We start from the raw sequence: 121,896 nt of genomic DNA, 5'->3' as shown, positions 1-121,896 counted from the left end.
TTCTAGCAATCTTTTCATTTAAGGATGAAGTTATTGCAAAATTTATTATTTATAATTTTTATCCACTATATTTTTTTTCATATTTTAATATCAATTTAATTATTAATAAAAAATAATTATTATTATAAATTTAATATAATTAATTTTATCAAAATAAAAAAATTTTAATAATAAAATTGAAACCAAACCCAGACCAAACCCAAATGGATTGGTTTGGATTGGGTTGGAAATATTTGAGTTGGTTTGGGTTGAACCCAAACTTTTATGGTTTGGTTTGGGTTGACTCAAAACCCAACCCAAACCAACTCATGCCCACCCCTACAATCAACCCATCGTACTCATATTTAGATGCCATGAATAGAACAAACAAAAGTTTTTGTCTTTTTTCTGCATTACAATTTTTACTTTTTATTTTCGTTTTGTAATATTTATGTCACTTTATTACAAATTGATTTTTTTTTAAAGTTTATATTAAATTTTGAAATGATTAGAAATAGAAAATTATGTGAATATTCAGCTCTAGATTGATCATTTTATACATAATGAGAAATAACTAATGATGAATTGTTATCTATTATTGTTGAAAAACTAGTAGAAAAGATTATTTGATTTTTCACACTTCACAATCAAAGTTAGAGATTAAACTCTAAACTCCCACTATCAGAAATCTGCTAAAATGACAAAATCTAAATAAAGTGGTTCGATATGAATCTTAGAATATTATGTGGCAGCGTTTTCATAGTTTAATTGTATGTTCATTCTCTCCTTCCAACTAATTATGCAAAACGAGTCAAAGTTTGATGAAAAAAAAAAGAAGAAAATAAGAAAGAGATGGTCAAGGTATTTCTAAGCCAATAATACACGTATAATTATCTAACAACTTGTTCAATTATTTAAAAAGAAATCATAGAAAACTTTGTCAAGTTCATATACTGCGTGAATCGCCGATGTAGGACCTAACAATATATTATTTCCTGTCCACAACAGTTTGTCATTTTCACTCTTTGCTATTATTAAAAAAAAAAATAGTAATAATAATAACAGCAGCTTCTTTCAAAAGGGCTGAAATGAAATATTTCTAAATCGGAATTTTGCTTGCAGTACTATAAGAATTGAAAGAATACGGCAACATTTTCACCACATTATCAGCTCCTTCATTTCTTTCAGCATTAGCTACTTACTTTTGCAACAATTCACCATCAATTTCTTCTCTCTCTCTTTTTTCTTTTTCACCATGGTTGATGCGATCCTTTCCCCTCTCTTGGAGCAGCTGACTTCAATGGCTGTCGATGAGGCAAAGGAACAAGTGAGGCTGGAAACGGGCGTCGGAAAGGAAGCGGAGAAGCTGACCCGCAAACTCCGAACCATTCAAACTGTGCTCCATGATGCTGAAAAAAGGCAAATAAAGGAGGAAACAGTCAGACTCTGGCTCGATCAACTCAGAGACGCATGTTACGACATGGAAGATGTGTTGGGTGAGTGGAACACTGCAAGGCTCAAACTGCAGATCGATGGAGTGGATGATCATGAGAATGATGCTCTCGTTCCTAAGAAGAAGGTATGTTCCTTCTTTCCTGCTGCCTCTTGCTTTGGCTGCAAACCAATTTTTTTACGTCGTCGCATTGCTCTCAAGATGAAAGACATCAATGAAACTCTTGATGATATTGCCAAACAAAAAGACATGTTTGGTTTTGCTGTGAATGTTATTAAGAGTAATGAGAGAGCGGATCAACGAGTACCAAGTATCTCCTCAATTGATGAGTCCGAGATATTTGGTAGAGAAACACAGAAGAACGATCTGGTTAATAGGCTGTTATGTGAGAGTAGTGAAGAGCAGAAAGGCCCCTGTGTCATCTCACTTGTTGGGATGGGGGGCATAGGCAAAACTACTCTTGCTCAATTAGCCTACAACAACGATGATGTTAAAAATCATTTTGAGAAAATAATATGGGTCTGTGTGTCAGACCCGTTTGATGAGTTCAGAATTGCTAGAGCAATCATTGAGGCTCTGAAGCCAGATTCCGCCAAAGACCTTGTAGAGTTTGAATCTCTCATGCAACATATTCAAGAATGTGTTGTACGCAAGAAATTTCTTCTTGTCTTAGACGACGTGTGGAATAAAGATTACTCCAAATGGGAACCATTCTATAATTGTTTAAAGAATGGTCTCCACGGAAGTAAAATTTTAATTACTACACGTGATGAAACAACTGCCCATATTATGAAATCAACTGACATTATCCCAATTGCTGTTTTGTTTGAAAAGGAATGCTGGTCAATATTTGAGTCAATAGCATTTTTCGGCAAGTCCATGGAGGGATGTGAGAATTTAAAAAAAATTGGTCGAGAAATTGTAGGAAAATGCAAGGGCTTACCTTTAGCTGTAAAGACCATTGGTAGTCTTTTAAGGTCTAAAAACACTGAAGAAGAATGGCAAAATATTTTAAAGAGTGAGATATGGGATCACGAAGTGGTTGAGAGAGGTCTATTGGCCCCTCTGTTGTTGAGTTACAATGAATTGCCCTCTAAGGTAAAACATTGTTTCTCATATTGTGCTGTTTTTCCGAAAGATTTCGAAATAATGAAGTATAAGTTAATTAAACTATGGATGGCTCAAGGTTATCTTAATGAGAAAGAAAACAAAGAGATGCAGGACATAGGTGAAGAGTATTTCAACATTTTAGCTAGTAGTTCATTTTTTCAAGAGTTCGAAACAGATGTTGATGGTAAAGTCTATAAGTGCAAAATGCACGATTTAGTGCACGACCTTGCCCAATTTATATGCAGGAATGAATGTTTAACAGTGAAAAATCCTGGTGGTGAAGAGTCAATTATGAGTTCCTTTGAGCAGAAAAAAGTTCTTCATTTAATGTTAACTATAGACTGGGGGACTTCAGTCCCGATAGCCATTTGGAATAATGTTAAGAGAATGAGACGATTGCGTAGCCTCTTGGTTGAAGGTGGTGATTATTCATGGTCTAGCAAAGTTTTACCTCAATTATTTGATAAACTAACTTGTTTAAGGGCATTAACATTAGAGGCGCATAGCTTGTGTTTTGATTTCATCCAAAAAATTCCAAAAAATATAGAAAAATTGATACATCTGAAATACCTTAGTTTGTGCGGTCAAAAGAAGATAGAAAAATTACCCGAGACGTTGTGTGAGTTGTATAATTTAGAACGTTTAAATGTTAGTGGTTGTTATAATCTTAGAGAATTACCTCGAGGGATTGGGAAGTTAAGAAAGCTGATGTATTTAGACAATGATGGCACTGGTTGTTTAAGATACTTGCCGGTAGGGATTGGGGAATTAATCAGGCTTCGGATAGTGGGAAAGTTTGTTGTGGGCGGAGGGTATGACAGAGCATGTAGCCTTGGGTCTCTTAAAAAGCTTAACCTGCTTCGAGAATGTAGTATACGCGGGCTGGGTGGTGTGTCAGATGCGGGGGAGGCTAGAAGGGCTGAACTTGAGAAAAAGAAATATCTCGTTGAGTTGGGACTTTATTTTGATCAAGCTGGGAGGAGGGAGATTGAGGAGGATGAAGATGAACGGCTTCTTGAAGCCTTGGGACCGCCTCCTAATTTAAAGAGGTTAGAGATTTATAATTACAGAGGGAGGAGGAATGTTGTCCCCATAAATTGGTTCATGTCATTAACCAACTTAAGGGATTTATCTCTCAGCTGGTCGAGAAATTGCGAGCATTTGCCTCCTTTGGGAAAATTGCCATCCCTTGAATCTCTTCATATTGAAGGAATGAACAGCGTGAAAAGAGTGGGTAATGAATTTCTGGGAGTAGAAAGTGATACGGATGGCTCCTCAGTTATTGCATTTCCCAAATTGAAACTGCTGGAATTTTGGGTTATGGAAGAACTGGAAGAGTGGGATCTCGGGACTGCAATAAAGGAAGAAATCATAATCATGCCACGTCTTTCTTCCTTGATTATTTGGAGTTGATTTATAGTGGAGTATGAATCTTAACCACACACACTAAGTAATAAATAGTGAAAAATTAATTATAATTTTAATCGTATGATTATAAAGGAATGTTCTACCTTATAGTGCTTCCACTATATCCAGGCCTTTATTGAAAACAGTTCACGTCATGAACTGTTATCCATAAGTTCGACACTAACAAATATATATATTCAAATTGATTAATTAAATGAATCGATTATGCATAGAGAGTTAATGATCAAATTGTTTAGTCTAATTGCGCTTTCTCATTGCTAATAATTTCCGAATAATGTTTCAATTACAACAAAGTCGTCATAACAAAAATTACTGTGTTGCTCTATCCTTTTTTTTTTTAAATATGTCATGTCAAACTGGTTTGTTGGGCTTTTAGTTATTGAGAATTTTTTAAAAAATATTATTTTTTGATCAGGGGAGTTACCCAAGGGCAGGGCAGAGCAAAGCGTTTGAATTCGAGTCTAAAAGCCCAACAAATCAGTTTCATATACCGCGTGAATGTTATTATCTGCTGACACGATAATATATATTATGTAACAACTTGTTCAATTGTTGAAAAGAGAGATAATATATTATACCTATACAACAACTTTTGTCAAGTTCATATACCATATTATATATGTTGTATATGAATTATAAAATATTTATGGGTTGTAATGAGAATAAAGAATGAGAATTAGAATAAGTTGTTTACTTGAACTGTAAGAATTGGAATGGGAATGGGTTGAAATCCCATTGATGTGTTTATTTTATCTTAGAATCGAGGAATCAGAATAAGCTGAATTGTTTCAACTTACTAAATTGCCCTTAGTTAATTATAATAATGACTATTATTATTGCAAAATGATTAATAATAATAATAATAGTAAAAGTAATATCATTAATAATTTATCAAAAAATCCTTTGTTAATTATTGTCATTTGATGATGATGACGATGATAATTAAAATAATTAATGAATAAATAAATAATGGTTATAATTAATCAATTGATAACAATGACAACAACAACAATAATAAAATTATTGTTGGTTTTCTCCAAAAGAAAAATATTAATTTGAACTGCCGGCTACTTCCAGGAATCTTCATGCAATGAAGTGTTCACACGTTGCAATTGTAAGTTATTATTGTGCTTTGTCCAAAGGAAAATAAAGTGTTCTCACGCTGCAATTGTAAGGTAGTTTTGCAATGAAGTGTTCACACGTTCAACCCCTCTTTCTTCTATCATTTATAAATTCCATTACCTGTAACATATTTATATGCCGTGAAGAAAAAAAGGTTTTGTCTTTTTTCTGCATTACAATTTTGACTTTCCATTTTCATTTTTTTATATCTGTGACACTTTTATCACAAATTGATTTTTTTTAAAAAAAAGTTCACATACCGCGTGAATCGCCGATGTAGGACCTAACAATATATTATTTCGTGTCCACAAGTGTATATCATTTTCACTCTTTGCCGTTATTAAAAAAAATAGTAATAATAATAACAGTAGCTTCTTTCACAAGGGCTGAAATGAAATATTTCTAAATTGGAATTTTGCTTGCAGTACTATAAGAATTGAAAGACCACGGCTGCATTTTCACCACATTTTTAGCTCCTTCATTTCTTTCAGCATTAATTACTGTTGCTACAACTCTTCTCTCTCTTTTTCCTCTTTCACCATGGTTGATGCGATCATTTCCCCTCTCTTGCAGCAGCTGACTACCATGGCTGCTGAAGAGACAAAGGAACAGGTGAGGCTGGTAACCGGTGTCGGAAAGGAAGTGAAGAAGCTGAGCAGGAATCTCCAAGCCATTCAAGCTGTGCTCCATGATGTAGAGAAAAGGCAAGTAAAGGAGGAAAGTGTCAGACTCTGGCTCGATCAACTCAGAGACGTATCTTACAACATGGAAGATGTGTTGGAGGAGTGGAGCACTGCAAGGCTCAAACTGAAAATCGATGGAGTGGATGATCATGAGAATGCTGCTCTCGATCCTAACAAGAAGGTATGTTCCTTCTTTCCTGCTGCCTCTTGCTTTGGTTGCAAACGACTTTTTCTACGTCGTGACATTGCTCTCAAGCTCAAAGAAATCAATGAAAGTCTTGATGATATTGCCAAACAGAAAGACCAGTTTGGTTTTGCTGTGAATGTTATTAAGAGTAATGAGAGAGCAGGTGAGCGAATACCAAGTGTCTCCTCAATTGATGAGTCCGAAATATTTGGTAGAAAAGATGAGAAGAACGAACTGGTTGATAGGTTAATATGTGAGAATAGTATAGAACAAAAGGGGCCCCATATCATCTCACTTGTTGGGATGGGGGGCATAGGCAAAACAACTCTTGCTCAATTTGCCTACAACAACGGTGATGTTGAAAAGAATTTTGAAAAAAGAATATGGGTCTGCGTGTCAGATCCTTTTGATGAGTTCAGAATCGCTAGAGCAATCATTGAGGCTCTAACAGGTTGTCTCCCTAATTTTGTTGAGTTTCAATCTCTCATGCAACATATTCAAAAACATGTAGCCGGGAAGAAACTTCTTCTTGTTTTAGACGACGTGTGGAATGAAAATTTCCATAAATGGGAGCAATTCAACAACTGCTTAAAGAATTGTCTCTATGGAAGTAAAATTTTAATTACCACACGTAAAGAGGCAGTTGCCCGTATTATGGGATCAACTAACATCATATCTGTCAATGTGTTGTCTGGAATGGAATGCTGGTTGGTGTTTGAGTCGTTAGCATTTGTTGGTAAGTCCATGGAGGAACGTGAGAATTTAGAAAAAATTGGTCGAGAAATTACAAGAAAGTGCAAGGGCTTACCTTTAGCTACAAAGACAATTGCTAGTCTCTTGCGGTCTAAAAACACTGAAAAAGAATGGCAAAATATCTTAAAGAGTGAGATATGGGAGATAGAACAGGTTGAGAAAAATCTTTTAGCCCCTCTATTGTTGAGTTACAATGAATTACCCTCTAAGGTAAAACAATGTTTCACTTATTGTGCCGTCTTTCCAAAAGACGTTATACTAAAGAAAGATAAGTTAATTGAACTATGGATGGCTCAAGGTTTCCTTAACAATAAAAGAAATAAAGAGATGGAGGAAATTGGTGAAGAGTATTTCAATGTCTTAGCTAGCCGTTCATTCTTTCAGGAATTTGGAAGAGGATATGATGGTGAATTATTTCTATGCAAAATGCATGACATAGTGCACGACTTTGCCGAATACTTATGTAGTAATGAATGTTTAATAGTAGAATTACATAGTGGTGAAGAGTTAGCTATGAGTTCTTTTGCGGAGAAAAAAATCCTTCATTTGACGTTAGCTATAGGCTGCGGTCCGATGCCCATTTACGACAATATTGAAGCATTGCGAGGATTGCGTAGCCTCTTACTTGAAAGTACTAAACATTCTAGCGTAATCCTACCTCAATTATTTGATAAATTAACTTGTTTGAGGGCATTAAAATTAGAGGTGCATAATGAGAGGTTGCCTGAGGATTTCATCAAAGAAGTTCCAACAAATATAGAAAAATTATTACATTTGAAATACCTTAATTTGGCCAATCAAATGGAGATAGAAAGATTACCCGAGACGTTGTGTGAGTTGTATAATTTAGAACATTTAAATGTTAATTGTTGTGTAAAACTTAGAGAATTACCTCAAGGGATTGGGAGGTTAAGAAAGCTGATGTATTTAGACAATGAGTGTACTGTATCTTTAAGGTACTTGCCTGTAGGGATTGGGAAATTAATCAGGCTTCGAAGAGTGAAAGAGTTTGTTGTGGGTGGAGGATATGGCAGAGCATGTAGCCTTGGGTCTCTTAAAAAGCTTAACCTCCTTCGAGACTGCAGGATACGTGGGCTGGGTGATGTGTCAGATGTGGATGAGGCTCGAAGGGCTGAACTTGAGAAAAAGAAAAATCTCTTTGAGTTGAAACTTCATTTTGATCAAGCTGGGAGGAGGGAGAATGAGGAGGATGAAGATGAACGACTTCTTGAGGCCTTAGGACCACCTCCTAATTTAAAGGAATTATGGATAAATAAATATAGGGGGAAGAGGAATGTTGTTCCCAAAAATTGGATCATGTCATTAACCAATTTAAGGTTTTTAGGTCTCCACGAGTGGAGAAATTGTGAGCATTTGCCTCCTTTGGGAAAATTGCCATCCCTTGAATCTCTTTATATTGCAGGAATGAAAAGCGTGAAAAGAGTGGGTAATGAATTTTTGGGAGTAGAAAGTGATATGGATGGCTCCTCAGTTATTGCCTTTGCCAAATTGAAAAAGCTTACGTTTTATATTATGGAAGAACTGGAAGAGTGGGATCTCGGGACTGCAATAAAGGGAGAAATCATAATCATGCCACGTCTTTCTTCCTTGACTATTTGGAGTTGCCGTAAATTAAAAGCACTGCCCGATCACCTTCTTCAGAAGTCAACGCTCCAGAAATTGGAGATTTGGGGGGGATGTCATATTTTACAAGAACGTTACAGAGAGGAGACAGGAGAGGACTGGCCTAACATACGCCACATTCCCAAAATCTCCATTGCCTGAAGTGCGCGGCTGCAATTAGTCAATTACAATCACCCACGGCCACCACCACGGGTAATTTCTTTCTAGATCTCCTGCATGCATTGCGTGTCTCACTCTATTTTAATTAAAATTAATTAGTAGTTATTTTTTAATCCATTTTAGAAACGAATGGTGAACAGAGGAGGGGGGATTCAGCAGGGATATATATATATATGTAATGGTGCTAATAACTCTGGTTAGTAATTATAATTTGTATACGCTTTCCTTCTCGTTTGCTCTCTACTCCACTCTTCTTCATTAATTTAACAATGTCCATTAAAATTAGATATATTTGTCTAACTGATTCATTTGTTTTTTTTTTTTGGGGAAAGCGATATTTTTCAGCGTCGCAGAGCAGGAATTGGGGGACGGGCGCAGCGCGTGCTTTTTTAGTCTGTTATGTATGTTTTCAGTAATTCGTTTTGTTTTTTTTTTTTTTGCGAGCCTTTGTATTTGTAAAGAGAATGAATGAGGGAAAGCACAACACACAGAGAGCTCTTGTGAGGCCAAACCGTTGGGGATTGATTGATTTTGATTTTTGAGTGTTGATCTTGGTGTTCTTTTTTTTTCTTTTTTGGCTCATCTGAGAGCTTATTATTATTTGTATACTTTTTCATTATATAGTGGCTTATTGGTATCACCACCCGAGGATGTAGGCATATTAATTAATATGTCGTAAATTTTTTTACCTTGTGTTTGTTTATTGTGTTTATTTGATTATCATAATCAATTCCTATAAAAGATGGTGAAATTTAAATTTTAATTTTACATGGAGTCATAATTTAAAAATAAAATGCCTACAATGATCATAACATTAAAAAAATGGTGAATCGGTGGGTCTATAAAGTTTACATAAAAATGAGTCAAATTCAGTTATTAGCTGTTAACATACCAGTAAATGTAACATTCATTGGATAAAACAAATTTCAAATTACCTTTAGCTAAACGTTTTTAATATGATGTCGTGAAGCTTAGAATATACATGCATCATGATAAGGTTCTGATGACCGTACGTCGTATTGAGAAAATCACTGGACTAATGCTCTGGTGGCTGATCAAATTATTATCATTATTATTTTAATAAAATGACTGACAGTATACATAATTCCAAAACTAGTGTGCATCTTCTATCAAACTTTCCCTCCGCAATTCCTTTCTCCATTTAAAACTTTTATTTTTTTTTCAAAATTGTTTCCAATGCAAAATTTTTATTATTTTGAATAGTAATATGTATTTGTATAAGTAACATTTATAAATTTTATTCTATAAGTTTAATTTTATGAATGAAGTGAACTTATATTACAAATGGATTTGATTTTACTTTGAATTTTCTGTTAAATATCAAATACAGAAAATACGTATTTCTATGTTGACAAAAAAAAAACACTCAATTATTTTTTCGTGTTTCATTTCCAGTACGTATTTTTAAGTTGAACTCTATGAATTCTATTCTCAATATATACGAGTTTAATGAGTGACGTATGGGTACTAAAAGAGTTAAGTAATAAGTAAATAAAGTAAACCACGTGACATGACATTGATTCAATATTATTGTATCAATATTTATGAAAGAAATTGTATTAAAAATAAATTGTATGTTGAGTATTGATCTTGTCGTCTCATTATGTTTAGATATCTTAATATTAAATCGATATATGTTGTATCGTTGGTTGATTAAATGTCATATCATTTAAAGTATATCCTTAACTAACTGAATTAATAGCATAAATAATTTATTTCAAGAAGTCTTTGACCAGGTAATGTAAATGAGATTTGCAGCTTTGAGAAGAAACATAATATTTCAAACGTAGAATATTAAAACGTAACTATCATATTATCATTCTTGTTTTTTAAATCTGAATAATTGAGAATGCAAATTTAGAAGTCAACTTTAATGAGATCGCATACCAATTCCAATATTTAATCAAATCTTGACCGTCCCTCAATCAATCAACGGTGCGAAACAATTAGTGGATCCACATATGAGCCATGACTAAGTACAATAATGGCAATAGTTTAATTAAATATTATATTAAAATAGAATAATTGATATTATTCTTAGTTAGGTTACATTATAATTTTTAATAGACTTCTAAGCATTCCAATTAAAATTAAAAATTGTGGCGTGGCTACATGTTATGTCTATTGATGAAGTCACAAAAGATTGACCAAGAAACAGAGATAATTTCCCTAAGCTGATTTGGTTTCTACTGAGCAAGGTTGCACATATTTTGATGATACCATGGTTCATGAAAGTGACTCCCGAAGCCACACACTAACTCAACGATAATTTTAGAATATTATCAAAATACTTGGGGTATTTATTATATCTATTAAAAATCCACAATTCCAAATCGATTAATTCCATATGATAAAAAAGAAATTGATTTTGGATAGAAATATTTCATTTGACAGAACCATTGTACTGGCTGTGATTACGGAACTTTAAGAACGCCATTAGATGATCATATTTAATTGAAATTTTTTAACTATTTATCAATGTCTAAATTATGCCCTTAATGATTTAGTCAAATAATTTTCAAGTACTTTTATTTAACTAGCTAATAGATTTTGAATTTTAAGGGAGGTAAAGGCTTAAAAAAATCGATTTATATTTAATCCACTCTCCAATCTTTTAAAAAATGAACTTAAAAAAAATACCTAGATTGTGGGGGGGGGGGGGGAGAGAGGAGTGTATAAAAGGAACTTTTTATGTAGCGTTTAGTTTAGATAAGTATATTTTATTACACTTTTTGTTATTATTCAAAAAAACCCCATTCTTATGTACCACTTAGCTCACATGGGTAGGAGAAAATTAAGTTACCATTCAATTATACTATAATTAACTTTTAAAAAAAATCTCATTATTGACTTATGTATGATACATAATTTTCTTATTGTTGGTCACGAATAATTTGCTTATATGATCATATTGTTGGTACGAATTTCTTTGCTTCACTAAGGAAAGACTTTGAGTTTGGACATAATTTTTTTTCGAACTGAAGATGGATCTCAAATTTCTTACCTTACCATATACAAAGATTAAGAATTTTTAAGAATTTATAAGTCTTAGATAGTTGCGTATAATTTATTTTATTTTGTTAATTTTTACAATTATATTATTTCATTTCGATCAAGTTATGTATATTTAATCTTATACAAATAACTTTTCTCTTACGTGCACTAAATAATTTTTTTGTGTAGCATAAAAGATTTTATTCATAATTTGATGGGTTTTGTAAAAATAGTAAAATTTGGGGAGAGTTGGAAATGGGTAAAACGTGTATTATGTTTGTTGCCTAATTTGACAACTTAGAAGTATATTTTAATCTTAATAATAATAAAAAAGGAAATACATTTAGTAAACCTACCCACGCGCATCAAATGCGTGTGAAAATAAAATACCTACACATAAGAAGACAATTTGACAAAGCTCAACATGCTGCAATGCAATCTTTTCATTCCAATTCGATGCGTTGGATATAACTTAAAACAAAATGTCGGCTCAAAACAAATCTTTCAACTTTCAACAAAGACGTGAAGCAAAATTCAATCAAATGGCTGCGGCTTCATCATCATCTTCGCCATCTGCTTCTAACAAACCCACAAATTTCAGTCAAAAGCTCTTCATAATCTCTCTTCTTCTCCTCTCCTTCTCGCTTTTCCTTGTCGTTTTGTCGTTCAAACCTAAACAACAACCCCATTTGGCTTACGAGCCAAATAATAAATACAATACTAACCACTTAATACACAGACCCAAATGGCTCGATATTGTCGAAAAACACATCAACGGTCACAAAATTAAAGTTGGTTTAGTAAATATAAACGACGACGATGATGATGATTATAATAGCATACGTGGTGACATGCATGTTGAAACTGTTCACGTACGTTTCGACCATGTGGGTGAGGATAAAAAGTGGGAAGACTTTTTCCCGGAGTGGATTGATGAAGATCACAAGTGGGCCCCACCGACGTGCCCGGATATACCCATGCCGGCGCAGGATTACCGGTACCTCGACGTGATAGTGGCTAGTGTTCCCTGCCGAGGAGATGGAGATGCAGGTGGTGGGATGAGGGATGTGTTTAGGTTGCAAGTGAATCTCGTGGTGGCGAATCTAGCGGTGGAGAGTGGGTGGTTGAAACCTGATGTTGATCGGCCGGTGTACGTTGTCTTTGTGGGTTCTTGTGGGGCCATGGTGGAGATGTTCAGGTGTGATGATCTTGTGGAGCATGCAGGGGATTATTGGGTTTATAAGCCTGACTTGAGGAGATTGAAACATAAAGTATTGATGCCTGTTGGGTCATGCCAAATTGCTCCTTCTTTTGCTCAAACTGGTGAGTTTTGCTTTTTTTTTTTTTTTTTCCCTGGTTTCTCGAAAACATTTTGTTTGTGATTTAGATAGCGAGTAGTTTGGAAACTGAAGAAAATTTGGTCATCACTTGAAGAAGAAAATCCCCTGTACAATTTTCCAACCAAATGCTAACTTACTGTTTGTACTCAGTTCCAAGAATTTTACAATGTTATATGCATTAAAATGTGACTTAAAATTTCGTAAAAATCTTTATGAATTTGTAGTTGTTGTTCTTGTTGCTTGTCATATTTCTTGATTATTTAAGAAGTAGTATTTAAGCTCTTATTGTTTTTTTTTTCCTACTTTAATGGTCGCTTATATAGGCGAATCTATAGTGAGAACGAAAATATTATGATTTTTAATGGATATGTTTTGGAGTTTATTCTAGAGGATAGAGTCTTAAATTTTAATGAAAGCTTGTTGCATATAAAAAAATATAAAATGTTCACAAGAAATGGATGCAGGAGATTTTATTTAATTTTTCTTCGGAAATTTGAGGTGTTCTGAGGAAAAAAAAAAAAAGGTTAGTGGGTGATTTATCTGGTCATGGCGGGTCATTAATTTACTGCTTTCTTTAGTTTCAAGTTTTAGTAAATTATTCGTCCAAATTAAATATGCACAACTCGTGCACAGGTGTAATTGGTTTAAATTTGACCGGTTCTTTAATTTTGATATCCTTAAAGAGTTGTAATAATCTACAGACACAGAATGTATACAGGCAGCAGTCATGATTCTGATTGTGTGAAAATTTGGCAAGGTGTCAAAATTTGGTAACTCAGCCAACATAAATCAATTTCCGAATTAAGACTTATGTGGCATTAGAGAATTGCACTTTCAATTTTCGTGAAAGTATTACGTAATCCGGACGCCACGACTTCTTCAAAACCTTCATATGTAATTCATTTTTCTTAATTTTGCAAAATTAACCTAAAATTAATATTTGAGTGTTTTTATTTTGATTTACAGGCAAAGAAATATGGAGATATTTTATGTCACAAGCAAGACTAGCAAAACTGAACTACACAACGTACCATCAAAGAGAAGCTTATGTGACCGTCCTACATTCATCAGAAGCTTATGTATGTGGTGCAATAGCTTTAGCGCAAAGCATAATCCAAAAAAACTCGACTGGAGATCTCGTTCTCCTTCATGATAAATCAATAAGTGGCAAGTCTCTCCGTGGCCTGAGAGCTGCCGGATGGAAAACCAAGTGGATTTCGCGCATACGTAGCCCCTTTGCCAAGAAAGATTCATACAATGAGTGGAATTATAGCAAGCTTAGAGTATGGCAACTCATTGAATATGATAAACTTATCTTCATTGATTCTGATCTTTTAGTACTCAAAAACATCGACGAGTTCTTCTTTTACCCTGAATTATCAGCAGCAGGTAATGACAAAGTGTTGTTCAACTCTGGGGTGATGGTGATTGAGCCATCATTGTGCAAGTTTGAAGATTTGATGTTGAAATCCTTTAAGGCTTCGTCGTACAATGGGGGCGACCAGGGGTTTCTTAATGAAGTGTTCACATGGTGGCATAGGTTGCCTAAGAGAATAAACCATTTGAAGGTGTTTTCAAAGCAAGACGATAAGGAACATCAAGTGGGTGATGGTCCTTATGCAATTCATTATCTGGGGTTAAAGCCATGGATGTGTTACAAGGATTATGATTGCAATTGGGACATGGTGAGTCGCCATATATTTGCTAGTGATTCAGCTCATAAGAAATGGTGGCAAGTTTATGATGCAATGCCTAAGAAATTGCAACAGTACTGTGCATTAACAAAGCATATGGATAAAAGGATTAAGAAATAGAGAAGAATTGCTGAGAATGCAAGTCTGGCTAATGGGCACTGGAAGATTAAGCCGAAAGATCCCAGGCAATATCATATTGTTGATAAGAAATGAAGGGTGAGTGAAATTCTTTTAATTTTTTTTTAATATAGCATCATTATTTATGTTGTTTGTTCTGATCAAGAAAACTGAAAAGCAAGGAAATACAACAATACAAGATTGAGTGGCAAAATTTCATAATTGAATGGTTTGGCAACAAATCCTGACACGTCATAACTGTTGAGAATCAAATAAAACGGCATTGAATGAAGTTTTTCAAAGACATAATCCGCACTTGTCAAAGGGATAATCTGCACTTGTCAAAGATACGATCCGCGCCGAACGGATTGACACATTTCCTTCCGTATTCACATATGTAATCTTTGAAAAAATGTAGCCTCTGCTGAAACAAAAACAAACTCTATGCCCTTAATCGTGCATTTCCAAATAAACACATATTTTAGGTAATTTCGAAATTTACCATGATCTCCCATGAATCCAAACTTGGAAGCTTGTTATGGAGCTTCACTGAGTTGCTACAACTTTGATCCAGCTGCTGAATGCCCGCTTCCTTTTCTTCGGCTCAAGGTTCGGCTTTTCTCAACAATCCACTGTGCACACACGGGAGACAAGAGGGAGAGAGAGAGATGCACTGCACTCATGCCACAGATTTTTCGAATAGTAAACTTCCAATGGGCTGAAGTTACTTAAATACAGTGGTTGAGCGCAGGGACCCCTCATGTGTTAGTACCAAATTGCCCATCCCATTATGAGCTAAAATAACACAATTAAGGATTATACTTGTCTATAATATACTACTGTATAGGGTATGTCAAAATTGCTCCATGATATTTGACATTAGTCACGTATTAATTCGGTAAAATATAAAAAAATAATTAGAATGATTTATGCCAGTCCACATAATGTGAGAAATAAATCTAACAATCTCCCACTTGGACGACAGAAATCACTCTAATGATGAATTTAAAATAAAATAATATTTTGAAAACAACTGAATTAATTAATATGTGACTAGAACAAAAGGTCAAATGCGAGCAATCACCCAAAACATAAATAAGTCCAAAATGTGCCACAAGTATCAAGTCATATGTGCACCGACAGGATGCTCCACATAACAAGACACTTATAAACACGTGACTATGTAGTAGTATACAAGTATAATTATGGAAATAACATGACAATGTGATCAACATGCTCATTTCCACAAAGTCCACATGTCTAGCAAAATGAGACGAAAACAATATGTCTCCTAGACCATCGCTTCTTTATAACCATAATAAGACTAAACAAATAAGACTCTAGCAAAATGTCTCGAGAAGCGAGCTTCCCTTTTAATCATAATGAGACTAATACCAAGATGTCTCAAGGAAGTCGTGCTTTCTTATAATTATAATGAGACTAAATCAAAATGTCTCAAGAAAGTACACTGAAGCTAAGTCATAATGCTTCAGTCTTTAATGTCCATATTGAGACTAAGCAAACTGTCTCAGGCCATAGTATCCTCATTCTATACATAATGTCATATGCAACCAAATGTGTACACAATATATGGCATATCAATATCACATAACAACATGCATGCATGATAACAAAATGAGTGATACATAATCTCATTTAAGTTGCAACTTATAATACAAACCAGAACTCCCACTTATAATAAAACGACGTGTCGTTTGTTTATTACATTAAAACCGACATGTCGTCTGTAAATTAGAGACAAAACGACGTGACATTTAGTCTCCAGAAGTGCAGCAGGCTTTAAACGACATGTCGTTTATTTTCCATCAGAACCGACATGTCGTTTATTCAAGCAGAGGCCAAATGACCTGTCGTTTTGTGATTTACAAAGGTTATTTTTTTCCTTCATTCAGTCTAGACGCAAAAAAAAACAAAACAAAACAAAAAACAAAAAAGAGAAAAAAAAGAAAAAAAAGAAAAAACAAAAAAACAAAAAAAAATGGAGAAAACTCCAACTGAATATGCTCCTGTTGTCATTCAATCTATTCAATCTGATGGAGTATTTAATGCTGGAATTATCCTCACTGAGACAAACTACGATGTTTGGTCGCAAATAATGGAGATGCATCTTGCAGAAAGAGAAAAACTCTCATATATTCGTAGCAGCACAAAGCCATCTGAGGAATCTTCAAAGGAATATGAGAAATGGTATAGTGAGAACCAAAAAGTAAAAAGATGGTTACTCATATCCATGTCTCCGGAGATCATGAAGCGATATTTACGAATTCCTACAGCCTACGAAATCTGGGATGCATTATCAAAAGCCTTCTATGATGGAAGCGATGAATTACAAGTTTTCACTCTAAACCATAAGGCATTCTCTACCAAGCAAAATGGACAACCACTCTCTAAATTCTACGGAGAATTGATCGAAATATTTCGAGAACTTGATTACCGAGATAAAGTGGTCATGAAGGATCCAGAAGATGTTGTAATATACAGAGGTCTGTTGAAAGATTGAGAGTGCACATTTTTCTTGCTGGGCTAGATGAAGAATTTGATCAAGTTCGTGGAGAAATTCTACGAAAAGATATTATCCCAGACTTAGAAGAATGTTATTCTCTGATCCGAAGAGAAGATGTACGGCAAAGCAAACTAAACAAGAAGGTAGACTCAGAAACGTCTGCTATGATAGCACGACAGCAGCCTCAAAGAAAGCTTGTTGACAAGTCATCACTCCATTGCACTCATTGTAGAAAGAAGGGTCATACGAAAGAACAATGTTTTGAAATCATTGGATATCTTGACTGGTGGGATACTCGAAAGAAGAACACCAAGCATGGATCAAAAGCTGCAGTAGCTGAATCCACATCCACTACAGTTCTTCGAAAAACATCTTCAGTGCAAATCGCAACCTCTGTCAGTCCAGGTAAGGCCCTTAAAACTCTTACACCTGTTATTAATAGTACTTGGATAATTGATTCTGGGGCAACTGATCATATGACTTTTGATTCTCGACAAGTTTCTCAATTGAAACAATCTTTACAAAAACATATTTCCACTGCAAATGGAACCACAACCTCAGTTATTGGGGAAGGATCTTTACGACTCACAGATGAATTAAATTTAGACTCTGTGTTAATTGTTCCATCTTTAGATTATAATCTTTTATCTGTGTCTCAATTAACCAATTACTTATCACGTGTTGTAATTTTTTGGCCTGATTATTGTGTGTTTAAGGACATCCAAACGAAGCAAACGATTGGTTATGGTATTAGATGAGGCAACTTGTACTACTTGGAGATGTCATCAACAAACACTGAAAAGTTAACCCCCGTACTAGTCGCAGATAGTTCCATAAAAAAAAGGGAAATCGGAAATTTGGTTATGGCATAAACATTTAGGGCATGTGTCATTTGGTTACTTAAAAAAATTATTTCCTAATTTGTTTTGAAATTTGATGTTTGTAACTTTAAATGTGATGCTTGTGAACTTTCAAAAAGCCATCAAACTACTTTTCTATTGTCCTTAAATAAAAATCCAGTTCCTTTCATGGTAGTACATTCTGATGTATGGGGGCCATCTAAAGTTTCTACAATTGGAGGTGCTCGTTGGTTTGTTACATTTATTGATGATTGTAGCAGAATGACATGGATTTTTCTGATGAAATCGAAAGACGAAGTAAACTCTTTATTTCAAAGATTTCATAAGATGGCGACAACTCAATTTCAGACACAAATTCGAGTTCTACATACTGATAATGGAGGCGAGTATATGAGCACAGCAATTCAACAGTTTCTGAAATCACAAGGATTTGTCCATCAAACCACTTGTGTGGGGACACCCCAACAAAATGGCATTGCTGAACGAAAAAACAGACATTTACTAGAAGTTGTTCGAGCATCACTAATCCAAGCCCACATGCCACTATCTTATTGGGGAGAAGCACTGGCATCCGCAGCATACTTGATCAATCGAACACCTTCAAGCTCCCTTAGATTTAAGACTCCTTTCCAGGTTCTGAATGATGCAATTATGTCGCCAAATGTGCCGAATTTACCCCCACATGTGTTTGGCTGTGTTGCCTTCGTTCATTTACCGCAACAAGACAAATTATCTCCTCGAGCACTACGTTGTGTGTTTGTAGGGTATGCCTTACATCAAAAGGGATACCGATGCTATTATCCACCATCAAGAAAAATATACATCACCATGGATGTCGTTTTTCATGAATATATCATGTACTACTTGTCAGAGTCTGAATTTCAGGGGGAGTATATTGAAGAGGAAATTCATACTCTTACATATCTTCCACCTGAAGAAAGTCAATCTTCCATTGAGATAGTAAACCTTCAAGATACTGGAAAAGAAAATGGTGATGATTCTCAGGCTGAGATAAGTGAAGACACATTTGGGGAGCACAATAACTCAGACACAACTGCAATCGAGAATGAGTCACATAAAGAAATACCTAACCAATCGTCTGCAGATGATGTTCCTACCACAAGTCCAATCAGAAGAATTCTTCCCCAGCGTCAAAATAGAGGTATCCTTAAACCCACATATGAGCCTGACTTCTCTAGTAGAGTCAAATACCCTATGAGTCATTTTGTGTCTAACCATCGCTTGTCAGAATCAAATCAGTCATTTGTGAATCAATTATCTGCTGTATTTATTCCTAACAGTGTGCAGGAAGCCTTAAAAGACCCAAAGTGGAAAGCGGCTATGAATGATGAAATGAGATCTCTACAGAAAAATCAAACATGGGAACTAGTTGATCTTCTACCAGGAAAGAAACCAGTGAGTTGCCGATGGATCTACACTATAAAATACAAAGCAGATGGCTCTATTGAACGATACAAAGCAAGACTCGTAGCTAAGGGTTACACCCAAACCTACGGGATAGATTATACTGATACGTTTGCACCAGTAGCAAAAATTAATAATATTCGTATCTTATTATCATTAGCAGTCAACTTGGATTGGCCAGTGCAACAGTTCGATGCAAAGAATGCTTTCATCCATGGAGACCTGTCTGAAGAAATTTATATGGATCTGCCACCAGGATGCAGTGGACCAGAACGACTCAATCAGAAAGTATGCAAATTGAAGAAATCATTGTACGGGTTGAAGCAATCCCCAAGAGTATGGTTCGGGAAATTCACAAAGGCTATGGTTCATTTTGGGTATAACCAAAGCAATTCAGATCATACCTTATTCATTAAAAAACGACAAGGTAAAATCACTGCCCTTATTGTCTATGTGGATAATATAGTAATTACAGGCAACGACGAGGAAGAAAGAGAGGCTCTTCAGAAGTACTTGTCGAGAGAGTTTGAGATGAAGGATTTAGGTGCCTTAAAATACTTTCTTGAAATTGAGGTTTCTCGATCTAAGGGAGGAATCTTTCTGTCTCGAAGGAAATATGCCTTAGATCTATTGCACGAAACGAGAATGACAGCTTGTCAGCCTATTGACACCCCAATAGAAGAAGGACTGGTGTTTTGTATTACCTCAGACCAAGTTCCAGTAGACAAAGGAAGATATCAAAGGCTGGTTGGAAGATTGATGTACTTGTCCCACACAAGGCTAGATCTTGCTTATGCATTGAGTGTTGTAAGTCAGTTTATGCATAATCCCGGAGAACAACACATGAAAGTAGTAATGCGGATCCTGAGGTACCTGAAGACAAATCCAGGAAAAGGAATCTTATTTTCCAAAAATGAAGATTACAGCAACATAGAAGTTTATACTGATACAGATTGGGTCGGGTCAGTTAGTGATAGACGCTCTACTTCAGGATACTTTACCTTTGTGGGAGGCAACCTTGTCACATGGAGAAGCAAGAAACAACATGTCGTTGCCCGTTCGAGCGCTGAAGCAGAATATCGAGGCATGGCTCTTGGTGTAACACCCCAGTCCGAAATCCAAGGGCAAATATGTCCACAACTCACATATGATTTAAATAACTCTTTACAAACAATAAAATTCGAGCATCAAATACAAAAGCCAGCGGAATAACTAAAAAATTTAGCGAAACCATCTACCATCTTCAACTTGTCACTCATCACGAATCAATCCTGACTTCTGGAAACTGAATCACAATAAACTATAATGAGTACAAAACTCAGTAAGCAAACTAGTTTTTCTTATAGAAAATACATACATACTTATACATAATGCAATGGATGATATGCCATGATCTTTTAGAAATACTGTAAAATTAATTCATAAAAATCTCTTTCTGTCGCTTTCAAACTTTCTCATTTTCTTTCGATGAAATACGTATCCTACAATGTGGCACTTTGTGTTGTGCGTGGCACTTTGCACCATGCGTGGCACTTTGCGGGACTCTAGCCCTCAAGAGGTGGCCCCTGCATAGTCTCAAGAGGTGGCCCCCACACAACTTCAAGAGGTGGCCCCCAATGCAAAATCTCATAAAACATAAATTCAATTTGCTAAAATCCACTTTCTCATTCATAGAAAACTCAATGCATTTTCGTGCTCATGCCAATGAACCATCACACATATATATGCCCATGTACATAATCACGCCCATTACATAACAACACATCACATAAACACATGAGCAGAGACATATAAATCCATATTCGTACATATCAAAATAGGCTTTTCATACAAGTCAAACATATATATTATTTATTGTGATTCGTTTTAAAGTCTAGTTTACTTACCTCTTGGCATCCTCATGTAACAAATGCGTACTGATACCATCAACCTAAAATCATCAATAAATTCTCATAAGATATAATCAAATCTCAATCATAAACTCTAATGTCCTCAAATATCTCAATTTAAATAACTCTTAAGCTCAACCTCAAATGTCCTCAATAATCGGCCCTCAAAACATAACAGTCCATATTTCTCCGATTTTTAATAAATTATTCTCTTATTGGAAGAATCTCAAATTTTACAGACCATATGCTGACACATTGAAAGTTCATTGATAAAAATTTCATAACATAATTCCTTCCAAAAAGATTGAAAATAATTCACGTTTCAGACATCATCAATACTGTCAAACAGTTTTCTGTTTTGAACACACTTGCTTTAAAAATACAAAACAATTTATTTCTTGATCATAAAATCATGAAAATTTCCAGAATCATACTAGACATATATAAAAATCATTGGTCCAAATTTCATAATTTTTGAAGGAGTCTAGATATGGTAGAAATAATTTCGTAATTCACTGAAATCATAAATTTCCAGGTTTTCAGACTTGAATTTGAAAAATCATAATTAATCGAAATCTTATCCGATTAACTTGAAACAAGTTTCAAAACATATTAGACAATGTCTAGTTTAACATACCCAAAAAACAGAATCAAAATCAATTTGTACAAATTACTATGATTTTCGTAATGATTCACTGTCAGCATATTTATGTAAAATCTTTGATTTCTACTTCTATTGCAATCATGCTTCTCCACAACAAGTTAATAGAAACCAATAATTAAAACGTACCTCCAAAACTTCTCCCAACAATAACAACTTGATCCAATGTGTTGTCTATGGCAAAACTAAGAAGAAGAAGAAGACTTTCTTCTTCTCTTTTTTCTTTTCTTTTCTCTCTTGTCTCTCCATCTCTCTTTTTCAACCGATCCCTCTTTTTCTCTCTCTTATAATGAAAAATACATCTTGTTCTATTTATATTAGGGTAAAAAGGATCACTAAAAATTAAAAAGACTTAAATACCCTTAGGAGATTTGGGGTATTACACTTGGGGTATGTGAAGGGCTATGGATAAGCTTTATCTTAAACGATTTGGGCTATCCATCACAACAACCAATACAACTATACTGTGACAACAAAGCTGCACGAGATATTGCTCATAACCCAGTTCAACACGATCGAACAAAACATGTCGAGGTAGATAGATTTTTCATCAAGGAGAAATTAGATGAAAAAATCTTAGAACTATCGAAAATTCGATCAGAAGATCAACTTGCAGATATTTTAACGAAGGCCATTTCAAGCAGGGCATTTACAAAATTCCTAGACAAGTTGGGTATGCAAGACATCTATGCACCAGCTTGAGGGGGAGTGTTGAGAATCAAATAAAACGGCATTGAATGAAGTTTTTCAAAGATATAATCCGCACTTGTCAGAGGGATAATCTGCACTTGTCAAAGATACGATCCGCGCCGAACGGATTGACACATTTCCTTCCGTATTCACATATGTAATCTTTGAAAAAATGTAGTCTCTGCATCTATAAATAACTCTCAGTGTATAATGTTTTATTTAAGAAATGAAAACACGTTTCTTCAATAACTTGAAAAGTTCTAGACGTGGATAACATAATCAGGCTATCAAATTTCTTGCAAAATGCATTACACAATAATTTGAAGACTAGTTTCGTATTTGTTTCCCCTAAAAAATATTTGATTTCCCACTAGTTCTGCAACTGGTTTCTGGGGATTTAATAGATGGACTAAAAAAAGCCTTGGATTTCTTCCCTTCGGCTTCAGCAGCTGGCTAGGCCTTGAAAGGCAGGAAAGTCTTTCCACCCATGAAAGGTTGTAAATATTGCCAATAATCTTGTCTGATTGCCAATGATCGCGGCTGAACCATTTCCAATATTGTAGAACTTCTGGTACTTCCACACACACCATCCTCCTTCTGGTAGTCTTCGAGGATACAGCAAATGGTCCTCTCCGTCGCTGTGAGGGTCGAGTTCGACAAGTGAACGTATTGTAGCCTGCTCATTGCTCTGCAACAGTGCAAAATACAAGTCATGAATTTGATATGTATGTATGTCATAAAACCATTATAATTAGGATATATTCGTCTAACTGATTAATTTGTTGGGAAAGCAATATTTTCAGCCAAAAAGGAATTACGCATTATTGTTTGTACCCTTTTTCATCATATGGTGGATTTTCGGTATCACCATCTGTGGATGTAGGCATATTAATTAATATGCCAAACCATATAAATTTTAATTTGTGCCTTGTTTGTATTTATCGTATTAATTAATTATCATAACCAAACCCTATAAAAGACCGTGAAATTGGAATTTTGGTACTTGGGGTCATAATTTAAGATAACAAACATACAAGGATTATAAAATAAAATTGGTGAATCGGCGGGCCTATAAAATTTATATAAAAAGGAGTCAAATTTAGTTGTTAGTTTGTGAGATGGCAAAATTTTCAACCAAAAGAAAATAAACAATTACCCACAAACTATTAAACATACCAGTAAGTGTACCATTCATTGAATAAAACAAATTTCCAGTTACCTTCGCAAAACATTTTTATTATGATGTCATGAAGCTTAGAATATACATGCATCATCATGAGGTTTTTGAGGACCGTACGTCGTTTTGCTCACCAAATAAAATTTTTAATCGTAGCAAATAATCTTTCAACGAGGTGATTTTTATTTTATTTTATTTTTTTTAATAAAATGACTAACAGTATAATGCCACAACTAGTGTGTGCATCTTCCATCAAACTTTCCCTGCTCAATTCCATTCTCCATCAAACAGTTTTATTTTATTTTTTTAACTTTTTGCCATGAAAATTTTTATTATTTTGAATAGTAATATGTTTTTGTATTTGAAACAGTTATAAATTTTATTCTATATGTCAAATTTTAAGAATGAAATGAACTTAAATTACAAATGAATTTGATTTTATTTGAATTTTCTGTTAAATATCAAATTCAAATTTTTTTTTTCTAGTTGAAAGTGTATTCTGTCAACCAAAAAAGAAAAATCAATTCCTTTTTCATGCTTGATTTCCAGTTATAACCAGACAATGGAATCTCGTTCCTCTCCTTTTAATTATTTCATTTGTTTCACCTTTTATTTCTCTATTCCTTTCCGTTTTCGAATCGATCTGATGGTAGATGCTTATTCATGAACATATCTCAGTGATCATGGTGGCATTTATAGAGTAAATGGGCAACAACAAAATGAATAATCACTTTTACTCCTTAAAAGAAAAAGAAGAAATGTAAAAATATCTTAACACTTTCATAAGTAGGTACTTGTCCATATTGCTATTTATTATGCAAATTTTAAGAGAAGTAAAAAAAATTTGTTCCGACGAAATGGCAGATAAGTGTACACTCTACGAGTGCACTGCAATCTCATTACGTCACAGATAGTTGGCCGTGGGTGTCTTTCTTTCCTTTTCTCAAAACTTTATCTTTTAAAGAGAAGAGTTGACACCTAGTAACTAGCCTTCTCAATACATAAAAATAGATGCATAAAGCCAAGGAAGGTTGAACAACAGAGTAGAGTAAAAAGTGTATAGGAATACATAAAGATCTAAGCAAACAGATAACAGGAGATTTATTGGCCTTCATAGACAGGAGCTTCTAAGGTGGGCTTCAACCCAACTTTCATAAGTTAATTATCTTATTTGGATTTTAAATTCTTTGGTTAGTTAATTACTTTTTTTCCCATTGCTCTGTACCCTTGATATTCTGATGTTCAATTACAAATTCCTGAAACCACTGATTTGGTGATTTCCTGTGTGGTTGATCATTTTATATGTCTAACTAATTTTCTGGGCATGCATGCATGTGCTACCGAGATTTTAAGGCAATATTTCTTAGCAGAGGAATTACGTACATGAGGGCAGAACAGAGCAGAGCAGGAATTGCCTCATTTTTATTTGCGCTTGTATTCTAGGGGTTTATTGTGAGGAGAAAAAGTTTTAAGCAGATTTTATATTATGTTCATGTCAGGAATATGCAGTATTTTTTTAATATCTCGAATTTACAGACAAGATAACTAGTTAATTACTTCGAAATATGTTAATTTTGCTACAAAATAAGCATCTATGGCGTCATCAGGTGGATGGTCATATTATATGTGTGTCAACTCCTCTGAGTTCTGCACTGAAAGAGACTTTCCATTTTCAGCAAAATAATAAAGTCAAGCCAAGGGCAAAATGTTTTCAGCTCGGTGAAGTCTCTTGCTGTATCGAAGATGGGAAGACAGACAGTCCTGTAAACTGATCATCAGAGGACTGGATTCACTATGCTCTATTACTGCTCTCTACTCCTCATTTTCTGATGTTCAATTAATACCATAAAATCATTATGTGATTGATCATTTTTATTATTTCAAACTGGTTTGTTAGGCATGGTACTGAGCTCTACCTATTATACCTATTGTAGTCGGAGCAGCCATTACCATTGTCGGGCTGGCAGCTTACCGTGTCTACTTGGCAAGGAAGAATTCTTCGTCATCATAGAGGCTGAACATTTATCTCTCAACCAGCCACATTCTCAGACAAGCTGATTGCGCCAATTCATTGGGTTTCCTCAGATGTCTCATTTGTAGAGCATTTGATAAAATTTTATTTTAAATGTCATGTCACTAGCCTAACTCTTCAACTCTTTTTGTATATTTTATCAAGTTAGTTAGTTTGGGAAACTGTTCCAGTAGTAGAACATAAATTACATGTACAATGGAACACGTTATTGTGCAGGAATTGTCCAATAAAAAATTTTGCTGTAGTTTTTTTCAATTTTTTCAAATCGATGCCCTTTGTTATACTCTTTTATTCTATTTAAGCATTTTAATTTTGCTAAAAGAGCTCATTTTCTAATTTTTAAACTTCTTTTTCTGTGTCGTGGTTATCCCAAAATGTTAGATGATATCATGATAAAAAAAAAAATGCATTTTACCATAACGTGCAGTGACAAATTATTGTCATACAATTTTCCTCTCCCCTGTCATGGAACTAGCCACAAATTACTTGAAATCCTCAGGGAGATGGGGCACCTATAAAATTCCAGTTTGGTTTGATGGTGTCTGGAGTCTGGATTGGGCCAAAAATCATTTCAATCATCACAGTATGCCGTTGGCCATCGTGAAGCGACTCTAGTAAAGAGAAGAGTTGACACCTAGTAACTAGCCTTCTCAATACACATAAAATAGATACATAAAACCAAAGAAGGTTGAATAACAGAGTAGAGTAAAAAGTGTATAGAAATACATAAAGATCTAAGTAAACAGATAGCAGGAGATTTATTGGCCTTCATAGACAGGAGCTTCTAAGGTGGGCTTCAACCCTCCTTTCATACGTTACTTATCTTATTTGGGTTTAAAGTTATTTGGTTGGTTAATTACTTTTTCCCATTGCCCTGTACTCTTCATATTCTGATGTTCAAATATTACAAATTCATGAAACCACTGATTTGTTGATTTCCTGTGTGGTTGATAATTTTATATGTCTAACTGATTTGCTGGTCATGCATGCATATGCTACCGATATTTTAAGGCAATATTTCTTAGCAGAGGAGTTACGTACATGAGGGCAGAACAGAGCAGGAATTGGCTCATTTTTATTTGCGCTTGTATTCTAGGGGGTTATTGTGAGGAGACAGGTGGTGTTCTTTATATATATACACTTGTTTTCATCACACGTATAGTGGATACCAGCATCACCACCTGTGGATATATCATGTAAATCTTTGTGCCTTGCGTGTGCTTTTTGTGTTGTTGATCCTTTCCTTATTGTTTGATTGATTGTATCAGCGGCTTAATTGGACATTGTTGCTTCTAGCTAGGAGTTATTGGGTTCACTTCAGTGCACCAAATTTTTTATAAAACAATTAGCAGTGGATAAATAGATAGACGGAATAATATATCAAAGCTTGCATGAAGTGAGGTACAGAGTTATATTATTCATAGATAGTATCTGAGTTAAATTTTGTGTCCTTTATTTTTCTGTGATTATTTGGTGCGCTTGATTCCGCATTCCGCGCACAACAAACAACACTGCAGGATTCAGGTATTAGTTCGTGTTCTGTTTTAGAAGAGCATCACATAAAGGAAATAGGAGAGGACTGCCCCCAAGATATGCCACATTCCCAGCATCCTAATCAATCACCAATATGTCAAATTTGAACCTTGAGGATTTTTAAAACGAGTACCGCAAGTACCATTGCCATTGTTAAGTCCATTATTTATAGAGTTGGCATTTTATGACAAGTCTAGTTAAATTGGAAGTTTATTTATTGCATATCTTGTAATAGGGATTAATTTATTAATTTCCTAATTTAGTGAGATTCCAATTTATTAGGAATATTTGTTTCCTAATTTAATTAAATGTCTATTTTAGCAAGTCAATTAATGGTGGGATTCTATTATTAGCGCATGAGATCAATTTAGAGCAAGAAGTTGGTTCAAACAAGAAGTCATTAAATGCTCTAGATATTTCTTAGGAGACAAGTAATGCAAGAAGATCATATTTATTCCTATTCAGATTCATAGGAATTATAAGAGGAAAGAAACTCTTATTTGGAAAGTATCTAAGTCTTTTCAAACTTGCTATTTTGGTGAAACCCTAGTGCCTATATAAATAGAGGTATTTCACAATTAAAGACAGGCACAACACAAAGCATAAAGCAGAGAAGCAAAATTCGGCCTCCTCCCCAGAGAATCTGAATTTGGAGCACCATGTTGTGTTGATTTGTTTTATTATCTTCTTTTCATCTCTGTTGAGACTCTATGTCGATCTTGGATCACTAGACGTTGAAGAATTGAAGAATTGAAGAATTGATATTGATCACTTTGCGAAGTGCCTTGAGGATTGTGGATCAAGAGGGGTAGCAATTATTTAAGAGAAGCAGATTCAGTCTAAGGTTGAGTAAACTGTATGGTGATAAACTGTAAGTGAGAGTCTTAAGTTTGGTAAATCCATAAGTTGTAACATCTCAACTTAGTGAATTGCTTTTCATCTTGGCATGGCCTCGTGGATGTAGGATTGATTAATCCGAACCACGTAAAAATCTCTGTGTCATTTATTTTCTGCATTTTATTTTATAGTGTTTTTGGAAAATTAATATTTTTGATGCGGATGAACAGTAACTGTAAATAGTTGTGGTGAACAGAACCGTAAATAGTAACAGTGAACAGTACTTCTGAAAAAATTAATTAAGTAATTAGTTTTTGGTTTTTAATTGCTTACATCTATTTTTTATAGATCTAAATTTCTTTCAGCCATCACCTAAGGTAATTTCTTTCTCAATTACTAACCAAATAAAATTCCTACGGGCAATTTTATTTTTGGCAGTAATTTCTCAATTACTACAGGTAATTTCTTTCTCCTCCTCCATTTTACTTTCCTATTATATATTTGTAATCCAATCTTCAAGTCGAAAATATAATATTTGTTTAACCATTTATGCGGGCTACAAGCACAAGTTTATGGGTTGAATTAAATGTCGGACATGACTCTTGAGGAGTTTATGTCTCATGTGATACAAAAAATATAAACAAGGTGTATGTTTGTACATTATAGTGTTTTTTTATCCGCATCTTTGAATTATTGCTGATTATTAGGACATAATTTATGTAACAGATTTTCAGGGCACATGTGTAAAAATTTTTTCTCTAGCAGATCCAGAGTGGTGCCAGGCCTACTACTTGCGCTACCGTACAAGTACTTAATCGTGATGAGGCCTAAGCATTGTAGGAGCCCAAGCTTTCTTGTTATATGCTGAAGCTGTTGAATGAAAAAGGAAAAAAATAAAATAAAAGGATTAGATAGCTAGTCTGATATATCTATGTGATGACGGAGACAGATATTGATGAGCTTTACTGAGAGAATTCCATTTAATTCTCCATTTCCTAGAAATGGAAATAAAAATTAATCTTAATGTTGGTTGTTGGTTGTTCTTTTCGATCAATCTCATCAGTTAGGGCTAGAATTGCAAAAGAAAGAGACTTCAACATTTTGGTTTAATGTTTGTTTGACCATTTCGGATAACAGAGGATCGAGCTTTTACTTTAATTGACGCGCAGGGGCTCCATATAAGGACCTGGGTTGATTTGGTTATTTCTGCTACAATACTTTTGGTAAGCTAACTCAGAAATTGAGTAAATTGTGGATCAAATTTTATGTTATGTTAATGTCCAGAGTATGCAACATTTTAATTTGTAATATCTTAAACACTCATTAGATATCTAATTACTTCAGCTTTATATATAAGTGTATGTTAACTAATTTTGTGACAAAATAAGTATCGATGACATCGTCTACTATATACACACACGATGGTCATAAGTGGGTTAATTCCTCTGATTTCTGCACTGCACGAGACTTTCCATTTTCAAGCCAAGAACGGTATGTTTTGGGCTAGGTGAAGTGTCTTGCGATATGGAAGACGGGAAGAGGCCTACAGTACTGAGATGAAACCGATCAGAGGACAGGATTCAGGAATGGTGCAATAAGGAATCGAATTGGTTAGTTATGCTTTTGTAGTTGCTCTCTCCTCTTCATTTGCTAATTTTCAATTGTAGATAATCATCAGCCCATTGTGTGGTTGATCATTTTTGTAATGCATCAAACTGAGACTGATTTCTTGGGCATGTTCAATTACTGAGATTGTCAAAGCAAGATTTTTTAACAGAGTAATTACGTTACGGTATAAGGGCATGGCAGAGCAGTATTTCGATTGAAATTAAGGTTTGACTCATAACTTCGGCAAGGGCAAGGAGGGAGATGTTCTATTTCAGAAGAGCCTTGCCAGAAGGATACAGGGCCTAAGATATCCCACGTTTCCAACATCGGGACCAATGGGAAGTTGATCAAAGGAAGCCCTTGAGGAATTCTCATAACGCCTGCAACAACCATCAGCCAATGGTAATTTCTTCTGCTGCTCCATTTTACTCGTTTGTGATTACGTCATCGAATGTCGGTCTTGATAACTCTATAGATTAATGTCGGAGCTAGGTTGGTGAGAAAGGCTGCTTCAGTGATTGTTAAAGAAGCTCATTGTACATAAAGGAAGAAGACGCTCAAGCTGAGGAAAACAAGCAAGTTGGTGACGTCAGATGATTAAGCAGAATAACAGCTCAGTTGCCACCTCAGCATAAGTAGTTAAAAGTTTGTTATGACTTACTCTGTATCTATTGAGCTGTAGTTAAGCATGTGTAGTGTGTTCTGAGTTAGTTATAGTAATGCTAAAGCATCGAATATAAATTGAATGTAATTGTAACATTTTTCATTTAGTGAAATAAAGGCAAGAATTCTGGAAAGTTCTCTGAAAATTTTCTGAGATATTTTCTCAGTAACCAAACAACATTTTTCTTAAACTCTTTCAATGATCAAGTGTTTGAATGCTAAAGGTGCGAATATTGATAGCATCATGCTACTAACATGTATATGAATACATAATTGTCAAGAGTTATTATATCTTGAATTTACGGACTAGATATCCAATTACTCTACTTTTTATACTAGGAATTATGAATTACTCGATAAGTATGTTAAGTCTGCGACAGAATACTTCTATATGACACCATCTTCTGTGGTGGAAAAAGGCGTGTCGATTTCTCTTATTTCTGCACTGGAAGCAACTTTTTATTTTGGGCATACTGATATTTTCTTCTGATGTATAAATTCAAGCCAAGATCGTCTTGCGGAATCGAAGACGCACGGGAAGACAAACAGTCCTGAGATGAAAGCAATCAGAGGAATCAAATTGGTTAGTTAATTACGTTTTCCTATTGCTTTCTACTCTTCATTTTTTTACAAATTTCAAAATGCGCAGGTATTTTTGGTAATTTCCCTATTTTAGAACTAATATCTTTTATGATGGGCTTTTAGAGATTCAGCTTTCATGGAGGTTCCAAGATGTAAGGTCCTATGATGACGCAGGGCAAGGGAAGCTGACGTGAAAGGGTATCATAAGTGGCATCATAAATTGGCCGGGTACGGCAGCAGATTTTGTTATGCCAGATGTCACGTGGAGCATGTGATTCCAATCAGGCGCTTTCTTGAACAGCGAGAAAGCAGAGTTCTTGAGGGAGCTCGAGAGGCTTGTGCGACTTGAGCTAGGCCTCGAGAGGAATAGTGTCAGGGCTCCGTAACTTCTAGAAAACAGAGTTTCCTTGTAAATTCATTGGTCGATTAATAAAGCATGCATATAGCCAAGTGTCTGTCTTCGTGGACGTAGGCTTAGAGAAACTGAACCATGTAAAATAATGGTGTTAATTATTCCTCCTCTTATGTGTGTTCTTGACGCGTTTGCTCCGTATGTTCTTAGTGTTTCTTTGTTTGTTTCGCACTTGAGTTGAGTTAGAATACTGTCCTCGAAACAGTTTTTTTGGTCAAAGCGGAAGGGATCCTCCCACATCCTATTGAGTCGTTACTTACTAAGACTAGACAATACAGCGCAAGTTTATAGTAATAAAATTGAGAACGTGTTATATACGTTTTAGATAAATTATAAAATAAACTTTAGAATAAATTATACAACAAATCAGAACAATTAGAAAAGAGGGTGAGTCAAGTTTAACTCTCTCTTTTACTGGCGTCTACTTTTCGGATTGAAAAATCATAATTCTAAACGAAAATGATTGATGATGTTTACTTACTAAAATATAGATAGAAATGGGAATGAAACATATAGGGTTCGTGTTTTTGGGAATTAAAGAACATAAACTTGATTTCTATGAGAGGATAGGAAATTAAGTTTCTATTCCTTGAACTCTCTATTTTACCACCTTATAAATTTCATAATTTCACTTTTGTCCTCAAATAAATTATTATTATTATTATTTATTTGTTGTGGTTAATAATACAATAATAAATCAGAGGTAATAGTTAGTGATAATAAAATTAATAAATAATAATAATAATATAAATTAATTAATAGTAATAGTAATAATGATTAAAACATAACTTCATCTACAATAGGTAAACTCAAGACTTTTAATTTCTACAGTACGAATATACACACGCACGAGTTGAAGTAACATTTATTAATGAAGAGTAAAATGAAAGAATTAATTAAAGAAATTCAAAAAGATGATTCGAAGATGATATGTTAGAGTTTGTTCGACATTATTTTTCTATCCTCTATTATGAACTGGGGGTGTTCGCGGATCGGATTTTACGGATTGGACATCAATCCATATCCGATCCATGATTTTGCGGATTATAATTTTTCAATCCAATCCAATCCACGAATTGATAAAATTTAATCCAAATCCAATCAATACATCTGCGGATCGGATGCGGATTTGACTCAATCCATATCCAATCCATACGTCTGCGGATCAGATGCAGATTTGACTCAATCCATATGGAATCCACCATTTTGTGCATTAGTTTTCGAATTAAAAATTTTTAGGTCTCTCCAACTAATGAAATAAAAAAATATAATATAAAAATAATTTTGCTACCAATTAAATTTAAAATTGAATAAAATTTAAATAAATTAATTGTTTAAATAAAGCTAAAATAATACATTTAAAGTTTCAAAATATAACACATCGAGACTAATTATTCAAATAAAGCTACAATAATACGTTCAAAGTTTCAAAATATAACACACCAAGCTTAATTGTTCAAATAAAGTTACAATAATACGTTAATGTAACACCGAAATTATTTGTTCAAATAAAGCCACAATTAATTGAAATGGTGAAGTTTCGGAAACCAAACACAGTCTGATCCTTCACCAGGACTGTTGCGCCTGTCGAAAAATGGTGATTATGGAGCCATCCACGATGGGAACCAGGAGAAGCCGTACGGGTGGCGATCTTGAAGGTTGTGATAGTGAAATTGTTCAGCTGGAACCAGTGAATGTGAAGTGTCTCGATGGAGTTGGGAAAGAATATGGCTTGCTCTCGCTGGAATCGCGCGGTCGATGTTCTTTAAATCCGTGTCGAGAGTGTATCCAACCAGTATTGAGTGTTGCTAGTGTGTGTGACGGCGGGGAAGCTTAGGGTTTTTTGTTTGCAAATTGTTGGTGACTTGGCGTTATGTTACTTTACTTTTGCTAGTGCGTGTGACTTTGCTTTTATTTTGTTTTATAATTTTTACAAGTTATATTTGTATATTTGATTATTTAATTATTTTTCATTTTATATTATTATTGGGTAATGGCTAAGATATGTTATAGTGCTTAGTAACTATGCAATGTCACATTTATATATTTTTTTAATTAAATTTATAATAATTATTTAATTATATATATATATATTTTGCGGATTCACGGATTTATGCGGATTTACAGAAGTAAATCCATATCCAATTCATCGACTGTGGATTTTTAAATTTTCAATCCATATCCAATCCACCAATTAACGGATCGGATTTATACGGATCGGATTCAGTGGATCGGATGGATTGAGCGGATCGGATTGGATTCTGAACACCTCTATTATGTACACACACGAGTTGAAGTGACATTTATTATTGAAGAGTAAAATGAAAAGAATTAATTAAAGAAATTCAAAATGATGATGTGAAGATGATAAATTAGAGTCTGTTCGATATTATTTCTCTAGACTATATTTTCATTTTTTGTTTTTAGAATCTAGCTGTAGTACACGGTCAGTGAACCCGAATAAAAAAATTATAAAGTAAATAAAATAGATTCAACTTTATAGTAATAAAATTGAGAACGTATTATATAGGCTATAAATAAATTATAAAATAAACTTTAAAACAAATTATAAAATAAATTTCTAAACATTTCTCAAAACTTTAACATCTCCCTAAGCCAACTAAAGGCTACAGCTCCCAAACTCCTTTACATCCCATAATCTGTAATTATAAAATAAAACTAAATAATATAATGAATATAAATTTTAAATAATAATTTTAATAAAATTATTAAAAATATAATAAATTTTTTATTATACAGCTGAAAAGTTATATGAATATATCTTTGAAGTTACAATAGTTAATGTTAACCAAACACGTTAATATTATAAATTTTAAGTTACAACTGTCTAATTTCAATACTTTTTGCACATAATTCACGTTTAACTTTTAGTTTTACTTTCATCCCTAGGCTCCCACCATTGTCTCCCACTATGAATAATGAAAAAAAAAAAAAAGAGACGGTCTCTTTTTATCCCTAAAAAAAAAGTTGGCTAATTAGAAAAAAGCACGTCTCAAGATTTACTTGGTGGAGTAGTAGTGTTTATCCCTTAATTAGCCGCCGATGCGACGTCTGCCACTGCCTATGATTAATTAAATATTTATATCATGTCACAGACTACATTATATTTGTTAAACTAAGTAAGTTTATAACAGCTGTACCCAAAGCCAGGCGGTAAAGATGTCATACTCTGGAAAGCAAACAAAATTACTAAAAATTCAAGATCAATAAAAATATATTCAAATTGATTAATTTCATATAGTAAATGAATCGATTATGCATAGAAGGAAACATGTCAAGACAGGACTGTGGGATTAATGGAACGGTTGCAAGAGACTGAAGATTTAATTACGCTCTCTCAGTGCCCTCTACTCTTTATTAATTTTCTAATGATGTTCAATTACAACAAAGTCATTATACCAAAATTACTCTGCTGGTCGATCTTTTTTTTTTTTTGGTGAAAAAAAAATGGTGTGTCAAACTGATTTGCTGGGCTTGGGCATATGGTTACTGGTTATTGAGATTTTCAAACAATATTTTTCAAGCAGGGGAATTACATCTATTATATCATCTGCAATGATGATCGTAAGTGTGTTCCTTTTTCTTTTCATTTCTCATCAAACCAATGTGTGATTTTTTATTTTTTTTGTTTTAAATATGTCGAACAAAGACTACTTGATTTGTTAATTGGGCATGCAACTGAGATTTTTAAAACAATAATTGGAAGATATCGGCAGTTCTAAGTATCTTCTAACAAAACTACAAAGTTACACTAAATGAATAAAGTTTTTGGTGGGTGGGTTGTGGGGAGGAAAAAAAAATGATTAAGATCCATCTTTTAATGAGTATCTTCCAGGTTTGAAAATTATTGTTGGTTTTGTCCAAAAGAAAATTATTAATTTGAGCTGCAGGCTACTTCCTGGAATCTTCATGCAATATTGCAGTACCTGTAAGTTATCATTGTGCTTTGTCAAAAAGAAATTGAAGTGTTCACATGCTGCAATCGTACGGCAGTTTCCCATTCACATGTTTCACCCGACATTCTCATATCATTTGTGGAAGAAATTTCCCTTTGTGGGGTATAAATTCCATTGCCTGTGACAACATATTTATATGCCGTGAAAAAGAAAAAAAAAGGCTTTGTCTTTTTTGAGCATTACAATTTTGACTTTCTCTTTTCATTGAAAGGAATTTAGATGTATCAAAAATAGATGTAGATGATTAAAAATTAAAAAGTTTACTATTTACGATTAGTGTTCATTTACATAAAAAATATTAATTTTTCAAAAAACACAATAAAATACGGAAAATAAATGACACATAGATTTTTACGTGATTCAGATTAATCAATCATACATCCACGAGGCCACACCCAGATGAAAAATAATTCACTAAGTTGAGATGTTACAACCTATGAATTTACCAAACTTAAGACTTCCTATTTGAACAAACTTCTTGCTCTAAATAAATCTCATGCGCCAATTATAGAATCCCACCATTAATTGTCTTGCTAAAATAGACATCTAATTAAATTAGGAAACAAATATTCCTAATAAATTGGAATCTCACTAAATTAGGGAATTAATAAATTAATCTCTATTACAAGATATGCAATAAATAAACTTCCAATTTAACTAGACTTGTCATAAAATGCCAACTCTATAAATAATGACCTTAACATTCATTTTTTAATATCTATGACACGTTATTACAAATTGATTTTTTTTTAAAAAAAATTCTATTAAATTTCAAAATGATTAAAAATAGAAGAATATGTAAATATCCAGCTTTGGATAGATCAATTTATACATAATAAATAAGAAATAATTAACAATGATTTGTTGTTTATTATTATTGCAAAACTAAGAGTAAAGATTATTTAATTTTTCAGACTTCACAGTCAAACACTGTTCAACATATTTACAATTTCAGTAAGTCATCTGCAAGCGATTAATAACGGGTGAAAAGAATTCTGTTACCGAATTATTTATACAATCATTAAATTTTTACTTCTCTTAATAAATTATTTATCAGGTCATGGGCTATTACACACATAAAACTGTAACCGAGTAAGACCCGTATATTATTTATCAGGGACAAAACTACGTTACAGAATCTGTAAGGTACAGACTGCAGCATCAGCCGTTGGATGTGGTTGGATGTGGAGTGAGAAACTAAACAAAAGAAAATCGGATGGTGGGATGACGGGAGATGTTTGTTACAGAATCTGTAACATAGACAGGTCCTATTTATCAGGTCATATACTGCGTGAATCGCGGATGTAGGACCTGACAATATTTTCCAGTCCACAATGGTCAAAAAAAAAATTAAAAAGAAAAAAGAAAGATAATAATAACAATAACTTCTTTTGAAATGAAATACTGACATCTGTTATGTCATTCGCAATGATCGTCATAAAGTGTGTTATTTTTTCTCTTTATTTTCAGAGTCATCAAACAACTGTGTATTTCTTAGTTTTTTTAATAAATATATCGAACTGAGACTACTGATCCGTTAATTGGGCATGCAATTATTGGGATTTTTAAAACAATAATTAGAAGATATTAGCAGTTTTAAGTATCATCTAAGAAAATTACAAAGTTACACTAAATGAAAAAGTTTTTGGTGGGTTATGGGAAAATAATAAATATCTTCTAAGTTTGGAAATTATTGACGGTTTTCGTTTGAAGAAAAATATTTGAACTGCAGGCAACTTCCAGGAATCTTTAAGTTGTTATTGTGCTCCATCAAAAATAAAAGAGTTCGGCTATTTAACTCGGTTGAAACTAAGGTGGCGTTTATTTTTTTTTGTCTGAAATCTGAATAGACTTGAATTAGTCTGAATTCTCAATAAATCTGAATGTCTGAATCTAAATAATATATCTGTTTTTTCGCCTGAATCTCGGAAAATAAGTATTAAGTTGTTTTTTTTTCAACTTAAAAAGCTGAAAATATGTACTTTTACATTTGTATCCTTATTAAATTTGAGTGTCAAATAAATAATATCTTAAATACCACAATATTTTAACATTTATAAGTAAAACTATATTCAAGTGAATACATAACTATTTTAGAATTTTAATATATAAAATACCATAAATTTCAAATTTTATCGTATATAATATAAGAAAGAAAAAAACAGGGATATTTTTATGTGGGGTAAATGTCTATGAGTGAGTTTTGGGATAGACATGAAAAATAAATTATAAAGCAGAGATATTTTTGACATTAGCAAGTAATTGACTTAATTGAGATTTCTCCATTAAGTAAAAAGCCAAAAAAATTGGCTTATTTTATTAAGTCAAAATTATCTAAAAAGTCTCATTAAGTTATAAAATAAATATCTCTAATTAACTTAATTAATTAAGTTAAGTCACTTTAAGTCATTAAGTTAAAAAACAAACGACACCTAAGATTATAATAATTGTGAAAGAGATTGTGATTAGTGTTTGATATTAAACATTATTTTTAAATAATAATTTTAATAAAAATAGTAAAATAAGTATAAGTTTTTCATTCAATATTATCATCCCGTTAAATTACTAAATAAGATATGATTTTCTTTTGTTAGCCGAGTATATGAAATGCACACTTCACAGTTAAAGTTAGAGATTAAACTCTAAACTACCAATATTACAAGTCTACTAATACGACAAGATTTAAACAAAGTGATTCGAGACGAATCTTCAAATATTTTGTGCCAACTTGTTCATTCTTTTCAATTAATTATGCGAGCGAGTCATTAAAAAAAAAGGAAAAAAAGAGACAGTCAAGGTATTCTATGCTAATAATGCATGTATATTTCAGATCTAACAATCTAAAAATCAAGTTCATGGGTGATTGTGAGCAAATGCTTCCAAATCTTAATGAATTTCCTGACATGATAACATATATAAAAACTTGTTCAATAATTTAAAGTTCACGGGTGATTGGAGCAAATGCCTCCAAATCTCAATGAATCTGCCGACATGATAAAATATTATATAAAAACTTACTTGAAATGTAAGGTAGCCAAATCCATAAATAAAATACACATGGCTGACAGCAAAGCATATTAGATGGCTATTACCTTTACGTCTTGTAGGCCATTCGACATTCCTTGCGTATGGGCTGGGATAAGATTATTGCTTTTATCGGGTTTTACGAATGTTTCCCACTATGAAAGGTGTAAGAAAAAAATAAGGACAGTAGAATAATTAGAAATAAAAAGCACACTTGTCAAGATTTAATTAGAAGAATAGCAGTGTTTATCCCTTAAATGGCCACCGATGTCTGCCACTAACATATGAATAATGAAAAGACATGGCAATGATAAAGCTTTAACAGGGATAAGGCCCCGGTTGGCATGTGCTATCTCGCACAATATTTTTTCGGTCAATACTATCTTACAACTAATATAATAAGATACATCTCCTCAAATATTGAGAATGTATTTAGAATTATTTTTTACATGAAATTTTTATTTTTAGTTTATAAATTAGAAATAATTAATTTTTAGTGAAAATAAAAATATGTTTGGTTGATTATTTCTAAAATAGTGTTTAAATATGAAAAAAATAAAAATGTCGTCAATTTTTTGTCTGAATAAGTGAAGACATTGAATGAGAGTGAAAAAAAAATCATAATGAAAAAATTTTAACAAACTAAATTTTCTTAATCATTATATATTTTATTTTTTTTGTTATTGCAATTTTTTATTTTTTAAACATGAGATAAAATATATATTTTTAGAGAATATCAAAGTCCTTTAAAAATTACTAAAATAATACATTACCATCATAGAAAAAAATTCAAACGATTAAACAAATAAAAAATTGTATTATAAAGTAAATAGGTTTTTTTTTTTTTATTATTGTGCAAGTAGCATTATGGGATCCATTTGAAGAATAAAAATTAAAAAACATCATTTTTCTATTCTCCACTTTTCTTCTATTGGAAAATTAGAACAAATCATTCTCTATTAGAATTAAATACTATTAAAAAACAAGTTATCCAAACAATTTTAGGTTGCTTCATTATTAAAAAAACAAGAAACACCAAAACAAAAACAATACCAAACGCACTTTAAGATTATAATATTATTACGTAATAAAATATAAAATATTTTAATCTTTACATTTTTTTTTAAATTTTAGTTAATTTACTTCTGTCCAAGAGAATAATTGAATATTTATATAATATCATAGGTTACGTTATATTTGTTAAACTGACCAAGTTTATAACAGCTATATCCAAAGCCACGCGGTAAAGATATCATACTCTGAAAAGCAACAAAATCAATAAAAAATCAAAATTAATAAATATATACATTCAAATTGATTAATTTCATTTAGTAAATGAATCGATTATGCATAGATTGTGTGATCGATCAGAGGATTACTGGAATGGTGCGAGAGAGACTAGAGAGTTAATAATCAAATTGTTTATAACAACTATGTCCAAATCCAGGCGGTAAAGATATCATACTCTGGAAAGCAACAAAATTACTAAAAAATTCAACATTAATAAATATATATTCAAATTTATTAATTTCTATTAAAATCAATGAAGGTGTTTGGTAAATGAGAAAATGAAAGAAAACTTTAGCTAAGAAAATTCTTATTGATTAGAATGTTGAATTACATCGTTATGATTATGTTAACCACTATTTATAGTTACAGTGAAAACTGATTACAAAAACAGAGCTCAAAGCTGCAACGTTAACTAACTAATAAGCCTTCCAATCATGACGTGCCAGCTGGACAAATTGTTACAACTAAATCAAAACCAAATAACCACCCAATCCAGCTCAGTAGCTCAGTACGTCATCAGCCAGCTCAGCAGCCTCAGCTTACGTCATCAGCCAGCTCAGCAGCCTCAGCTTATACACTTAACATCCCCCCTCAAGCTCAACCTGGATTGGTAAGGGTGAGCTTGTCTCTTAGATAATGAAAAGGGTGATAAGCTAAAGCTTTAGTGAGGATATCAGCTGAGTTATGGGAACTGGGAACATGACTAACTTGGAAGCTCTTATTAGCAATCTTTTCTCGCAAGAAATGAACATCAAGTTCTATGTGCTTAGTTCGGGAGTGGAATTTGGGATTACTTGCTAAGGCAGCAGCACTCTGGTTATCACACCAAATGACAGGAGTAGAGGCAAGAGAAATACCAATTTCAGTCAGCAAGGACTTAAGCCACAAAACTTCAGATGCTGCCATTGCTAGAGCTCGATACTCTGACTCAGTACTAGACCTGGAAACCACTCCTTGTTTCTTTGAACACCAAGAGATCAGATTAGGACCAAAGTAAACACAGTATCCAGCAATTGATTTTCGATCATCTCTATCAGCTGCCCAGTCTGCATCACTGAAACAATCTATATGTAAGGGCCCTTGATTGGAATACTGTAATCCCATATGCAATGTACCCTTTAGATATCGAAGAATCCTTTTGCATGCTTGCCAGTGATTGGTTGTTGGTGCAGCTAGAAATTGGCTGAGTTTGTTGACTAGAAATGCTATCTCAGGTCTGGTCAAGGTAGCATACTGAAGAGCTCCAATTGTGCTTCTATACAAAGTTGCATTAGCAAATAAGTCACTGTCAGTTTTGGTAAGTGGAACATTGGCAGCCATGGGAGTAGAGCAAGGAGTACAATCTTGCATCTTAACTTTGTTGAGAAGATCTGCTATATACTTTGTCTGAGAGAGATGTAACCCTGTGGCAGTTTTGGTAACTTGAATACCAAGAAAATAGTGCAATTCTCCAAGGTCTTTGAGAGCAAAGGTAGTCTGCAGATTAGTGATAACTTGCTGAATCTGTGTAGAATCTGAACCTGTTACAATGATGTCATCAACATAGACTAATACCAGCAAGAGATGACCTTGAATCCTCTAGAAAAACAGAGAGTTATCAGACTTGGAATTCTTAAATCCCCATTGATTAGTCAACACTGTTCTTAGTCTATCAAACCAAGCTCTAGGGGCTTGTTTAAGACCATATAATGCCTTTTGAAGTTTACAGATGTGAGTAGGTTTGGATTGATCCACAAAGCCTGGAGGTTGCTGCATATACACCTCTTCAGTAAGATAGCCATGGAGGAAAGCATTGTTTATGTCGACTTGTCTTAGTGACCAGTGATTAAGAATAGCCAAACTTATAATAAGTTTAACTGTAGAAGCCTTCACCACTGGACTAAAGGTTTCATTATAATCAATACCTTGAGTTTGATGGAAGCCCTTTGCTACAAGTCTGGCTTTATACCTGGAAACACTACCATCTGCATTGTGTTTAATTCGAAATACCCACTTGTTTCCTACAACTTTGACAGGTGATGTAGGCTGAACAAGTGTCCAAGTCTGATTTTTAACTAAGGCTTGATACTCTTCTTGCATTGCTTGAAGCCATTTTGGATCACTAAGAGCAGCTGAAACTGTAAGTGGTTCTGTTGGCTTAGGATTACAATCAACTAGGTAGGCCTTTTTTGGTTTGAAGACTCCATTTTTAGATCGAGTAGTCATGGAATGTCCAATTATAGGTTGTGAAGGTGGAGATAGATGATGAAGAGGTTGAGAAGATGATTGCTGATTTATAGGACTAGGAGTATGAGACAGCAATTGGTTTTCTGAACTGGACAAGTTTGAGGTGGAAGGTAAAACAGTTGCTGAAGGTGCAGATTGAGAGAAAGATCTATCAAGTTGTGCAGCAGTCTGTGATAATGTAAATGAGACAAGAGGGTTGGAAGAAGGAGACTCATGTGAAGAATCAGAACATGACTTTGTAGAAAATTTTGCAGCTGACTTAAATGGAAAAGAGAACTCATCAAAGGTAACATGATTACTTATATAGACCCTTCCAGAGGGATGTAGACACTGATAACCTTTGTGGAGGGAGCTATAGCCAAGGAAGACACACATTTCACTTCTGAACTGGAGCTTATGATGATTGTAAGGTCTGAGATAAGGGTAACAGGAACAACCAAAAACTTTCATCAATGTATAATCTGGTGGTTTGTGAAATAGTTTCTCAAATGGTGATTTATTATTGAGAATGGGTGTAGGAAGTCTGTTAATGAGATATGTGGCTGTATGAAATGCATTCCACTAGAATTTGAGTGGCAAGTGAGCTTGGGCAAGAAGGGTGAGGCCTGTTTCAACAATATGTCTATGTTTTCTCTCTATTTTCCCATTTTGGTGATGTATATAAGGGCATGGATGTCTGAATTGTATGCCTTGTTCAGAAAGATATGATACAAAAGGCCTGAATTCCCCACCCCAATCAGATTGTAAGCATTTGATTCTTAAATTCAGACAATTTTCAATCATGGTTTTGAAGTCAATAAAGGCTGACAGAGTTTTGGATTTTGCAGTAAGAGGAAATATCCAAGTGTATTGGGTGTAGTCATCCAGGATAGATAGATAATAGGAATATCCTTGAGAAGAGGTAATGGGAGCTGGTCCCCAAAGATCAGCATGTAACAATTCAAGGGGCTGAGTGGTTGAGGTTTCTATTGAAGGAAAATGCTGCATATGACATTTGCCTAGTTGACAAGCATCACAAAACTGTAATTTTGAGTCTTTAGAAAGAACAAAAGTTGAATCCAGGCATTTCACAATTTGTTTTAAGGCATGAATTGTGGGATGACCCATTCTTTTGTGCAGTAAACTATAATCCACAGTCTTATTACATGAAGCAACATGAGCCACAGAGGCATTCTTATTGAATTGAGAACTATTTACAGCCTGAAGAGGAGAAGTTTCAGTATCAAATGAATTCAATTGAGTAAACATAGACACTGGTACTGCTGATAATGGACTTATTGGATTGAAAACAGACTCAGATGAGGTGGACACTGGAATAACAGAACTTGAGTTATCACAGACTGCATTTAAACTTGAAACTTGATAAAGACCTCCTCTAGCAATCCCCTTGAGCAATGTGATCCTTGAGGTCTTGTCCTTAACAAAACAGACATGGTTGTAAAATTCAATGAAAACATTGTTATCAGCAAGCAATTTGGAAACACTGATAAGGTTTTTAGTAATTGCAGGTACATGTAAAACATGATTCAGGTAAATAGGTTCTGTAGACAAGGTTTTAATAGCAACAGATCCAACATTATGAATAGGCAATCCCATACCATTTCCAACATGCAGTTTTTCACAGCCATGGTAAGTTGAGTATTTAGATAATATACCTGCATCTTGAGCAATGTGATTAGTTGCTCCAGAGTCAATGTACCAGGCTGGATCAGCTACACTGCTATAGTTTGCCAATTGTGCAGAGGGAGATACATTGTGAGGAATACCAATATTTCCAGCATACATGTTTGCCGTTTGAGTCCCATTATATGCACCATTTGCACTTTGAAAGTCAAAAGCACCTTGAGGATTCATGATACCTGGATTCTGATAAGCAACATAGCCAAAGAAAGGTCCAGCTTGTCTGGAAAAATTTAGCCTGAATCCATAACCAAAACCAGAACCATTGTACCCAGACCCTCTGCCAAGATAATTTTGATTGTTTCCAGAAAATCCTCTATAATTCTGACCTCCACCTCTTGGCCTAAAAGCATCAAAACCTCTATTTCTTGGAATAAAACCCTGATTGAACCTGTGTTTACACTTATAAGCTACATGGCCTGGAATGAAACAGATTTGACACACATCTTTTCCAGGACCAGTACTACTGTTCTGACTATTATCATAAGCACCAAAACCACCAGCACCTACATTTTTCTGATTATATCTAGATCTATTATAACCTTGGCTCTTCTGAGCAAAATTTACTGTCATATCATGTAGAGATTCATTATGAGATTTTCCTTTGCTCATTTCAAGCTTAGTTTCATGACTAAGCATCATTGAATACACCTCCTCAACAGTGAGTTTCTCTTTTTCCAGCCTAGTAAGTATATTTGTAACTAAAGATTCATAGTTATCATCTAATCCAGTGAGCAAGTGCATAATCAAGTCATTTGAAGTAACTGAATTACCTCCAATGGTCAAACTATCAGCAATTTTCTTCATCTTATTAAAATAATCACTTACTGAGAGTGATCCTTTCTTTGTTGATTGAAGTTGCATTTTCAAAGCCAGATACCTTGCTTTAGGTTGTGACATAAAGATTTCAGCAAGCATCTCCCAAAGCTCAAGTGATGTTTCACAGTTGATCACCATGATTAACACGTTATCCACCATTGACGACAGCATCCAGCTCTGCAGAAGCTTATCGGTTTTCATCCATAAGGCATAATCTGGATTCTCTTGTTTCTGTGAAGCTTCAGCTCCAGATCTTCGAAGTTCTTGAGTTGATCCAGTGAGATAACGTTCTGGACACAAATTCTCACCATTGATGAAGCTTTCAAGTCCATTAGCAATGATTGATGTTCTAACTTGAGCCTTCCACACCAGATAGTTTGATCTGTCGAGCTTTACAGGTTGAACAAAATGAAATGAGAGTGAGGAAGAAGATATATGATTGGATCCAGACATAAGTGTTTGCTCTGATACCATATTAAAATCAATGAAGGTGTTTGGTAAATGAGAAAATGAAAGAAAACTTTAGCTAAGAAAATTCTTATTGATTAGAATGTTGAATTACATCGTTATGATTATGTTAACCACTATTTATAGTTACAGTGAAAACTGATTACAAAAACAGAGCTCAAAGCTGCAACGTTAACTAACTAATAAGCCTTCCAATCATGACGTGCAAGCTGGACAAATTGTTACAACTAAATTAAAACCAAATAACCACCCAATCCAGCTCAGCAGCTCAGTACGTCATCAGCCAGCTCAGCAGCCTCAGCTTACGTCATCAGCCAGCTCAGCAGCCTCAGCTTATACACTTAACAATTTCATGTAGTAAATGAATCGATTATGCATAGAAGGGAACACGACAAGACAGGCCTGTGCGATCGATCAGAGGATCAATGGAATGGTGCTCGAGACTAGAGATTTAATAATCAGATTGTTTAGTTTAATTACGCTTTCTCGTTGGTCTCTAATCTTTATTAATTTTCTAGTGATGTTCAATTACAACAAAGTCATTATACCAAATTACTTTGCTGGTCGATCCTTTTTTTTTTTTTTGAAAAAAATATGGCGTGTCAAACTGATTTGCTGGGCTTGGGCATGTGGTTACTGGTTATTGAGATTTTAAAACAATATTTTTTAAGCAGGAGAATTACCAAGGGGCAGTGCAGAGCTAAATACTTACATCTATTATATCATCTGCAATGATGGTCGTAAGTGTGTTCCTTTTTCTCTTCATTTCCTGATGTATCAATTACAAAGTCATCAAACCAATGTGTGATTTTTTTTTTGTGTTTTAAATATGTTGAACAAAGACTACTGATTTGTTAATTGGGCATGCAACTGAGATTTTTAAAACAATAATTATAGGAGATATTGGCAGTTCTAAGTATTTTCCGAGAAAACGACAAAGTTACACTAAATGAAAAAAGTGTTTGGTGGGTGGGTTATCCATCTTTCAAGGAGTATCTTCTAAGTTTGAAAATTATTGTTGATTTTTGTCCAAAAGAAAAGTATTTGAGCTGCAGGCTACTTCCAGGAATCTTCATGCGATATTGCAGTACCTATAAGTTATTATTATGCCTTGTCAAAAGGAAAATAAAGTGTTCGCATGTTCAACCCGTTATTCTCATCATTTTATACAAATTGATTCTTTTTTTTTTAAAAAAAGTTATATTAAATTTTGAAATGATTAGAAATAGAAGAATATGTAAATATTCAGTTCTAGATCGATCAGTTTATACATAATAAGAAATAATTAATGATGAGTTATTGTTTATTATTGTTGCAAAACTAATTTTTTAAAAAAGATTATTCGATTTTTCACACTTCACAGTCAAACATTGTTTAGCGTTGTTAAAGAAAAGAGAGTTGTTTGGCTGTAGAGAAAATGAATGAGAAAACAGAGAGAGAATATTGTATTGATCACATGCTCAAATGAGCTGGATTACAAGTATTTATACATACGGCTGTATGGAATATTCTACACTCTGCATGCGAGTGATGTGTTTGTTTAAACTAACGATCATAACAGATTTAGCTGACTCAGCTGCCACATCAGCACTAGTAACAAACTCACTTAACTAGCTAAAACAGAAAGCTAAACGTAATTAATCAATTCAAATATCTTAACAAACGTAATTGTAATTTGAGTAAGTCATCTGGATCCGGTTAATAACAGGTGAAAAGAATTTTGTTACTAAATTGGAGCCGGGGGCAGTTACCAAATTATTAAATTTTTAGACATTGTACACTCTTAATAAATTATTTATCACGTCATGGGCTGCTACATACATAACTGTAACATAGTAAGACCCGTAAATTATATAACAACTTGCTCAATTATTGAAAAGAGATAATATATTATATAACAACTTTGTCAAGTTCGTATACCGCGTGAATCGCGGACGGAGGACCTGACAATATTTCCAGTCCACACTGGTAAAAAAATTATAAAAAAAAGAAGAAAAAGACAATTGGAAATTATGCTTGCAGCACTATAAGAATTGAAAGAATACGGCAACATTTTCACCACATTATCATCTCCTTCATTTCTTTCAGCATTACTTACTTTTGCAACAATTCACCATCAATTTCTTCTCTCTCTCTTTTTTTCTTTTTCACCATGGTTGATGCGATCATTTCCCCCATCTTGGAGCAGCTGACTTCAATGGCTGTTGAAGAGGCGAAGGAACAAGTGAGGCTAGTAACGGGTGTCGGAAAGGAAGTGAAGAAGCTGACCAGCAATCTCCGGGCCATTCAAGCTGTGCTCCATGATGCAGAGAAAAGGCAAGTGAAGGAGGAAACTGACAGACTCTGGCTCGATCAACTCAGAGACAGTAAGAAATCAGAAAAAGGATGTTTGGAAGCTGAGAAAATTTAATAACTGAAAGCTTTTAGCTCACACGATTTTATTCATCTAAAACTTACTTATGAAACTGTACACAGAGATGCTTATATACACAACTGATGCTCAGCTCAATTAGTTAACTCATTACAAAACTAATTCTAGCTAGCTATAACAACTTCAACTAATTATCACGTGAACAAGTGATTACATAACCACCAGGTGCCAGCTGGCATGCCATGTCATCAACTCTTAACTGTAAGCTGGAGCTGCTGCTATCCTCTGCTTTACAGTCTATGCTACTGATGTGTGCTTCCTTAACATCCCCTCTCAAGCTCAAAGGTCTACTAATGACATTGAGCTTGGATCTAAAAAAGCTGAATTTAGAAAAAGATAAGGGCTTAGTCAGAACATCAGCTACTTGTTCTTCAGTAGGAATGTATCTAACCTCCAATTCTTTTCCAAGCACTTTGTCTTTAACATAATGAACATCCAACTCTATGTGCTTAGATTTTGAGTGAAACACAGGGTTGCGAGCTAGCTCCCCTGCACTTTGGTTATCACACCAAAGAATTGGAGTAGGTAGTTTAGCAATGTTGAGTTCTGAAAATAAAGACTGCAACCAAGAAATTTCTGAGCATGCTGCTGACAGGGCTCGATATTCACTTTCTGTGCTTGACTTTGCTACAATTGCTTGCTTTTTGGAAGACCATGAAATCAGATTGTTACCCAAGTATATACAATAGGCTCCAATTGATTTTCTGTCGTCAAGATCACAAGCCCAGTCAGCATCTGTATAGCCTGTTATTCCAATTTCTAGAGTTGCTTCCTTTCTAAGATAGAGACCATAGGTGATGGTTGACTGGAGATATCGAAGAACTCTTTTGCAGGCTAACCAGTGCTGAACAGTAGGAGAACTGAGGTATTGACTGAGCTTATGAACTGAATAAGCTATATCCGGCCTGGTGAGAATTAGATATTGTAACCCTCTAACTATGCTTCTGTATTGTGTTGGATTTTTGAACTCCTGACCCAAAGGACCCCTGACATTTCTTTCTAGCTTCAAACCAGTACTAAGAGGAGTATCAGACCCTTTGCAATTCTCCATAGATGCTTTACTCAGCAAGTCTTTAATATACTTTGTTTGAGATAGATGCATACCTTCATCAAAGTAACTAACTTCAACACCTAGGAAGTAAGCAACTAATCCCAGATCTTTCAAGGCAAATGTCTGACTGAGTTTAACAATAAAATCCTCTAGTAAAACAGAATCTGGTCCAGTGACTAGAATATCATCCACATAGATCAATACTATGATTAAGCCCCTTGTATCATGTTTAATGAATAGAGATGTATCAGCCTTTGAATTAAGAAATTGCCAAGTAGTTAGACAACCCTTCAATTTTTCATACCAGGCTCGTGGAGCTTGTTTTAGACCATAGAGAGCTTTATTGAGTTTGCAGATGTACCCTTCCTTAGTTACAAAGCCTTCTGGTTGTGTCATATATACGTTCTTAGAAAGATCTCCATTAAGGAATGCATTATTTACATCAATTTGTCTGACTTTCCACCCTTTTATAACTGCCAAGCTGAGTATAACTCTAACTGTTGAAGACTTCACCACTGGACTGAAAGTTTCTGAATAATCTACCCCTGCTGTTTGGTGAAATCCCTTTGCAACCAATCTAGCTTTATACTTGCTGACAGTTCCATCTGTGTTATACTTTGTTCTGAATACCCACTTACAACCAACTAGCTTGTATGTTGAAGACATTGGCACAAGAGTCCAAGTGTTGTTGTGAATAAGAGCATCATACTCAGTTTGCATTGCATCTTTCCATTTAGGATCTGATAATGCCTCAGGGACAGTGGATGGTTCTAAGCTGTTGTGAGTTGTTAGAAAGGTCTTTGGTTTGAAAATACCAGCTCTAGCTCTGGTTATCATATGATGGGTGGAAGTAGAAGGTTTAGGCTGAGATGTTTGTGTTGTGCAGGGTATTTGTGGTGCTGGTGACTGGGGTGCAGGTGAAGGCAAAGATGTAGAGGTCTGATTTGTGGGTGACTGAGATTGAGGTGAATTTGATGATAAAGAATGATTGACAGGGAATTGATCTGCTGCAGTAGCTTCAAGACTGTTCAGATTGCTATTAGGAACTGACAGAGTAAACCTTTGAAAAAGATTATATTGAAAATCAGAGGAAGTGTGTTTAGAAGAGGAAGAAAAATTTGGATCTGAAATGTAAGGGAAAGTGGTTTCATCAAACAATACATGACTGGCAATATAAATTTTGCCTGATGAATGTAGACACTTATAGCCCTTATGTGAAGGACTATATCCTAAGAAGACACACTTTGAAGTATGGAAATGAAATTTATGGTTATTGTATTCTCTGAGAAAAGGAAAACAAGAACATCCAAATGTTCTTAGAAAGTTATAGTCTGGTTGATGATGAAAGATTGATTCATATGGAGTTTTCATTGCTAGAATAGGTGTTGGTAATCTGTTAATGAGATAGGCTGCTGTATGAAAGGAATCCCACCAGAATTTGATAGGTAATTTAGCTTGTGCAAGAAGAGTAAGACCTGATTCAGTGATGTGTCTGTGTTTCCTTTCTACCAAACCATTTTGGTTATGTGTATAAGGACAAGAGTGTCTAAATTCTATCCCTTCTTCTTGAAGATATTTGCTAAAGGATCTGAATTCCCCTCCCCAGTCAGATTGAAGACATTTAATGGGCTGTTCTAATTGTTTTTCAACTTGAGCTTTGAAAATTTTGAACACATGAAGAGTTTCATCTTTGGTTTTCAGGGGAAATATCCAAGTGAATCTGGTAAAATCATCCACAAAGCTCACATAATATTTATAACCTTGTGTGGAAACCACTGGAGCTGGTCCCCATAAATCAGTATGTAAAATGGCTAAAGGTTGTTTTGTTTTTGTTTCAGTTGCTGGAAAGTGTAATCTATGCATTTTCCCAAATTTACAAGCATCACATGAATCAAACTCTTTATTTCCATTGATAGGTTTGAAAGAGGAACAAGATTGTATTACATGGTTTAAGATCTTAGAGTTAGGATGACCTAGCCTCTGATGTAATACAGAAGTGCTTAAAAGACACTTAGAGTTCATACAAGGTTCTGCTGCCACATTTTGCAAGCAGTGATTATTTGACTGACTGAGATTGACAGTTGATAGCATTGACAAAGGAACAAATGATTGAAAAGAAGACTCAATATTGGCAACATGACCTTGAAAGGAAGACTGAGCAGAAGTTTTATTTGAGGACACTAATAGCAATCTGTACAAGCCTTTTTCAGCCTTGCCCTGCAGTATGATCAAATTCTTCACCTTGTCCTTCACAAAACAAGATTTGTCAGTAAACTCAACTGTGATATTGTTGTCTTTGGTTAGCTGAGAAATGCTTATAAGGTTCTTGGTTATTTGTGGAACTAAAAGTATATTGTTTAGTTTAATCACAGTGGAATCAGTGCAGTTGTGCAATCTCAGAACAGCTTTTCCAATATGTGTAATATTCAAGCCAGTACCATTACCAATAATGAGTTTAGATGTACCTGTAAATGATTCAGAAATTTGCATATTGTTCATGTCATTTGTGAGATGGTGAGTGGCACCACTGTCAAGGTACCAATTTGTATCAGATGATCCTTCCATGTTTGCCAGATATGCAGATTTCGGATTCCTGTTTGGAGGTGGTCTATAAGCTCCTGAAGCAATAAATTCTTCCAGCTTCCAGCATACATTAGCTGTGTGACCTATTTTGAGACAAACTTGACATGTAGGCTTAGAAGGATTCCACTGAGATTTAGGATTTCCAGGTGTTTTGCCATTATTGACAGCATTATTATTATTCCAGTTTCCTCCTCCTCCTCCTCCATAGTTTCCTCTGTAACCATTATTTCCAGCACTTCCAACAGCAAAACCAGATGATCCATAATTTCCTCTGTAACCACTATTTCCAGAATTTCCAGCATTACTGTAGCCTGTATTATATCCAAGACTACCAAAACCTTTTCCTCCTGAGAAGTTTCCTCTCTTAGGTCCTCTATTTTGTGCAAAGTTAGCTTCTAAATTGTGTTTAACATCCATATTAGCAAGCATATGAGTTTGTTGATCAATCCTAGCCTCTTGAGTTAACAGCATAGCATAAGCCTCATTAACATTCATTTTTCCAGTTCCTACTTGTCCAGTGATGTAAGTAGCAACAGAATTATAATCAGGACCTAGACCAGAGAGTACATGTAAAATCAAATCATCATTGCTTAATGCACTTCCTGCTGCAGCCATGTTATCAGCAATAGATTTCATTTTAATGAAGTATTCAGTCATTTTAAGATCATCCTTTCTAGTGGAATTCATCAAATATCTCAAATGTAATAACCTAGACTTTGATTGAGATCCAAATTGAGTTTCAACAGCTTTCCATACCTCCAATGAAGTCTCAAGATTGAACACCAAACTGATGATACCTTCACTCATGGATGAAAGAAGCCAACCGAGAAGTATTTGATCTTGTGCTCTCCAGGTTGCAAATTCGGATTCTCCACAGATCTAAGCTCATCATCATATCTATGAGCAATATGAGAAGGAGGTGGAGTGATTGACTCATCGATAAATTTCTCAAGTCTATTTCCTCGAATTGAAGCAAGCACTTGAGATCTCCAGATCAAATAGTTTGATTGATCAAGTTTAACGGGAGTATTGAAAGTGAAATTGACTGTTGTTGAATGTGCAGCGGTATTATGAACTTGATTTAAGGAAGAGGCAAGATTCACAGATGCCATTGTGGCTTTGATACCAAGTAAGAAATCAGAAAAAGGATGTTTGGAAGCTGAGAAAATTTAAGAACTGAAAGCTTTTAGCTCACACGATTTTATTCATCTAAAACTTACTTATGAAACTGTACACAGAGATGCTTATATACACAACTGATGCTCAGCTCAATTAGTTAACTCATTACAAAACTAATTCTAGCTAGCTATAACAACTTCAACTAATTATCACGTGAACAAGTGATTACATAACCACCAGGTGCCAGCTGGCATGCCATGTCATCAACTCTTAACTGTAAGCTGGAGCTGCTGCTATCCTCTGCTTTACAGTCTATGCTACTGATGTGTGCTTCTTTAACAGAGACACATCTTACAACATGGAAGATGTGTTGGATGAGTGGAGCACTGCAAGGCTCAAACTAAAAATCAATGGAGTTGATGCTCTCGTTTGTTTGGAGAAGGTATGTTCCTTCTTTCCTGCTGCCTCTTGTTTTGGTTGCAATCCACTTGTTCTATGTCGGGACATTGCTCTCAAGGTCAGAGAAATCAATGAAAGTCTTGATGATATTGCCAAACAGAAAGACCAGTTTGGTTTTGCTGTGAATGTTATTAAGAGTAATGAGAGAGCGGATGAGCGAGTACCAAGTATCTCCTCAATTGATGAGTCCGAGATATTTGGTAGAGAAAAAGAGAAGAGCGAACTCGTTAATAGGTTGTTATGTGAAAGTAGTAAAGAACAGAAAGGCCCCTGTGTTATCTCACTTGTTGGGATGGGGGGCATAGGCAAAACTACTCTTGCTCAATTTGCCTACAACAACGATGATGTTAAAAAAAATTTTGAGGAAAGAATATGGGTTTGTGTGTCAGAAGCATTTGATGTGTTCAGAATCGCTAGAGCAATCATTGAAGCTCTCACATATTCTTCCTCTAATTTTGTTGAGTTTCAATCTCTCATGCAACATATTCAAAAACATGTTGCAGGCAAGAAACTGCTTCTTGTCTTAGACGACGTGTGGAATGAAGATTTCTATAAATGGGAACAATTCTACAACTGTTTAAAGACTTGTCTCCATGGAAGCAAAATTTTAATTACCACACGTAAAGAAACAGTTGCCCGTATTATGGGATCAGCTGACATTATCTCTGTGAATGTATTGTCTGAAACAGAATGCTGGTTGGTGTTTGAGTCATTAGGATTTTCTGGTAAGTCCATGGAGGAACGTGAAAATTTAGAAAAAATTGGTCGAGAAATTATAAGAAAGTGCAAGGGCTTACCTTTAGTTGCTAAGACAATTGCTAGTCTCTTGCGGTCTAAAAACACCGAAAAAGAATGGCAAAATATCTTAGAGAGTGAGATATGGGAGATAGAAGAGGTTGAGAAAAACCTTTTAGCCCCTCTATTGTTGAGTTATAATGAATTACCATCTAAGGTAAAACAATGTTTCACTTATTGTGCCATCTTTCCAAAAAACTCTAAAATATGGAAAGATAAGTTAATTGAACTATGGATGGCTCAAGGTTTCCTTAACAATAAAAGGAGCAAAGAGATGGAGGAAATTGGTGAAGAGTATTTTAATATCTTAGCTAGCCGTTCATTCTTTCAGGATTTTGAAAGAGGATATGATGGCAAAATCTATCAGTGCAAAGTGCACGATATAGTGCACGACTTTGCCCAATTTTTGTGTAGGAAAGAATGTCTTATGGTGGAAATTCTTTGTGGCGAAGAGTCAGTTACGAGCTCTTTTTGGGAGAACAAAATCCTTCATTTAAGTTTAACTATAGAGACGGGGGCTTGGGTTTCGATCTCTTGGGATAATGTTAAAGAATTGCGAGGACTGCGTAGCCTCTTAATTGAAAGTGCTGAATATTCATGGTCTAGCGAAGTCCTACCTCAATTATTTGATAAATTAACTTATTTAAGGGCATTAAAATTAATAAAGTGTCGCAGATGGAGGTGTGATAATTACATCAAAGAAATTCCAACAAATATAGAAAAATTAATACATTTGAAATACCTTAATTTGTCCTCTCAAAAAAAGATAAAAAGATTACCCGAGACATTGTGTGAATTATATAATCTAGAGTGTTTAGCCATTAGTTTTTGCACAAATCTTAGACAATTACCTCAAGGGATTGGGAAGTTAAGAAAGCTGATGTATTTAGACAATGATTACACTAATTCTTTGAGATACTTGCCGGTTGGGATTCGGGAATTAATCAGGCTTCGGAGAGTGAGAAAATTTGTTGTGGGTGGAGGGTATGATAGAGCATGTAGCCTTGAGTCTCTTAAAAGGCTTATCCTCCTTCGAGAATGTAGGATACATGGGCTGGGTGATGTGTCAGATGTGGGTGAGGCTAGGAGAGCTGAACTTGAGAAAAAGAAAAATCTCTTTGATTTGGAACTTCGTTTTGATTGTACAATTAATGAAGAACAAGAAAGGAGGGACGATGAGGAGGATGAACAGCTTCTTGAAGCCTTACAACCCCCACCTAATTTAAAGAAATTATAGATATCTAAATACAGAGGCAATGTTATCCCCAAAAATTGGATCATGTCATTAACCAATTTAAGGTATTTATCTCTCAGCTTGTTCAAAAATTGTGAGCAATTGCTTCCTTTGGGAAAATTGCAATCCCTTGAATATCTTCAAATTGGAGGAATGCATGGTGTGAAAAGAGTGGGTAATGAATTTCTGGGAGTAGAAAGTGATACGAATGGCTCCTCAGTTATTGCCTTTCCGAAATTGAGAGAGCTTAAATTTAGTTACATGGAAGAACTGGAAGAGTGGGATTTCGGGACTGCAACAAAGGGAGAAATCATAATCATGCCACGTCTTTCTTGCTTGATCATTTTTGGATGCTTTAAATTAAAAGCACTGCCCGATCTCCTTCTTCAGAAGACAACGCTCCAGAAATTGCACATTTGGGGGGGATGTCCTATTTTTCGAGAACGTTACAGAGAGGAGACAGGAGAGGACTGGCCTAAGATACGCCACATTCCCAACATCGAGATTGAGTGAAGAATTCTCAAACCGCGCGGCTGCAATTAGTCAATTACACTCACCCACGGCCACGGGTAACTTCTTTCCAGATCTCCTATATTACTTAAAAATTAATTAATTAGTTGTTATTTTTTCGATCCAATTCAGAAATTAATTATTATAAGTGTGTCGTCAATTGCTCTGCTTTCTGCGTACTGAAATTAAAGAAACTTTTCATTTTCAGCCAATTGATTAACAACAAATTAATTAAGAGCGGATCCAAAACAGACAGAGACGAGAGTGTATGAGATGAAACGTCTAGTCCAACAGTGAACTGAGCCAACAAGGAAACGAGTCAAATTGACTCTGGTTAGTAATTATAATTTGTATATGCTTTCCTTCTCATTTGCTCTCTACTCTTCTTCATTAATTTGCTGATGCATGCCCAATTAGTTATATATATATATATATATATATATAATTATGTCATCAAACCATTATAATTAGATATAATTGTCTAACTGATTGATTTGTTTTGTTGGGGAAAGCAATGTTTTTCGGCCAAAAAGGAATTACGTAAATGGCGTAGCAGAGCAGGAATTGGGATTGCCGCATGCTTTTTCAATCTGTTGTATATGTTTTCAGTAATTTGTTTGTTTTGTTTCATCAGTCAGCCTTGTATTTGTGAAGAGAATGAATGAGGGAAAGCACAACACAGAATGGACTCTTGTGAGGCCAAACTGCTGGGGGTTGATTGATTTTGAGTGTTGAGATTGGTGTTTCTTTTCGTTTTATTTGCATCTGGGAGCTTATTGTGTGTATGCTTTATAGTGGATTATTAGTATCACCACCCACGGATGAAGGCATATTAATTAATATGTCTAACCATGTAAATTTTTTTATCTTGTGCGTTCATTGTATTATTTGATTATCATAACTAAACTCTATAAAAGATGGTCAAATTAAAATTTTGGTTTTACCTGGGGACATAATTTGTAAATAACAAACCTACGATGGTCATAACATAACAATGGTGAATCAGTGGGGCTATAAAATTTACATAAAAATGAGACGAAATTAATTAAGAGCAGATCGAAAACGTACAGATATGAGATGAAACGCTTAATCCAACACTGAACACAGGAGAGGATTCAGCACAAGTTAATATATAATAGTGGTGCCAATAAGGAATCAAATTAACTCTGGTCAGTAATTACATATGCTTTCCTTCTCATTTGCTCTCTTCTCTTCATTAATTTGATAATGCATTTTTAATTATTTATACATACATCTAACGTCATCAAGCCGTTATAATTATATTCGTCTAACTGATTAATTTTGTTGGGCATGTTACCGGAATTTTTAAAAAAGCAATATTTCCAGCCAAAAAGGAATTACGTAAATGGCGTTGCAAAGCAGGAATTCGGATAGGTGCATGCATGCATTGTGAATTTTAATCTGTATTCTATTTTGTTCTGTTTTTTTTTTTTAGATTTTTTTTTTGAGTCTTTGGAAAACTTGCCATCCCTTGATTTTTTTTTTTTGTTTTAAAATTCTTTTTGAGTCTTTGGACAATGAATGTTTGGTAACAGAGAAAGTGATACGGATGACTCCATTGGCTCCTCAGCATTTCCCAAATTGACAGAGCTCATATTTGCAATGTACTGGATAAGTGGGATTACGAGACCGTAGTAAAGGGAGAAATCATGCCACATATTAGTGAAATATGAACAAGGTATATATTTGTTAAAAGCACTGCCCCCTCACCTTTCTTCACAAGACAAACACTGCAGAAATTTTGAATGTTAGTGACTGTTCTCTTCCAGAACGTTACAGAAAGGAGACAGGAGAGAACTGGCCCAAAATATGCCACATTCCCTGCATCAACATTAATTCCGTAGATGACAAAGGGGAACCATTCATTGAGGCTAGAGCAATCATTGAGGCTCTGAAGCCAGGTTCCACCAAAGACCTTGTAGAGTTTCAATCTCTCATGCAACATATTCAAGAATGTGTTGAAGGGGAGAAATTTCTTCTTGTCTTAGACGACTTGTGGAATAAAGATTACTATAAATGGGAACCATTCTACAATTGTTTAAAGAATGGTCTCCACGGAAGTAAAATTTTAATTACTACACGTAATGAAACTACTGCCCATAATATGGGATCAACTAATATTATCCAATTGATGTTTTGTCTGAAAAGGAATGCTGGTCAATATTTGAGTCATTAGCATTTTTAGGCAAGTCCATGGAGGGACGTGAGAATTTAGAAAAAATTGGTCGAGAAATTGTAGGAAAATGCAAGGGCTTACCTTTAGCTGTAAAGACCATTGGTAGTCTTTTAAGGTCCAAAAACAATGAAGAAGAATGGAAAAATATTTTAGAGAGTGAGATATGGGAACACGAAGTGGTTAAGAAAGGCCTTTTAGCCCCTCTATTGTTGAGTTACAATGAATTGCCCTCTAAGGTAAAACATTATTTCTCATATTGTGCTGTTTTTCCAAAAGACCGTGAAATATGGAAGTATGAGTTAATTAAACTATGGATGGCTCAAGGTTACCTTAATGAGTATTTCAACATTTTAGCTAGTAGTTCATTCTTTCAAGAGTTCAATGCAGATGGTGATGGTGAAGTCTATATGTGCAAAATGCATGATTTAGTGCACGACCTTGCCCAATTTATATGGAGGAATGAATGTTTAACAGTGAAAATTCCTGGTGGTGAAGAGTCAATTATGAGTTCCTTTGAGCAGAAAAAAGTTCTTCATTTAATGTTAACTATAGACGAGGGGACTTCAGTTCCAATCTCCATTTGGAATAATGTTAAGAGAATGAGACGATTGCGTAGCCTCTCGGTTGAAGGTGGTGAATATTCATGGTCTAGCAAAGTTTTACCTCAATTATTTGATAAACTAACTTGTTTAAGGGCAATAACATTAGAGACGTATGGCTGGGATTATAATCCAATCAAAGAAATTCCAACAAATATAAAAAATTTGTTACATTTGAAATACCTTAGTTTGTTCGGTGAAAGCGAGATAAAAAGATTACCTGAGGTGTTGTGTGAGTTATACAATTTAGAACGTTTAGACGTTCGTTTTTGCGTAAATCTTAGAGAATTACTTCAAGGGATTGGGAAGCTAAGAAAGCTGATGTATTTAGACAATGAGGGGACTAATTCTTTAAGATTCTTGCCGGTAGGGATTGGGGAATTAATCAGTCTTCGGAAGTGACAAAGTTTGTTGTGGGTGGAGGATATGGCGGAGCATGTAGCCTTGGGTCTCTTAAAAAGCTTAACCTCCTTCGAGAATGTTGGATATGTGGGCGGGGTGGTGTGTCAGATGCGGGGGAGGCTAGAAGGGCTGAACTTGAGCAAAAGAAAAATCTCTTAAAATTGGGACTTCATTTTTGTCATTCAAGAGATGGAGATGAAGAACAAGCTGGGAGGAGGGAGAATGAAGAGGATGAAGCTGAACGGCTTCTTGAAGCCTTGGGACCACCTCCTAATTTAAAGGAATTACGGATACATGAATACAGAGGCAGGAGGAATGTTGTCCCCATAAATTGGATCATGTCATTAACCAACTTAAGGGATTTATATCTCTCCTACTGCAGAAATTGCGAGCATTTACCTCCTTTGGGAAAATTGCCATCCCTTGAAGATCTTCATATTTTAGGAATGGAAAGTGTGAAAAGAGTGGGTAACAAATTTCTGGGAGTAGAAAGTGATACGGATGGCTCCTCAGTTATTGCCTTTCCCAAATTGAAAAGGCTTGCGTTTCATACTATGGAAGAACTGGAAGAGTGGGATTTCAGGACTGCAATAAAGGGAGAAATCATAATCATGCCTCGTCTTTCTTCCTTGTCAATTGATGATTGCCCTAAATTAAAAGCACTGCCCGATCGCCTTCTTCAGAAAACAACGCTCCAGAGATTAGAGATTTATGGATGTCCTATTTTAGAAGAACGTTGCAGAAAGGAGACAGGAGAGGACTGGCCCAAGATACGCCACATTCCCGACATCGAGATTGAGTGAGGAATTCCCAAAGCGTGCGGCTGCAATTTCAAATTACAATCACCCACGTCCAGCGCGACGGGTAATTTCTTTCTAGATCTCCTGCTGCACGCTCAATCTATTTTACTTAAAAAATTAATTGGTTGTTATTTTTTTTTTATCCATTTTGGAAATTAATTATTATAAGTATGTCGTCAATTCCTCTGCTTTCTGCACTGAAATTAAAGAGACTTTCCATTTTCAGCAAATTGATCAACAACAATAATGAGAAAAATCAATTAAGAGCGGATCCAAAACAGACAGACGTGAGACTGAGATGAAACAAATCCAACAGTGAGCAGCGGAGAGAATACAGCAGGAATTAAAATATAATAGTGGTGCAAATAAGGAATCGAATTAACTCTGGTTAGTAATTCTATATGCTTTCCTTCTCATTTGCTCTCTACTCTTCATTAATTTGCACATGCATGTTCAATTCTTTATATATACATATATTTGTCTAACTGGTCGATTAATTTGTTGGGGAAAGCAATATTTTCAGGCGTATCAGAGCAGGAATTGAGATAGCCGCATGCATGCATTGTGAATTTTAATCTGTATTCGTTTTTTGTTTTTGTTCTTTTTTCTCTTTCAAATTCTTTTTGAGTCTTTGCAAAAATTACCCCTTGAATATCCCTATATTTACAGACTGGAAAGTTCGAAAAGGGAGGACAATGAATGTTTGGGAACAGAGAGAGTGATGCTGATGATTCCATTGGCTCCTCAACCTTTCCCAAATTGAAAGAGCTCATATTTGCAATGTACTGGAAGAGTGGGATTACGAGATGTCAAAAGCAGCCATCTAGATGGTCTAAAGCAGCCATCTAGATGGTCAGCATCCATGTTGTTAAAAGAAGAGGAATTTTGCAGCAAGTTGGAAAGGAAAAGGAGCACACGGGTTTGACATTTGAAAGAAGAAAAAAAAGAAGGTAAAAATAATATAGAATTGCTGCATAGTGCCAAAGCTTTCTCTATAAATAGAAACGAAGAGAATGAGCAAAGGCATTCCATTCTGAGAGCAATTTAGCAGTTGAGAGAAAGTTTCAAAAGCTTGAATTTATAAGCTCTTGTTATAGTGATTTAGAGAGTTTGGGTGTATTGGGGTTTTGGGAAGTGAGCTAAAATACTACAATACTTTTAACTCTTTTCACTAGTAAAATATTTCCTTCTATCTTCGCCCGTGGACGTAGGTTAAAAGCTGAATCACGTAATTTCTGGTGTCCTCTATTGTGCTTGTTTTTTATTTTTCTTCCAATTTAATTTTAGCTGCGTGTCTGCTTCACCCACCAATTTCCTAACAGTGGTATCAGAGCTATTGGTTGTATTTTTTGGAGTCGGGTACTGTTCACGTAAGGGGAACTATTCACGTATACGGAACTATTCACGTATATGGTACTATTCATGTATACGGTACTATTCACAAGAAACGGTGGGAGCGATCCAAGAATTTTGCGGTGCAAAGCAGGGAATAGTGGTTTGAGTAAAACAACTGTGTGGTTTTGTACATGTCTAGGAAAGTTCTGTCACAAAGGCGATAAGAGTTTAAGGAGTCTGGGTTTTAAGTGGGACCATTGTGACCCCTCTAGTCTTTCCTGGGAACTTTCCTGGTGTGCATTCTCACACATACTCACAACTATTCAAGGTGGTACACTAGCTTGTGTGCGGTATTTATCAACAAAATGGCGGCAAAGTATGAAATTGAGAAGTTTAACGGAAATAATTTTTCGTTGTGGAAAATGAAGATGAAAGCTGTATTGAGGAAAAATAATTGCTTGGCAGCAATTAGAGAAAGGCCCATGGAGATAACTGATGACAAGTGGAACGAGGTAGACGGCAACGCCATTTCTGATCTACACTTGGCACTTGCGGATGGAGTATTATCCAGTGTGGCAGAGAAAAATACAGCGAAGGAAATATGGGATACTCTTGCAAAATTGTACGAGGCCAAGTCACTACACAACAAAATCTTCTTGAAGAGGAAACTCTATACTCTTCGAATGGTGGAATCTACAATGGTGACCGACCACATCAACACCTTGAAGACTCTATTTTCACAACTTACAATGTTGGGTCATAATATAGATGAGAATGAACGTGCAGAGCTTCTACTTCAAAGTCTACCAGATTCGTATGATCAACTCATCATCAACCTGACAAACAACAATCCTGCGGACAGTCTAGTTTTCGACGATGTTGCAGCCTCCGTATTAAATGAGGAGAGTAGGCGAAAAAATAAGGAAAACAAATAAGCAAGTTTGCAGCAAGCGGAGGCGCTATCGGTGACGAGAGGGAGATCAACGGAACGTGGCCCCAGTGGGAGTCAAAATCATGGTAGATCAAAATCTAGAAGTAAGAAGAATGTTAAATGCTACAAATGTGGCAAGAAAGGGCACGTCAAGAAAGAATGTTGAAGTAACCAGAAGAGAAAAGAGGGCAAAGAACCTGAGTCATCAAATGCTCAGGGTTGTGTAGCAAGTACCTCGGATGATGGCAAAATTATTTACAGCGAGGCAACAACTCTTTCAGAAGGCAGAAAACGACTGTCTGATGTCTGGCTTATAGACTTAGGAGCCACCTGGCACATGACCTTTCGGAGAGAATGGTTCCACACATATGAACCTATCTCAGGAGGATCTGTATATATGGGTAATGATCATGCCTTGGAGATCACTGGTATTGGTACTGTCAAAATAAAAATGTTTGATAGTACAATTCGTACAATTAGGGAGGTACGACATGTCAACGGCCTGAAGAAAGATCTATTGTCTTTGGGACAAATGGATAGTCATGGGTACAAAACTCATGTGGAGAATGGAATTATGAAGATCGTTAAAGGCGCGCTTGTATTAATGAAGGCAGAAAAGATTGGTGCTAATTTATACATGCTTAAAGGAGAAACGCTACAGGAGGCTGATGCGTGTGTCGCATCAAATGGAGAAGAGTCATCGATGATGTGGCATCTCAAACTTGGCCACATGTCAGAACAAGGCTTGAAGATTCTCTCTAAGCGAAAATTGCTTCCGGGGCTTAAATCGGTAAGTTTACCATTTTGCAAGCATTGTGTTACAAGTAAGCAGCATAGATTAAAATTCAGCAGATCTATTGCTAGAAGTAAATGCATTCTAGACTTGATTCATTCTGATGTTTGGGAATCACCGGATATATCCATGGGAGGTGCAAAGTACATGGTGACTTTCATTGATGATTATTCCAGAAGATGTTGGGTGTATCCAATTAAGAAAAAGTCAGATGTATTTCCTGTGTTTAAAGAATACAAAGCGCGGGTAGAACTTGAATCTGGTAAAAAGATCAAGTGCTTGAGGACAGATAATGGTGGAGAATATACAGACGGCGAATTTCTTGCTTTCTGTAAGCAAGAAGGTATTCAGAGGCAGTTCACGGTGGCATACACTCCTCAACAAAACGGAGTGGCAGTGCGGATGAACAGAACTCTTACAGAAAGAATAAGAGCTATGTTGAGGACTGCTGGTCTACCCAATTCATTCTGGGCAGAAGCAGCCAAAACTGCCTATTATATAGTAAATCGGTCGCCATCTACAGCTATTGGGTTGAAGACAACGATGGAGATGTGGACTGGAAAGCCAGCTGATTATTCCTACCTACATGCATTTGGATGTCCTATGTACGTGATGTACAATGCCCAAGAAAGAAAAAAGCTGGATGCAAAATCTAGAAGATGTATCTTCTTGGGGTATGCTGATGGAGTAAAGGGGTATCGTTTGTGGGACACCACTGCCCACAAGATCGTCATCAGCAGAGATGTTATTTTTGTAGAAGATCAACTGCAAAGAAAAGATGGAGATGATGGCACTGTAAAAGAAAAGTCAGAGACTGTGCCGGTATATGTTGAAAATAATCCAGAAGATTCAGATTTTTCTGAAGCAGCACCAGAGCACGAGGAACAAGAATCAGTCGAGTCCGAGTCTCCAGAAGTTCGTCGGTCAACTCGTGAGAGACGACCGCCAACGTGGCACTCGGAGTATGTCACAGAGATCAACATTGCATACTGTCTTCTAACAGAGGATGGAGAGCCTTCAACTTTCCATGAAGCTTTAAACAGCTCAGATGTTGCTTTGTGGATGACAGCAATGCAGGAAGAAATTGAGCTCTACACAAGAATAAGACATGGGAACTTGTACCACTACCACGTGGAAGAAAAGCCATTGGAAACAAATGGGTCTACAAGATCAAACGTGATGGCAATGACCAAGTGGAGCGGTATCGTGTGAGATTGGTGGTGAAAGGATATGCTCAGAAAGAAGGTATTGACTTTAACGAGATATTTTCTCCGGTAGTTCGACTCACAACAATCAGAGTAGTCTTGGCAATGTGTGCTACATTTGACCTACATCTAGAGCAGTTAGATGTGAAAACTGCATTTCTTCATGGAGAACTTGAAGAAGAAATATATATGCTCCAACTATAAGGTTTTGCAGAAACAGGAAAAGAGAACTTGGTTTGCAGGTTGAACAAATCTCTATACGGTCTCAAACAGGCGCCGAGGTGTTGGTATAAGAGATTTGATTCCTTCATCATGAGCTTTGGATACAACAGACTCAGTTCAGACCATTGTGCATATTACAAGAGGTTTGAAGATAATGATTTCATTATTTTGCTGTTGTATGTGGATGACATATTGATAGCAGGTCCCAACAAAGATTGAATCCAAGAATTGAAGGCACAGTTAGCTAGGGAGTTTGAAATGAAGGACTTGGGACCAGCAAACAAGATTCTAGGGATGCAAATTCACCGAGACAGAAATAACAGGAAGATTTGGCTTTCGTAGAAGAATTACTTGAAGAAAATCTTGTGACGCTTCAACATGCAAGATTGTAAGTCAATTTCTACCCCACTTCCTGTTAATTTCAAATTATCCTCAAGTATGTGTCCTAGCAATGAAGCAGAGAGAAAGGAGATGTCTCGAGTACCATATGCATCAGCAGTGGGAAGTTTGATGTTCGCTATGATATGTACTAGACCAGACATTGCACAAGTAGTGGGAGCAGTCAGTCGATACATGGCGAATCCTGGTGGAGAGCATTGGATAGTTGTGAAGAGGATTCTAAGATACATCAGAGGAACCTCAGATGTTGCATTATGTTATGGAGGATCAGAGTTTACTGTCAGAGGCTATGTGGATTCAGATTTTGCAGGAGATCTTGAAAAAAGGAAATCCACTACTAGTTATGTGTTTACACTTGCGGGAGCAGCTGTAAGCTGGGTTTCGAAACTGCAAACCGTTGTGGCTTTATCTACAACAGAAGCAGAGTACATGGCAGCTACACAAGCTTGCAAGGAAGCTATTTGGATACAAAGGTTATTGGAGGAGCTCGAGTACGGACAAGAGAAAATTTATGTATTTTGTGACAGTCAGAGTGCCTTACACATTGCAAGGAATCCAGCCTTTCATTCCAGGACAAAGCACATAGGAGTTCAGTATCACTTCGTTCGAGAAGTACTGGAAGATGGAAGTGTGGATTTACAGAAAATCCATACCAAAGAGAACCTAGCAGATGTTTTGACCAAGCCGATAAATACTGATAAGTTTTTCTGGAGTAGATCCTCTTGTGGCCTAGCAGAAACGTAGGCAACATGATTATGGCGAAGCAGAAAGGATGGTGTGGAGATTGATTGATTCTCAATCTAATCTCCAAGTGGGAGAAATGTCAAAAGCAGCCATCTAGATGGTCTAAAGCAGCCATCTAGATGGTCAGCATCCATGTTGTTCAAAGAAGAGGAATTTTACAGCAAGTTGGAAAGGAAAAGGAGCACACGGGTTTGACATTTGAAAGAAGAAAAAAAAAGGTAAAAATAATATAGAATTGCTGCATAGTGCCAAAGCTTTCTCTATAAATAGAAACGAAGAGAATGAGCAAAGGCATTCCATTCTGAGAGCAATTTAGCAGTTGAGAGAAAGTTTCAAAAGCTTGAATTTATAAGCTCTTGTTATAGTGATTTAGAGAGTTTGGGTGTATTGGGGTTTTGGGAAGTGAGCTAAAATACTACAATACTTGTAACTCCTTTTCACTAGTAAAATATTTCCTTCTGTCTTCGCCCGTGGCCGTAGGCTAAAAGCCGAACCACGTAATTTCTGATGTCCTCTATTGTGCTTGTTCTTTATTTTTCTTCCAATTTAATTTTAGCTGCGTGTCTGCTTCACCCACCAATTTCCTAACACGAGACTGCAGTAAAGGGAAAAATCATTCCACATATTAGTGAAATGTGGACAAGGTATATATCTGTTAAAAGCACTGCTCCCTCAAAAGCACTGCTCCCTCACCTTTCTTCAGAAGACAAACATTCTGGAAATTTTGAATATTAGTGACTTTTCTCTTCTAGAAGAATGTTAAAGAAAGGAGACAGGAGAGAACTGGCCCAAAATATGCCACACTCCCACTCTCCCTGCATCAACACTGTGGTAATTTATTTATCCTACCTCCTTTTACTTTGTTGTTATATATTTTTAATCCAATTGAGAAATCGAAAAAACTATTATTTGTTTAGCCATTTATGCAGGCCACAATTACAAGTTTATGCATTGAATGTTGCTACTGTACAAGTACTAGATCATGATGATGCCTAAGCATCGTAGGACCCTAAGCTTTGTTATTGACTGCTGGACGTGGTGAATGAAAAAAGGGTTAAAAGAAAAAGGGAAAAAAATGCATATATTGCATTGGATAGCTAGTCTGATAAATTTATGTGGTGACAGTGACAGACACTGGTCCGCTTTACTGGGAACTCTATTTAACTCTCTATTTCCTAATGATGGATTTTTAACGTTTAGAGCTAGAATTACAAAAGGAAAAGATTTCAAAATTTTGGTTTAATCTTTGTTCGACCATTTTGGTTAACAGAGGATCAAGCTTTTACCTTAATTAACTCCAAAGAGAACCACGCCGAGTCGCTTCATATCAGGACTTGGGTAGGTCTGGTTATTTCTGCTACCGTGCTTTTGGTGAGCTAACTCAGAAATTGAGTAAATTGTGGATCAAATTTTATGTTATGTTAATGTCAGGAGCACGCGACTTTTTAATTTGTAATATCTCGAGTACTGATTAAATATCTAATTCCTGCAGCTTTATACACAAGTACGTTGATTAATTTTGCTACAAGATAGGTATCTACGACATCATCTACTATATATACATGATGGTCATAAGTGGGTTAATTCCTCTGATTTCTGCACTGGATGGAACCTTCCATTTTTGGGAAACTAATTCTCACTTGGAATGTCTAATTTCAAGCCAAGAACAGTATGTTTCTCGCTGGTGAAGTGTCTTGTGATATGGAAGACAGGAAGGGGCATGCAGTACTGAGATGTAACCAGAGGACAGGTTCAGAAATGGTGCCCAAAAGGAAATCGAATTGGTTAGTTATGCTTTCTCATTGCTCCCTCCTAATCTTCAATTATAGATAATCATCAGTCCATTGTGTGGATGATTATTTTTGTTATCGATTAGAGCTGCCTTTAAAGCAATATCTTTGAGCAGAGGAATTATGTTTCGGTAAGGGCATAGCAGAGCAGTAATTCAGTTGAAATTAAGGGGTGACCCAAGACATTGGCAGGGGCAAGATTGGAGATGTCCTATTTTAGAAGAGCATTACAAGAAGGATACAGAGCCTTCAGGAATGCTAATGGGAAATAAATATGAGCAACTGGTAACTTCTTCTGCTGCTCCGTTTTACTCGTTTGTTATTTTGTAATCCAATTAAAGAGTAAATTTTTTTTACTTAATTAGTTTAACCATTTTGTAGGCACAAGCACATGAGTATACATTGACTGTTGGTCTTGATTACTTTATAGATTAATATGAACAAGCTAAGTGTCTGTGGGTACAAAACATAGATCGATTGAATATAGCGCTGTAGATTTTTTCTTTTTTTCTTTTTCCTAATTCCAGGCCCATTTCTGAATACTTGATAATTATTTGGATATAATGTTACAGATATTCAAGGCATGTCAAGAAATTTATTCGGAGCTAGTTGGTGAGAAAGGCTGCCTCAAAGATCGAATGTTTGAATGCTAAAGGTGTGAAGATTGGTAACATCACGTTGCTTACATGTTACAAATAAATAACCCTCTGAAGTTATTAAATATTGAATTTAAAGATTAGATATCTAATTACTTTACTTTTTAAAGTAGAAATTATTAATTACTTGATAAGTATGTTAAGTCTGCCACAGATTACTTATATATGATACCATCTGCTGTGATGGAAATGAGTGTGTTAATTTCTCTTATTTCTGCACTGGAAGCAATTTTTTATTTTTAGCATACTGATAGTTTCTTCTGACGTATAAATTCAGCCAAGAATCAAAAACGTACGGGAAGAGAAAGAGTCCTGAGATGAAAGCAATCTGAAGAATCGAATTGGTTAGTTAATTACATTTTCCCATTGCTTTCTGCTCTTCATTTTTTGATAAATTTCAAAGTAGTGCAGGTATTTTTGGTAATTTCCCTATTTTAAAACTAACATCTTTTATGTTTGTCTGTTACAAATTCAGCTTTCTTGGAGGTTCCAAGATGTAAGCTTCTGTGATGACGCAGGGCAAGGAAGCTGACGTGACAGGGTATCATGAGGGGCATCACAAATTGGCTTTGCCATTTGTCACGTGGAGCATGTGATTCCAATCAGGTGCTTTCTTGAACAGCAAGAAAGCAGAGTTATAAAAGAAGCTTGAGAGGCTTGTGCGACTTGAAGTAGACCTGGATGAGGAATAGTGTGAGAGCTCTCGTAACCCCCAGCAAAGAGAGTTTCCTCGTAAATTCCTTGGTCGATTAATAAAGCATGCACATAGCTAAGGCCTAAAGTGTCTGTCTCCTTGGATGTAGGCACTAGGCTTAGAGAAGCTAAACCATGTGAAATAATAGTGTTAATTATTTCTCCTCTTTTGTGTGTTCTTGACTTGTTTGCTCTGTGCGTTATTCTTCGTTAGTGTTCTTAGGCCATGTTCGGCTATAGGAAAAATTTCAAGTGCTCAAATGAGTTAAATGTTAATAAACTATAACATCTATGCATGATTTAAATTCCTCCATTAAGAAAAAGTTTGACCCATGTTTCTCTATCCTCATAACAAAGAGTGTAAAAACATTAAGCGTCGCACTATCACGAGCAATCTGAGTGGAGGCTTTAAGTCGTTCCACTGTTGTAAGACCACTTATCTTTTTCAATTGTTCACTCAATCCTACTTGTTTTTCATTGATTTCTAGTCCCATAGCTCAACTCACGACATTAGAAGAGTCTTTCATTTGTGCAATAATAAGAGTTGTTAGCTCTGTAAGTTTTCCAAACTCTTTTGAATCTTCATTTCTTCTCCTTCTTCTTGATGGGCTTTCGATGTTTTTAGATGCTTCCGTGAAGCAAGTGAGAATGACACACAATGATCAACCTCATCTCTCACATTCTCAACATTCAAATTATGTCCTTGAGCTTTCTGTCCTCTCAAGTTCCTCCGCCACATCTCCAGGAGCTTTTGCATTTTGTCTGGTTGCATGGTCTTTACCATAAATCATACATAGGTCCTCAAAATGTGGGAATCCTTTTTTTTGGTTTTGACCACGAGGTATCCTGGGGAGGGCCCCAACTGTGGGAGGCACCTTTAAGCCCGTACCACAACCCAGACTAGAAGTCCCCGCTCGAACCGAGAGGCACAGGTTCTCCCAACAAAGGCGACTTCCCTGCGACTCGAACTGGGGAGCAAACCCAATCAAGCCACTTAAGGGGACTCCATTGCCAGTGGAGCCAACACTTTATTGGTAAAATGTGGGAATCCTTTATTCTTGAAGTTTGTTGCCTCTTTATGACTTTATAACAATAGATAAAACATTAGAAAACAACAATAATAAACATCAGAACCAGCAAGTATAACAGAGCAACCAATGAGTAAAAAGTAAAAAAAGAGCAAGTAAAACAATAATAGCAAAAGCAACCAGTAAGTAAAATAGTAGTAATCAGTAAGTATAATAGCAGTTTAATTATAGACTTGCAATATTAAGCAAGCTTAATTGTATTCAATTAAGTAAAATAGCTGTAAAAACAACAAGAACAACAAGTAAAATAGTAAAAACAATAGTAACTAGCAAGCAAAAGAGCAAGTATAACAACGGTAAACAGTAAAAATAGCAGAAAAGGCCAAAAAAGTACTAACTAGCAAGTATAACCGTAAAGACATCAAGTAAAAATACAAAAAAGGCAGTAACCAGCAAGCATGAGGTAAAAACAATAAAACAACAAAACACAAAAAAAAAAAAAAGTTGTAACTAGCAAGTATAACTGTAAAAACAACAACAAAAAAAGTAGTATTAAGCAAGTATAACAACAAAAAGAATAGTAAGCAACAAGTATAATAGGGGCAAATAGCAAGTAAAACGACAAGCAAAATAGCAAAAACAATAAAAAATATAGTAACCAACAAATATAACAACAAAAATAAAAAGTAAAACGACAGCAACCAGCAAGTATAACAGTAGCAAACAAAAAGTAAATTGCAAAATAACAAGTGAAACAATGGCTGAAAATAGCAATGATCTATAACAAAAAAGCAAATAAAACAATAACATCTCACATACCAGAATATAAGCATCCCACACAGCTTTCTCTGTAGTTATAATTTTCTTTTTTGGATCCCAACCAAAGCCACTGCAATCCAGTCCAGATAACATCTCATGTATAGTTCAAAATTTCATTTTTAAAGTCTTTATACAGATTCAATGTGTGGTTTTGCTTGTATACCACATCCAGGTAGTTTTGCTTTCGAAGTAATCTTAAGAGCCCTTAAGTAGCGTCTTTTAAAGTTATTGTCTGCATAAAATTTCTCATCATGATACAAGTCTTAAAACGATTCCACGAGCTTAATATCTTCTTCTAAGGTCCAAAATCTTGATTTTGGAGGCTATAATGCCATTTACCTATTAAAACAAAACAAAACAAAACAATAAAAATATAGTCAATTAGGTGTAAAACAATAGCAAACAAAAATTTTTAATTTGCACAACCAGGGCATTAAGTAACCAACTTATTCACATGCATAGACATATAAAACTCAATGCATATACATAAAAAGTTGCACCAACATCAGACAAATTAAACTCAGATTAAATTACAGGTGGTAATAAAATAAATCCTACACGTCACATTCAAAATAATATTGTCAATATAGTTTCAAAAGTCTCAATAGATACTAAAATACAACAAAAATTTCAGAAAAATAAAAATAAGTATTACATCCATTTTCCATGTCATCTATCTTGTTCTCCACTAATTATAAATCTGTTGAACAAAGTTTGCCTTCCATACATTCCACTCTTCCGAAGTTTCGATACTCGATATTGTTGCTCTCTACACTTTATTAATTGTCTAATAATGTTCAATTACATCAAAGTCATTATAACAAAATTACTGTGCGGGTCGATCCTTTTTTATTTTTAAAAGAAAATATGGCGTGTCAAACTGATTTGCTGGGCTTAGGCTTGTAGTTATTGAGATTTTTAAAACAATATTTTTTAAGCGGGGGAATTACCTAAGGGCAGAGCAGAGCTTCTTAATTCGGATCTAAAACAATTATTCCATAAGACTAGTAGTTAATTAATTGCCACTAAATACTTACATCTATTATATCATCTACAATGATGGTCATAAGTGTGTTCCTTTTTCTCTTCATTTCCTGATGTATCAATTACAATGTCATCAAACCAATGTGTGCTTTTTTTTTTTATGTTTTAAATATGTCGAACAAAAACTGCTGATTTGTTAAATGGGCAACTGAGATTTTTAAAACAATAATTAGAAGATATTGGCAGTTCTAAGTATCTTCTAAGAAAACTACGAAGATCTATCTTTTAATGAGTATCTTCCAGGTTTGAAAATTATTGTTGGTTGGTTTTGTCCAAAAGAAAAATATTAATTTGAACTGCAGGCTACTTCCAGGAATCTTCATGCAATATTGCAGTACCTGTAACTTATTATTGTTCTTTGTCAAAAAGAAAATAAAGTGTTCACATGTTGCAATTGTAAGGTAATTTCGCAATAAAAGTGTTCACATGTTCAACCCGTCGTTCTCCTATCATTTACGGAAGAATCTTCCCTTTGGGCCTATGAATTCCATTACCTGTAACAATATATTTATATGCCGAGGGAAAAAAGAAAATAAAAGTTTTTGTCTTTTTTGGGCATTACAATTTTGACTCTCCATTTTCATTTTTTTATATTTATAACACTTTTATTACAACTTGATTTTTTTAAAAAAATTTATATTAAATTTCGAAATGATTAGAAATAGAAGAATATGTAAATATCCAGCTCTAGATGGATCAATTTATACATAATAAGAAATAATTAATAATAATTTTTTATTTATTATTGTTGCAAAACTAATAGTAAAGATTATTTGATTTTTCACACTTCACAGTCAAAAGTTGTTTAATGCGATTGTAATTTCAGTAAGTATTCTGCAACCAGTTAATGACGGTTGAAAAGAATCTTGTTACCAAATTGGATCCAAGGAGATAGTTATCAAATTTTTACACATGGCATGGCACGCTCCTAATAAATTATTTGTCACGTCATGAACTGTTACCCGTATATTGTATAACAACTTGTTCAATTGTTGAAAAGAGACAAGTTGTTACCGTATATTATTATATAACAACTTGTTCAATTATTGGAAGATAGATTATGGTTACGTTGGAGTTGGTTTATAATAGAGTATGAATTTCAACCACACACACTAAGTGATAAATAATAAAAAATTAACTGTTATTAAAAACAGACCTTTATTAAAAACAGTTTACTTCTCTGCAAGAGAATAGTTGAATATTTAAAATAATATCATAGATTACGTTATATTTGTTAAACTGACCGAGTTTATGGCAGCTATGTCCAAAGCCACGCGCTAAAGATATCTTACTTCGGAAAGCAAATAAAATTGCTAAAAATTCGACACTAACAAATATATATATATATATATATATATATTCAAATTGATTAATTAAATGAATCGATTATGCATAGAGAGTTAATGATCAAATTGTTTAGTCTAATTGCGCTTTCTCATTGCTAATAATTTCCGAATAATGTTTCAATTACAACAAAGTCGTCATAACAAAAATTACTTTGTTGCTCTATCCCTTTTTTTTTAAAAAAAAAAATATGTCATGTCAAACTCATATACCGCGTGAATGTTATTATCTGCTGACACGATAATATATATTATGTAACAACTTGTTCAAATTGTTGAAAAGAGAGATAATATATTATACCTATACAACAACTTTTGTCAAGTTCATATACCGTATTATATACACTGTAGATGAATTATAAAATATTTATGGGCTGTAATGAGAATGGTGAATGAAAATTAGAATAAGTTGTTTATTTGAACTGTAAGAATTGTAATGAGAATGAGTTGAAATCCCATTGATGTGTTTATTTTATCTTAGAATCGAGGAATCAGAATAAGTTGAATTGTTTCAAGTTACTAAAATGCCCTTAGTTAATTATAATAATGACTATTATTATTGTAAAATGATTAATAATAATAATATTATTAAAAGTAATATAATTAATAATTTATCAAAAAACCCTTTGTTAATTATCGTCATTTGATGATGATAATTAAAATAATTAATGAATAAATAAATAATGGTTATAATTAATAAATTGATAACAATGACAACGACAATAATAATAAAATTATTGTTGGTTTTGTCCAAAAGAAAAATATTAATTTGAACTGCCGGCTACTTCCAGGAATCTTCATGCAATCAAGTGTTCACACGTTACAATTGTAAGTTATTATTATTGTAATAACTTAATTAAGCTAAAAATATCATACTCTGGAAAGCAAACAAAATTACTAAAAATTTGACATTAATAAATATATATATTCAAATTGATTAATTAAATGAATAGATTATGCATTAGATTGTGTGATCGATCCGAGGACTAGTGGAATGTTGCAAGAGAGACTAGAGAGTTAATAATCAAAATTGTTTAGCTTAATTAAGCTTTCTCATTGCACTCTACTCTTCATTAATTTCCCAATAATATTTCAATTACAACAAAGTCGTTATAAAATGTGTTACTTTTTCTCTTCATATCCTGATGTTCAATTGCAAAATCATCAAACAACTGTGTTGTTCTTTTTTTTTAAAAAAAAAATATGTCGAACTGAGATTTTTCAACAATAATTAGAATAGACAATCAAAGTTATTTGATTTGTCACACTTCACAACCAAAGTTAGAGATTAAACTCTGAACTCCCACTATCAAAATCTGCTAAAATGACAAAATCTAAGTAAAGTGGTTCGATATGAATCTTAGAATATTATGTGGCAGCGTTTTCATAGTTTAATTTTATGTTCATTCTTTCCTTTCAACTAATTATGCAAACGAGTCAAATTTTGAAAAAAAAGAAGAAGAAAAAAAGAAAGAGATGGTCAAGGTATTTCTAAGCTAATAATACACATATAAAGCAAATGCTTCCAAATCTCAAAATGACGACACGATCATGGGTGATTGTAAAGCAAATGCTTCCAAATCTCAATATGACGACACAATCATATATATTATCTAACAACTTGTTCAATTATTTAAAAAGAGATCATTTTAGAAAACTTTGTCAGTTTCATATACCGCGTGAATCGCCGATGTAGGACCTAACAATTTATTAGTTCCTGTCCACAACTGTACGTCATTTTCACTCTTTGCTGGTATTAAAAAAAAAAAAAAAGTAATAATAATAACAGTAGCTTCTTTCACAAGGGGCTGAAATGAAATATTTCTAAATTAGAATTTTGCTTGCAGTACTATAAGAATTGAAAGAATACGGCAACATTTTCACCACATTAGCTACTTACTTTTGCAACAATTCACCATCAATTTCTTCTCTCTCTCTCTTTTCTTTTTCACCATGGTTGATGCGATCCTTTCCCCTATCTTGGAGCAGCTGACTTCAATGGCTGTTGAAGAGGCGAAGGAACAAGTGAGGCTAGTAACGGGTGTCGGAAAGGAAGTGAAGAAGCTGACCAGCAGTCTCCGCGTCATTGAAGCTGTGCTCCATGATGCAGAGAAAAGGCAAGTGAAGGAGGAAACTGTCAGACTCTGGCTCGATCAACTCAGATGCACATGTTACGACATGGAAGACGTGTTGGGTGAGTGGAACACTGCAAGGCTCAAACTGCAGATCGACGGAGTGCCTAAGAAGAAGGTATGTTCCTTCTTTCCTACTGCATCTTGCTTTGCCTGCAAACCACTTGTCTTACGTCGTGACATTGCTCTGAAGATAAAAGAAATCAACGAAACTCTTGATGATATTGCCAAACAGAAAGACATGTTTGGTTTTGTTGTGAATGTTACTAATGAGAGATCGGATCAACGAGTACCAAGTATCTCCTCAATTGATGAGTCCGAGATATTTGGTAGAGAAAAAGAGAAGAACGAACTCGTTGATAGGTTGTTATGTGAGGGTAGTAAAGAACAGAAAGGCCCCTCTATCATCTCACTTGTTGGGATGGGGGGAATAGGCAAAACTACTCTTGCTCAATTTGCCTACAACAACGGTGATGTTGAAAGAAATTTTGAGAAAAGAACATGGGTCTGTGTGTCAGAGCCATTTGATGAGTTCAGGATCGCCAGAGCAATCATTGAGTCTCTGAAGCCAGGTTCTGCCAAAGACCTTGTAGAGTTTCAATCTCTCATGCAACATATTCAAGAATGTGTTGCCGGGAAGAAATTTCTTCTTGTCTTAGACGACGTGTGGAATGAAGATTACTATAAGTGGGAACCATTCTACAAATGTTTAAAGAATAGTCTCCATGGAAGTAAAATTTTAATTACCACACGTAAAGAAACAGTTGCCCGTATTATGGGATCAACTCATGTTATCTCTGTCAATGTATTGTCTGAAATGGAATGCTGGTCGGTGTTTCAGTCGTTGGCAATTTCTGGTAAGACCATAGGAAAACGTGAAAATTTAGAAAAAATTGGTAGAGAAATTGTAAAAAAGTGCAAGGGCTTACCTTTAGCTGCAAAGACAATTGCTAGTCTCTTGCGGTCTAGAAACACTGAAAAAGAATGGCAAAATATCTTAGAGAGTGAGATATGGGAACTAGAAGCAATTGAGAAAGGCCTTTTAGCCCCTCTATTGTTGAGTTACAAAGAATTACCCTCCAAGGTAAAGCGTTGTTTCTCATATTGTGCCGTCTTTCCGAAAGACTATGAAATACAGAAGCATAAGTTAATTGAACTATGGATGGCACAAGGTTATCTTAGTGAGAAAGGAGCCAAAGAGATGGAGGATATTGGTGAAGAGTATTTCAACATCTTAGCTAGCCATTCATTCTTTCAGGATTTTGACAAAGGTGATGATGGTGAAATCTCTAATTGCAAAATGCACGATATCGTGCACGACTTTGCCCAATATTTATGTAGTAATGAATGTGTAACAGTAGAAATTCATAGTGGTGAAGAGTTAGCTATTAGCTCTTTCGGGGAGAAAAAAATCCATTTACTGTTAACTCTACGTAGGGGTGCTTCGGTTCCGATCTCCATTTGGGGTAATGTTACAGGATTGCGAGGATTGCGTAGCCTCTTAGTTAAAAGTGATGAATATTCATGGTCTAGTGAAGTTCTACCTCAATTATTTGATAAATTAACTTGTTTAAGGACATTAAAATTAAAGGTATGTGAACCGTGGTTGTGTAAGAATTTCATCAAGGAAATTCCAACAAATATAGAAAAATTGTTACATTTGAAATACCTTAATTTGAAAGGTCAAAAGAAGATAGAAAAATTACCCGAGACGTTGTGTGAGTTATATAATTTAGAACGTTTAAACGTTGATGATTGTGAAAATCTTAGAGAATTACCTCGAGGGATTGGGAAGTTAAGAAAGCTGATGTATTTACACAATGAGGGGACTGATTCTTTAAGATACTTGCCGGCAGGGATTGGGGAATTAATCAGGCTTCGGAGGGTGAGAGAGTTTGTTGTGGGCGGAGGGTATGACAGAGCATGTAGCCTTGGGTCTCTTAAAAAGCTTAACTTCCTTCAACTATGTGGTATACGTGGGCTGGGTGGTGTGTCAGATGCGGGTGAGGCTGCGAGGGCTGAACTTGAGAAAAAGAAATATCTCGTTGAGTTGGGACTTCATTTTGGTCATTCAAGAGATGGAGATGAAGAACAAGCTGGGAGGAGGGAGAATGAGGAGGATGAAGATGAACGGCTTCTTGAAGCCTTGGGACCACCTCCTAATTTAAAGAAATTAGTGATAGATGAATACAGAGGCAGGAGGAATGTTGTCCCCAAAAATTGGATCACGTCATTAACCAATTTAAGGGTCTTATATCTCAGCTGGTGGATAAATTGTGAGCATTTGCCTCCTTTGGGAAAATTGCCATCCCTTGAATCTCTTCATATTGAAGGAATGAAAAGTGTGAAAAGAGTGGGTAATGAATTTCTGGGAGTAGAAAGTGATACGGATGGCTCCTCAGTTATTGCCTTTCCCAAATTGAAACAGCTCGTATTTAGTCTTATGAAAGAACTGGAAGAGTTGGATTGCGGGACTGCAATAAAGGGAGAAATCATAATCATGCCACGTCTTTCTTACTTGGAAATTGTGTCATGCCCTAAATTAAAAGCACTGCCCGATCACCTGCTTCAGAAGACAACACTGCAGGAATTGTTGATTGGGGGATGTCATATTTTAGAAGAACGTTGCAGAGAGGAGACAGGAGAGGACTGGCCTAAGATACGCCACATTCCCAACATCGAGATTGAGTGAAGTGCGCGGCTGCAATTACAAAATACAATCACCCAGGGCCACCGCGACGGGTAATTTATTTCTAGATCTCCTGCATGCATTGCGTGTCTCACTCTATTTTAATTAAAATTAATTAGTAGTTATTTTTTTAATCCATTTTAGAAACGAAGGGTGAACAGAGGAGGGGGGATTCAGCAGGGATATATATATGTAATGTTGCTAATAACTCTGATTAGTAATTATAATTTGTATACGCTTTCCTTCTCGTTTGCTCTCTCTCTACTCTTCTTCATTAATTTAACAATGTCCATTAAAATTAGATATATTTCTGTAACTGATTCAGCCAAAAAGGAATTACGAAATGGCGTCGCAGAGCAGGAATTGGGGGACGGGCGCGGCGCGTGCTTTTTTAATCTGTTATGTATGTTTTCAGTCATTCATTTTGTATTTTTGCGAGCCTGGTATTTGTAAAGAGAATGAATGAGGGAAAGCACAACACAGAGAGAGCTCTTGTGAGGCCAAACTGCCGGGGATTGATTGATTTTGAGTGTTGATATTGGTGTTTCTTTTTTTTCTTTCTTTCTTTTTTTTTGTGCTCATCTGAGAGTTTATTGTTATATGTACACTTTTTCATTATATAGTGGCTTATTGGTATCACCACCAGTGGATGTAGGCATATTAATTAATATGTCGAACCACGTAAATTTTTTTGCCTTGTGTTTGTTTATTATGTTATTTGATTATCACAATCAAATCCTATAAAAGATGGTGAAATTTAAATTTTGATTTCACATGGAGTCATAATGAAAAATATAACATGCCTACAATGATCATAACATAAAAATGGTGAATTCGGTGGGTCTATAAAATTTACATAAAAATGAGTCAAATTCAGTTATTAGCTGTTAGATAGCAAAATTTTTAACCAAAACAAAATAACATACCAGTAAATGTAACATTCATTGGATAAAACGAATTTCAAATTACCTTAGCAATACGTTTTTAATATGATGTCATGAAGCTTAGAATATACAAGCATCATGATAAGCTTCTGAGGACCGTACGTCGTATTGAGAAAGCGATATTAATTTTAGATATATTTGTCTAACTGATTCATTTGTTTTTTTTTTTTTGGGGAAAGCGATATTAATTTTTCAGCCAAAAAGGAATTACGAAATGGCGTCGCAAAGCAGGAATTGGGGGACGGGCGCGGTGCGTGCTTTTTTAATCTGTTATGTATGTTTTCAGTAATTCGTTTTGTTTTTTTTTTTTGCGAGCCTTGTATTTGTAAAGAGAATGAATGAGGAAAAGCACAACGCAGAGAGAGCTCTTGTGAGGCCAAACCGCTGGGGATTGATTGATTTTGATTTTTGAGTGTTGATCTTGGTGTTCTTTTTTTTTCTTTTTTGGCTCATCTGAGAGCTTATTATTATTTGTACACTTTTTCATTATATAGTGGCTTATTAGTATCACCACCCGTGGATGTAGGCATATTAATTAATATGTCGAACCACGTAAATTTTTTTACCTTGTGTTTGTTTATTGTGTTGTTTGATTATCATAATCAAATCCTATAAAAATGGTGAAATTTAAATTTTGATTTCACATGGAGTCATAATTTAAAAAATAACATGCCTACAATGATCATAACATAAAAAAAAATGGTGAATCGGTGGGTCTATAAAGTTTACATAAAAATGAGTCAAATTCAGTTATTAGCTGTTAACATACCAGTAAATGTAACATTCATTGAATAAAACAAATTTCAAATTATAGTCATAGCTAAACGTTTTTAATATGATGTCGTGAAGCTTAGAATATACATGCATCATGATAAGGTTCTGAGGACCGTACGTCGTATTGAGAAAATCACTGAAGTAAAACTCTGGTGGCTGATCAAATTATTTTCATTTTTTTAATAAAATGACTGACGGTATACATAATTCCAAAACTATCTAGTGTGCATCTTCTATCAAACTTTCCCTCCACAATTCCTTTCTCCATTAAAAACTTTTATTTTTTTTTTCAAAATTGTTTCCAATGCAAAATTTTTATTATTTTGAATAGTAATATGTATTTGTATAAGTAACATTTATAAATTTTATTCTATATGTTTAATTTTATGAATGAAGTGAACTTATATTACAAATGGATTTTATTTTACTTTGAATTTTCTATTAAATATCAAATACAGAAAATACGTATTTTTAAGTTAACAAAAAAAAACACTCAATTATTTTCTCGTGTTTCATTTCCAGTACTTATAACCAAACAATAAATGGAATCTCATCCCTCTCTCTAATTATTCCATTTGTTTCTCCTTTTATGTGTTAATGCGAAAAAGGAATGCGAAATGCGTGAAAGAGAAGGCGAGAGGCGTGAAATTCGTTCCAAGCTTTCAATTACAGAATGTTTTTGGGTTAATTTTATTTCAGTGGTACATAAAAATTTTTTCCCTCTAAAATAAAATAAAAAGGGATTGAAGAGATGAATTTTGAATAATTTTGATTTGCCGCACTTTTTGGGCGCTCATTTTGCCACTATTTGATATTTTAATTGTAAAACCTCATATTTATACTTTAATTTTTTTAAACCTTTTTCTTTTTTTTAAAACCTTTTTCATTGTATTTCATAAATTTATAATTTATAAACTTGCTTATTAGATTAGACCTGAAATACTCAAGCTCAAACTCAAGTCAGGCTTTTTGAAAGAGGGCGCCTAACTTACGTTCAACGTAAGTTACGCTCAGGCCGTCTAATTTCATATAGTCCCCCTATACTCTATACTATTTATATTTTATTTATAAATATTATAAATTTTTTGAAATGTAAAATTTCGTTTAACCCCCTTATACTCAATTTTATTTTATTAAAACCATAGAGTATGAATTCGCCCCCATAATTTTAAATTCTCAAAATAACCTCCATTTAATTAAAAATATAATTATTGTTAAATGAATTATAATTATAATTATAATTTTATTATAATCATAAATATTTTTTAATAGATTATTGTTATTATTAATAACGATAATAAAAAATATTATAATTAATTAATCTATTAACAATAATTAATAATATTTTTATTAAATTGTTAGTAATAATAATAATAATTAATGATAATCAACATATTTATGATTATAATAGAATGGAATAAACACTGAGTCTATATTTATATAGGAGACTCTTTTCTATGTCTATACATTTTAATTTCAAGTACTTTTAGGATTTTTTTGTTACCTTCATAAATAATGATTTTGTAGGCATCTCATTATTAAACGGTCATTTTTAAGTGCTTTTTGCTAAGTTGTTACACATTCGAGGATGTAAACACATTTTTATTGCTTCTATTTTTTAAATACAAAATTATTTTTATTGGGTCAAACTTAAAATTCTGACAGAAATTATCATTCATTGGTCTCTTGAAACCCGATAATGAGTATTTAAAGTCGAAGGTAGAATTAGCAATATATTTACTATTAGTTAGATAATCATTAATTATTATTATTATTATTATTATTATTATTAACAATTTATAATGCTTTTTATTCTTGTTATTAATAATAACAATAATCTATTAAAAAATATTTATGATTATAATAAAATTATAATTATAATTCATTTTAAAATAATTATATTTTTATTTAAATGGAGGTTATTTTGAGAATTTAAAATTATGGGGGCGAATTTATACTCTATGGTTTTAATAAAATAAAATTGAGTAGAGGGGGCTAAACAAAATTTTATTTTAATAACAATAATCTATTAAAAAAATATTTATGATTATAATAAAATTATAATTATAATTATAATTCATTTAACAATAATTATATTTTTAATTAAATGGAGGTTATTTTGAGAATTTAAAATTATGGGGGCGAATTCATACTCTATGGTTTTAATAAAATAAAATTGAGTATAAGGGGGTTAAACGAAATTTTACATTTCAAAAAATTTATAATATTTATGAATAAAATATAAATAGTATAGAGTATAGGGGGACTATATGAAATTGGACGGGCTGAGCGTAACTTACGTTGAACGTAAGTTATAAATAATTTATAATATTTATAAACATTTATATAAAATCTCACATTTTAATATTTTACAAAAATGTGTTTTAAATATTTTCATTTTTTTGACATAATTCTTTCAATGAACTTTCTTTTTAAATTTTTAATTCCACTTAGGCATTGAAAATGACAGTTTTAAAAGATTTTATGTAGGCTAAATTCATCACCTTATCAGATAAACAAAGGCCTGCTCAACCAATAAGAATTTGCCATCTAAAAAGTTTAATGGGTCTTTGCCATGTTTTGATAGTATTCTATCAAGAACCACTTAACTTACTATTAGTGACAGAATCTTGTAACTATTCTCTTATAGAATAATCAAAATTTCAAGGCCTCTAAAGATTTTGAAAGGATTGTGTTTGCGACATCAGCAAAATAATATATCTGTCACAAAACTTTGACACATACATGATCATGTGAAAAAGCATTCTATCAAAGAAATTCAGTTTTGTAGTAGTGGGAATGGCTTAATCTTCAGCGTAATACATAATGTTGGAATATTTATCGGTTGCCATTTATTTCTTTCCATATTAATTTTTTTGGATTAGAAAGCAACTAATCAATTGCGGGTGATGTGAAATGCCAACTAGAGTAGTGATTTAATGAAAATCATATGTAATCGAAAATATAATCATATCCAAGTAAAACTTAATAGAGAAATCCTAAGTTCATGCGCAAGAGTTGAACTCTATGAATTCTATTCTCAATAATTCGATGCATACAAAATATATACGAGTTTAATGAGTGACGTATGGGTACTAAAAGAGTTAAGTAATAAGTAAATAAAGTAAACCAAGTGACATGACATTGATTCAATATTATTGTATCAATATTTATGAAAGAAATGGTATTAAAATTAAATTGTATGTTGAGTATTGATCTTGTCGTCTCATTATGTTTAGATATCTTAATATTAAATCGATATATGTTGTATCGTTGGTTGATTAAATGTCATATCATTTAAAGTATATCCTTAACTAACTGAATTAATAGCATAAATAATTTATTTCAAGAAGTCTTCGACCAGGTAATGTAAATGAGATTTGCAGCTTTGAGAAGAAACATAATCAAAGGACGGAACTACCTTGCCCCCGTTATACCAAACACCCAATTTTGACATTTTCTTTAACAGTCCCCATTGTTTTTGGTAAATAATAAAAATTTTAAATTTTAAAACTTTTACACAATAAGCCCTAATAAAAATATAATAATTTTAGAATTTTAAAAAATTTATTTGGTATTTTCTTCAACAATCTCTACTATTTTATGTAATATTAAAAACTATAAATTTCAATAATTTTACAAAATAAACCCCAATTAAAATATGAAAATTTTAAAATTCTAAAAAATTATTCTCTTTCGGTTTTCTTCTCAATCATTTTGTTTTGCTTTGATCTTAATTTATTCATTTATCCAACATATAATTCTTCTAAAATATCAAAAAATAGAGTCTTCTAACCACATAATTAGATTAATTTCTTGAACACAAAATCTCATAAAAATAATGCTTGCATTCTCTTAAAAGAAATCTATTGTGTTTATTTTTATTTATTTTTACTACTATAATAAGAAAAGAACTATATCTTGCTCTTTTTAATAAAATCTTAACAATTAGGGCCTGTTGAATGCGGTTAAAGATGGTGACATATGTTTATTTTACTAAAATGTAATTCCAATATAGTGTTTGGCACGAATAAGTAAATTAAGAATAATAGAGTTTGTGCCAACCAAATTATCATATGATAATTAATTTTTTACCCTAAGGGGACCCTTTGAATAAATTTTTTAGACTAAATTTATATCTTATACTAACAATTATAAGGTTATTTGATGTTGAGCAAATTTATAGAAATAAATAAAAGTTAAGTTTCATTATTTAATTAAAATAATTATTTATCCTTATAAGATCTTAAATGGTAAAACATTAAATGGGTATTTTATTTAAAAAAATTGTATTAGAAAATGGGATTTTTTGTAATTGATATTTTAAATAAATGGATGTGGGGAGTATTTTAGCTAGTTAAAATAATCCATCCATATTTTTGTATATCTAAATATATTCATTTATTAAATTACTTGGACCCATATAAAGATCATAAAATATTTTGATGAACCTATGTGTCAAAATCTTGAAATTTAGTTTTTTTTTTATGAAACAAGAGGGGCTGCAGCGTTAATAACCAACTAATTATATCGTCGCCGTTAGAATAGCTTTTGCAACTCTTGAGTTGAATCCAATGGTTAGATCACAAAAAGACAAAAAATGAGGTACCAAATCACGGTTACAAGTTAGCTGTACCCATATTTCAAACGTAGAATATTAAAACGTAACTATCATATTATCATTCTTGTTTTTTAAATCTGAATAATAGAGAATGCAATTTTAGAAGTCAACTTTAATGAGATCGCATACCAATTCCAATATTTAATCAAATCTTGACCGTCCCTCAATCAATCAACGGTGCGAAACAATTAGTGGATCCACATATGAGCCATGGCTAAGTACAATAATGGCAATAGTTTAATTAAATATTATATTAAAATAGAATAATTGATATTATTCTTAGTTAGGTTACATTATAATTTTTAATAGACTTCTAAGCATTCCAACTAAAATAAAAAATTGTGGCGTGGCTACATGTTATGTCTATTGATGAAGTCACGAAAGATTGACCAAGACAACAGAGATAATTTCCCTAAACTGATTTGGTTTCTACTGAGCAAGGTTGCACATATTTTGATGATACCATGGGTTACGTTATATTTGTTAGACTGACCAAGTTCATGACAGTGACTCCCGAAGCCACACACTAACTCAACGATAATTTTAGAATATTATCAAAATACTTGGGGTATTTATTATATCTATTAAAAATCCACAATTTCAAATCGATTAATTCCATATGATAAAAAAGAAATTGATTTTGGATAGAAATATTTCATTTGATAGAACCATTGTACTGGCTGTGATTACGGAACTTTAAGAATGCCATTAGATGATCATATTTAATTGAAATTTTTTAACTATTTATCAGTGTCTAAATTATGCCCTCAATGATTTAGTCAAATAATTTTCAAGTACTGTTATTTAACTAGCTAATAGATTTTGAATTTTAAGGGAGGTAAAGGCTAAAAAAAATCGATTTAGATTTAATCCACTCTCCATTCTTTTAAAAAATGAACTTTAAAAAAATACCTAGATTGTAGGGGGGAGAGGGAGAGAGAGAGAGTAGTATATAAAAGGAACTTTTTATATAGCGTTTAGTTTACATAAGTATATTTTGTTACACTTTTTGTTATTATTCAAAAAACCTCATTCTTATGTACCACTTAGCTCACATGGGTAGGAGAAAATTAAGTTACCATTCAATTATATTATAATTAACTTTAAAAAAAATCTCATTATTGACTTATGTATGATACATAATTTTCTTATTATTGGTTACGAATAATTTGCTTATATGATCATATTGTTCGTACGAATTTCTTTGCTTCACTAAGGAAAGACTTTGAGTTTGGACGTAATTTTTTTTCGAACTGAAGGTGGATCTCAAATTTCTTACCTTACCATATACAAAGAGTAAGAATTTTTAAGAATTTATAAGTCTTAGATAGTTGCGTATAATTTATTTTACTTTGTTAATTTTTACAATTATATTATTTCATTTCGATCAAGTTATGTATATCTAATCTTATACAAATAACTTTTCTCTTACGTGCACTAAATAATTTTTTTGTGTAGCGTAAAAGATTTTATTCATAATTTGACGGGTCTTGTTACCTTGCAAAATAAAGTAACAAATATAAGTAAATAACAATTGTTTGATAAAAATCTAATGGCCGCAGAAATATAAGATAAAAATAGTAAAATTTGTGGAGAGTCGGAAATGGGTAACAAGTGTATTATGTTTGTTGCCTTCTTATATAGGATATCGTAAGCCTATTTGACAAGTTAGAAGTACATTTTAATCTTAATAATAATAAAAAAGGAAATACATTTAGTAAACCTATCCACGCGCATCAAATGCGTGTGATAAAATACCTACACATAAGAAGACAATTTGACAAAGCTCAACATGCTGCAATGCAATCTTTTCATTCCAATTCGATGCTTTGGATATAACTTAAAACAAAATGTCGACTCAAAACAAATCTTTCAACTTTCAACAAAGATGTGAAGCAAAATTCAATCAAATGGCTGCAGCTTCATCATCATCTTCTTCTAACAAACCCACAAATTTCAGTCAAAAGCTCTTCATAATCTCTCTTCTTCTCCTCTCCTTCTCGCTTTTCCTTATCGTTTTGTCGTTCAAACCTAAACAACAACCCCATTTGGCTTACGAGCCAAATAATAAATACAATACTAACCACTTAATACACAGACCCAAATGGCTCGATATTGTCGAAAAACACATCAACGGTCACAAAATTAAAGTTGGTTTAGTAAATATAAACGACGACGACGATGATGGCGTACGTGGTGACATGCATTTTGAAACTGTTCACGTACGTTTCGACCATGTGGGTGAGGATAAAAAGTGGGAAGACTTTTTCCCGTAGTGGATTGATGAAGATCACAAATGGGCCCCACCGGCGTGCCCGGAGATACCCATGCCGGCGCAGGATTACGGGTACCTCGACGTGATAGTGGCTAGGGTTCCCTGCCGAGGAGATGGAGATGGAGGTGGTGGGATGGGGGATGTGTTTAGGTTGCAAGTGAATCTCGTGGTGGCGAATCTAGCGGTGGAGAGTGGGTGGTTGAAACCTGATGTTGATCGGCCGGTGTACGTTGTCTTTGTGGGTTCTTGTGGGGCCATGGTGGAGATGTTCAGGTGTGATGATCTTGTGGAGCATGCAGGGGATTATTGGGTTTATAAGCCTGACTTGAGGAGATTAAAACATAAAGTATTGCTGCCTGTTGGGTCATGCCAAATTGCTCCTGCTTATGCTCAAACTGGTGAGTTTTGCTTCTTCTTCTTTTTTTTTTCCCTGGTTTCTCGAAAACATTTTGTTTGTGTTTTAGATAGCGAGTAGTTTGGAAACTGAAGAAAATTTGGTCATCACTTGAAGAAGAAAATCCCCTGAACAATTTTCTAACCAAATGCTAACTTACTGTTTGTACTCAGTTCCAAGAATTTTACAATGTTATATGCATTAAAATGTGACTTAAAATTTCGTAAAAATCTTTATGAATCTGTAGTTGTTGTTCTTGTTGCTTGTCATATTTCTTGATTATTTACGAAGTAGTATTTAGGCTCTTATTGTTATTTTTTTTCCTACTTTAATGGTCGCTTATATAGGCGAATCTATAGTGAGAACAAAAATATTATGATTTTAATCGATATGTTTTGGAGTTTATTCTAGAGGATAGAGTCTTAAATTTTAATGAAAGCTTGTTGCATATAAAAAAATATAAAATGTTCACAAGAAATGGATGCAGGAGATTTTATTTTATTTTTCTTCGGAAATTTGAGGTGTTCTGAGGGGAAAAAAAAAGGTTAGTGGGTGATTTATCTGGTCATGGTGGGTCATTAATTTACTGCTTTCTTTTGTTTCAAATTTTAGTAAATTATTCGTTCAGCATTAATAAATGAGACAAATCCAAATTAAATTTGCCCAACTCGTGCACAAGTGTAATTGGTTTAAATTTGACCGGTTCTTTAATTTTGATATCCTTAAAGAGTTGTAATAATCTACAGACACAGAATGTATACAGGCAGCAGTCATGATTCTGATTGTATGAAAATTTGCCAAGGCATCAAAATTTGGTAACTCAGCCAACATAAATCAATTTCCTAATTAAGACTTATGTGGCATTAGAGAATTGCACTTTCAATTTCAGTGAAAGTATAACCTAATCCGGACGCCACGACTTCTTCAAAACCTTCATATGTAATTCATTTTTCTTAATTTTGCAAAATTAACCTAAAATTAATATTTGAGTGCTTTTATTTTGATTTACAGGCAAAGAAATATGGAGATATTTTATGTCACAAGCAAGACTAGCAAAACTGAACTACACAACGTACCATCAAAGAGAAGCTTATGTAACCGTCCTACAATCATCAGAAGCTTATGTATGTGGTGCAATAGCTTTAGCGCAAAGCATAATCCAAAAAAACTCGACGAGAGATCTCGTTCTCCTTCATGATAAATCAATAAGTGGCAAGTCTCTCCGTGGCCTGAGAGCTGCCGGATGGAAAACCAAGTGGATTTCGCGCATACGTAGCCCCTTTGCCAAGAAAGATTCGTACAATAAGTGGAATTATAGCAAGCTTAGAGTATGGCAACTCACTGAATATGATAAAATTATCTTCATTGATTCTGATCTTTTAGTACTCAAAAACATCGATGAATTCTTCTTTTACCCTGAATTATCAGCAGCAGGAAATGACAAAGTGTTGTTCAATTCTGGGGTGATGGTGATTGAGCCATCATTGTGCAAGTTTGAAGATATGATGCTCAAAAGCTTTAAGGTTTCGTCATACAATGGAGGTGACCAGGGATGTCTTAATGAAGTGTTCACATGGTGGAATAATAATTCGTCCCAAGCCACATTGATTTCTTTACTGCACAATCCTTTGTACCACATCGTTAATTAAATTGATATCTCAACTATCCAATCAATTTAATAATATCTTATTCCTTGATCCTTACTGGTTTTCTCTAATGATCATTTTCAACATACTAAATATGTTGACACACTCTGGCCAGAGAATTCTATGATCAAGTGCCGAAAACCCATCAAGAGATGTGTTGTACAAATTCTATATTGTTAATCCATAACTCCAATACTCATAATTGCTCCCACTAAGATACCGGGTAATCTTGACCACAAGGATGTGTCGTGCCCATTGGTAACTCAAATGGAATAACAATTACAATCATGAAATCATAATTAACTCAAGATTAAGATTACAATAAAATCAACGCCTATGAGATTTAATAAGTCTGACAATTATTATAAAGTTAATTAAATCTCATATGTGATCCTGTTCAATGTAGTCGTACTGCATCAATAAATTCATATATGATTAAGACAAATCATTCAATGAATTTATTACATTCTATACCTAAATAAAGTGCCCAACTTTATTTATCAACTGCGAACTAAATTTATTTAATCATAAGATAACTTATATTTATATCTTCTGTGAATCCACATAGTGATCACATAAATACATATAATATGATTAAATGGACTTTAATACAAATATTAATGCAATTAAGATATTTGAATAAAATACCTCATTTATTTTATTAATCAGAAAATTATTTATTACAATTAAATAAACACATATGCTTTTAAAGAGCATATTTTCCCAACAGTTTTCAAAGCAAGACGATAAGGAACATCAAGTGGGTGATGGTCTTTATGCAATTCATTATCTGGGGTTAAAGCCATGGATGTGTTACAAGGACTATGATTGCAATTGGGACATGGTGAGTCGCCATGTATTTGCCAGTGATTCAGCTCATAAGAAATGGTGGCAAATTTATGATGCAATGCCTAAAAAATTGCAACAGTACTGTGCATTAACAAAGCATATGGATAAAAGGATTAAGAAATGGAGAAGAATTGCTGAGAATGCAAGTTTGGCCAATGGGCACGGGAAGATTAAGCCGAAAGATCCCAGGCAATATCATATTGTTGATAACAAATGAAGGACGAGTGAAATTCTTTTAATTTTTTTTTAATATAGCATCATTATTTATGTTGTTTGTTCCGATCAAGAAAACTGAAAGCAAGGAAATACAACAATACAAGATTGAGTAGCAAAATTTCATAATTGTATGGTTTAGCAACAAACACTACCACAAAACATGACAAAGATGACGTGTAATACACGACGCGCATGCTATTAATTGTCATCTATTAGTTTAGATGACTTTTATTTATTTTTTAACGTCATCTATTATAAAGTTACTTTTACTTACAATATAAAAATGACTCATCGCTAAATAATGAGTCATCTTTAATTAAATAAAAGGTGTCCTTACTTTTAAAATTTCTCATTTATTTTCAAGTATAAAAACTCAACCTTCCCTTTTATTTTCTTTGTCTCCAACGAAATATGAACTCCCTCTTGTCTCCCTCAATTATTCTGAAATTTCAGGATCTTTGCCCGTAAAATTCCCTTTTCCCTACATAAAACATCTTCTTGTCTTTCGCTTCCAAGTTACAAACCCCGAATTTCACCCATTATTTATACAGCCTCAAAATAGTAAACCCTAACTGTTCACACATGGTTGAAGCGAGGAAAAAGAAGAAATCTTAGGAGAAGATTATAAAACTTGAGACCGCAACACTAACAATATTGAAGCATTGGGCCACCTTAAATCTTGGATCTTGAAACATTTGATCTTTACATAAAGGTACGTCATAACTTGAAAAGTTCAAGACGTGGATAACATAATCAGGCTATCAAATTTCTTGCAAAATGCATTACACAATAATTTGAGGACCAATTTCGTATTTGTTTCCATTAAAAAATATATGATTTCCCACTAGTTCTGCAACTGGTTTCTGGGGATTAATAGATGAACTAAAAAAACTCAAAAATATATGTGTGCATCTTCCATCAAACTTTCCCTGCTCAATTTCATTCTCCATCAAACAGTTTTATTTTATTTTTTAACTTTTTGCATGAAAATTTTTATTATTTTGAATAGTAATATGTTTTTGTATTTGAAACATTTATAAATTTTATTCTATATGTCAAATTTTAAGAATGAAATGAACTTAAATTACAAATGAATTTGATTTTATTTGAATTTTCTGTTAAATATCAAATTCAAATTTTTTTTTTCTAGTTGAAAGTGTATTCTGTCAACCAAAAAAAAAAAAAATCAATTCCTTTTTCATGCTTGATTTCCAGTTATAACCAGACAATAGAATCTCGTTCCTCTCCTTAATTATTTCATTTGTTTCACCTTTTATTTCTCTATTCCTTTCCGTTTTCGAATCGATCTGATGGTAGATGCTTATTCATGAACATATCTCAGTGATCATGGTGGCATTTATAGAGTAAATGGGTATCAACAAAATGAATAATCACTTTTACTCCTTAAAAAAAAAAAAGAAATGTAAAAATATCTTAACACTTTCATAAGTAGGTACTTGTCCATATTGCTATTTATTATGCAAATTTTAAGAGAAGTAAAAAAATTTGTTCCGACGAAATGGCAGATAAGTGTACACTCTACAAATGCACTGCAATCTCATTACGTCACAAACACAAGTTATGTTTATTTTATTTGGATATAATGTTAAGGTTTTCAAGGAATTTCAAAAATTTTATTTGGGGCTAGGTTGGTGAGTGAGTAGGTCAAATTTTTTGCCTGCAGCATCGGACCACAGCAGTTGTTCTAGAGCAAGGTTTGAATGCTAAAGGTGTGAAAATTGGCACAAATATATGTGTCTTCGATTAATCCTAACAGTTCTGTTAAGTTTATGTTGCTTTTTCATTTGGTAGTCATTCGGCTGATCAAATTATGCTTATGTTAGCTGTGGCACATTAGCATCTTCTTCAACTCTATTTACTGGCTTTCAGTGGGGATGCATACTAATTTCTTTAAAACCAATTGCACCAATCACAAGTCTACATTCATTTGGCTTTTAAGCTGGGTAATGTCTTTTCAGGGCTCACTTACTCAATCGGGAAGACCAATTTTTTTGGATTTGGTTAGCAGGTTGAAGACAGTGACCATAATTAATATCCAATTTTGGTATGCAAAATGTGACAAGGTAGTTGGCCGTGGTCTTTCTTTCCTTTTCTCAAAACTTTATCTTTTAAAGAGAAGAGTTGACACCTAGTAACTAGCCTTCTCAATACACATAAAATAGATACATAAAACCAAAGAAGGTTGAACAACAGAGTAGAGTAAAAAGTGTATAGAAATACATAAAGATCTAAGTAAACAGATAGCAGGAGATTTATTGGCCTTCATAGACAGGAGCTTCTAAGGTGGGCTTCAACCCTGCTTTCATACGTTACTTATCTTATTTGGATTTAAAGTTATTTGGTTGGTTAATTACTTTTTCCCATTGCCCTGTACTCTTCATATTCTGATGTTCAAATATTACAAATTCATGAAACCACTGATTTGCTGATTTCCTGTGTGGTTGATAATTATATATGTCTAATTGATTTGCTGGTCAAGCATGCATATGCTACCGAGATTTTAAGGCAATATTTCTTAGCAGAGGAATTACGTACATGAGGGCAGAACAGAGCAGAGCAGGAATTGCCTCATTTTTATTTGCGCTTGTATTCTAGGGGGTTATTGTGAGGAGACAGGTGGTGTTCTTTATATATATACACTTGTTTTCATCACACGTATAGTGGATACCAGCATCACCACCTGTGGATATATCATGTAAATCTTTGTGCCTTGGGTGTGCTTGTTGTGTTGTTGATCCTTTCCTTATTGTTTGATTGATTGTATCGGCGGCTTAATTGGACATTGTTGCTTCCAGCTAGGAGTTATTGGGTTCACTTCAGTGCACCAAATTTTTTATAAAACAATTAGCAGTGGATAAATAGATAGAAGGAATAATATATCAAAGCTTGCATGAAGTGAGGTACTGAGTTATATTATTCATAGATAGTATCTGAGTTAAATTTTGTGTCCTTTATTTTTCTGTGATTATTTGGTGCGCTTGATTCCGCATTCCGCGTACAACAAACAACACTGCAGGATTCAGATATTAGTTCATGTTCTGTTTTAGAAGAACATCACAGAAAGGAAACATGAGAGGACTGCCCCAAGATATGCGACATTCCCAGCATCTTAATCAATCACCAATATGTCAAATTCGAACCTTGAGGATTTTTAAAACGAGTACTGCAAGTACCATCGCCATTGTTAAGTCCATTATTTATAGAGTTGGCATTTTATGGCCAGTCTAGTTAAATTGGAAGTTTATTTATTGCATATCTTGTAATAGGGATTAATTTATTAATTCCCTAATTTAGTGAGATTCCAATTTATTAGGAATATTTGTTTCCTAATTTATTTAAATGTCTATTTTAGCAAGTCAATTAATGGTGGGATTCTATTATTGGCGCATGAGATCTATTTAGAGCAAGAAGTTGGTTCAAACAAGAAGTCATTAAATGCTCTAGATATTTCTTAGGAGACAAGTAATGCAAGAAGATCATATTTATTCCTATTTAGATTCATAGGAATTATAAGAGGAAATAAACTCTTATTTGGAAAGTATCTAAGTCTTTTCAAACTTGCTATTTTGGTGAAACCCTAGTGCCTATATAAAGAGAGGTATTTCACAATTAAAGACAGGCACAACGCAGAGCATAAAGTAGAGAAGCAAAGTTTGGCCTCGTCCCTAGAGAATCCGAATTTGGCGCACCATGTTGTGTTGATTTGTTTTATTATCTTCTTTTCATCTCTGTTGAGACTCTATATGGATCTTGGATCACTAGACATTGAAGAATTGAAGAATTGCCATTGATCACTTTGCGAAGTGCCTTGAGGATCGTGGATCAAGAGGGGTAGCAATTATTTAAGAGAAGCAGATTCAGTCTAAAGTTGAGTAAATTGTATGGTGATAAACTATAAGTGAGAGTCTTAAGTTTGGTAAATCCATATGTTGTAACATCTCAACTTAGTGAATTGCTTTTCATCTTGGCGTGCCCTCATGGATGTAGGATTGATTAATTCGAACTATGTAAAAATCTTTGTATCATTTATTTTCTGAATTTTGCTGTGTTTTTGGAAAATTAATATTTTTTATGTGGATGAACAGTAACTGTAAACAGTTGTGGTAAACAGAATCGCAAACAGTAACAGTGAACAGTACTTCTAAAAAAATTAATTAAGTAATTAATTTTTTATTTTTAATTGCTTACATCTATTTTTGATAGATCTAAATTCCTTTCAGCCATCACCTAAGGTAATTTCTTTCTCAATTACTAACCAAATAAAATTCCTACGGGTAATTTTATTTTTGGCAGTAATTTCTTTCTCCTCCTCCATTTTACTTTCCTATTATATATTTGTAATCCAATCTTCAAGTCGAAAAGATAATATTTGTTTAACCATTTATGCGGGCTACAAGCACAAGTTTATGGGTTGAATTAAATGTCGGACTTGACTCTTGAGAAGTTTATGTCCCTGTGATACAAAAAATATAAACAAGGTGTATGTTTGTACATTATAGTGTTTTTTTATCCGCATCTTTGAATTATTGCTGATTATTAGGACATAATTTATGTAACAGATTTTCAGGGCGCATGTGTAAAATTTTTTTCTCTAGCAGATCCAGACTGGTGCCAGGCCTGCTACTTGCGCTACCGTACGAGTACTTAATCGTGATGAGGCCTAAGCATTGTAGGAGCCCGAGCTTTCTTGTTAAATGCTGAAGCTGTTGAATGAAAAAGGAAAAAAATAAAATAAAAGGATTAGATAGCTAGTCTGATATATCCATGTGATGACGGAGACAGATATTGGTGAGCTTTACTGAGAGAATTCCATTTAATTCTCTATTTCCTAGTAATGGAAATAAAAATTAATCTTAATGTTGGTTGTTCTTTTCGATCAATCTCATCAGTTAGAGCTAGAATTGCAAAAGAAAGAGACTTCAACATTTTGGTTTAATGTTTGTTTGACCATTTCGGATAACAGAGGATCAAGCTTTTACTTTAATTGACGCGCAGGGGCTCCATATTAGGACCTGGGTTGATTTGGTTATTTCTGCTACAATACTTTTGGTAAGCTAACTCAGAAATTGAGTAAATTGTGGATCAAATTTTATGTTATGTTAATGTCCAGAGTATGCAACATTTTAATTTGTAATATCTTAAACACTCATTAGACATCTAATTACTTCAGCTTTATATATAAGTGTATGTTAACTAATTTTGTGACAAAATAAGTATCGATGACATCGTCTACTATATACACACACGATGGTCATAAGTGGGTTAATTCCTCTGATTTCTGCACTGCATGAGACTTTCCATTTTCAAGCCAAGAACGGTATGTTTTGGGCTAGGTGAAGCGTCTTGCGATATGGAAGACGGGAAGAGGCCTACAGTACTGAGATGAAACCGATCAGAGGGCAGGATTCAGGAATGGTGCAATAAGGAATCGAATTGGTTAGTTATGCTTTTGTAGTTGCTCTCACCTCTTCATTTGCTAATTTTCAATTGTAGATAATCATCAGCCCATTGTGTGGTTGATTATTTTTGTAATGCATCAAACTGAGACTGATTTCTTGAGCATGTTCAATTACTGAGATTTTCAAAGCAAGATTTTTTAACAGAGTAATTACGTTAAGGTATAAGGGCATGGCAGAGCAGTATTTCGATTGAAATTGAGGGGTGACTCATAACTTCGGCAGGGGCAAGGTGGGAGATGTTCTATTTCAGAAGAGCGTTGCAAGGAGGATACAGGGCCTAAGATATCCCACGTTTGCAACATCGAGACCAATGGGAAGTTGATCAAAGGAAGCCCTTGAGGAATTCTCATAACGCCTGCAACAACCATCAGCCAATGGTAATTTCTTCTGCTGCTCCATTTTACTCGTTTGTTGTTTGTAATCCAATTAAAGAGTATTCAGCCATTTTGTAGGCATAAGCACAACTTTATGTGATTACGTCATCGAATGTCGGTCTTGATAACTCTATAGTTTAATGTCGGAGCTAGGTTGGTGAGAAAGGCTGCTTCAATGATTGTTAAAGAAGCTCATTGTACAGAAAGGAAGAAGACGCTCAAGCTGAGGAAAACCAGCAAGTTGGTGACGTCAGATGATTAAGCAGAATAACAGCTCAGTTGCCACCTCAGCATAAGTAGTTAAAAGTTTGTTATGACTTACTCTGTATATATTGAGCTGTAGTTAAGCATGTGTAGTATGTTCTGAGTTAGTTATAGTAATGCTAAAGCATCGAATATAAATTGAATGTAATTGTAACATTTTTCATTTAGTGAAATAAAGGCAAGAATTCTGGAAAGTTCTCTGAAAATTTTCTGAGATATTTTCTTAGTAACCAAACAACATTTTTCTTAAATTATTTCAATGATCAAGTGTTTAAATGCTAAAGGAGCGAATATTGGTAGCATCATGCTACTAACATGTATATGAATATATAATTGTCAAGAGTTATTATATCTTGAATTTACGGACTAGATATCCAATTACTCTACTTTTTAAACTAGGAATTATGAATTACTTGATAAGTACGTTAAGTCCGCGACAGAATACCTCCATATGTAGGGATGGCAATGGGCACCGCCCGCAGCGGGTTTGCCATTACCAAACCCAAACCCGCACAAAATTTAAATTACCAAACCCACCCGCAACCCGCAGCGGGTTTTAATTTTTTTAAAAAAACCCACCCGCAGCGGGTTTTAACAATTACCAAACCCGCAATGGTATCCGGCGGATTTTTTGCGGGTTTCCGTATTTAAAATCATAATTTTTTAATATATAAATTTGTAATAATAACCTCAAATTCCATATAACATATTCAATTTTATATTTAAACAATGTAAATGAAAAAGTAAAATTTCCACATCAATTCAACACAAATTCTCAAATTTAAGTATAAATTACACAAATCTATTTAAAAAGCACAAACTAATATCTAAAAATCATAATTACATTCTATATTATCATTTAAAACAAGATCCAAGAGAAGATATTCATTTTATTCACCACTATAAGCACCCATCCAACACAATGCCTATAATAATAATTAAGATTAATATTTTCAAATATTAATTCGAAGGGAAATGTCTTTAGTTTTCTTTAGGTTATGACTTTAGAATAGGAGATGAGCCATATACACACATACACAACTTTGAGCCTTTGGCTATTTGGTAATTTGATTAATTACATTATTTTCTTTATATATTTTTATATTTAAATTAAATTAAAAATATTTGAAAAAAATTATTGCGGGTTTGGTGGATATCCATGCGGGTATCCACCGGGTATAAGGTTAATACCAAACCCACCCGCATCCATGTGCGGGTTTTAATTTATAATACTAAACCCGCCCGCAACGGATAAAATTACCCGCAACGGGCGGGTTTTGGCGGGTGGGTTTGGGCGGGTTTGCGGGTACAATTGCCATCCCTGTCCATATGACACCATCCGCTGTGATGGAAGAAGGCGTGTCAATTTCTCTTATTTCTGCGCTGGAAGTAACATTTTATTTTGGGCATACTGATATTTTCTTCTGATGTATAAATTCAAGCCAAGATCGTCTTGCGGAATTGAAGACGCACGGGAAGACAAACAGTCCTGAGATCAAAGCAATCAGAGGAATCAAATTGGTTAGTTAATTACGTTTTCCTATTGCTTTCTACTCTTCATTTTTTGACAAATTTCAAAATGTGCAGGTATTTTTGGTAATTTCCCTATTTTAAAACTAATATCTTTTATGATGGGCTGTTAGAGATTCAGCTTTCTTGGAGGTTCCAAGATGTAAGGTCCTATGATGACGCAGGGCAAGGGAAGCTGACGTGAAAGGGTATCATAAGAGCATCTCCAAAAGACTCTTTAAATAAAATTCTACTTCTTATTTAAAGAGTCATATGAATATTAAACACTCCAAAAGACATGTTAATTTAGATTCTTCAAATAAAATTTGTTTCTCTCTCTTCAATATTGACGAGTGAATTTTTCTCTATTCTATTAATATTTTATTACTATTTATTAAAAAGATAAAATTGCAATAATTATTATTTATGTTTCCTTTCAAAAATATAACAGCAATTCAATTTAATAGTCAAAAGATTTGATTAAAATAATATTAACTTATTCTTATTTGATGAGTCTTTTGGAAGAAATTATATTTTTCAATCCACTTATTTGCCATATCAGTAAGCAAATTGATATTTGAAGAGTAAAATCTAAAAAGTCTTTTGGAGATGCCCTAAGTGGCATCATAAATTGGCCGGGTACAGCAGCAAATTTAGTTATGCCAGATGTCACGTGGAGCATGTGATTCCAATCAGGCGCTTTCTTGAACAGCAAGAAAGCAGAGTTCTTAAGGGAGCTTGAGAGGCTTGGGCGACTTAAACTAGACCTCGAGAGGAATAGTGTCAGGGCTCTTGTAACTTCTGGAAAAGAGAGTTTCCTTGTAAATTCCTTGGTCAATTATTTCCTTGGCCAAGTGTCTGTCTTCGTGGACGTGGGCTTAGAGAAACTCAACCATGTAAAATAATAGTGTTAATTATTTCTCCTCTTGTGTGTGCTCTTGACTTGTTTGCTCTGTATGTTAACTTTCATTAATGTTCTTACCGTTTCTTTCTTTGTTCCGCACTTAAGTTGAGTAAGAATACTGTCCTCGAAACAGTTTTTTGGGTCAAAGCGGAAGGTATCCTCCCACATCCAATTGAGTCATTACTTACTAAGACTAGACAATACAGCGTAAGTTTATAGTAATAAAATTGAGAATGTGTTATATACGTTTTAGATAAATTATACAACAAATCAGAACAATTAGAAAAGCGGGTGAGTCAAGTTTAACTCTCTCTTTTACTAGCATCTACTTTTTGGATTGAAAAATCATAATTCAAAAGGAAAATGATTGATGATGTTTACTTTGTTAGGAAATTGATGAGTGAAGCAGACACGCAGCTAAAATGAAATTGTAAGAAAACAAAGAACAGCACAAAAAGTGGACACAAGAAATTACGTGGTTCGACTTTTAGCCTAAGTCCACGGGCAAAAAATAAGAAAAATATTTTACTAGTGAAAAGGAGTTACAAGTATTGTGGTATTTTACCTCACCACCCAAAATTCCAATACACCCAAACTCTCAAAACACTAATCACTCAAGAGTTTATTAAACTCTTGATACTCTCACCTGTCTAAAGGAAGGAAATGCTTCTCTCTCGATGGAATGAATTTGTTCATTCTCTTCGTTTCTATTTATAGAGAAAGCTTTGGCACTATTTATCAATTATATATTATTTTTATTATTTTATTAATTTTTTTCTTTGCCCTTTACGGCCCGGTACCCATTTTTTCTTCTTTCTTTCTTCTTTTTCTTCTTTCTCTTTTGTTTCTTTCTTTGGGCAGCACCTCCCAACCATGACTTTAACATTCTCTCACTTGGAGATTAGATTGAGAATCAATCAATCTCCACACCATCCTTTCTGCTTCGCCATAATCATGTTGCCTACGTTTCTGGTAGGCCACAACAGGATCTACTCCAGATAAACTTGTCAGCATTGATCGGCTTGGTCAAAACATCTGCTAGGTTCTTATTCGTATGGATTTTTTGTAAATCCACACTTCCGTCTTCCACTACTTCTCGAACAAAGTGATACTGAACTCCTATGTGCTTTGTCCTGGAATGAAAGACTGGATTCCTTGCAATGTGCAAGGCACTCTGACTGTCACAAAACACATAAATTTTCTCTTGTTTGTGCCCGAGCTCCTCCAATAACCTTTGTATCCAGATAGCTTCCTTGCAAGCTTGTGTAGCTGCCATGTACTCTGCTTCTGTTGTAGATAGAGCCACAACGGTCTGCAGTTTAGAAACCCAGCTTACAGCTGCTCCCGCAATTGTAAATACATAGCCAGTAGTGGATTTTCTTTTATCAAGATCTCCTGCAAAATCTGAATCCACATAGCTCCTGACAGTAAACTCTGATCATCCATAACATAATGCAACATTTGAGGTTCCTCTGATGTATCTTAGAATCCTCTTCACAGCTATCCAATGCTCTCCACCAGGATTCGCCATGTATCGACTGACTGCTCCCACTGCTTGTGCAATGTCTGGTCTAGTACGTATCATAACGAACATTAAACTTCCCACTGCTGATGCATATGGTACTCGAGACATCTCGTTCCTCTCTACTTCATTACTAGGACACATACTTGAGGATAACTTGAAATTGACAAGAAGTGGGGTAGAAATTGACTTATAATCTTACATGTTGAAGCGTCGCAAAATTTTCTTCAAGTAGTTCTTCTGAGAAAGCCGAATCTTCCTGTTATTTCAATATTTTGTCAACTTAGGGTGGACGACTGATATACCCTGAAAGTGTTGTAGTAAATTTGATAACGGAGTAAACTAAGAGTATACAATTGATAATTTCCCAAAAAATTTTAACAAGCCAAAGTTTTTTAATCATTATATATATATTTTGTTATTGTAAATTTTTTATTTTTTAAATATGTTGGGCATGTTGTTATTGAGATTTTTAAAACAATATTATTTTTTGAACAGGGGAATTACCAAAGGGCAGAGCGGAGTAGAGCTTTTGAATTCGAGTCTAAAACAATTACTTGATAAGAATGTCAATTAATTGGCAATAAATACTTACATCTGTTATTTCATCGGCAATGATCATCATAAAGTATGTTACTTTTTCTCTTCATTTCCTGATGTTCTATTCTAGAGTCATCAAACAACCGTGTATTTCTTTTTTTTTTAAAATAAATATGTCGAACTGAGACTACTGATCCGTTAATTGGGCATGCAGTCATTGAGATTTTTAAAACAATAATTAGAAGATATTAGCAGTTTTAAGTATCATCTAAGAAAATTACAAAGTTACACTAAATGAAAAAGTATTTGGTGGGTTATGGGGAAAAAAATAAATATCTTCTAAGTTTGAAAATTATTGATGGTTTTTGTTCAAATGAAAAATATTTGTGCTGTAGGCAATTTCTAGGAATCTTCAAGTTGTTATTGTGCTCCTTCAAAAAGAAAAGTAAGCGCTGTTCGTTAAAACGTTCAAATCACTTGACAATGAATTTGAGAATCACACGTTAAACTTTAGCCTTCTACGCGGAATAATTAGAAATACAGATGCATGGGTCCATGAATTATTATAACTTTGATGGTATTCACGTGTTGCAATTAATATGGTTGTTCACAATGACAATCAACCCATCATTTCTCATATTTAGATGCCATGAATAGAACAAACAAAAAGGTTTTGTCTCTTTTCCGCATTACATTTTTGACTTTTTATTTTCATTTTTTAATATTTATGTCACTTTATTACAATTTGATTTTTTTTTTAAAAAAAGTTCATATTATATTTTGAAATGATTAGAAATGGAAAAACATGTGAATATCCAGCTCTAGATTGATTATTTTATACATAATGAGAAATAACTGATGATGAATTGTTATCTATTTTTGTTGAAAAACGAGTTGAAAAGATTATTTGATTTTTCACACTTCACAAGCAAAGTTAGAGATTAAACTCTAAACTCCCACTATCAGACATCTGCTAAAATGACAAAATCTAAATAAAGTGGTTCGATATGAATCTTAAAATATTATGTGGCAGCGTTTTCCTAGTTTATTAGTATGTTCATTCTTTCCTTTCAACTAATTATGCAAACGAGTCAAATTTAAAAAAAGAAGAAGAAGAAGAAGAAGAAAATAAGAAAGAGATGGTCAAGGTATTTCTAAGCTAATAATACACATAATAATTCAGATCAAACAATCTAAAAATTATCAAGTTCATGGGTGATTGTAAAGCAAATGCTTCCAAATCTCAATATGACGACACGATCAAATATATTATCTAACAATTTTGTTCAATTATTTAAAAAGAGATCATAGAAAACTTTGTCAGTTTCATATACCGCGTGAATCGCCGATGTAGGACTTAACAATATATTATTTCCTGTCCACAACTGTCCGTCATTTTCACTCGTTGCTGGTATTTAAAAAAGAAAAGAAAAGTAATAATGATAACAGTAGCTTCTTTCACAGGGGGCCGAAATGAAATATTTCTAAATTAGAATTTTGCTTGCAGTACTATAAGAATTGAAAGAATACGGCAACATTTTCACCACATTATCAGCTCCTTCATTTCTTTCAGCATTAGCTACTTACATTTGCTACAACTCACCATCAATTTCTTCTCTCTCTCATTTTTCTTTTTCACCATGGTTGATGCGATCATTTCCCCTCTCTTGGAGCTGCTGACCTCAATGGCTGATGAAGAGGCGAAGGAACAAGTGAGGCTTGTAACGGGTGTCGGAAAGGAAGCGAAGAAGCTGACCAGCAACCTCCAAGCCATTCGAGCTGTGCTCCATGATGCAGAGAAAAGGCAAGTAAAGGAGGAAACTGTCAGACTCTGGCTCGATCGACTCAGATGCGCATGTTGCGACATGGAAGATGTGTTGGGTGAGTGGAACACTGCAAGGCTCAAACTGCAGATCGATGGAGTGGATGATCATGAGAATGATGCTCTCGTTCCTAAGAAGAAGGTATGTTCCTTCTTTCCTGCTGCCTCTTGCTTTGGCTGCAAACCTATTTTTTTACGTCGTCGCATTGCTCTCAAGATGAAAGACATCAATGAAACTCTTGATGATATTGACAAACAAAAAGCCATGTTTGGTTTTGCTGTGAATGTTACCAAGAGTAATGAGAGAGCGGATCAACGAGGGCCGGCAAGTATCTCCTCAATTGATGAGTCCGAGATATTTGGTAGACAAAAAGAGAAGAACGAACTCGTTAATAGGTTGTTATGTGAGAGTAGTAAAGAACAGAAAGGCCCTTGTATCATCTCACTTGTTGGGATGGGGGGCATAGGCAAAACGACTCTTGCTCAATTTGCCTACAACAACGGTGATGTTAAAAAACATTTTGATGAAAGAATATGGGTCTGTGTGTCAGATCCTTTTGATGAGTTCAGAATCGCTAGAGCAGTCATTGAGGCTCTGAAGCCAGGTTCCGCCAAAGACCTTGTAGAGTTTCAATCTCTCATGCAACACATTCAAGAATGGGTTGAAGGGAAGAAATTTCTTCTTGTCTTAGACGACGTGTGGAACGAAGATTACTATAAGTGGGAACCACTCTACAAATGTTTAAAGAATGGTCTCCATGGAAGTAAAATTTTGATTACCACGCGTAAGGATAGAGTTGCCCGTTGTCTGAGATCAACCAATGTTACCTCTGTCAATGTATTGTCTGAAATAGAATGCTGGTCAGTGTTTGAGCAGTTAGCATTTTTCGACAGGTCCAAGGAGGAATGTGAAAAATTAGAAAATATTGGCCGACAAATTGTAAGAAAGTGCAAGGGCTTACCTTTAGCTGCAAAGACGATTGCTAGTCTCCTGCAATCTAGAAACACTGAAAAAGAATGGCAAAATATCTTAGAGAGTGAGATATGGGAACTAGAAGAGGTTGAGAGAGGCCTTTTGACCCCTCTATTGTTGAGTTACAATGAATTGCCCTCTAAGGTTAAACAATGTTTCACTTATTGTGCCATCTTTCCAAAAGACTATGGCATACAAAAAAAAGAGTTAATTAACCTATGGATGGCACAAGGTTATCTTAGTGAGAAAGGGGCCAAAGAGATGGAGGATATTGGTGAAGAGTATTTCAACATCTTAGCTAGCCGTTCTTTCTTTCAGGATTTTAAAAAAGATGATGATGGTGAAATCTCTACTTGCAAAATGCACGATATAGTGCATGACTTTGCTCAATACTTATGTAGTAATGAGTGTTCAACAATAGAAATTCATGGTGGTGAAGAGTCAGCTATGAGCTCTTTTGGGGAGAAAAAAATCCTTCATTTAATGTTAACTTTATATAGAGGGGCTTCGGTTCCGATCTCCATTTGGGGTAATGTTAAAGGATTGCGAGGATTGCGTAGCCTCTTAGTTGAAAGTGATGAACATTCATGGTCTAGCGAAGTCCTACCTCAATTATTTGATAAATTAACTTGTTTAAGGGCATTAAAATTAAATGGTGATAGGTGGTCATGTGTGAATTACATCAAGGAAATTCCAACAAATATAGAAAAATTGTTACATTTGAAATACCTTAATTTGAAAGGTATAAAGAAGATAGAAACATTACCCGAGACGTTGTGTGAGTTATATAATTTAGAACGTTTAAATATTAATTCTTGCAGTAATCTTAGAGAATTACCTCGAGGGATAGGGAAGTTAAGAAAGCTGATGTATTTACACAATGAGGGGACTGATTCTTTAAGATACTTGCCGGCAGGTATTGGGGAATTAATCAGGCTTCGGGAAGTGACAAAGTTTATTGTGGGTGGAGGGTATGACAGAGCATGTAGCCTTGGGTCTCTTAAAAAGCTTAACCTCCTTCGAGACTGCAGGATACGTGGGCTGGGTGATGTGTCAGATGCGGGGGAGGCTAGAAGGGCTGAACTTGAGAAAAAGAAAAATCTCTTAAAATTGGGACTTCATTTTGGTCATTCAAGAGATGGAGATGAAGAACAAGCTGGGAGGAGGGAGAATGAGGAGGATGAAGATGAACGGCTTCTTGAAGCCTTGGGACCACCTCCTAATTTAAAGAAATTACGGATAGACGAATACAGAGGGAGGAGGAATGTTGTCCCCATAAATTGGTTCATGTCGTTAACCAATTTAACGGTTTTATTGCTCTTCGGGTGGAGAAATTGCGAGCATTTGCCTCCTTTGGGAAAATTGCCATCCCTTGAATCTCTTCATATTTTAGGAATGGAAAGTGTGAAAAGAGTGGGTAATGAATTTCTGGGAGTAGAAGGTGATACGGATGGCTCCTCAGTTATTGGCTTTCCCAAATTGAAACTGCTCAGAATTCGTTATATGGAAGAACTGGAAGAGTGGGATCTCGGGACTGCAATAAAGGAAGAAATCATAATCATGCCACGTCTTTCTTCCTTGACTATTTCGAGTTGCCCTAAATTAAAAGCACTGCCCGATCACCTTCTTCAGAAGACAACGCTCCAGGAATTGTATATTAGGCGGTGTTATATTTTAGAAGAACGTTACAGAGAGGAGACAGGAGAGGACTGGCCTAAGATACGCCACATTCCCGACATCTCCATTGATTGAAAGCGCGCGGCTGCAATTAGTCAATTACAATCACCCAGGGTCACCGCTACGGGTAATTTATTTCTAGATCTCCTGCATGCATTGCGTGCCTCACTCTATTTTAATTAAAATTAATTAGTAGTTATTTTTTAATCCATTTTAGAAACGAATGGTGAGCAGAGGAGGGGATTCAGCAGGGATATATATGTAATGTTGCTAATAACTCTGGTTAGTAATTATAATTTGTATACGCTTTCCTTCTCGTTTGCTCTCTCTCTACTCTTCTTCATTAATTTAAAATTAGATATATTTGTCTAACTGATTCAGCGTTGCAAAGCAGGAATTGGGGGACGGGCGCGGCGCGTGCTTTTTTAATCTGTTATGTATGTTTTCAGTAATTCGTTCTGTTTTTTTGCGAGCCTTTGTATTTGTAAAGAGAATGAATGAGGGAAAGCACAACACACAGAGAGCTCTTGTGAGGCCAAACTGCTGGGGATTGATTGATTTTGAGTGTTGAGATTGGTGTTTCTTTTTTTTTTTTTTTTGTGCTCATCTGAGAGCTTATTGTTATTTGTACACTTTTTCATTATATAGTGGCTTATTAGTATCACCACCCGTGGATGTAGGCATATTAATTAATATGTCGAACCACGTAAATTGTTTTGCCTTGTGTTTGTTTATTGTGTTATTTGATTATTATAATCAAATCCTATAAAAGATGGTGAAATTTAAATTTTGATTTCACATGGAGTCGTAATTTAAAAAATAACATGCCTGAAATACAAGTATGCAACACAAGAGGAGGGGATGAATTGGGATTCAAAAAAATTATTCAATTTATTAAGAAAAAACTTAATGCAAATATAATCCAAATTCAAAGTAACAACAAATAAGTTGATCACAATATAAAAAGGATAAGGGAAGAGAGATTCAAACTCGAAGATTTTTACGTGGTTCGGCCAACCTCGTCTACGTCCACGCCTCCAAGCTTTCCGGGCTTGAGGATTCCACTAAGCAAGCCTCCAAGGCTTCAATTGATTACACTTGACTTTCAAGGTGTCAATAACCTTTACAACAAGAGATTATCCCAATCTCTTAACCCAAGTGTATCCCAACACTATAATCCCTCAAAGATAAAAGATTATAAACTTGTTTTGCCTCTCACAATATTTAAGATTACAAAATGATACCCAATATGTGAATAGATGAAGCAAGAATGTATATAAAGCTCAATGAAGATTGTATTATCAAGTATAAGCTTAGTAGTCGTGTTGTGATCCAACTTTGTTTGAATTTGAATGAGCTTATTTATAGCTGCAGCTGAAAACTAGCCGTTATTGACTTTCTGCACACTGTCGGATTGCCGTTAGTTAGATGTCGGATCGCCGTTAGCTAGATGTCGGATCGCCGTTAGCTAGATGTCGGATCGCCGTTTGACTGGTCAATATGACTGTTGGGCTGATTTTTCAAATTGTCGGATCGCCGTTAACTAGATGTCGGATTGCCGTTTAGGTCTAGAGGCTACCGTTCAATTCTGGTTGATATCGGCGAGCTGTTTATCAAACTTGTCGGATCGCCGTTTAGGTCCAGAGGCTACACTTCAATTCTGGTTGATATCGGCGAGCCGTTTATCAAACTTGTCGGATCGCCGTTTAGGTCCAGAGGCTACACTTCAGTTCTGGTTGATATCGGCGAGCCGTTTATCAAACTTGTTGGATCGTCGTTTAGGTCCAGAGGCTACACTTCAGTTCTGGTTGATATCAGCAAGCCGTTTATTACACATGTCGGATAGCTGTTTTCCACCAAAACTGCTACAGTGAACTATTTTGCAAGATGACTGTTTTGACTCCAAATCTTTATAGACATACTTTATGAAGCTTGTCAAAAATAGATGAAAATTATGTTGAGCTCTTAAAAGATTAATCAAGTTTAATCATGTTTGTTATCATAAAAAACAATAAGGAATTATTTAGGTTAATCAAATCCTATAAAAGATGGTGAAATTTAAATTTTGATTTCACATGGAGTCATAATTTAAAAAATAACATGCCTACAATGATCATAACATAAAAAATGGTGAATCGGTGGGTCTATAAAATTTACATAAAAATTAGTCAAATTCAGTTATTAGCTATTAGATAGCAAAATTTTTAACCAAAACAAAATATTAAACATGCCAGTAAATGTAACATTCATTGGATAAAACAAATTTCTAATTACCTCAGCAATACATTTTTAATATCCGTGGCGCCTTTAGTACTAGGCGAACTAGGCAGTTGCCTAGGGCCTCGTATTTAGGAAAACCCTAATTTTTGGGTATCTATTTATTAATCAATATAATTAATTTTTTTAAGATTAAAAAAATAAAGTTACGTATATATTTGTTTTTGTACAATAAAAAAAACCTAATTTTTAGCCTTTACCTTATCATTACTCTCATTCATAATTATCTCTCCTATTTGATAATCTTTACCTTAAATATAAAATATATTTGTATGGTATAATAATTATTTTGAACGTTACTTCTTTATTTTCTTTTACTATTTTCCCAAAAAAAAAATGAATGCTTTCCCTTTCCAAAAAGAACTCTTATTAAAATTAGTAACATTAGATTTTTAGAGCTAACTTTTAGTATTTTATTAAAATATATTTAAAAACTCATTATCTATAAACCGATACACATTGAATCAAAGCTACTTTCAACAAAAAAATTTTGTGCTCTCTTCTCTTTCTCTACAAAATTCATCACCATCATCATCCTCATCTCAACTAGTCAATTGACTCAATTACAGGTGCTATCATTCTATTTTTTCCATTTTTTTTATTACTGTTCTTATCCTTTTTAAATTTAATTTATTTTTTATTTTTTGTATTGATTTTGGCTTGAATAATCTAGAAAAAAAATTGTTTGTTTATTTTTTTTTAATTTGAAAAGCATGTCAACTAGAAAATATGCATTAGGATCATATTAGGTAGGAGCAATGATATAAAGTTCGCGGGATGATTATGGTTATGGCTGATGAAGTTTTAGAGCATCTTAAGGAGCTGGATTTTGTGGAAGACAAAGTTAGTTAATATTCATGTGGAAATAAATAGATATCTTTCCAACTATTATTTTTTATTTTTTTAGATCTTGTTAATAATTGTTGTAATTCAAGATATTGTTGAATATTATTGAATTTTGAGCTACTTGATGTTGTTGTGAGAGTTTTTTGAACTATTTAATATTCTTGTGATAGTTGATATTTTAACATTAGAATGCCTAAAATAAAATTTCGGCTAAGGCCCCCAATTGGTTAAAGCCGGCCCTGTTTAATATGATGTCATGAAGCTTAGAATATACAAGTATCATGATAAGGTTCTGAGGACCGTACGTCGTATTGAGAAAATCACTGAACTAAAGCTCTGGTGGCTGATCAAATTATTATTTATTTTTTTTAATAAAATGACTGACGGTATACATAATTCCAAAACTAGTTAGTGTGCATCTTCTATCAAACTTTCCCTCCGCAATTCCTTTCTCCATTAAAAACTTTTATTTATTTTTTTCAAAATTGTTACCAATGCGAAATTTTTATTATTTTGAATAGTAATATGTATTTGTATAAGTAACATTTATAAATTTTATTCTATACGTTTAATTTTATGAATGAAGTGAACTTATATTACAACTGGATTTTATTTTACTTTCAACTTTCTATTTAATATCAAATACAAAAAATACGTATTTTTTTAGTTAACCAAAAAAAAAAGCACTCAATTATTTTCTCATGTTTGATTTCCAGTACTTATAACCAAACAATAAATTATTATTAGTCCTTAAAAAAAAGAAAGGCAAAAATATCTTGACACTTCTATAATTGGGGAAATTATGCACATTTTTAGAGAAGTAAAGAACTTGTTTTAACCAGGAATAGAATCAATTATTGACAAAACGAGGAGGAAAGAAACTAAACCGGTATTTGGAATCACTACAAAATTGGGCTTTTTTGACAGAATAATTTTTGTCACAGACCATGTTACTGACATAATTTTATTCTATCAAAAAAGTCCTTGTAAGAATATAGTGACAGAAAAGGAAACAATTACATTTGCTCAAATTGAATCTAAGCAGCCATGCTCAATACTAAAATCTCAACAGCTCACATAATCAGCAACAACGCTTGAACCTGAAGTCATAACCAAAATCTTAGCAAGTTGAATCCGCAGGCATGACAGAATATTGCATCAATATTAGCTATCATCATAGGTTGCTTGAGATGAAGTAGCATAATATGCGCTAATTTGAAAAATTAGCATCGAAACAGTCTCAATCATTTGTTTTATTCTTTATCAAAAACTGCATCTTGGAAAAAAAATAAAAAATATTTTCAGGTTTATACTACGTGTTAAAGGAAAAAAAAAATCTATTGAAGATAACGCATGGCATTATAACAAACACTTGGTGTACAAATTTAAATTGGTACTTAAATTTTAACATTAATCAAATCTTGTAAAAATTACAATCGAGACTAATTAAACAATCACAATAAGAAATATGTCACAGAGAATCTTGTAAATACAGTCAATATCGAAGACAATTATGCAAACAAGCCAATATTATTATTATTATTATTACTATTATACCATAATTTTTAATAAAAGTAAACAAAGACCGTAACTTATAATGTAGAAACCGTGAATAAATTTACAATAAGCAAAGAACAAAGTAAAGTAATGTCACATGAGAAACCAATGACGAAAGGCAATCAAGAGGAAAAAGACAAACCTTGAGATGAAATTAGGCCTTGAGCGATCTCGACCTTTGCTGAAATTATACAAAAAAAACAAAAAAAAAATTGTTTTAACATTATTTCAGAGAAAAGAATCTGGAGAGAAAAATAAATATCCCATTTGAATTTCAGTTGTTTCATTTTTGGAGATGATTGCCCAGGCAAGTGATAAAAGCAAACGGCTTATTTGTGAGGACTGGTGAGGTTAACATTTATGTGTGTGTGTGTGTGAGAGAGAGAGAGAGAGGCAAAGAGGAAAGAGAAGGCGAGTTTATGAGTGACGTATAAGTGCTAAAAGAGTTACGTAATAAGTAAATAAAGTAAAACAAGTGACATGATATTGATACACTATTATTGTATCAGAAGCTTATGTAACCGTCCTACATTCATCAGAAGCTTATGTATGTGGAGCAATAGCTTTAGCGCAAAGCATAATCCAAAAAAACTCGAGCAGAGATCTCGTTCTTCTTCATGATAAATCAATAAGTGGCAAGTCTCTCCGCGGCTTGAGAGCTGCCGGATGGAAAACCAAGTGGATTTCGCGCATACGGAGCCCCTTTGCCAAGAAAGATTCATACAATGAGTGGAATTATAGCAAGCTTAGAGTATGGCAACTCATTGAATATGATAAAATTATCTTCATTGATTCTGATCTTTTAGTACTCAAAAACATCGATGAATTCTTCTTTTACCCTGAATTATCAGCAGCAGGTAATGACAAAGTGTTGTTCAATTCTGGGGTGATGGTGATTGAGCCATCATTGTGCAAGTTTGAAGATATGATGCTCAAAAGCTTTAAGGTTTCGTCATACAATGGAGGTGACCAGGGATTTCTTAATGAAGTGTTCACATGGTGGCATAGGTTGCCTAAAAGAATAAACCATTTGAAGGTGTTTTAAAAGCAAGACGATAAGGAACATCAAGTGGGTGATGGTCTTTATGCAATTCATTATCTGGGGTTAAAGCCATGGATGTGTTACAAGGACTATGATTGCAATTGGGACATGGTGAGTCGCCATATATTTGCCAGTGATTCAGCTCATAAGAAATGGTGGCAAGTTTATGACGCAATGCCTAAGAAATTGCAACAGTACTGTGCATTAACAAAGCATATGGATAAAAGGGTTAAGAAATGGAGAAGAATTGCTGAGAATGCAAGTCTGGCTAATGGGCACTGGAAGATTAAGCCGAAAGATCCTAGGCAATATCATATTGTTGATAACAAATGAAGGACGATCGAAATTTTTAAATTTATTTTAATATAGCAGCATTTATTTATATTGTTTGTTCTGATCAAGAAAACTGGAAGCAAAGAAATACAACAATACAAGATTGAGTAGCAAAATTTCATAATTGTCTGGTTTAGTAACTTGAAAAGTTCAGGACGCGGACAACAAAATCAGGCTATCAAATTTCTAGCAAAATGCATTACACATTAGTTTGAGGACCAGTTTCGTATTTGTTTCCACTAACAAATATTTGATTTCCCACTAGTTATGCAATTGGTTTCTCGGGATTTAATAGATGAACTAAACTAAGGTATTGTTTGTTTTTTTATCTGAAATATGAATTTAACTTTTTTTTAGACAATTATTTATTTTAGGTTTTTTTTAACTTATCACTTATTTTCAGACAATTTTATCTGAATTTAAAAAGTAGAAAAGTTCACTTTTATTTGAAGTATTAAGTTTAAATGAAAATTTTTAATTTCAAATCTCAAAAATACCCTTGACAATTCATTTATTTCCAATTTTATGTATAAACCTAATATTTTGTATTATTTTTGAAGTTATTTTTTAATTGCTTTAAATTTTTATTCACATGATAACATTAGATAAACTGAAATCTTGAACAAATCAAATTACGTTCATTGTGATGAATCAGAAATAAAATAACAATGTTGACTTTGTAATAAAATTTGATGTTATAATTACATCTTTTAATAAAAAGTTAAATTAAGATCAACAATAATATTTTTTTTTTAATGCTACCAAACTAATCAACATGTGAAAATTATAAATTGTGAAGAACAAATATATACACCACTTAAAAAGATATTTATGTCAAACTACTAGCTTTAAAATTTTTCTCTTCAGATATTGAAAGAAAAACAAACAAACATGTCATTCAGAAATTTTTATTCAGACCTATTTAGACTTCAGCTAAATTAAGATTTATTCAAATCTCAGATTTAAAAAAAAAAAATGAATCGCAACCTAAGCCTTGGATTTCTTCCCTTTGGCTTCAAGAGCTGGCTTGGCCTTGAAAGGCCTGAAAGTCTTTCCACCCATGAAAGATTGTCCTCCCCTAAGAGTTCTCCCAGGAAATCTTTTCCTCTTGCACTTCGACACCATCTTCCTTCTGGTAGTCTTCGAGGATATAGCAACAAGTGAACGTATTATTTTGTCTGCTCATTGCCCTGCAGCAGTCCAAAATACAGAAGACAAATCATGAGTTTGACACATACATACATATAGTGCACATAGGTGAAGAGTATTTCAACATTTTAGCTAGTAGTTCATTTTTTCAAGAGTTCGAAAGAGATGGTGATGGTAAAGTGTATAAGTGCAAAATGCACGATTTAGTGCACGACCTTGCCCAATTTATATGCAGGAATGAATGTTTAACAATGGAAATTCCTGGTGGTGAAGAGTCAATTATGAGTTCCTTTGAGCAGAAAAAAGTTCTTCATTTAAGGTTAACTATAGACGAGGGGACTTCAGTCCCGATAGCCATTTGGAATAATGTTAAGAGAATGAGACGATTGCGTAGCCTCTTTGTTGAAGGTGGTAAATATTCATGGTCTAGCAAAGTTTTACCTCAATTATTTGACAAACTAACTTGTTTAAGGGCATTAACATTACAGACGAATGGCTGGTTGGGTTTTCATTTCATCAAGGAAATTCCAACAAATATAGAAAAATTGATACATTTGAAATACCTTAATTTGAAAGGTCAAATGAAGATAGAAAAATTACCCGAGATGTTGTGTGAGTTGTATAATTTAGAACGTTTAGATGTTAATGATTGTCGAAATCTTAGAGAATTACCTCGAGGGATTGGGAGGTTAAGAAAGCTGATGTATTTACACAATGCGCGGACTGCATCTTTAAGATACTTGCCTGTAGGGATTGGGGAATTAATCAGGCTTCGGGAAGTGAGAGTTTGTTGTGGGCGGAGGGTATGACAGAGCATGTAGCCTTGGGTCTCTTAAAAAGCTTAACCTCCGTCGACAATGTTGTATACGTGGGCTGGGTGGTGTGTCAGATGCGGGGGAGGCCAGAAGGGCTGAACTTGAGAAAAAGAAAAATCTCGTTGAGTTGGAACTTCATTTTGATCGTTTAAGAGATTGGGATGAAGAACAAGCTGGGAGGAGGGAGAATGAGGAGGATGAAGATGAACGGCTTCTTGAAGCCTTGGGACCACCTCCTAATTTAAAGAGGTTAGAGATATATGAATACAGAGGGAGGAGGAATGTTGTTCCCATAAATTGGATCATGTCACTAACCAATTTAAGGGTTTTAAGTATTTTCGAGTGCAGAAATTGTGAGCATCTGCCTCCTTTGGGAAAATTGCAGTCCCTTGAAGATCTTTATATTGCAGGAATGGATAGTGTGAAAAGAGTGGGTAATGAATTTATGGGAGTAGAAAGTGATACGGATGGCTCCTCAGTTATTGCCTTTCCCAAATTGAAACTGCTCAGATTTTGGGGTATGAGCGAACTGGAAGAGTGGGATTTCGTGACTGCAATAAAGGGAGAAATCATAATCATGCCACGTCTTTCTTCCTTGACTATTTGGAATTGCCGTAAATTAAAAGCACTGCCCGATCACCTTCTTCAGAAGACAACACTGCAGGAATTGTCGATTTGGGAATGTCCTATTTTAGAAGAATGTTACAGAAAGGAGACAGGAGAGGACTGGCCTAAGATACGCCACATTCCCAACATCGAGATTGAGTGAAGTGCGCGCGGCTGCAATTAGTCAATTACAATCACCCAGGGCCACGGGTAACTTCTTTCTTTCTAGATCTCCTATGTTACTTAAAAAAATTAATTAGTTGTTATTTTTTTTAACCCAATTTAGAAATTAATTATTATAAGTGTGTCGTCAATTCCTTTGCTCTCTGCTTAATGAAATATTAAAGAAACTTTTCATTTTCAGCCAATTAATTAACAAAATATTAATTAAGAGCGGATCTAAAACAGACAGACGTGGGAGTGCATGAGATGAAACGTCTAGTCCAACAGTGAACAGAGCCAACAAGGAAAGGAATCAAATTAACTCTGGTTAGTACTTATGATTTGTATATGCTTTCCTTCTCATTTGCTCTCTACTCTTCTTCATTAATTTGCTGATGCATGTCCAATTGTTTATATTTATATGTATAATAACGTCACCAAACCATTATAATTAGATATATTTGTCTAACTGATTCATTTGTTTTGTTGGAGAAAGCGATATTTTTCAGCCAAAAAGGAATTACGTAAATGGCGTAGCAGAGAAGTAATTGGGGGATGGGCGCGGCGCGTGCTTTTTTAATCTGCTATGTATGTTTTCAGTATTCAGCAATTTGTTTGTTTTGTTTTGTTTTTTGTGAGCCTTGTGTTTGTAAAGAGAATGAATAAGGAAAAGCACATGACAGAAAGAGCTCTTCTGGGGGTTGATTGGTTTAGAGTGTTAAGATTGGTGTTTCTTTTCATTTTATTTGCATATGAGAGCTTATTGTTTGTACAATTTTTCATTACATAGTGGATTATCGGTATTACTACCCGTGGATGTAGGCATATTAATTAATATGTTGAACCACGTAAATTTTTTTGCCTTATATGTGTTTATCACATTATTTAATTATCATAACCAAACTCTATAAAAAATGGTGAAATTAAAAATTTTGGTTTTGCATGGGGTCATAATTTAAAAATAACAAACCTACAATGATCATAACATAAAATTTATATAAAATAAGTCAAGTTCAGTTATTGGTTTGTTCGATAGCAAAATTTTTATCCAAAACAAAATAAATAATTACCCACAAACTATTAAACATACCAGTAAATGTAACATTCATTTAATAAAACAAATTTCAAATTACCTTAGCAAAACTTTTTTAAAATGAAGTCATGAAGCTTAGAATATACATGCATCATGATAAGGTTCTGAGGACCGTTTGAGAAAATCACTGAAGTAAAGATCTGGTGGCTGATCAAATTATGTTGATCAAATTATTATTATTATTTTTTTTTATAAAATGACTGACGGCATAATTCCAAAACCAGGGTGCATGTTCTACCAAACTTTCCCTGCTCTATTCCTTTCTCCATTAAAAACTTCTATTTATTTTTTTAAAAATTGTTTCCAATGCAAAATTTTTATTATTTTGAATAGTAGTATGTATTTGTATAAGTAACATTTATTAATTTTTTTCTATACGTTTATTTTATGAATGAAGCGAACTTATATTACAAATGGATTTGATTTTACTTTGAATTTTCTATTAAATATCGAATACCAAAAATACGTATTTTTTAAGTAAACAAAAAAACACTCAATTATTTTCTCATGTTTGATTTCCGGTACTTGTACTTATAACAAAACAATAAATAGAATCTCATTCCTCTCCCTAATTATTCCATTTGTTTCTCCTTTTATTTCTCTATTCCTGTCCAATTTTCCAACCAAATATCATCTGAAAGGGTAGATGCTTTCTCATGATCATATCACGGGGATCATTTAGCAAGATACCGTATATATATTTTGCAAATGGGCATCAATTAAGAAAATAATTAATGATTTTCAGTCCTCAAAAAAAAAAGGAAAAAAAAGAAAGAAAGACAAAATTATCTTGACACTTTATAAGTGGGGAAATTATGAACATTTTTAGAGAAGTAAATAATTTATTTTAACCATGAACAGAATCAATTACTGACAAAACTAGGAGGAAAGAAACTAAATTGTTATTTGGAACCGCTACAAAATTGGGTTTTTTGACAGAATAATTTTGTCACAGATCATGTCATTGACATAATTTTATTCCGTCCAAAAAGTCCTTGTAAGAATATAGCGACAGAAAATTCAACAATTAATGACAAAATATTTCTGTCAAGGAATTGTGTTACAATTCTTTATTTACATGGAATCTGACGTGGCAAATGACATGGCATCTCAATTTGCAAACATGGCATTTGAGATGGCAAATAAGTTTTATGCTTACATGACATTTTATGCTGATTAATTTTTTTTTAGCTTAATTTATGTCAAAAATTTAGGTAATATTATTATTATTAATCTTAAAATAATTAATTTGTTCTTTTCAATTACCAACAACCCTTATTTTTGTAGTTCCCTTACGATTATAAAATCATTTTTATCCATTAAATATTTTAAAAAACCACAATGCAATTTAAAAATATTTCAACTATTCTGTTATTAAATATTTGCTAATATCATAAAAATTGACAAACATTTTGTTGCAAGTTAACGTAAAGAAAATTTCTTTTGGCCCGAACCATAAATCATTGGAGATTACAATCCTCTCCCGAAGCCAATTACATCACTTTAAAAGGGACAATTACATTTGCTCAAATTGAATCTAAAGCCATACTCAATACTAAAATCTCAACAGCTCACATAATCAACAACAATGCTTGAACCTGAAGGCATAACCAAAATCTTAGCAAGTTGAATCCGCAGGCACGACAGAAATTTGCATCACCACTTCTCCAACATCTTAGCAAGTGAATCTAATGCCATAGGTCTTTTAAAAGTAAATATTACATAGTATTTAGGCCAATCAACCTATTCTAATTTCATCAACAAATTTTTTATTTTATTTTGTTAACACTTTGTGTGCATTGCTGCTTTGAGATGAAATTACAACATGTATATTTATATGTAATACTTAACAACTTTTTTATTTGTGTGGTAAATTGTTACACTGACTCATAATATTAGCTGAAGTAACATAATTTCACTCTTGGGACATCAATTACTTTTAAATTATCATATACGATAATTTGTAAAATTGCATCGAAACACTCTCAATCATTTGTTTTATTCTGCATCTTGGAAAAAAATTATAAAATATTGTCAAGCTTATACTACATGTTAAAAAAAATGTATTGAAAATAACATATGGCATTATAACAAACACCTGGTGTACAAATTTTAAATTGTTATTTAAATTTTAACATTCATTAAATCTTGTAAAAATTGCAATCGCGACTAATTAAACAATCACAATAAGAAAGATTGCAACCAAAAAAAATAATCTTGTAAATACAGTCAATATCGAAGACAATTATGCAAACAAGCGAATATTATTATTCATATATCATAATTTTTAATAAAAGTAAACAGAGAACGTAAATTATAATATAGAAAGTGTGATTAACTTTATAATAAACAAAGAACAAAGTAAAGTAAACGGCTTATTTCTGAGGACTAGATCAAGAAAAATAAATTTTTTACATCACTTTGAGAGAGAGAGAGAGAGAGAGAGCCGAAGAGCCAAAGAGGAAGGCGAAATGCGAGAAAGAGAAGGCGAGAGGCGTGAGATTCGTTCCAAGCTTTCAATTTCAGAATGTTTTTGTGTTAATTTTATTTCAGCGGCACATAAAATAAAAAGGGGATTGAAGAGAAGAATTTTGAATTATTTTAATTTGGCGCACTTTTTGGGCGCCCATTCTGCCACTATTTGATACTTTAATTGTAAAACCTCAGGTTTATACTTTAATTTTTTTAAACCTTTTTCATTATATTTTATAAATTTATAATTTATAAGCTTTCTTATTAGATTACGTATTGAAAGTTAATTAAAATTTAAAACTTTAAATATATGTTCTGGATAGGTTAAACAAATATTAAATGTGTATTTCAATTTAAAATAAAATATATATTCTCTTTTTTTTTTAGCACTTATTGGGTTTTTTTCACTGAGCTTAGGCTGAGTCCAACCTGAAACACTCAATTTCAAACTCGAGCCAAGATTTTCGAAAGACCCACCGAACATTTTAGATGGCAAATTCTTATTGGTTGAGCATGCCTTCTTAATATGATGAGGTGGCAAACTTGGCAATCTAAGATAATTAAAATAGTAAATTTTATTTGATAGAATTTTATCATTGACTTTTTAAAGACATATTCACATCAGTTAAGTCATTGAAATCTTTTAAAATTATGTCATTTTTCAATGCCTACGTGGAATTACAAATTTAAAAAGAAAGTTCATTGATAAAATTATGTCAAACAAAATTAAAATATTTAAAACACATTTTTGTAAAATATTAAAAAGTGAGATTTTACTTAAACCTTTTGATAGTATTCTGTCAAAAATCACTTAACTTACTATTTGTGATAAAATTTTGCAACTATTCTCTTATAGAAAGGCCTCTAAGGTTTTGAAACGATTGTGTTTGCCACATCGGCAAAATAATATATCTGTCACAAAACTTTGACGCATACATGACCATGTGAAAAAGCATTCTGTCAAAGAAATTCAGTTTTGTAGTAGGGAGATTAATCTTCGGCGCAATACATAATGTTGGAATATTTATCGGTCATCATTTATTTCTTTCTATATTAATTTTGTTGGATTAGAAAGCAACCAATCAACTAATCTATACTAATTTTCTATATTAATTTTCAACTATCTATTAGTGTCTAAATTATACTCTCAATGACTTAGTTACTTTTATTTAGTTAGCTAATAGATTTTGAATTTTAGCGGAGGTATGAACTAAAAAAAAATCGATTTAAATTTAATGCACTCTCCAATCTTTTAAAAAAAGAACTTAAAGAAATACCTAGATTGCACACACACACACACACACACACACACACACACACACATATATATATATATAGAGAGAGAGAGAGAGAGAGAGAGAGAGAGAGAGAGAGAGTAGAATATAAAAGAAACTTTTTATGTAGTGTTTAGCTTAAATAAGTATATTTTATTTACTTGTACTTTTTGTTATTATTTCAAAAACCTTATTCCTATGTAGTGTAAATTTTTGTGTAGTGTAAAATATTTTATTTATAATTTGACGGGTTTTGTTATCTTGCATAATAAGATAACAAATATAAAGTAAATAACAATTGTTTAATAAAAATCTAATGGCCCTGGAAATTTGTGGGAGAGTTGGAAATGGATGACAAGTGTACCTTGTTATATAAGATAACAAGAGCATAATTTGACAACTTAGAAGTACATTTTAATCTTAATAAAAAAAATGAAGTGCATTTAATAAATCTACCCACGCGCATCAAATGCGCGTGAAAATAAAATACCTACACATAAGAAAACAATTTGACAACGCTCAACATGCTGCCATGCAATCTTAAAACAAAATGTCGACTCAAAACAAATCTTTCAACTTTCAACAAAGACGTGAAGCAAAATTCAATCAAATGGCTGCAGCTTCATCGTCATCTTCAACATCTGCGTCCAACAAACCCACAAATTTCAGTCAAAAGCTCTTCATGATCTCTCTTCTTCTCCTCTCCTTCTTGCTTTTCCTTGTCGCTTTGTCATTCAAACCTAAACAACAACCCCATTTGGCTTACGAGCCAAATAATAAATATAATACTAACCACTTATTACACAGACCCAAATGGCTCGATATTATCGAAAAACACATCAAGGATCACAAAATTAAAGTTGGTTTAAAAAATTGAGGTACATTAATATTTATAAACGAGATTGTGGTTTCATCTCGTTTTGCTTATCACATAAATTTTTCTAATCCTAGCAAATAATCATTCAACGAGGTTTTTATTTTTATTTTATTTTTTTAATAAAATGACTAACGGTATAATTCCACAACTAGTGTGTGCATCTTCTACCAAACTTTCCCTGCTCAATTCCATTCTCCATTTTTCACTTTTAGTCCTTAAAAAAAAAAGATATGCAAAAATATCTTAACACTCATGAATAGGTATTTGTTCATATTACTATTTATTATGCACATTTTGAGAGAAGCAAAAGAATTTGTTCCGACGAAATGGCCAGATAAGTGTACACTTAACGAATGCACTGCAATCGCATTACGTTACAAGCACAAGTTATGTGATATTATTCGGATATAATGTTACAGGTTTTCAAGGCATTTCAAAAATTTTTTTTGCAGCTAGGTAGGTGAGTGAGGTTGCTTCAAAGATCAAATTTTTGGCCTGCAGCACCGGACCACAGCAGTTGTCCTTGAGCAAGGTTTGAATGCTAAAGGTGTTAAAGATTGGTAACATCATGTTGCTAACATGTCTACCGATATGTATGGCTTGGATTAAACCCTAGCGGTTATGTTAAGTTTATGTTGATTTTTCATTTGGTAGTCATTCGGCTGATCAAATTATGTTTATGTTAGCTGTGGTACATTAGCATCTCCTTCGACTCTATTTACTGGCTTTGAGTGGCGATTCATGCTAGTTTCTTTAAAACCAATTACACCAATCACAAGACTACATTCATTTGGCTTTTAAGCTGGGTGATGAATTTTCAGGGCTCACTTACTCAATCGGGAAGACCAATTTTGCCTTGGATTTGGTAGTTGGTGTTAGAGTTATAAATATAAAGCATATTTTTGTAATGATTCTGCTGATGTGGCAGCTGAGTAAGCAAGGCTGTTATTGTTAGTTTGTAAGTTTGTTATAGAGCTGGGAAGTTAGTTAGTCATAGCTAACTCTCAACACGTGTGTGAGCAATGCAGAAGGTACTAGATCTTAGTATATAAGGTTAACCTCTGTATTCATAATTCATTGAATAAGATTTGATCTATTTTCTCTTATAGTTTCTCTTATTGCTCATTGAATTTTCCTTCATTTTCTTTGCAACCAAACAAGCATAAATAGCTTGGTTAAACTTCAATTGTTGGCCGTGGGTGTCTTTCTTTCCATTTGTCAAAACTTTATCTTTTAAAGGGAAGAGTTGACACCTAGTAACTAGCCTTCTCAATACACATAAAATAGATACATAAAACCAAGGAAGGTTGAACAACCGAGTAGAGTACAAGGTGTATGGAAATACATGAAGATCTAAGCAAGCAGATAGCAGGAGATTTATTGGCCTTTATAGACGGAAACTTCTAAGGTGGGCTTCAACCTTGCTTTCACACGTTAATTATATTATTTGGATTTAAAATTCTTTGGTTAGTTAATTAGTTTTTCCCATTGCTCTGTACTCTTCATGTTCTGATGTTCAATTACAAATTCATGAAACCACTGATTTGCTGATTTCCTGTGTGGTTGATAATTTCACATGTCTAACTGATTGGTGGGCATGCATGCATATGCTACCGAGATTCTAAGGCGATATTTCTTAGCAGAGGAATTACGTATATACATGAGGGCAGTGTGGAGCAGGAATTGGTTTATTTTCATTTGTGCTTGTATTCTAGAGGGTTATTGTGAGGAGACCGGTGGTGTTCTTTATATATATACACTTGTTGGGGGAAAGCAATATTTTCAGGCGTATCAGAGCAGGAATTGAGATAGCCGCAAGCATGCATTGTGAATTTTAATCTGGGGATCCCCTATCTTACATGCATGTAAGATACATGCCTCTCACATGAATAGTGTGTGGGTCCCACATATACACTATTCATGTGAGAGGCATGTATCTTACATGCATGTAAGATAGAGTTTGCCTTTAATCTGTATTCGTTTTTTGTTTTGTTCTTTTTTCTCTTTCAAATTCTTTTTGAGTCTTTGCAAAAATTGCCATCCCTTGAATATCTCTTGTTTGGGAGAAATACATCGACGAGACCAGGCATGGTGAGCAGATATCTGATGGCAGAGTTCTGCGAACCGGTATGTCCCGTAAAAGCCTGGTGCGCGGGGGAACAGGAGCAGAAATATCATGCTCACCCACGAGCACGTCATCCGCGAGGCCAATTTCCTGTAAGAGGCATAAGGCCATTCCGGCTCGAGGTCGAGAGGCGAGGAGACCCGGTCGACGGCAGTTGGCAAGACAGGCTCCCCAGCCCGAGAATCTAGGCACGACAGCCACGCTTTCCCCAGAACCGTGGCGTAACACGCAAGATTTCACAGAACCACGACAGCCACATTTCCCCAGAACCGTGGCGTAACACGCAAGATCTCGCAGAACCACGACAGCCACGCTTCCCCCAGAACCGTGGCGTAACACGCAAGATCCCGCGTTTGCCCATAACGCAGCAGTCAGAGTCCCATACCGTCTCGGAAAAAGCGGAAGACTGGGATTCAGGGGAAGCCTATAAAAAGGTAGCCAACGAAGGTAAGGGGGTTGGCATTTTTGAGATTAAAAGAAAAGAAATTCGAAAGAAGAGAAAACTACGAAAAAGCCATAAGATCTGTGGCGAGCGTTCCCCGAACCTTCATATCTGACTTGAGCGTCGGAGGGTTTGCGCCGGGAAAAACAACCGGCGTACTCTGACTTGTCTGTGTGCGCAGGAACCTCTGGAGAAGAAGCCTCACGAGAAGACCTTCTGGTCGTGAAGAAGTTAATCGGGCAGAAATCCTGGTCGTAGAACGAGGAGGACCGGAATCCCGCATCAACATTTTGGCGCCGTCTGTGGGGAACGAGCAAAAAGCTTCTGTTGATAGCAAGGAGAGGGGTGAAGCAAGTGAAAAGCGATGGAGACAGGAGGAAGTAGTGCACAAGGGGATGATAGGAGGCTCAACGATTCCGTGACGCTGAGGGAGATAGTCAGTGAGGCACGGGAAAAAGTCATGTTCGATCGGATGGAACGGATGGAAAAGCAGATGGAAACCTTGACAACCATCCTGCATGAGCTGCGGAGCGAGCGAGGGGTAACCCAAGAGGGAAGGGTGAGAGGCGGTGGAGTGGCACCAGGTCCCGATAGTGCGGGCAGAAGTCAAACCACCGGGAGATTTGGTGGTGAGAGGGGTAACGTACCTCTGCGGGGAGAATTTCATAGGGAAAGAGAGCAGTCCCCGGCAAGACAGACTGGTGACGAGGACGACGGGGTGGTGAATGCAGAGGAAACAGAGTTGAGGCAACACGTGCCTGATGTAAGGCAAGAGCGGGATCAAGTTGCAGCACGTGACCCTGGCCGTGCAGTGCAGCTGGAGGAGGAAGTGCGCAGACTAGCCCAGATAATTGACGACATGCAAGGAAGGAACAGAGCCCCTGGTTGGAGGATAATGCTAGACGGAGAATCACCGCTCGCAGCAGAGGTCATGAGGGCAGTTATTCCGAGAGATTTCCGCCTCCCAGACCTCAGATA

The 121,896-nt window shown here is 34.2% G+C and overlaps 7 protein-coding genes, 1 long non-coding RNA gene, 1 other non-coding gene and 1 pseudogene across 12 annotated transcripts; 8 read left to right on the top strand and 2 right to left on the bottom strand.

Moving 5' to 3' along the window:
* Window positions 1–826: 826 nt before the first annotated feature.
* Window positions 827–78,543, top strand: LOC127902137 (putative disease resistance protein RGA4). Of its 3 annotated transcripts, none has more exons than XM_052440822.1 (4): window positions 827–1,558; window positions 5,666–8,551; window positions 8,642–8,714; window positions 78,188–78,543. In XM_052440822.1, exons 1-2 carry the CDS (start codon window positions 1,235–1,237, stop codon window positions 8,498–8,500), a joined length of 3,159 nt encoding a protein of 1,052 aa, XP_052296782.1. In that variant the 5' UTR covers window positions 827–1,234; the 3' UTR covers window positions 8,501–8,551; window positions 8,642–8,714; window positions 78,188–78,543. The 3 variants fall into 3 exon arrangements, with proteins under 3 accessions (XP_052296782.1, XP_052296783.1, XP_052296781.1); XM_052440823.1 differs by lacking the exon at window positions 78,188–78,543 and adding an exon at window positions 8,851–9,206 and having other exon boundaries at window positions 5,669–8,551; XM_052440821.1 differs by lacking the exon at window positions 78,188–78,543 and adding an exon at window positions 8,851–9,206.
* LOC127902156 (putative UDP-glucuronate:xylan alpha-glucuronosyltransferase 4) lies at window positions 11,991–15,062 on the top strand. The gene is made up of 2 exons (XM_052440862.1): window positions 11,991–12,856; window positions 13,840–15,062. The coding sequence occupies exons 1-2, from the start codon at window positions 12,016–12,018 to the stop codon at window positions 14,685–14,687; spliced, it is 1,689 nt and encodes a 562-aa protein (XP_052296822.1). The 5' UTR covers window positions 11,991–12,015; the 3' UTR covers window positions 14,688–15,062.
* LOC127902161 (uncharacterized) lies at window positions 20,625–22,323 on the bottom strand. Its single transcript, XR_008054686.1, has 3 exons — window positions 22,173–22,323; window positions 21,380–21,423; window positions 20,625–20,778 (listed from the first exon to the last, which is right to left on the bottom strand). It is a non-coding gene; the product is annotated as an uncharacterized LOC127902161 (long non-coding RNA).
* Window positions 51,587–51,723, bottom strand: LOC127902911 (small nucleolar RNA Z247). Its single transcript, XR_008055548.1, has one exon. It is a non-coding gene; the product is annotated as a small nucleolar RNA Z247 (small nucleolar RNA).
* On the top strand, window positions 52,604–54,736 carry LOC127902421 (putative disease resistance protein RGA3). Its single transcript, XM_052441326.1, has 2 exons — window positions 52,604–53,952; window positions 54,343–54,736. Exons 1-2 carry the CDS (start codon window positions 52,604–52,606, stop codon window positions 54,734–54,736), a joined length of 1,743 nt encoding a protein of 580 aa, XP_052297286.1.
* Window positions 54,779–55,246, top strand: LOC127902420 (disease resistance RPP8-like protein 3). The gene has a single exon (XM_052441325.1). It carries the CDS (start codon window positions 54,779–54,781, stop codon window positions 55,244–55,246), a length of 468 nt encoding a protein of 155 aa, XP_052297285.1.
* LOC127902419 (putative disease resistance protein RGA1) lies at window positions 57,458–59,244 on the top strand. The gene is made up of 2 exons (XM_052441324.1): window positions 57,458–58,152; window positions 58,410–59,244. Exons 1-2 carry the CDS (start codon window positions 57,458–57,460, stop codon window positions 59,242–59,244), a joined length of 1,530 nt encoding a protein of 509 aa, XP_052297284.1.
* On the top strand, window positions 74,058–104,512 carry LOC127902147 (putative disease resistance protein RGA3). Of its 2 annotated transcripts, none has more exons than XM_052440842.1 (2): window positions 74,058–76,441; window positions 103,322–104,512. In XM_052440842.1, exons 1-2 carry the CDS (start codon window positions 74,197–74,199, stop codon window positions 103,921–103,923), a joined length of 2,847 nt encoding a protein of 948 aa, XP_052296802.1. In that variant the 5' UTR covers window positions 74,058–74,196; the 3' UTR covers window positions 103,924–104,512. The 2 variants fall into 2 exon arrangements, with proteins under 2 accessions (XP_052296802.1, XP_052296801.1); XM_052440841.1 differs by lacking the exon at window positions 103,322–104,512 and adding an exon at window positions 77,390–77,720 and having other exon boundaries at window positions 74,058–77,117.
* Window positions 85,671–86,212, top strand: LOC127902158 (putative UDP-glucuronate:xylan alpha-glucuronosyltransferase 5). The gene has a single exon (XM_052440863.1). It carries the CDS (start codon window positions 85,731–85,733, stop codon window positions 86,151–86,153), a length of 423 nt encoding a protein of 140 aa, XP_052296823.1. The 5' UTR covers window positions 85,671–85,730; the 3' UTR covers window positions 86,154–86,212.
* A 4,435-nt stretch (window positions 104,513–108,947) lies between the features above and the next one.
* On the top strand, window positions 108,948–109,903 carry LOC127902418 (putative UDP-glucuronate:xylan alpha-glucuronosyltransferase 4; annotated as a pseudogene).
* Window positions 109,904–121,896: the final 11,993 nt, after the last annotated feature.

The sequence above is a fragment of the Citrus sinensis genome, chromosome 5 (genome assembly GCF_022201045.2).
Source record: "Citrus sinensis cultivar Valencia sweet orange chromosome 5, DVS_A1.0, whole genome shotgun sequence".
Taxonomy (NCBI): domain Eukaryota; kingdom Viridiplantae; phylum Streptophyta; class Magnoliopsida; order Sapindales; family Rutaceae; genus Citrus; species Citrus sinensis.
The sequence above is the reverse complement of the archived record's forward strand: the minus strand, read 5'-3'. Positions and strand labels throughout refer to the sequence as shown.

What these genes read in the sequence shown, in the direction of transcription:
- LOC127902421 (XM_052441326.1), top strand. Translation starts at nt 52,604, where the DNA reads ATGGAAGATGTGTTGGATGAGTGGAGCACTGCAAGGCTCAAACTAAAA. An exon ending in GAAATTCTTTGTGGCGAAGA is followed by an intron (nt 53,953 to 54,342) that starts GTCAGTTACGAG and finishes CACAAATCTTAG; the next exon opens with ACAATTACCTCAAGGGATTG.
- LOC127902156 (XM_052440862.1), top strand. Translation starts at nt 12,016, where the DNA reads ATGTCGGCTCAAAACAAATCTTTCAACTTTCAACAAAGACGTGAAGCA. An exon ending in TCCTTCTTTTGCTCAAACTG is followed by an intron (nt 12,857 to 13,839) that starts GTGAGTTTTGCT and finishes TTTGATTTACAG; the next exon opens with GCAAAGAAATATGGAGATAT.
- LOC127902137 (XM_052440822.1), top strand. Translation starts at nt 1,235, where the DNA reads ATGGTTGATGCGATCCTTTCCCCTCTCTTGGAGCAGCTGACTTCAATG. An exon ending in CTCTCGTTCCTAAGAAGAAG is followed by an intron (nt 1,559 to 5,665) that starts GTATGTTCCTTC and finishes CCTCTCTTGCAG; the next exon opens with CAGCTGACTACCATGGCTGC.
- LOC127902420 (XM_052441325.1), top strand. Translation starts at nt 54,779, where the DNA reads ATGTCATTAACCAATTTAAGGTATTTATCTCTCAGCTTGTTCAAAAAT.
- LOC127902147 (XM_052440841.1), top strand. Translation starts at nt 74,197, where the DNA reads ATGGTTGATGCGATCCTTTCCCCTATCTTGGAGCAGCTGACTTCAATG.
- LOC127902158 (XM_052440863.1), top strand. Translation starts at nt 85,731, where the DNA reads ATGCCGGCGCAGGATTACGGGTACCTCGACGTGATAGTGGCTAGGGTT.
- LOC127902419 (XM_052441324.1), top strand. Translation starts at nt 57,458, where the DNA reads ATGGAGGGACGTGAGAATTTAGAAAAAATTGGTCGAGAAATTGTAGGA. An exon ending in AGGGCAATAACATTAGAGAC is followed by an intron (nt 58,153 to 58,409) that starts GTATGGCTGGGA and finishes TCTTGCCGGTAG; the next exon opens with GGATTGGGGAATTAATCAGT.